Below are 139,353 nucleotides of genomic sequence, written 5' to 3'. Positions count from 1 at the left end.
TTCTTCTTTTTTAAATCAAGTTAACCAATGGCTTATCCACTTTGTAAATTAAAAAAAAAAACTAGCTCCTAGTTTTATTTATTAGTTCAACAGTTTTTTTTTTTACTTTTGATTTTATTAATGTCTCCTTTGATTTTCAGTGGGGATTTTTTATTTGTTCTTTTTCTAGTTTTTTTAGTTGCATGTTCAATTCACTGATCTGCTATTTCTCTCTTTTATTGATGTAAACATTCTGGCTGCATTCCACAAATTTTGGTATGTTGTCTAATTGTTGTCATTATCTTTAATAAAATTATTGATTGTTTTTATGATTTGTTCTTTAACCCACTCATCTTTCAAGATTAGATTATTTAGTTTACAATTAGTTTTTAATTTATGCTTCCAAAGCCATTTATTGAGTACCGTATTTCCTCATGTATAAGACACACCTTAATTTGGGGGCCCAAAATTTGAAAAAAAATGTATTACAAAAAGTTATTGAACTCAAGTTTTATTCATCATAAAATTCATACAATAATACGATGAAATTCAAGGACCTTCTGCTCATAGCTTTCAGGCATCTTTTGGGCAAGTCTGGTGCATGTATGCATGCTTAGTCCATTCTGCTTCATGAACCTGAAGCACCATTTGTGTCCTCCTTTGAAATCAGTAACTTCTTTTTCATCAGCAATTCTTTTTGCCTCATGCTGAACCATCTTTGTGGACACATGAATTTCAACTGCCCTTTGCTCTTCAGTCCTTATCTTCAATTCCCTCTTTAAATCAGGCCATTTTGCTGACTTGCCTCTCATGACCTTCTTCTGCCATGGCATTTTCAGTAAGGTTTCTTCTTCCTGTAGCCAGTCTCAGATCATTTTCTCAGTTGGAGGAGGACCAAATTTATGTTCAGCAGTGCAATTTCCATTCACTTTTGCAAGCTGGATCACTTTTAAGTTGAATTCAGCACTGTATGAAAATCTTTTCTGAGCCATTTCTGGGCAGAACATGGCAAAACGTAACTTAATATACTGGTAACAAATGTGAAACAGTGAGCGCAAAGACAACAAGTGCAAAAAAGTGGGAAATGCAAGTAAAAAATCTACAACCACTGTATAAGAAACACCCAGTTTTTAGATCCCAAATTTTTCAAAAAAGGGTGTTTCTTATGCATGGGGAAATATGATACAATTTTTAATTGAATTATAGTCTTAAAAGGGTACATTTAATATTTCTGCTTTTCTGCATTGGTTTGTAATTTTTCATGCCTTAATGCAGGGTCAATTTTTGTGAAGGTGCCATGTGCAGCTGAGAAAAAGGTATACTCCTTTCCATTCCCATTCAGTTTTCTCCAGAAGTCTATCATATATAGCTTTTCTAAGATTCTATTCATCTCCTTAACTCTTTTTTTATTTATTTTATGATTAGATTTATCTAGTTCTGACGGGGGAAAGTTGAGATCCCCAAAGTATAGTTTTACTATTTCCTCCTGTAACACATGTAACTCTTTTAAAAATTTGGATACTATGCCTTTTTGTGCATATATATTTAGTATTGATATTACTTCAAGTTCTCAATACCTTTCAGCAAAATATAATCTCCTCTTTTAATTAGGTCTATTTTTGCTTTTGCTTTGTCTGAGATCATGATGGCTACCCCTGCTTTTTGTACTTCAGCTTAAACATTCTGCTCCAGTCCCTTGTTTTAACTCTGTGTGTGCCTTTGTCTTTCAGGTGTGTTTCTTGTAAACACTATTGTTGGATTCTGGTTTCTAATCCATTTTGCTATCCACTTCTGTTTTATGGATGAGTTCATCTCATTCATATTCACCATTATGATTACTAACTGTGTATTTCCCTTTATCCTATTTTCTTCTATTTATTCTCTCTCTCTCCCTTTCTTCCCCCTTCTCTTCCCCTCCCTCTCCCTCTATCCCCCCTCTGTCTACCTCTCTTTCCCTCCCTCCCTCCTCCATCCTCAAAAGTCTATACTGCTTCTGACCACTGCCTCCCTTAATCCACCTTTCCTCTTATCACCCCCATCCTTTTCTTGTCCCTTTCCCTTCTATTTTCCAATTAGGTAAAATAGATTTCTACAACCAATTGAGTGTGTGCATATACATATGCATATGTGTGTATGTATATTTTTCCCTTCTTTGAACCAGTTCAGATGAGAATGAACTTTTAAGTCTTGGTTATACCAAAATCCCTTTCTCCCCTTCACAATGAAAGTTCTTCCTTGTGTGTCTTTTTTTTATGTAAGATAATTTTCCTCATTTTTCCTTTCCCTTCCCCATTCTCCCTTTACATCCTTTTTTCTCACACCTTCATTTTTTTAGATCATTCCAATTCATACCCATGCCCTCTGTCTATATAGATTTCTTCTAACTGCCCTAATAATAATAAAGTTCTTAGGAGTTTACATGTATCATTTTCCCATATAGGGAAAATTTTTACCACATTAAATCCCTAATAATTTCTCTTTTATGTTTACCTTTTTGTGCTTCTCTTGAATCTTGTAGTTGAATGTCAGCTTTTCTCTTCAGCTCTGGTGTTTTCATCAGGAATGTTTGAAAGTCCTCTATTTCATTAAATATCCATTTTTCTCCCTGAGGGACTATGCTCAGTTTTACTGGATAAGTTATTCTTAGTTGTAATCTTAGCTCCTTTACGTTTTAGAATATCATATTCCAAGCCCTCTAGTCCTTTGACTGCATACTAGTTATGCTTTCCTTTTCATATGCATAAGAATGTAATCAAATTACACAGTGGGCAGGGAAATAAACAGCAATACCATCAGCACTTAGTAGGTTGAGGGAAAAATCTTAAATTGTATAAACTGATAGATGAATTACATTCAAAGGAGATGTTCAGATAACTGCTTCTATTCTGCCTTTCATATACAAAGACAGTATTATTCATCAAAATGAAATAAAAGTAGCTTTTTATAATGCTAGTTTTAGATTTTCTTTAGAAGAAAAAGAATATAAAATAAAAATAAAATAATCTTTATCATATTAATATATACACAGAGAGTCAGAAAGTTTATATTGTTTAAACTGTCAGACATGATATCCATTTATATTATCATATATAATAATAATTATATGAAGTAATAGTCCAGAATTATAAAGTGCTTCAGATTTACAAAGCCCTGGCCCCTCAACAACTTTTTGGAATAAGTAGGGAGTATAAAAGTTTTTATTTAAATTTCTTTGACATAGAGGCAGTGTGGTATAAGGAAAATTAATTGGCTTCTGAGTCAGAAACCCAAAACAGAAAATCCCATTTTTTTACAAATACTTGCCTTTGGAACCCTGAGCAGTATAGTTAGCCTTTCTTTCCCTTGCTTAACATTCTAAGATAGTAGTGTGCAAAGCACATACCAGTCTACATTGGAAAGAGAATATCCTCATTGGGAGTTGTGTATATTAAGAAAATAAATATGTATATTTGTATATATGAGGAAACTGAGGCTCAGAGAGATTCAAAGACTTGCCCTAAACTCCAAGCTAATGTCAGATACGTGACCTAAACCCAAGTGTTATGATTCTAAGTCTCTTGTTATTTCCACTACACTTTTCTACTTCCCAATGTGTTCATATAACCTAGGCATGATCCACTCATGGGGAAAGGATCCCACTCTGCATCTCTCATTCTCTTGGCTAGTTTATTCTCCCAATCTCTGCTCTCACTGGCAGGTCTGGTATTTCTAAAACACAATGCTGCTACGATGAAAACTCTCTCAAGGTCTTATAGGTAACTTTGGTGTGTGTGTTCGGGTAGAGTGGGGTGGTGGCGGTCAGGGTAGGGAGTGGAGACATTCTCCTACTACTGACTCCTGTAGCTCCTGGGTCCCCACTCTTGTGCTTCATATTTACACAAAACCAGCTACCATAGCACTTTTGGCTCTTAAACATAAAACATTTAGCAAACCTAAGATAAAAGCAATAATAGTTACAGCATTTATTAAATAGAAGGCAAGACTAGGAATAATCATAATATAATAGTCTACCCATAAATAAAAGTCATCCTCTTCTGCCAATGAGCAAAGTATCCATAGGGGAGAGTGGGCACTCATAGAAACCTAGCTGGGAGACATATGGGTAGAAAAAACTCATATGCTTGGGCAACTCACAACTCTGGTCTGCAGGACTTGATGTTCTTGGTCCCTTCAAGAATAATCTATACCATACTCTTCTCTGCAGCTACTCCCCTTTCTGGTCCTCACTGCTGTCCTGCTGACCAAAGGTGCTCTTCTGGTTTTGAGCCAATGAAGCAGTGGTATGCTCTTTTAACAGAATACTGAGAATGAATCCAATGAAGCAGTGACATGCTCTTTTAACAGAATACTGAGAAAATGTTATACTATAGCAACAAAAAGTTCCTTTAGAGAACTGCCAAGCTCCTCAGATATGCAAACTGCTTTGTTAAATCATCACTAAGCCTCTTGTAAAAGCAAAACAGATGGCAAATCTTGCCTTTCCACTCTCAAACCAGAGTAGAAGGTGACACTCTCTGAAAGGTTTCCTGTCTATCAGCTGGTGGATGGCGCTAGAGAGCAGTAAGTCCTGATAGCTCTTCACACTACAGCAGGATTCTGTTCTCTTCCAATGACCTTCTACCAGCTGCTCCAGCCTTTCTTCAGCCGGTCAGAAAAGCGATGTTTCTCTTCTAACCAACAAGCTCCCAAGAAAGCAACTGAAGAGTTAGCTGACTCAGCTTTGAGCCATCTACATCTTCTGTGCCTATGATAAGCTCATTCTCCTATTTCCTCTGTCTTATCCAACAGCTTCTCAAAGATTCCTAATTCCTTCTAATGTCTTAAATCAGAACCTTCTGTTGATCAGTAACTAATCTTTACCTTATGAGATCAAATTAAAGAAATCCATCTGTCGGTTGTGAACCCAACAGTCCTCATATAATCTTCCCATTGTCCGCAAAGTAATTTGCTTTATAATGGCATCTTTTATAAATTCCAAAACTCTAAAAGAAGTCACATCCAAATGGACCAGAATACCTTGTAGGCAGTTATCTCAGTCATTGTTTAAACAGGTCTTCCCAATATATTCATGTTAGGGGCAGGTGAATGCCTCAGAACATCTGGTCCTCAGAATGTTCTGTGTCTCTCCTTTAAATTTTATTTGAGAAATATGTATTCCTTCACAAGTGTTTTTAAATCACTTTACTTACACAAATGTTGTCTTTCTGTCCCTTTCAGCACTAATATTGTTCACATATGAAGATACAGTACCTTACACATAAAAATCAAGTTTTCTTAAATCAAAGTACATTTGAAATGCATTATGTCAAGTTCACTATTTGAAATGTTTGTCATGAATCTTTTTGTAATGTAAATAATCACAGCTTATTTTGTGTAAATGTTGGTTACTATTACTGGGGTTTTTTTTTTTTCAGCAAAAATGTTCCTGTAGTTGTCCTGTTGTACTATTTCATCAACTGTAAGCATTTGAGAAAGGGAAAGCAGTGTATTAGCTTTGGGGAGAGAACTGGAGAAGGATTTTGAAAGACGTCAGTTCCAATTCTCCATCAAATGAAGATAAACAATCACATAACCTTAGCCCAGATGACTTTGATAGTTATTAATGGAGTGGATGACATGTGACTAAAGCAGAAACAATCTAGGCTTTGTTCCAAGCACAGTCATCATAAAATGACCAGTTTGGGGCAAGTCATTCGGCTCTTTGAATTTTTTCCCTTGTAAAACCGAGATAGGAAAACTGTTCAGGTCTAGCAGACTTACAGAGGATTAAAAAGTTGTCTGTCAACCCTTTTGACACTTCAAAAGAAAGTGCAAGATGCCACATGACTCTTAAATCAGTTGGGAAGAAAAACTCAAATATCTTTGCTGATAATTTATGGGTCGTTTTATTAATCTTCCTCAAACTGTTTCTTATGCACCTTGAAGAAAGTTCACTTAAGGGACAGAGTTAAACTAAATGATTCTCCTCTCTGAGTCCTTGTAAGAAATAGAAAAAGTGAGGGGTGGAGCCAAGATGGCAGCTGAAAAGCAGGGACTAGCATGAGCTCCCCACCGAGTCCCTCCAAAAACCTATAAAAAATGGCTCTGAACCAATTCTAGAACTGCAGAACTCACAAAAGAGCAGAGGGAAGCAGGGCTCCAGCCCAGGACAGCCTGGATGGTGTCTGAGTGAGGTCTATCCCGCACGGAGCTGGGAGCAGAGCGGAGTGGAGCAGAGTCGAGCGTGAGCAACGCGAACCAACCAGACCAGGAGCTGGGCGGAGCGTGCCTTAGCACCCTGAATTAGTGAGCTGCAGCAGTTACCAGACTTCTCAACCCACAAACGCCAAAGACAACAGAGAAGGTTAGTGGGAAAAGCTGTGGGAGTGGCAGGAGTTCGTGGTTTGGCTACCGCCCTGGGGGCAGCAAAGGTGGGGCAGCTACAGAAGTACAGCTGCAGTTGCTTCCGGCCACAAGCCCACCTGGTGTGAGGAATTAAGTGGCAGATCAGAGCAGGAGTGCACAGCCAAGATCTAAGCCCAGTCCGAGTTGGGGGTTCTTGGGGAAGGAGCAGTGCTGGTGTGGCAGAGCTGGCACCTCCCCCCCAAACGTGGAACATAGAACTCTTTAGTCTACAAGCAGTCATACCCCGCTGAAAAACTCAAGGGTCAAGTTAGTTGGTTGGGAATATGGCCAGGCAGCAAAAACGCACCCAGATTCAGTTTCAGACTCTGGAATCCTTCTTTGATGACAAAGAAGACCAAAACATATAGCCAGAAGAAGTCAATAAAGTCATAGAGCCTACAACGAAAGCCTCCAAGAAAAACATGAACTGCTCTCAGGCCATGGAAGAGCTCAAAAAGGATTTGGAAAAGCAAGTTAGAGAAGTAGACGAAAAATTGGGAAGAGAAATGAGAAGGATGCGAGAAAACCATGAAAAACAAGTCAATGACTTGCTAAAGGAGACCCAAAAAAATACTGAAAAATACACTGAAGAAAACAACATCTTAAAAAACAGACTAACTCAAATGGCAAAAGAGCTCCAAAAAGCCAATGAGGAGAAGAATGCCTTGAAAGGCAGAATTAGCCAAATGGAAAAGGAGGTCCAAAAGACCACTGAAGAAAATACTACTTTAAAAATTAGGTTGGAGCAAGTGGAAGCTAGTGCCTTTATGAGAAATCAGGATATTATAAAACAGAACCAAAGGAATGAAAAAATGGAAGACAATGTGAAATATCTCCTTGGAAAAACCACTGACCTGGAAAATAGATCCAGGAGAGATAATTTAAAAATTATTGGACTACCTGAAAGCCATGATCAAAAAAAGAGCCTAGATACCATCTTTCAAGAAATTATCAAGGAGAACTGCCCTGATATTCTAGAGCCACAGGGCAAAATAGAAATTTAAAGAATCCACCGATTGCCTCCTCAAATAGATCCCCAAAAGAACTCTCCTAGGAATATTGTCACCAAATTCCAGAGCTCCCAGATCAAGGAGAAAATACTGCAAGCAGCCAGAAAGAAACAATTTGAGTATTGTGGAAACACAATCAGAATAATCCAAGATCTAGCAGCTTCTACATTAAGAGATTGAAGGGCTTGGAATACGATATTCCGGAGGTCAACGGAGCTAGGATTAAAACCAAGAATCACCTACCCAGCAAAACTGAGTATCATGTTCCAAGGCAAAATATGAATTTTCAATAAAATAGAGGACTTTCAAGCTTTTTCAGTGAAAAGACCAGAGATGAATAGAAAATTTGACTTTCAAACACAAGAATCAAGAGAAGCATGAAAAGGTAATCAAGAAAAAGAAATTGCAAGGGACTTACTAAAGTTGAACTGTTTTGTTTACATTCCTACATGGAAAGATGATGTGTATGATTCCTGAAACCTCTGTATTAGGGTAGCTGAAGGGAATATTCATATATATATATATGTGTGTGTGTGTGTGTGTGTGTGTGTGTGTGTGTGTATGTTTACGTATATATATATGTATATGTGAGTGTGTATGTATGTATATATGTATGTGTATATATATGTATATATATATATAGAGAGAGAGAGAGAGAGAGAGGGCACAGGGTGAGGTAAAGATGAAGGGAAGATATCTAAAAGAAATAAAATAAAATTAAGGGATGAGAGAGGAATATATTGAGAGAGGGAGATAGGGAGAGATAGAATGGGGTAAATTATCTCACATAAAAGTGGCAAGAAAAAGCAGTTCTGTAGGAAGGGAACAGAAGGCAGGTGAGGGGGAATGAGTGAATCTTGCTCTCATCAGATTTGACCTGAGGAGGGAATATCATACATACTCAATTGGGTAACTTACCCCACAGGAAAAAAGGAGGAAGAAGAAGATAAAAAAGGGGGGGATGATAGAAGGGAGGGAAGATGGGGGTGGAGGTAATCAAAAACAAACACCTTCGAAAGGGGACAGGGTCAAGGGAGAAAATTCAATAAAGGAAGTTAGGAAGGAGCAAAATATAGTGAGTCTTTCACAACATGAGTATTGTGGAAGGGTTATACATAATGATACACATATGGCCTATGTTGAATTGCTTGACTTCTTAGGGAGGGTGGGTGGGAAGAGGGGAGAGAATTTGGAACTCAAAGTTTTAAAAACAGATGTTCAAAAACAAAAAAAAAATTTTGCATGCAACTAGAAAATAAGATACACAGGCAATGGGGTGTAGAAATTTATCTTGCCCTACAAGAAAGAAAGGGAAAAGGGGATGGGAGGGGAGTGGGGTGACAGAAGGAAAGGCTGACTGGGGAACAGGGCAACCAGAATATATGCCATCTTGGAGTGGGGGGGAGGATAGAAATGGGGAGAAAATTTGTAATTCAAACTCTTGTGAAAATCAATGCTGAAAACTAAATATGTTAAATAAGAAAAAATAAAAACAAAAACAAAAACAAACAAACAAAAAAAAAGAATTTAGAGAAATAAATTTTCCCCTAAGTATTGCTTTGGATGCATCTCATAAAAAAACAAGAAATAGAAAAAGCTTGTGTGTGTGTGTGTGTGTGTGTGTATTTCTGGAGAAGTGTTAACTCATCATTACTGTCCTCATAAAAATCACTCTCATTCTCATGCTATAAGTCATTTTCAGATATTTAGCTTCAGCACTGTAAACTTCAAATCATTGTAAATTAAATACTTTTAACACAGGAAAACAAATTATTATGATTAAAAGTTATATATTTTAAAGTGACTATATATTATGAATACATAATTTAACAATTGTCTCTTAACCTCATCTGCAAAGAAATCAATTGGCCTCAGAATTAGTAATATTTTGCCTTACTACCTTACAGGATATTTAAAGATAAAAAGAAATGGATGAAAAATTTTAAAATTAAAGAAAAATAATAGAACTCAAAGCTAGATAAATAGGGAATGTAAGATCCTTGAGGGCAAGGACTATTTTTATAAAAATTTTTATCCCCAGCACACAGTATACAATATACTATCTACTTAATTGTTTGATAGATTACATTAAATTCTGTAAGCATAAAGAAATGAAACAATTTTTATATAATATTATTAACTCAAATTTGTGTTATCTGTGGCTTTTTGCAGGGACCGTATGAATAAAATTATTAATCCTTGAGGATTGCCTAGATTGATAAGTATCTTTTTTAGTAAACATAGAAATACAGTAGAAGCAGAAAATGCTACATAATTTTCTTAATATTAAATTCAAGGAGGACTTAGCCATCTTATTTCGAGCCTACAGCTCCATCCACTACAGTATCCTGTGACATATGATGCCAAAATTAGACACTTGTTTTTATCACTGAATTTGCAGGCAGTTGTTAAAAGCTGTGATTAAAGTACCAAAATAAATAATCTGAGGGAAATTAAGAACATCGACTACAAATTAAACTGATTATCAGATATTCTATCTGGTGATTTTGAGAAGCTATTCCATATTGTAAATTATAATTCTAAAGCTATAATAAATGTTTGTTGGGTAAGTCAGTGGAAAAATAGCATACACAAAACAAATTATTTAAGAGAAGGAAAATCCAGGCCATGTTAACATGTGTTGTCAGTGTCATGCAGGCTCTATGTTAGAAATGGGCAATAATTAAAATGTGCCAAAAGGCCTAAGTGAGGCTGCTTTTGTATTGCAGAGAATCTTGCTTTTTGGTTTTTCATAAAGCATTTAGATCAAAATTGTCAAATCAATTATGCATCCAGAAATTCCATTCCTGACACTGAGAACCATGTGATAATGCTCTCTTTTTGTATTTTCTTAAATCAATAAGGTCTTGCTTCTGGCAATTTATAATCTGGGCTTGCATTGTGAAAATTGGAAGTTCTCAATTTGCTTCTGAATAGCTTCTTGATCTTGAAGAATTTTAAAATATGAGCCTTAGGGTGAGCCCACCCTCCCAATTTACTACTTATATGCAACTTAAATGAATCAACAATAGATTGTAATACATTTTACTTTCTTTTCTTAGTCAAAAAACATTTAAGTACTTACTGTGTATTAGGCATTGCACTAAGCACTAGGAAGATAAAAAATGGCAAAAATATAGTCCCTACCCTCAATCAGCTCACATTCTAATGGAGACAAATACAAATAACTAAGTAAGAAAAGTTATATTTAGTGGAAATGGAAAACATTTTCAGAGGGAAGGAACTAGCAGTAAGAGGAATATGGAAGGTCTCTTGCAAAAGGTAGTATTTGAGTTGAGTTTTTGAATGAAGTCAGGATGCAGATGAAGGGAGAAAGTGTTCCAAGTGTGAGAGACAGTCAGAATGAAGGTAGAGTCAGAAGATGGAGTATTATGTTTGAAGAAGAGCAAGAGGGCCAGTGTGGTAGTTTTTGTTGTCCTTCATTTTCAAAGATCAAAGGATGATGTCTTGACTTACACTTGAGTTGAATTTAAGTCAGTACAACTGGTGATGGCCAGGGGATGCAGTGGATGACCTTGACGTCTTTGTTATCTGACCAAGTTTCAGTTGCTTTCATGGCCTTTGGAACAAATTATTCTCATCTGCCCATTCTGTCTTCACATGCTTGGGGTAGACATTCTCCTAACTCATTGATAGGTTTGAGGTCGGTTGATTACCCTCATCCTGGTTTAGCCTGTTTGCCAAGACAGTTTTACCAGTGTGTAGCTGCTGTACATGCTACAGCTTCTTGGAGCCACAGGTAGCGTTGGGTGAAAAGTGGCAGGCTGGTATGGTTACAGAGTGTGTTAAGGGGAAAAAATAGTAGAAGAATTAAGAGATAGGAAGAAGACAGTTTGTGAAGGGCTTTAAGTGTCATACAGGGGATTTTATATTTGAACCACTAGAGTTTATTGAGTAATGGGTGGGATGACGTGGTTAGACCTACACTTTTGGAAAAACCAGTTTGACAGATAAACAGAAGATGGATTGGAATTGGGGAGCACTTGAAGAAGAAAGACTAACCAGAAAGCTGTGTGAGGTGATGGAGCCTGTTCTAGAGTGGTGTTTGTGTGAGTAAACAGTAGGAGATATGTATGAGAGATGTGAGGAAGCAAAACCAAGAAGTTCTTTTCAGATATCTCATATCTAGTTTTTTAAAAATTCTATTCACTTCCTTGACTTTTTTCTTATTCATTTTTTGGTTAGATTCATCCAGTTCTGAGAGGGGAAAATTAAAGTCCCCCACTATTATAGTACTACTATCTATTTTCACCTGTAATTCATTTAACTTTTCTTTTAAAAATTTAGATGAAGTTTGGTGCATATAGATTTAGTATTGCTATTGCTTCATTGCCTATGGTATCTTTTATCAAAATATAGTTACCCTGTTTATTATTTTTAATTAAATCTATTTTATCTTTAACTTTGTCTGAGACCATGATTGCTACTCTTGCTTTTTTTGTGTCGGTTGAAGCATAATAAATTCTACTCCAGACCTTTATTTTGACTCTGTGTATATCTCTTATTTTTAAATGTGTTTCTTGTAAACATCATATTGTTAGATTCTGATTTTTAATCTATTCTGCTATCCATTTCTATTTTATGGGTGAGTTCATCCCATGCATATTGAAAGTTATAATTACTATTTGTATATTTCCCTCCATCCTGTTTTTCCTTGCTATTGTCCTTCTCAGCCTCTCTTTTTACCCTATTCTTCCTCACATGTCTAGCCACCACCTCTCTATTCATACTCTCTTAAAGAATCCCTCTCCCATTATCCTTCTATTCCTTATTCTACCCACCCCTCTAACAGTCTCTCCCTTAACTTTTCCCCCAACCCTTCTAAAACTGAATCTATACCGCCTTCTAAAAGTCCCTCCCTTATGTTATAGAAATGCTCGTTTTATTTCTTAAGTTCAGAATAAAATTAATATCTATAAAATAAAAATAATAATAATTATAAATAAAAATAAAAAGTCACACACAGAGGGGTCCCTTCATAGGAATTTGGCTCCACTTTGGAGACCAGCTTATCCAAATCCACTATCCCCTAAATCATCTCATAGCTTAGAAAGGCACCTCTCTGATAGAAGGCTCTGCCCTCAGAAGCACTAACAGGTGAGTCAGAGTCCCACTGCCATCCACCTTTTTGTTTTGAGTAGAACAGAATTAGTTTTACAGGATGAATAGGCATGGATGGGTAGTGGTCTGCTTTGCTGATCTTACTATATCATGTACCCCACCCATAACCCCCAGCTTTGTAAATCCATTAATGCACCATCATCCTTTGAGCAGTCCAGGGTTACATCTGTTATCATCCTTATGCTCACTTGACCCACATATCCAGTCAGTTGCCAAATCTTGCCATTTCTACCTCTATAATATCTTTCTTAGGGCAGGTAGGTGGCTCAGTGGATAGAGTGCCAGACATGGAGTCAGGAATGATTCATCTTGCTTAGTTCAAATCTGGCCTCAGCCACTTACTATCTGAGTGACCCTGGGCAAGCCACTTAACCCTGTTTGTCTCAATTCCTCATCTGTAAAATGAGCTGGATAAGGAAATGGCAAATCACTGCAGTATATTTGCCAAGAAAACCCCAAAAGAGGTCACAAAGAGTTGGACACAACTAAAACAATTGGATAACAACAACATCTTTTCATCTGTTCTTTTCTCTCTACTCATGCCATACTTCAGACCCTCATCACCTCTCACTTGGACCATCACAATAACCTTTTGATAGGTCTCACTGCTTTACCTTCAATCCACATCATCCTTTTCAGCCATGTTCCACATGGTCTAACCTTGTCACTTCTCTACTCAATAAATTCTAGTGGCTCCCCATTGAGTCTAGGATCAAATATTGTTATAACTTTTATTTTGTGTACATTTTATAATTATATACATGATTATTGGAATAATATTACATTATATTATTTCTAAATAAATATATCCATGTTGGGAATTCATACTCAAAAAAATTTTATTGATGGGAGTGTATGATCCCAAAAGTTCAGTGACCATTGGGCTAGGTGACCCAGGAAAGTCACTTAACTGCTCAGTATATTGGGCAACTCTCTAACAGGGATTCTTAACTTGTGTGTGTATGTGTGTGTGTGTGTGTGTGTGTGCTGTGAACCCAGAAGTGTCCTGGAACCAGTTCCTCCTTCAGGCCCCTGAGACTCAACTCTTGAATCTGTAGTGTGAGCATTTACACCTCAGACATCAGCAAGCTACAAATCAGGGCCTGATTTTATTGTGTTGTTGGTTGTTGAGAGTTTTAAAAGTGATGTAGAAAAGGAAATATAAAGGAATATACTATCTGCATTCAGAGAAAGAACTGATAAATAGAAGTATGTATAGAATGATTTTACATATATGTATATATATACATATATAATTTGTATCTAATGGTAACCATCTCTAGGGTAGGGTGGAGGGATGGAAGAAAAAAAAGAAACTTACATGAGAAATTTATTATATATTTAAAAGGAATAGGAACTTATACAATGGTAGGTTTCCAGTTTCATGTGCAATCATCTTTTTATTACTCCACTACGTTATGGAAATGCTTGTTCTAGTTCGTAAATTAAAAATGAAACAAATAAAATTTTTTAAAGCAATGGATAAAATGCAAATTAAACTTTAAAGTATGTCCTGAATCCTTTTTTTTTTTTACCCAGAGAGTTAGTATCACACCCTATCATGGATCCCTTTGGCATTCTGATGACCTCTTCTCAGAATAAATGAGAAAAAAATTAATGTATAAAATACATAGAATCACAAAGGAAACCATTATATTGAAATACAATTATGTAAAAAAAAATTTAAACCAAGGTCACAGAGTCCCAGGTTAAGAACCCTTGCTTCGAGACTATCAATTGCAGAGTAATTGCTTATTTGCATTGATGGAAGAATTTTTCTCAAGGTGAGTTCCCCATACCAATGAAAGCACTGATCCACACAAAAACAACTATCCATATGTGTGTCTTATCCTTCTACCCCCATCACTGACTGTTAGCCCCAGAAAGGCAGGAATTATGTCTTATCCAAACGGTATATCTTTTTCCCTCCCCCATCTACTAGTGGAATTTTGTTTTTCATACAATAGGAAACAATACTTTTTTATAATTTGAATTTGAATAGTTTATAAGGCAGCCACAAAGATTACTTTCTTTTGAGCAATTCAGCTCTTTGTTATCCAGCAGTGAATGGGAAATGAAGTAATAATCTCCAGGAACCACTTCAAATCTTTTTTGAAGCAGGAAGTATATGTAAATCATAGGTAAGAAGATGGGCAGATAAATAGGTAGGTAGAAAGCCAGCAAACAGAAAATAAACCTTCTAATTGGCAGGAAATCTACTACCTAATAGATTCTAACATTCAGACATAATTGTTTTCCAAAACTTTATAAGTCAGTTTTTAGTAGGTTGTAACAGATTTTTAAAACCTATTGAAGTAAAATACTGAATACTACACAATTTGCTTGTAGAAAATATTGTTGTAACTAGTAATTAAACAAAACAGAAAAGCTATCAAATTGAATTAGAAATAGTTTCTACAAAGGTATCCTGATGAAACATATCTTCTACCTCTCAACACAGAGCTGTAATATGGTATACACTATCAGATCCTACAGCCTTGTCAGTGGCTTTTCTTTGTTACAAGAGAGGGCACAAAGAATAGATGGGTTAAGGGGAAATACCTGAGTTGTAAAAACAAAAGGCAACAATAAAGCTTATTTTAATGAACTTTAAAATATTTTTTAAAGAAAAAATATTCTACGATTAAAATTATTGCTTAAGAAAAACATGGTACAAATGGAAAATTGAACTGAACAGAGAGCATCGGAAGACTGGGTCTAGTCTTGGGCTCTGCTTGCTGATAAATAGTTGAATGACCTTGGGCAAAACATTTCATTTTTCTGGGTCTCAGTTTCATATCTGTTAAATGAGAAAGTATGAATAGTCTCAGATGATCTCTAATGTGACTTCAAGCTCTAAAATTCTAAGTCCCTGAAAAAAAAACAGACTTAATGAGAGGGAAAATGCGAACATGTGCAGAAATTCTTTAAGAACTTTCAAGGGCTTTGGAGGTTGATTGCAGAAGTCTTTTATTATATCTAATTTGACTTCTAAAGCACAGTTTTCCTTTTCCTCAATGTGAGTGTACTTCTTTGCTCATCAGCCATGATTAGGAAATGCCTTTTGCCTCAAAAATGAATAAAGAGAAAGACAGAAAGATGGAAGGAGAAATAAATGGAGGGAGAAAGATCTTCCTGTGCTAAGTGGGCCAGATTTGGAAGAAGGAAGGGAAGGGAAGGAAAAAAGGAGGTGAAGGGGTGTGTGTGTGTGTGTGTGTGTGTGTGTGTGTGTGTACACATGAAAACAGTGTCTGGGGGCACAATTATTGAACTGTAAGCAGTGAAAGAGGAAGAAGGGGTGCATGCTGTCTATACAGTCCTTCTGAGGAAGTGAGAAAAAATAGGGGAGTAATACCAAAGAAACACTGTCAGACAGTTTCCCCTTACTACTGTAATGACCCTAGTAGTTTCCCCAAGATACTAAACAAAGAAGGGGAGGTGCAGGAGAATGGAGCCAGGGAGCTCCAGACTCCTGAAACACACTGTCAGAGTAATGCCAACATCAACAACCTCAAGCCCCTCTTCTCATCTACTGGGACTTTGAATATCAACTAGCCTCTGTGTGGGACAGCAACTTCACCCAAAATTAAACTCAGAGGCTTCTCAAAGTAGAAAGTAGAAAAGAATTTTATTATGATCCTGCAGGAAAGGGCAGTCTCTGAACCGATAGATAATCAGTAGGGAGAGGCTGCACCCAGAGGCTGCATTAGTATTCCACACCTTCCTAAGTCTACATCAAGACAACCAGCCACTAGGGAGCCACTAATCTAGCCCATATTGTTACTCTCTATACTAGAGTACAAAATGGGAGTTGGAGGGTGGGAAAAGAAGGGAATAACCCTCATTTTTGAAGGTAGGAATGTTAGTAAACCAGGGGTCCCTAAACTGAGGAGTGTATATGTGTTTAGTATGTATTCGATTTTCTCCTTTACAGATAAATATATTTATGCAATCCCCCAGTATGTACTTAAAAACATATTGGAAATTTTTGTAGTATATACCCGTCTTCAAAGTTGGGGGCCTTGCTCTCTGATGATAATGATATGACCCCAATAGGGAGTTGTGGCATTGCCGCAAGGCATTAGTAGTCAACTTATGGGAGAGTGGGAAGATGGATTACATCCTACCCTCCTCATAATAGCTTGTTTCCCTTACAGTCATATGTACCATTCACCCATTATGGGCCCAACACTACCCCACTCTGTCTCCTCTCTGATACAAGCATTGGCCCCTTAGGACCTAGAGACTGGGCACTCACAGTAGCAGCTCAGATGCCATTGGGCAAATTCCCCCTTTACCCTTTACCTTGGTGTAATCCTCAGTAAGATGTAAGCTCCCTTTCACTTATCCCGTATATTCCAGTAATTGTCAAACTTTTCCCTTTGTATTTCCACAACATCTGTCCTATCTCCCCACTCACACAGCCACCACTCTAGTTCATATGTTTAACACCTCTTGTCTATAGTATTACAATAACCTCCCAGTTGACCTCCCTACTTCAGGTCTCTCTCTACGTCTCCAAAAGTGATTTTCCTAGAGTATAATGCTGATCATGTCATCCGTCTATACAGTATATTCCAATGGTTCCCAATTGCTTTTTTGATTACTATAAACTCCTCAGTTTGGCATTTAAAGTACTTTACAACCTTGCTCCAATCTACCTTTCCAGCTTTATTATACATTACTCCCCTTCCTAAAAGTTGTGGTCTAGTCAAATTAGTTTTCCCATTTCCCATTCTTATATCAAAACAAAACAAAAGAAAATGAAACAAAAACAGTCAAAATAAGCAGACATGAATAGGAAATTAAGACATGATACCACCCTTTAAGGGGAATCATATAAAGAAAGAGGAATTAATTCAAATTGAAAACTCTGCTTAGTTGAGATCAGAAACAATTTACTTTTGCTCGTTTTTTCCATTGTGTGTGGTGAATGTCTACCCAGAGAAACAGAACTCCTGCTAAAAAGCTGCTATGTTCACTGACTCTTGCAGGCTACTATATTCAGCCATATAATTGCATAGCTTTCTTTCTTTCTTTTTTTTTTTAAATGCAATTTATTTATTTAACATATTTGGTTTTCAGCATTGATTATCACAACATTTTGAATTACAAATTTTCTCCCCATTTCTACCCTCCCCCCCACTCCAAGATGGCTTATATTCTGGTTGCCCTGTTCCCCAGTCAGCCCTCCCCTCTATCACCCCCCTCCCCTCTCATCCCCTTTTCCCTTCCTTTCTTGTAGGGCAAGATAAATTTCTACGCCCCATTGCCTGTGTATCTTATTTTTTAGTTGCATACAAAAACTTTTTTTGTTTTTGAACATCTGATTTTAAAACTTTGAGTTCCAAATTCTCTTCCCTCTTCCCTTCCCACCCACCCTCCCTAAGAAGTTGAGCAATTCAACCTAGGCCACACATGTATTATTATGTATAACCCTTCCACAATACTCATGTTGTGAAAGGCTAACTACATTTTGCTCCTTCCCAACCCATCCCGCTATATTGAATTTTCTCCCTTGACCCTGTCCCCTTTCCAAAGTGTTTGTTTTGATTACCTCCACCCCCATCTGCCCTCCCCTCCATCATCCCCCCACCTTTTATTTTTTTTTTTATCTTCCTCCCTCTTCTTTCCTGTGGAGTAAGATACCCAACTGAGTACGTATGGTATTCCCCCTCAGGCCAAATCTGATGAGAGCAAGGTTCACTCATTCCCCCCTCACCTGCCCTCTCCCCTCCTCCCATAGAACTGCTTCCTCTTGCCACCTTTATGCGAGATAATCCACCCCATTCTATCTCTCCCTATCTCCCTCTCTCAGTATGTTACTCTCTCATCCCTTAATTTCTTTTTATTTCTTTTAGATATCTTCCCTTCATCTTCAACTCACCCTGTGTCTGCTCTCTCTCTTTTACATATGTATATATATATATATACATATATACATATATATACATACATACATATATAAACATATATATATACACATACATACACATACACATAGATATATACCTACATACACATTCACTTATATATATATACATAAACACATATATATATACATACATATATACACATATATGCATATTCCCTTCAACTACCCTAATACTGAGGTCTCATGAATCATACTCATCATCTTTCCATGTAGGAATGTAAACAAAACAGTTCAACTTTAGTAAGTCCCTTGCAATTTCCGTTTCTTGATTACCTTTTCATGCTTCTCTTGATTCTTGTGTTTGAAAGTCAAATTTTCTGTTCAGTTCTGGTCTTTTCACTGAGAAAGCTTGAAAGTCCTCTATTTTATTGAAACTCCATATTTTGCCTTGGAACATGATACTCAGTTTTGCTGGGTAGGTGATTCTAGGTTTTAATCCTAGCTCCATTGACCTCCGGAATATCGCATTCCAAGCCCTTCGATCTCTTAATGTAAAAGCTGCCAGATCTTGGATTATTCTGATTGTGTTTCCACAATACTCAAATTGTTTCTTTCTGGCTGCTTGCAATATTTTCTCCTTGATCTGGGAGCTCTGGAATTTGGCAACAATATTCCTAAGAGATTTCTTTTTGGGATCTATTTGAGGAGGCGATCGATGGATTCTTTCAATTTCTATTTTGCCCTGTGGCTCTAGAATATCAGGGCAGTTCTCCTTGATAATTTCTTGAAAGATGGTATCTAGGCTCTTTTTTTGATCATGGCTTTCAGGTAGTCCAATAATTTTTAAATTATCTCTCCTGGATCTATTTTCCAGGTCAGTGGTTTTTCCAAGGAGATATTTCACATTGTCTTCCATTTTTTCATTCCTCTGGTTCTGTTTTATAATATCCTGATTTCTCATAAAGTCACTAGCTTCTACTTGCTCCAATCTAATTTTTAAAGTAGTATTTTCTTCAGTGGTCTTTTGGACCTCCTTTTCCATTTGGCTAATTCTGCCTTTCAAGGCATTCTTCTCCTCATTGGCTTTTTGGAGCTCTTTTGCCATTTGAGTTAGTCTGTTTTTTAAGGTGTTGTTTTCTTCAGTGTATTTTTCAGTATTTTTTTGGGTCTCCTTTAGCAAGTCATTGACTTGTTTTTCATGGTTTTCTCGCATCCTTCTCATTTCTCTTCCCAATTTTTCCTCTACTTCTCTAACTTGCTTTTCCAAATCCTTTTTGAGTTCTTCTATGGCCTGCGGCCAGTTCATGTTTTTCTTGGAGGCTTTTGTTGTAGGCTCTATGACTTTGTTGTCTTCTTTAGGCTGTATGTTTTGGTCTTCTTTGTCACCAAAGAAAGAATCCAAAGTCTGAGACTGAATCTGGGCGTGTTTTCGCTGCCTGGCCATATTCCCAACCAACTAACTTGACCCTTGAGTTCTTCAGTGGGGTATGACTGCTTGTAGAATAACGAGTTCTATGTTCTACGTTTGGGGGGGAGGTGCCAGCTCTGTCAGAGCCGCACTCCTCCTTCCCCAAGGACCCCCAGTCCAGACTGGGCTTAGATCTTCAGCAGGCTGTTGCACTCCTGCTCTGATCCGCCACTTAATTCCTCCCACCAGGTGGGCCTGGAGCAGGAAGTAACAACAGCTGTAGCTGCCGCACCTCCGCTTCCCCCCGGGGCTGGAAGCCAAACCGCAAACTCCTTCCACTCCCGCAGCTTTTCCCACTAACCTTCTCCACAGTCTTTGGTGTTTGTGGGTCGAGGGGTCTGGTAACTGCCGCAGCTCACATATTCAGGGCACTAGGGCCCCCTCCGCCCGGCTTCTGTTCTGGATCGTCCACGCCGCTCAGGCTGTGCTCTGCTCCACTCCGTTCCCAGCTCCCAGCTCCGTGTGGAATAGACCTCACCCAGAGACCATCCAGGCTGTCCTGGGCTGGAGCCCTGCTTCCCTCTGCTGTTCTGTGGGTTCTGCCGTTCTAGAATTGGTTCAGAGCCATTTTTATCAATTGCATAGCTTTCAATAGCAAAGTATCTAAAAATCCACTTACTTGGCTACCTGCATTGATCAAATTAGCTGAAAAATTGATTATTAATTATTTTCAAATGCAACCTGTCTCCTAGCACCTACATAGAGATTCTTTGAAAGTAATGAAGCATGTGTATATGTATGTGTACATATGTATATGTATATATCTATATCTATATATAAATATATCTACACTTAATTGTAGCCTTCGGGGTGGGGAGAAGAAGGGGGGGGAAGAACGAAGTGAAAAATGCACAGCAGAGAAAAAAGAAAACTTATAAAAAAGCAAAGAAAAAACAGCTCTCAACCCAACAAGTAGTAGCTATCATACAGGCTTTCTTGAAATGAAAATTTATTGCTATATATTTTGAATCCTCTCTTATGTTCTTCTTTTTTTCTTTTCTTTGTATTTAAGTTTATATGTTTCTTTTTCTTTTCTATATTCTGTATTTGAGTTCTGGTGTTTGAATCTAAAATTTAAAAAAATTAAGTTCTTAAAAAAAAGTAATGAAGTTTATACAATTATACCCTTACTTTTTAGTGAGAGCAAAAGGAGGGATGGGAATTATACTATTAAATGTATTTTAAAATTAAAATGTCATGATTTATAATGTTCATAACATATCATTACAGACTTACCTTATGGAATTTTTATAGAAATACACTTACATTAGCAATGCATACTCAAAAAATATTTTACTGATTGGAGTGAGAAATCAAAGAAGCTTGATCCCTGGTTTATACTACAAACAAAGGAATCAGCATAAAGCAGTGTGGTGTGGTGTGGTGGAAGAAACATTAGACTTTGAGTCCTGAGGCTTCAGTTTGTATCTCTGCTCAGGGTCCAAACGCTATTGTCTATGTGACTTCAGGCAAGTCACTTACCTTTGTGCACTTTCACTTTCTCATCTGTAAAATGGATTTGGCTCACTGAAAAGCAATTGTATATTTGTATATTTTGTATATTTGTATATTTGTACCCTGAATCTAAAACCAAGTGTGAATTAAGAAGTATTCCATGCTTCAATATCACTCTACCCTTTGACCTGATTATCTAGTCCACACCTTCCCCTACCACCAGTTTTACCCATTTTGTTCAGTAGTGAGTGAGCAAATCAGTGGTGAGTTCAATAATGAGATAATGTATTATGGGTTGTATGTTTGAAGCTTAGTTTCATTTCACATTATTATATAGTTAATCATTATAATTACTTAGAAAAAAATGTTTTCCTGTCTCACTCAAATTGTAAGGTAATTTAAAACAAAGAATTTCCAGAATTTCAAAAGGGTCAACTGAATTTTCTTTACATTTTTTTTTGGAGGAGTAAAGGCAGGGAAATTGGGGTTAAGTGACTTTCCCAAGGTCACACAGCTAGTAAGTGTGTCAAGTGTCTGAGGCAGATTTGAACTCAGGTCCTCCTGACTCCAGGGCCGGTCCTCTACTCACTGCACCACCTAGCTGCCCCATTTTCTTCACTTTTAAAAAATTCTTATAATATCAGCAAATAAATTTTTGAAAAAAACAAGGGGGAAGAGACAACACTTATGGAGTACCCCTCCCTGGGCTATTTACTTTATCTTGCACTAGTGTGTTTCAAATTAAGTGTCAGTAGACACAATTTTATTTTAGAAAAGGCATTTACTAAGATGCCATAGTAAGAACAGTAACAACAAAACATCCTTCCAACCCCAACAAATACAAACATGAGTAGGGAATACAAGTACCAAGGCAACTCACAACTGCAGAACTTCATTGCCTTGATGGTCTTTCTTTCCTTGTATAGGTCCCACAAAGCTCAACTCTCAATTGCTAGGACCAGGTCCATAGCAGATTCTTTGCTGTCAAAGATCTTGTACCTGAAACTGCTTCTGGCCTCTAGTGATGGCCCCTCCCCCATATTCCTGTCTGACTGGAAAACATATATCTGTGCTTCTTCAACTGCTCCTCCAACTGATTCTCCAACTGATGTATTGGGTGTCTCTGGATGAGTAGCTTCATCATTAGATATCATTGATGATGGTGTCATCTCTTCTAAGAGATGAAGAATTGTACTTTTCCCAACTGTTGGATCTCTCTTTAACTATCTCAAACTGGCAGGACTGTGTTTTTGAAGGGTCACAGACTCAATCAAAAAGATGTTCATATTTCACAAAGACATAAGGGTGTTAACACCTTGATAGCAAATTAACACCTCATCATGGTATAATTATATCCCATGATCTGAAGGGGAAAACAAAATCCCTCCTCCCTTTTGGTTGTATACCATTTACCTCACAGTGTTGTGAAGAAAATGCTTTACAAAGAATTGGAAACAAATTGGAGGCTAATCAATTGACTGCCCTTTCCACTCCATACTGGCCACAAGTCCAAGAACAATGACATTCCTGAAACCATTCCTGTTGTCTCCTTAACTCTAGACTATAGATAGCTTTGATTACTTCATCTGAAAACTGATCATATCTTTTGATCATTTGTCAATTGCAGAATGACTCTTATTTTTTATAAATTTGATCCAGTTCTCTATGTGCTTGAGAAATGAAGACTTTACCAGAGAAACCAGCTTCAAAATTGTTTTCACAGTTACTATGGCATTTCCCTCCATCCTATCCCTTCCATTTATTCTATTCTTTCTTTCCTCTCACCTTGTCCCTCATCAGAAGTGTTTTACTTGTGACTACCTCCCGCCTCCAATCTGCCCTCCCTTCTATCACCCCCCTTCTTCTCTTTCCCCATCCCCTCCTACCTTCCTGTAGGGTAAGTAAGATAATTTCTATGCCCAATTGAGTGTGTATGTTATTCCCTTTTTGAGCCAATTCCGATGAGAGTAAGGTTCATTCACTCCTCCTTGCCTCTTCCCCTCCACAGCAAAAGCTTTTTCTTGCCTCTTTTGCATGAGATAATTTAAAGGTATTTGGAGATGTTTGTGAGAGAGCTCTGGTGAGCCCCTGACTTAATCCACCATCTTGGTTCTGCCTTCCATTGTCCTCTGTTTTGATTTCTGTTCTTTGCAAAGCATTTTCTTCACTACCTTTGAAGGTAAACTTAAGGGAGAGAGGATGACTGCACCACAAGAAATACTGATTATGATAAATTCAAGACACTTATGTGAATTGACACAGAATGACCTAAGCAGAACAAGAAGATCAATTAACAAAATTATCCCAGTGATGTGAAGGAAAACAACACAAAGAAGTCAGCACTCTGCTCAATGTAGGGACTGTTTATGGCTTTAGACTAGGTTCCCAAAGTGGGTGATACTACCCCCTGGGGGCACTGGAACAATGGGGGGTGGGGTGGGGGGGGTGGTAGCCTCGGGTATAATTGGAGACTGTTGCATAAAAACAAGGGGGTAGTGGAAGCTTAAGGAAGGAAAGAAGAGAACAGTAGAAAATTTTGAAGTTTGTACATGTTTCATCTGTTGTGTAACAGAGTTAAAGTCATAGTGATTACATTATCTTCCAAATAAATACACAAAATGCATGTTATAACCTATCAGTGGTCAAGTCCATGGACAGGCCTTAAGAAGCAAGTATTAGCAGGCAAGTGTGTTGTTCATTGTTGGGAAGTCCAAGTATTAGCAGGAATATGTGCATGTAATGACTTGTTTACAATACAGTATTATAAGGTTACATGATGCAATATTATGTTATCTAAATTTGAATGCAGGAAAAAAATGCTACAAATTTACAATAAATTATTAAATTTAAGATGCATCATTTTCTAAAAATATATTTTATATTTTTTTGAAATGATGCAAATTTTAAAAAAAACTGTTAAAGGGTTAAAGAAAGTAGATTTCCAGGGGGGCACTGAGTAATTTTTTTTGAAGGGGGTGATAAGCCAAATAAGTTTGGGAATCTCTGCTTTAGAAGAACAATAATGATATATATTTACCCCTGTTGGCAGAAAGGTTAGACTACAGGTAAAGACTGAGAAATCTTTAGGGTCAATGTGCTCATTTGTTTTCTTAGTTATAATTATTTATCATAAAGGAGGGTTCTATTAGGGGTAGGAGGAGTTAGTGGGAAGGGACAGTGACACTAAGAGGAAAAAATCAATAAAAGATTGAAAAGAAAAAGACATTTTCTGAACTATAAAGTACTATAAAAACATGATTGATTATTGTTATTGTTATTTAGAAGTTATTCACAGTTAGAAATTGCTGTCATGTTGAAATTTTTAAGAAAATTATGCCCACAAGTAAAACCTTTTCCTGACCATTTCAGAGCCTAAGTGAACTTTTAATGTTAAAGATATTTCTTTGTAGAAACTATGCTTCATTTTAATTTTTTTCAGTGTGCAAATTTTCCCTTCCTGAGTCACTGTCATCTGACTGGGCACATAAGAAGATATGTCAGTTTCTAATTTATAATGAGGGAGATCAGAGATGTTTTGAGCAGGGACTTAACTTGGATTGAGCAGATTATACAGGAGACTGGTTATTCACAGATGGTTATTCATGTTAAATTATTTTGCTAGGAATTTCTAATGGAAAGGCAAGCAATATAGCTATGCCCTATGTTTAATACAAGGAAGATAAAACATGTTTTGTAGTGAAAGTTTTTAGCAGAGAGTTTTTAAAACCATGAAAATAAATTCATGTTCCATTATTTTTTTCTGCCTTTGATGAAGGTACACATTTCTCTGATAACCACTGGGCAGTTCAACAGAATAAAATACAAATTTGATTTATTTTCATTCTCTAGGGACTAGATATAATAAATTCCAGTAGCTCCCTACTACCCTTAGGATCAAATATAAAATCTTCTGTTTGCCTTGTAAAGCCCTTTATAACCTACCTACCTTTTGTAGCCTTTCTACCTTTTCAGTCTTCTTATTCCTTACTCCCTTCCGTACACTCTGGGATCCAGTGACACCTGCCCCTTTACTGTTCCTCAAAAAAGACACTATCTCTCAACTCTGGACATTTTTATTGACTGTCTTGCCTGGAACTCTCCTTCCTCCTCATCTCCACCTCCTGGGTTTTCTAGCTTTCTTCAAGTCTCAGTTAAAGTCTTACTTTCTACCAGAAGCCTTTCCTAGTTTTTACTAAATCTTCGTGCCTTCTCTTTGTGATTATCTCCAGTCTATCCTGTATACATCTTATTTGTGCATAGCTCTTTGCATGTTGTCTCCCCCATTAAATTATGAGCTCCTTAAGAGCAAGGATTTTTTTTTTGCCTTTCTTTGTATCTCTTGTTTAGGACAGTCTCTGACACACAATAGGTGCCTAATAAATGCTTCTTGACTACCTATCTACCTATTCATCCATTTATTTGTTTAAATTACTGAATTCTTATCCTCACCCAAATGCCAACCAAAGACAAATTACAAAGATCCTGTGCATCAGCCATCCCACAAAAATATATTAAAAATAATTAAAACCATTTTAATCTCTATTCTCAGCTTCTATGACTTTTAATTTTTAACACACTAGTGTATTAAAGACAGGTACACTGGAGATCACATAACCTCTCATTTTCCATATATGGCAGAGTCGCAGAGAGACAAAGGGACTACTAGCTAGTTACTGGCTATCTTTTTCTACGCCTTAACCTCTGTTATCATTCTTGGTGAAGTTAATATTCACATTGATGTTGGGGTTTTTTTAGGTTTTATTGGTGTCTTTTTTTACACCTTCCTTATATGTCCTTCTTGTTATAGAGTCTTTTTTTAATTTGTAACAAAGAAAAATGTTAAGTAAAACCAACCAATACACTGACTGTATCAGGCAGTGTATGTAATATTCCATACCCATGGTTCTTCCCTGTCTCTTCCACAATTTGCCCACTGGAACCCCAGATTGTTCTTCAATGATCTTTCTAATTCCAAGGTCTCTTAGTTCATTAATCTCCTCATCTTTTATGCCTGTGCACCTCTACTCTATGTCAATCACCCAAAGTGGTGGTCATAACATCTTTCGGAATAACTCCATCTCCAAAATCCGAAAGTCTGAATTTTCCTTCTTTAATCACAATCTCCTATCTTTTCATCTCTCCTACAAGACTCATTTCTCCAATCAAACTATTTACCCTCACCCTAACCTCCAGTCTTTCTTCCCTTCCTGTCCTCCTAATCTATCATCCCTCTTCTGGTATCTCTTCACTTTCTACATAATCTTGACCCATAATTAGCCATTTCATCAAGCATTGTCTTCTGCCTAGAATCATCCTCCCTCTTGCCATTCCATTGTTCCCCTCCTGCTAATCTGTACATCAGCATCACCCCTAAAATCCACATTCTCCATTCCCAAACCTAAATCTAACAGAAATCACAACATCGTGGGACTAAAGAGAATTATCATGTTCTCATTAAACATTCTTTCCTCTGAGCTAAGCATGCCTGATTCCTTCAGTTGTTTCTCATAGAGCTGACTGTATCCTCTACAAATTTATGCTAACTACAAATTGGCTCTCAGCAGTGCATAGAAATGATATGATTCCCTTCTGATTTCTAACTTATAATCATACTTCCAACAACAGCTGTTCCAAACCTCTGTCCTCAAGGTGCCAACTCTGCCTCTTCCTCCTCCTCTCAGCAAATGATATCCTCTTGCCAGCAAACGACTGGTGCCCTCATCTCTCCTCCTCCTTACCTCAAAACCTCTCTATGTTCTTACCCACCCTCTTAATCTTCTTTCCAGTCTCAATTGATGATGTGGCTCTCCTCATTGCCAAAATGAATCCTTCTACATGGATCTTTGATCTTGTTCTCTTTTATCTCCTCTATGATCTTACACCAAAGATTTTCTTCCTCCTTCCCCCACTTTCTCTCAATTTCTTCTTATTTCATGGGAGAAAAAATGTGTGTTGAGAAGAGAGCTGGATGTCAGATCAGAAGAGACTAATTTTAAATACCTCTTCCAACATTTAACAGCCAAATGATTATAGGCAAGTCATAACCTCTCCAAAGTTCAATTTCTTCATTTGTAAAATGAGAATGGTAGCATCTAGGGCTCTTGTTGAAAACCAATGAAATAATGTTTGGAAAGTGCTTTGCAAACCTTAAAGTACTACATAAATGTCAGCTATGATATCAGTGACCTTCCTCTCAATTTACATATATGTTCAGGTCTCCTCCAGACCTTGCCTTCCCTTCAAGCTACTGCTCTTTCACTGTAAAACACTAGGAGCTTACACTTAATGACATCACTTCTTTTTTCTTCAATTCTGTGCAATCTCTCTTTCTTTTGAGACTCTGGCCTAAGCCCTTGGACTCTTCACTTTCTCCATTTTCTCCCAATCTCTGCTTTCCTTTATGCTAGTAACTCCCAAATCTACATATCCAGCCCAGTCTCACACTGAAGTTCTGAATTTCCAACTACTTGTTATATATCTCCACTAGGATGTGCTGCTGGCACCTCAGTGAAAACTTAGCTTATCATTCTTTTCTTCACTTTCTTTCTTTTCTTTTACTTCTTTCTTTACTTCTTTTTCTTGAGTCGAAATCTACCTCTCTCCCCTGGGACTAAGTAGAACAGTTCTAATCCCAATTCCATTTGACAGCTATTCTAATACTTGAATAGAGCTGTCGTATTTCCATTAAATCTTCTTTCCCTCCAGGCTAAGCATTCCCAGTTCCTTCACTTGTTCCTTATTTGGCATAGTCTTGATACCCTTACTATTTCAGTCACTTTTCTTTTTACGCTCTTCAGATTTTTAATTTTCTTTCAAAAATGTGGTACCCAGAACTGAACATGATAATTCAGATGTTTATTCTATCCAAGGCAGAGAGTATACAATGCAAATATTCTTTCCTTTCTTATGGAAACCATCTTTTTCTTCATTCAGATGAGAACTGATGAGACCACTAGTCTAGTAGTGGCCATTAGTAGCAAAAGTGAGCAGAGAGGAAAGGATGTCACAAGACAGAATGGAGATAGAATCTACACAACTTGACAATGGAGGAGAAGGAAATATCAAACATGAGTGTGAGGCTATCAGTCTAGGTGACTATATTCAGTCAGACTATATTCGGTAATGTCATGTTACAATTGTGAAGTTGGGAGGAGGGGCAGGTTTGGTGAAGGAAAGTGAAGAAAAGAATGATACAAAGCACTTTTCAAATCTTAAAGTGCTATATAAATACTAGTCAGCAGCAGCAGCAGCAGCAGCAGCAACAGCCACCACTCTCCAGGTCTCCAGTCTGGTGATGACTTCATGCCCTGAGTCTTTTATAAACTCCTGCCTGAGGTAAAGCAATGTTTATAGAACAATACAGAACTGTCCTGGTAAATGCTCAACGACCAGCTTTCCAGAAAAAAAAAAAGTATGTACACACACTTTTAAGTTTAATCTGCATTATTAACACTTTCCTGAGTCTAGAATTCAGCAAAACAATACATCAAGCTCTGTTTGGTAGTGATAGATGATTTCTGAATCATCTGAAATCATTCTGAAATTAAATTGATTTTCAATCAGATATAAAACTGTCTTCAGCACATCCCTGACCTGGTCTTTTCTTTGTTTTTACATCTCAGTACTGATATAGTTTATTCTCAATATCTGGAATACATTCCTTCCACATTTTTGCCTAGTAAAATCCTTAGTTTTTGCTTCTCTTACCACACCATACTGGTTTTGAGTGGCATAAAAGAGAAATTAGAATTATGGGAGCAAAATATTTATGGTCTGCACAACAAAAAGAATGAACAGAATAGAAAAATTTCAATCTGTGAAGATAAGTCTCACAAAATAAAAGAGAGAACAATAGATTGGGAATGCAAATACACAGAGGTAAAGGACAATCTAAAAGAAGAAAAGCAAAAACTACATCTTTTTTTTTTTTCAAGATCCAGCTCGCTACTCACCCACCATAGAAACTGGCTTCCTTTTCCTCCTCCAATTTTCTTATTTCGCTTCTCATGGATCATTCCTTTGGTCTTAAGCTTAACTATTTGTTCACAAGTTTTGTCCTCTCTTTTAGATGACAGGCTCTCTGAGGGCAGAAAGTGTATTGCTTTTCATCTTCCTTTCCTCAGTCCCTGCTACATTGCCTTCTGTGTTAAAGAGTGCTTGAAAAATATTTGTGGAAATGAATGATTGAAGCCAGGAGTAGAACCCATATTTCCTAACTCCCAACATAAGGTTCTAACCATGCCACTACACCAGTCACTTTGAGTGTATAAGTTCCTTGACATGACATCCCAGGTAAATATTGGCAACATGTTTCTAATTACTTTTTATTCTAATTGCTTCATTAAAATTCATTCATTGATTTCATTCTGCATTTCAGGCCAGGATGATGCCCTGTCTAAGTAGGCTCAGTAAGAGATTTGTAGTCCTGTTCTTTCCTGAGTCAAGACCCAAAGCTGGGAGATCATGGGAATGTTTTTGCTGTCTGGTTTACTCTCTGTGTCCATTTTTCAAAGGAGTGCAAATCCTTCTGCAGCAAGAGTTCTTAATTTGGGGTCCATTAACTTGTTTTCAAAAATATTTTATGACTTTCAATGTAATTGGTTTACTTTGTAATTCTATCTACATTATTTTGTGCATTTAAAAAATATTATCCTGAGAAAGAGTCCATAGGCTTCACGATACTGTCAAAAGGGTCCAAGAAATGACAAAAGAATTTATATTCTAAAGAAAAAGGCAGATAGGTAGTACAGTGGATAGAATGCTAGCTATGTGACCTTGGGCAAGTGACTTAACCTTATTTGCCTCGGTTCCTCATCCATAAAATCAGCTGGAAAAGGAAATGGTAAACCATTCCAGTATTTTTGCCAAGAAAACCCGAAGTGGGGTCATGAAGAGTCTACATGACTGAAATGACTGAACAACAATAAAAAATTCTAAAGAAAACTTTCCCAGAGAAAACTTTTTGTTCTAAAGAAAAGTTTCACTTAGTTCCACAGAGCAATAGTATTTTAAAAACCCTATATCAATATATGTCATGTTGCTAATATCATCTCATAACTTTTCCTTTAAAGAACCCTGATCTTAGACTCAGAGGACATGTATTCAAATCCCAGATTTTCTACTTAACCTGTGTGACCTTGGGCAAGTCCATGAACCACTCTGGCCTTCAGTGTCCTCATCTCTAAAGTCACTAGGTTGAACTAAATGATTTCTGATGTCCCCTCCTGCTCTAGATCTATAATCCTATCCAGGATTTCTAATTGCAGAATTAAACTACATTACTGAGTGAATAGATGGCAATAGGCCATTTTGCTAGATTACAAACCTACTTTGTTTATGCTGGCATTTTTTTAAAAATAGAAAACCCATGCTTAATGAAAAAGAAAATGAAATTGAGGAGGAGACAGAGTGAATCAGCTGGAAAGAAAGAAATGAAAAAAATAAAGCAAGATGGAGATAAATTAAATAGTACAAAAGTGTAGCACTTGGACTTAAGAAAATCTTGAATTTCATTCTTGCCTCTGACAATTATTAGCTAGATGTCCTTAGACAAGTCACTTAACTTCTCTGATCTTCAGGCAAATCACTAAGACATTAAGTTATAGAAGGGCTGCTTATATTGGTGTACCTTTGATTCTACCTCCTTCCCTCTCCTCCAGCAAATTGCTCCTCAAACATCCCTTCTCTCTAATTATCAATCCATATACTTGTTCCTTCCTTGATGCCCAAAAAATTCTCATGTCTTCAAAATTCTTTAAAAATCCTTACTTGGCCCAACCATCTCCTTAAGCTATCAGCTTAGATCTCTACCCCTTTCACAGCCAGACTTAAAAAAAAACCTATCTATTCACATTTCTTCCATTTCCTCTCCTCCAGTTCATGTCTTAACACTTTTCAGTTTACCTTCCAACATTGCCACTCAACTGATATTACTCTCTCAAAGGCTCCTTACAATTTCCTAATTGCCAAACCTGATCATCTTATCTCAATCCTTGTGCTTCTTGACTTCTTAATGCATTTGACACTGTGGACTACCCTTTCCTCCTGGATATTCTATCCTGTGTTTTGTGATCATTTCTCCTTCTTATTTGCCTTTGTTCATGTCATCCTTATCATGAACATGTTTTCTCCATTGTCTCAGCAGCCTTCTCACCCTGGACATACCCTCACTTTTGAAACTCCTGTTCAGTTAGTGAGTTCCTTCACAATACCACCATTTTAGGAAATGACCAAGTCATCTATGTTTACTTTTCTCTCAGACTTCTGATTCTTCAGACGTTTCCATTTTGCCCCTCATATGGGTAACCTTTCCTTTCCTGTCTTCTACCTACCTTTCCAGCTCACTATTATGTGTTGTCTTCCTTCATTAGAATATAAGTTCCTTGAGGTCAGGGATGGTTTCATTGCCTGCTTCAGTGCTTAGGACTCAGGTTGTTAACAGATGATTGTTGGTTAATTTTTTGGAGGAAGTTCCAGTAGCAGAGCAATCACATAGCAGTAATGTATTGATGAATGAGATTAAAAGCTCAGATTCCTGCTTAACTGAGTGAAAAAACCAGTCTTCGAAGATGTCCTTTCTTTCCAAATTGTTTGGAGATGAGGAAATTCAGTTACTATCAAGAATTACTTCATTTGTTATATCCATTTGTGTTATTCTTTCATAAAATTTACATTGTATTTCACACTTGCAAAATAATTTAATGAGAGCCTTGCATAAAAAGACCAGGCTTCCTTCTCCATATTCTTTGTCACATGCGCTTATTCTGTCTTTTACCATTGGGGAAGGAAAGAGAGAAAGAAACATTTATTAAGTACTTGTTTTGTGCCTGTGCTAAGCACTAAGGATACAAATTTTTAAAAAAGGAAAGTCATGACAAGAAAGATGAGCTAGACATTTTTTCTGATGCTCAAAATCTCTCAGATCTCTCCAAAACAAATTTTGCGCCAAAGATAAAGCCACTTCAGCAACCTCCATGGTCTAGGATGCCCAGAATCCAAAAAAAATTAAAAGAAAGAAAAACATGAACTGACATATACCCCAAACTTACCCAGTACTCACTCCTCCACTGCCTACCATACTGTGAGGATGTAATAGCTGACCCAAGGACCTGAAACAAAAGCCTGTAACAATATCCAACCCCACACTTCAAAGCACTCTCTCTCTTTCTGTGTAGCATGGATACTCTAGATCCATGCTGCAGAAGTTTCCTCAGGCTACAACAGCCAGCCAGCACCATAGCAGCAACATTCTATGCTGCAAAATGTCTTTATAGGAAAGTAGAGAGACTTAGGGAAGGAAGCAGGACACATGTATGGGCTTGAAATAAAGCTCAATCCCAGAACTCAGCACTCCCTTCCAGACCCTCAGAGACCCGAACTATAGAATTCAACCCCATAGCACCATCATGGCAGCTCTCTGAACTGTTGGTGCCAGTTCAGAGAACTACTGAACAGAAGGAGCAGGATAGACCATTGAGACAAGAGATTATGGGGCAGGATGCAGGGGGTAAGTGCTATTCAACACTACAGTACGCCTGGGGGAAAGAGTTCAGCATACAGCTGGTGTCAATTCCATCCCCCTTCCCCCCCAGTTGCCCAATGCTGCTACCAAAAAGCCACTTGGAACAGAGATCTAGGTTGATTAATCATGAATTACCCAGCATGGGAAGAGGCTAAAATATTCTGAGATCCAATCTCTGGGGAAACCACCATCAGAGAGCAAGAAGTCAGAAAGTGAGCAATAGAGACAAATAAGGAGGTAAAAAAGATTAAAAGTACCAAAGATCTCAGGAAGAACCTAATCAAATAAATCAACAGGGAAAACATTAATAGCTGAAGGAAATATGGCCAGATCTAGTAAAGGAGTTCAGGTATCTCTTAATAAATTCTGCAAAACAAAAGAAAATGATCTAACACTTGATGAAAAAGAGTTGAGAAGACTGTGGAATTTGTGGCGAATATGGACCCTCAGCATGCTATGTCTGAGTGGCTTAAAAGAGGAATGAGAATTATGGGAGCAGAGTATTTATGTCTTGTTGTAACAATAATGTTACTAGCAGCTGTTGTGGGGGTGAAAGACCAGTAAACACCAGCACACAGAAGAGCTGCCAGCACAGGTTCTTTGATCTGCTTTTCTAAGGATTCTTGATTGAATCAAGAGTCTTTGACCTGCTTACAAAACAAGAAAGCCCCAGGCCCCAGGCCACACACCTTTTTGCTAAGTAGGCTCTGAGCTCTCAGAGCCCTGAACAGGGTATAAGAGCTCTGAGGTTGGCGTTTTGTTTTGGGGTTCTCACTCACTGGAAGAGTGTTGTGTGATTTGACCACATGTTGACTTGATGTTGTTAAGGAGCCCCCCAGCTTAAAAATCCAGATGTTGGTGCTTCCCTGGTAACTGTGTACTGAGATGTTGGACAGAAAGCTAGAAGCCTGTCCACTGGTTTGTGTTACTTGATCTGTTGATATTTTCTCTGTTTTGTAATTTCTGTTTGTATTTGCTCTGAAGTTCAGGGTGCTGGCTTTTCCCCCTGAACTAAGTGAATTATATATATATATGTATGTACATACATATATATATATATATATATATATATGTACATATATATATATATATATATGTATGTATGTATGTGTGTGTGTGTTTGACTAAAGTGAGACTGTTAATCCCTTAAAGTTACTTTCCTTAGAAAAGCAGATCAAAGATCCTGTGCTGGCAGCCCTTCTGTGTGGCTGTGAGCCTTACACAGACACAACAGTTGCTAGCAACATTGTTGTTACACTTGCACAACAAAAAGAATGAAGAGAAAAACTTCAATCTGTGAAGACAAGTCTCACCAAATAAACAAAAGAGAGAACAATAGATTGGAATGCAAATACATAGAAGTAAAAGATAACCTAAAAGAATAGAAACAAAAGCAATAACATTAAAAGAAAATAAGCTCATTATCCAAGAAAAACATGCTGATCTCAGGATGAGTAGAGATGGTCCAAGGATCAAAGGTCTCCCAGAAGAACAAGACAAGAGAAAAAACTTGAACACTATAATGCGGGAAATTACACAAGAGAACTCTTCAGAATTTCTGAACACATCAAATGACCTACTAATTTAAAGAATTCATAGGTTGCCTCCAGAAAAAAAATCTAAAGCTGAAAACTCCAAAACACATCATGGTTAAATTTAACAATTCAGTTGAGAAACAAGTTCTACAGGCTATCAAATACAAAGGAAAGGCAATTCAAATAATACAAGACTCTTCCACATGCAGTGGAAAATTCATGAGGGAATAGAATAATGTGTTTTAAAGAGCAGTGGAGCTCAGAATATAGCCCAAGGTGACCTACCTTGCAAATCTGAGCTTAAAAATAAATGAAAAAGATGAATATTCAATAATAAAGAAGCATTTGAAACATTCTTAGAAAGAATACAAAGCCTGAAGAGATTATTTGATTTTTAAACACCCAGACTATAGAAATGCAGGAGGAGGAATGAATGGACAGCAACAACAACAAAGTGACATAAGAGACTTCTTTCTAAATTTACACAAGGAGACAAGAGATAAAGATTGAAGTCAAGTGGAGGTAACAGTGAAGAGGTGGGCCCAGAGCATTATGAACAGAACCTTGTAATACTCTGCCTACAAGTGAATCAAAAAGTTTTTGGGGTTTTTTTATAAGACTAAATTACAAAATGGAAGGGTACATAAAAGGGTAGATGGGAAAGGGGAAGAGTGGTGTGGGATATGCAATGCGCCCTGGTCAAATTGAGGGCTAGCAATAAAGAGAAAGTGACCCCTATCATCACAGGAAGTGAGGAACTTACAGGGGACTAAGTGAGGAGAAGGAAGAAAGTATTCAAAGGTGTTGGGGGGAGCGGAGGGAAGCTTTGCCTTCACTCTGAGAAGGGATTCCACTGATGAATGCTCATATAAGTGAAGAGGGATGTTTTGTGAAAGGAAATGGGGATCCTGTTCCGGGGATGGTTTGAGGGATCTCACACCTCAGGAGGAGGGGAGAGTTGGAACTCCTAGGAGCAATGGACACCTAGGAGACTGGGAGGGCACGGACTTAGGGAGATTTTGAATCAAATGCAGAAAAAAAGGTAATTAAGGATAAGGTACAGATCAGTGGTGGGCTTCATAATTAGCAGTATGGTTGGGGGTGGAGTCCTACCACTCTGTCATCTACAGAAATAGACATTGTTCTGGGAGTGAGCCACAGTGGAAAAGGTAAATCCATGAGATAAGCTTTACAAGGCAGTGGCAGAAACTACTTAGAAGAGAGAGATCAGAATGAATATTTTGGAAGTTTTGATTCCATGAAGAATACAGAGACTAGAGAGAGAGACCAGATAATTATGGAGGTCATGAACCACAGAATGAAGGTCTAGAGTAAAGAGTAAGAGAAGATGAATAATGAAGAGAGTAAGAGAAAGCCTTTCTGTAAAAGATCAAAAAAATATTTTGTAATTCTAATAAACAGGACTAGTTCAACTGAGAGGAAAAAAGAGAGGAGGAGGAATTATATGACTAGATAAAAGCAAAAGAGAAAAAGGAACTAATAAGCAAAATCTCAAAGGTAAAGTGGTAATAGTTGAGAGGAAAAGATCAGGGTTAAGAAGAGAACCAGTGGGAACAGGGCCACCTTAAAAAAGATTAAGATAAAGTAACTGAAGTAAAATAGTATTGTATTTTTTTTTATTTTAAAAAAAAATAGTATTGTATTTACAACAGAAGAGAGAAAAATCATAATTTGAGGGGGGATTATTAGAGATAGAGGAAAGCATAAATCTAACTCTCATAACTTTAAATGGCAATGGAATAAATGATCCAATAAAATGAAAAAGAGTGACAGATTGGCTAAGAAAATAAAATCCTATGTTTTGTTGCCTACAAGAAATACATTTAAAAGCAAAGAAATATACAAAATGAAAGTGAGGGGGTGGAAAACAAATTTAGTATGCATCAAGTAAATCCAAAAAAAGTAGGGACTGAAATAATGCTATCTGACAAAGCAAAAACATACAAAAAGTTAAAAGGAATAAAAAAGGAAACTATATTGTGCTGAAAAGAACCATAAACAACAAGCCAGTATTAGTAATTAACTTATATGCTCCAAATACCTTAGCATACAAATTCATAAAGGAAACATTAACTGAGCTTCAAGAAGATTTAGTAACACAATAGTGATGGAATATTTAAATATTCCTTTCTTGGTTCTGGATAAGTCTAACAGAAAGATAAACAAAAGGGAAAATATGGAACAAACTGCTAGAGAAACTAGAGTTTGAGACTTATGGTACCTTCTAATTGGGACATCAAAAGAATGTACATATTTCTCAGCACCACATGGAACTATGTTCTAGGCACAGAGATAATGCAAACAAAGAGATAATGCAAAAAAGACAAAAATCATTAATATATCCTTTATAGACCAAAACACAATAAAAATAGTAACTGGTTCAGGGACCACAAACAAAAGACACAAATCCCAATGGATATTTAACAATGAAATCCTAAATAATGAGTGGGTCAAAGAATAAATCATAGGAACAATTAATAACTATGTGAAATTAAATGATAATGATGAAACAGCATACCATAATTTCTGGGATACTGCTGAAGCATCATATTCTTACAAATATGCATTAGTGAAATAAAAAAAAGGATGGGAGCAGCTAGGTGGCACAGTGAGTAGAACACTGGCCCCGGAGTAAGGAGGATCTGAGTTCAAATGTGATCTCAGACACTTGACACACTTACTAGCTGTGTGACCTTGGGCAAGTCACTTAACCCCAATTGCCCTGTGTGCCCCCTTCAAAAAAATATTTAAAAATATATAAAAAAGAAAAAGAGGATTAATGAACTGAATATGCACTTTAAAAAGTAGAAAGCTCACAAATAGACCTAAAATAAGAACAAGAGAGGAGATATTAAAATTAGAGGGGAAATGGATCAATTGGAAACAAAAATATCCATAGAAATTGTAAATAAAATTGAAAGCTGGTTCTTTGAAAAGACTAATACAATTGATAAAGCCTCACCTAATGTGGTTAAAAAGAAGATAGCAGAGAGTAAGATCAACAAAATAGCAAATGAGCAAAATGAGATAATAGCAAAATGAAAAGAAATAAGAATGATCAGATCATATTTATAATTATGTGCTAATAAAACTGAAAACACAAAAGAGAAAGAGGAATATCTTCCAAAACATAAAAGACATAAATTATTAGAAGACCAAAGAGCTATCTTAAATAACCCAGTCTCAGAAAAAGAAATAGATCTAGCTATAAAGGAACTATGAAAGGAAAAACTCCTGGTTGTTACGGATTCATAGGAAAAATTTGTCAAACTTTTAAAGAACAGTTAATACCCATATTTACAAATTATTCTCAAAAACTAAGAAGGAAATATCCTATCAGAATCCTCTCATGAGACAAATACCATCCTAACAACAAAAACAGGGACAGTTAAACTACAGAAAGAAAACTATAGGCCAGTAACATTGATGAACATTGAAAGAGAATTAAACAAAATCCTGTCAAACAGAATGCAATTTTTTTTCAAGAAATCATTCATTATGGCCAACTGGGATTTATACGAGAGATGCAAAGATGGTTCAACATTTAAAAAATAATGACATAATCAGTCATATTAAAAACCAAAATATACAAAACCACAGTTATCTCAGTAGATGCAGAACAAGCCTCTGACAAAGCACAATATTCTTTATGCTAAAAAAACTCTACAAAGTATAGACATAGAGGGACCTTTTAAAAATATTAAAATCATCTAAAACCAAAAGCAAGCATCATATACGATGGGGATACGTTCGACATTTTCCCAATAAATGCAAGTGTGAAGCAAGGATGCCTACTCTCCCATTATTATTTGATATAATTCTGGAAGTGTTAACAGTAGCAATAAAACAAGAGAAGGAAGTTAAAAGCATAAAAATAGGTAAAGAGTAAATTGAATTATCTCCATTTGCTGATGATATGATGGTTTATTTGGAAAATCCTGGGGAATCCTCAAAGAAACTAATTAAGATAATTAATAGCTTTGGCAAAGTTACAGGCTATAAAATACATCCTCAAAAATCAACAGCATCTCTACAAACAACAAAATGCAAGAAACAATAATAGAAAGGGAAGTCTCATTCCAAATAACTATGAATAAAATATCTGGAGATCAACTTACTAAAACACACAAAAGACTTATATAGATTCCATTACAAATTACTCATTAAAAAAAATAAAAAACAACTGAAATAGCTGAGGGAATATTCAGAGCTCATGGCTAAGCCGTGCCAATATAATAAAAATGACAATACTACCAAAATTAATTTGTACTTTCAGTGATACCAATTAATTTACCAATTTAATACCAATTAAATTACTAAAGTAATACTTCATAGAACTTGAGAAAATTATAACAAAATTCATTTGGAAAAACAAAAGATCTAGAATATCTACAGAAATGATGAAGCAGGGATGAAGGGGCATAGTACTTAGAGACCTCAATCAATATTACAAAGCAGCAGTGATGAAAAATTTCTGATATTAGTTAAGAAACAGAGAGCTAGATCAATGGAACAGATGAGAAAAGAGAGCATTAGGAACAAGAGAATTCAAAAACCTAGCATTTGATATAGTGGAAATATGCATTACCTAGAGGGAAAACTCCTTAATTGATAAACTGCTGGGAAAACTAGAAAGCAATCTGACAGAAATTAGGCTTAGATTAACACAATGCATTCTAAATGGATATGTAACCTTAACATTAAAGATCACACTATTAAAAACTTAGAAGCAAAACAGATCATATGCTTCTTGAAACTATGGGTAGGAGATCTATTCTATATACATATACTTTAGCTGCTATGTGTAATACATGTATTATTATGTTACATGTAATATAACATATTTACTATATATATATGTATATATAATCACAATCTTTATATACTACATTTTTGTATGTATAACATATATTAATTTTGCTATGCATTTTGGGAAGGAATTTTGAATTATGCAAAGTGACTAAGATGTCCATACTCTTTGAACCAGAGATTCCATTACTGAACTTACACCTTCCAGAAGTCATAGATAAGAAGAAAAACCCCATATATACCAAGACATCAATAACAACACTTTTGTGATAGCAAAGAATTAGAAACAAAGTAGATGCCCATTGCCTGAGGAATGGCTAAAAATGTGATATATGAATGTAATGGAATATCACTGTACTCTAAGAAATAATGTGTATGATGAATACAAAGAATAGAGAAATTGTATGAAAGGATGCCAAGTGAAGTTAGCAGAGCCAAGAAAACAATCTATACAATAACTATAACAATATAAATATAAAGAACAACTGCACACTAAAAAATCAAAAGTAAATGTAACAAAATTATAATGACCAGGTATGACTTGAATGAACAAAAAAAGACATCTTCAATCCACCCCCTTTGTGGAGGTGGGAGGTTCACAGGTGTTATATATTGCACATATTTTGGGACTTTTTCAGTGTATTGTTAAGTTGTATTGATTTTTCACTTTTAAAAATACTATTTAAAAAAACTTTAGCAAAAAAGAAATATAGTCTCTGTCTTCAAGGAGCTTCATTCCATTGGATGAAGACAACACATGAAAGGGAGCTGAAAAGCAGGGGTTGGGAGAGATGATGGATCTGGAAATGGTTTTATATTCCAGAAACAAGGAAAAGGCCCTCTATTCTTTCTTTCATCACTTGGAAATGAGCTGAAGGCTACCCTCATTTGCTAGTTCAACCTAGCAATGGGGAACCTATCTCCATCTCCCAAAAACTTCTATAATACAGCAATCATGCTTTACATTTATTCAGCACTTTATGGTTTCTTACAACTATCCTATTTTATCTTCACAAGTAGGAGAAATAGGAATGGTAGATATTATTATCCTCATCTTAGGAAGCATAGGCTCAGGGAAGTGATATGCCCATGGTCATACCTCTAGTAGACTCAAATTTAGGGAGGATTACATAAGAGTCAGACAAGCCACTAAATGCTTAAAACATTAGTCTTTCATTAGGCACATTTTAATCTGCACAAGAGAAATCATAAGGCCTAACAGACATTGAAGAGCAGGTGTATGGGGGAACAGAGACAAGGGAAGAGGGATTTAGATTTAAGAGTATCACTGGTCTAGGGTTGCATGGTGGTAGGGGCAGGGAGGGGATGGATTTACTGGGATTCAGGTAGATGATCTTCAGCACATTTCATTGCAAGTAAAGATTGTCTAATCAATTTCATTTGTATTCCTAGTGCCTGGCACATGGTAGGTGCTTAATACTTGTTAACTGATTCAAGTCAAAGCAGGAGTTGAGATTAGGTATGTTACAATAGAAAGAATGCTAGATCTAGGGTGAGAAGACAGTCCTGGATTAGTCCTGGATTCAAGTCCTGATTCTGCCACTTATTGCCTCTATGACCTTGGGCAAGTAACTTTCATTCTATGGGATTCAATTTCCTCATGTGTAAAATCAGTTGGTTGACATAGATGAGCTCTGTCCAGCCTTACTTCTGAGATCCAATGACCTATGATCCTATGAAGAAGGAGGTGAGGTGGGGCATACGACTGTCCTACGAGAAGCGGTGCTCCAAACTTGGCATGCCCAGTTTCCAACAAGCTTTCACCATTCTTCTTAGTCAATACAGAGAGTGCTTGGGTCATTTGTCTCTTCCATACAAGTATAGCTCGAGAATACAATTAAGAATTTTGTGGGGAGAAGGCAGGGGCTTACTTAGATGCCTCTGATTGGTTTGTCATCTCTGATGTCACAGACAGGGAGATGCTGACATTGGCCAGAGGATCACTGGCTCAGGACTAGGGCATGGAAGTTTCTAAATATAGAAGATTCTAGAAAAGAGATTCCAAGAGCAGAAGCAGCTTACCTTGAGTGAGCATTATGGATCTCAAAAAGGCCCCCAACCAGGGAGGTTTGGGAACTATCAGTCACAGTATGTAAAGTGCTTTTGCAAACTTTAAGGGGCTATATAAATGCCATCATTTTCCATATTTTACCCTAGAGGTGACTAGAGTTTTATAGCTAGAAAACTTTAGAAGTCACCCAATCTAATATTTTCATTTTTCAGGTAAGGAAATTGAACCTCAAAGAAGTTAAGTAAAACCCAAGGTCACAAAATTTGTTTAGTGGTGGTAGATTCAGACCTACAACCCCAATTTCCTGATTCCTAGACTTCAAGTGCCAGCTTAAATACCATATTTTTTTTCTTTCCCAGTAAAGAATTATATAAATACCAACAATTTTTATTATTATCCCACTGCCTTTATAGCTAGCCCCTCCTCTGAATTCCTGTAGCAATGATTGTATTGACATTTGGCACTTACTAATGGTGTGTAGTATTTGTCTTTTTCTGTGTATATTGAATACACAATATATATATCCTTTGTACAATATGGCTCTAGACATAATGGGGATTTAATGAATGCTTGTTTCTGTTGATACAGCTAGAGAAGAGAAAAGCAGTAAAATATCTGGAATCCCACATATTACTTCCCGAGTCTTAATCAATAAGCCTTCTGGCCTGTGATAAGACTGGAGGTCTATACTCTCATCCTACCCTCTCCTGTTCTTACTTCTGGCCATCAGTAGACAGGCCTCTGGCAAGGTGAGTAGGAAGCTTTTACATACTTGAAGTCCTTTGCTTCATCTAATTATTAGTATTAGTATTTTATTAACTATTTCTAATCAACTACTTATGAGACAGATTAAAATCATCATCCCTTTCTCAAGACCCTCTGCCCAATCACCATCTGCATTCAACTTAGTCACACAACTGCAAGACTCCTCTATTAGCTCATTGCTGTTTAGATTACCTTTACTTTAAAAAAAAAAAGATTTATTAAGCACCTATTATGCACCATGCGCTGTGCTAAACATTTTACAACTATTACCTCATTTGATCCCCACAACAATACTGGGAGGTAGGTGCTATTATTTTCCTCATTTTACAGCTAAGGAAACATAAATTGAGGTTAATCGACTTGCCAGGGTAACATAGCAAGTGGTGTCTGAGTTGAGATTTGAATTCAAGTCTTCCTGACTCCTCCATGTCCAGGGTTCTGTCCCCTGTGCCACCTAGCTTCCCACTTTCCCCAACTTTCCCCTTTTTTCCGGTCTCTTTATTCCTTTCTCCTAAGTTCAACTATACTGTAAATCATATATGCAATTACTTTCTGTGGTACATGACTAAATTAAAAGGGAGCATAGAAAAGAGACACAAAAATGACATTTTTAAAATGGGCCCCATGGAAAAAGGAGCATTGGGATGGCAGGTTTTGTCATTATGCTATCTATCATTTGAGTAGTAAAGAGCACTTGTCTTTGAATCAGAGGACCTAAGTTCCAGCTCTGACACTTTTTTAGCTGTGTGATTTGGGGCAAGTCACTTAATTTCTCTCCATTTGCTAATATGTAAAATGGAGATGTCAATTTCATCCCTATTTAATTGCTGTAGTAACTACCTCAATGATTTATAAACCGTAAAGCTCTGTATAAATATAAGCTGTTGAGAGCTTGAAGATTACTGTGTAGATAAAAGTGAGTATCTGTCTTCCATTTCTAAAGAAAGCCCTTTTTCTATATTAACTCCAAGCCCTAAATCTAACAGAACATTAACCCCACCCATTAGAGGCTTGAAGTGATATGATTCTTTCCAGAATCTGCTGAAATTGGGTCCAAGTTGCTAAGTGACAGCAGGAAGAACTAAGGTTAACCAAAAAAGAGAATTTTCTCGTGTTAACATTTGTGAAACATTAAAACATATTAACCATATGAGGATGTGGATTATGTTTCATCTCCATATAACTTCTTGCTCATGGACTTTTTTCTCCAATAAAATCATGCCTTCTTTGGCTCTTCTTTATCATGAACTACTTAAATCATAGAATAATCAAAGTAACTTTAACATTGAGCGAATGTTCATTCTCTCAGTGTGGATGGGGTCCCAGAGGTCACCTACTTGTATGAACATGTCACAGTTCTCAGCATGTCATATCTCAACACAGAACATATCACAGTCACAACAATATTATATATGTACTGTAGTAGATAAAAACTAGCAGGAGATTAAGGTAAGGAATAAATAATTTTGTGTCCTTTATATTTCTATATCTCCTTACAAATCCCACACCACATGGCCTCTCTTCTGGACCAAGACTTATACCAACTGTACTTGTGCATTTGACTTGGCACATCCCCTCAGGCCTCAAGCTTTCTGTAAATTTGGTACAGTCTAAGGCTCAACCAGCCTTTTTGATAACATTGGTAAAGTCCAACCAGCATTGATACAGTATTTATTTCATTGTACTTTACACTCTCTCCTACTGTTCTAATAAACCCTTCCTATATTCAGGTCTATCATCAAGACCGACCCTATTTCTAAAGCTATCTTTCTACTCCCTCTTTTAATCTCAGGTTGAAACACCTGAATTACACTAACTAGCAGTTCATTTTGGCATACTCAGCAATCAGGGAAGGTGAGCAGATCAGAGCTTGGAGCTAGTAGGGGGCCTTAGTTAATAGCTAGTCCTCCTTAGGAGGCATCTAGATGGCTCAGTGGATAGTGCTGGGCCATGAAGTCAAGAAGACTTATCTTCTTAAGTCCAGATCTGGCCTCAGACACTTACAAGCTGTGTGTCCCTGAGAAAGTCACTTAGTGCCATTTACCTCAGTTCCTCATCTGTAAAATGAGCTGGAGAAAGAAATGGCCATGCCAAGAAAATCCCACATAGGGTCACAATGAGGCAGACAACGACTGAGCAACACAAAACCAAATCCCTAATTTTAAAAGTGAGGAGACCTAGGAAGTTTAACAGCTCGTTTTATAGAATGCTTTAAATTTTGTAAAGTGGCTTATACATTATCTAATTTGATCCTCATAATCAACGTTTGAAGTAGGGACTATTATTCTTCTCCTCCTGTTTTACAGATGAAGAAACCGAGGCCCTGAGAGTTTAATTACTCATTTTTAAATAAAGCTTTCAGGCCTTATGTAATCTAATTTAAGCCTTATGACAAACCTTCCAGGTAGGTACTATTATTATCCCCAAGTTACCAGTGAAAAAACTGAGTGTCAAAGAGGTTAAGTGACTTGATTAGAGTCACAAAGCTAGTGTTTAAGACAGGATTGAACCAAGGTCTTCTTGACTTCAAGTCCAGCAACTCTATCCACTATGCCACGCTGACTCTTTAAGTACCCAAAGTCATATAGTTAGTAAACAGATGTATTAGATTCAAATTCACGTATTTTAACTCCTAATCCAGTACTCTTTCTACTATACTGAATGCTATTTGGGAAGTAACTACATCAGAGATTTGGGTGCAGGCCCCCCACTTTGATACTAACTATATGACCTGAAGTCTGTCCTTCAATTTATCTGTAAAATGCAGATTATGCTTCCATTACTTTCCTCCCAAGGCTGTTGTGAAGCAAATGCTTTGCAAACTTTACAGGGCTAGATTCATACGATCTTTTGTTGTTTACATATTTGCAGGAAGCTTTTTAACCCTCTCTTCTATAATCCCCAATTTTCCAACTACAGATTACAAACTGTGTCTCCACACGCTCCTCCTGTAGGCAGAAAGGGAAAGTGAAAGGGCAAAGGTGTTTGGGTTGGAAGGATGATGGGCACAAATGGCAAAGTAGAACGAATAAAGTGAAGCTGCCGGCAGCCCCTCTGCTTTCCTACCTGGTAATGGGGAGAAAGGGAACCAGAACAGGAGCTGACTCTTATCAGCCTACCACTTTCTGCTTGTAAAGTCAGACGGCAGGGAGACAGCAGAACAAGCTGTTCCTTGCCGCTGAAAGGCTGGGGGCAAGAATAACTCTTAACTGAGGAAATAGGGGCTGTCCTGGAGATAGAAACACCCGGTACCATCCCCAAGAGGAGAAACCCAGCGGGAATGGCGTTTAGTAACCCTCGCCCGGGACTGCTGAGCTCCAACTGGGCAAAGAGAAGCTGCTCACCCTCAGCAGCGCGCCTGGCTCAGAGCGCGCGCCGTGCCAGGGGGCCCCCGTGGGGTGAATGGAGAAGTCTCCCCAGGGTTTTCGCGCTGGGGTAGCCTATAGTTTGGGAAGCTGCTGCGTGGGATGGGGGAGTGGCTGCAGGAGGAGGCGGCTGCGGGCGCTGAGGCAAAGGCAGACCCGGGGCTCCAAGCATTTGATCAATGTGCTTCTTCCCTCTCCAGCCTGAACCTGGTCACCTCTGAACCAATGGGCTACCAGGGAGAGAGGCCTTGCAACTCACCGAAGGTAACCCGGGACTATGTGTGGGACACTGATGGGCTGGGTAGCGAAGCCAGTGGTCCTGGAAAGCTTAATTCACCTGCAGAGGTCAAGAATCTCCTCTGGGTTCTCCGCTTAGAACTCTTTCAAGGAACTCACTCCACTTCCCCCCAAAAAGTTTTGTCTTATACTTATCTTCCTCCTGACAAAGGCTTTCTAACATCAGAAAAATGTGTCTTGTCACTTGACAAAGCCACATTTATTGCTTCAGTCCATTTGAATTGGAGCTGATTAACCAGGTGCCAGCCTTGTTTTTGTGGGATACTGTGTAAATAGTCAGTTTCAGGAATGGGAGTGGGAAGTGATATTTACAAAGTATCTCTCAGCTATAATTGTTATTACTATTACCATCATCACACTCATCTTATTGTCTGTACTCATCAATGATAATCTTGTCTGACACCTCTTTTTTCCCCCTTCGGCTTTTGCTTAACACCAATATTGTCTTATTGGACTAGAGAGATCTAGATGACAAAGAAGCTCTGGTTTCTGAACATAAACAAAAAGAAAAGGGAAACTGTCGTGAGTCCTCTGCTATTTTTAATGTTGTCAACTCAATCATAGGATCAGGAATAATAGGTAAGTGTATTTTAAATTCTAATCTAGCCCTAAGCAAATATAGTCATACTTTAAAAGAGAATATTATTTTGAATCTGTCATTCAAATATAATGATTTTTTAGCTAAATAACGAAATTAGTCATTTCTTTTTCATATATCCGAATGAATATCAACCACTTTCATCTCTGCCAAAATAAAATGAATTCCCTGTTGATGTCCTACCACAAGTGGTTAGTGTTCTCTCCTGGGACAGAATGACATGATAACTCACAGGACTGTTAGGTCCTAACCCTGTTTTTGTAGAGTTTTGAACCGTGAGCTATGGAATCAAGCCATGCTTTTTCCCATTTTGCATTTAACAGCCACTGTTTTTGTTATCTTTCCAAGAACAATTATGGGGTTGAAAAAATCTTCATAAATTATGAGGTCATGAAGGAAATCTGGTCACGTCAAAAGTAAACATTTTAGGAGAAATGGAAAAATGTAATAGTTTAGCAGTTTTTACAGATATAAAATCACTATGATACATTAGAAACATAAATTTATGCAGATCATGCTTTGCCCCCCAAAAAAGAATTTTTTTTTACTGTTTTAAGCTTTATTACAAAATGAAGCTACAATCTGCCCAAGTTTAAAGAACTTACTATTTCTTTGTTTTTTTTTCCTCAGTAAATAAGTGGACAAAGCTTTGTATGAACTGAATAGATTTTTATCTTTACAGTAAAGTAAAGCATGCATCTCAGAAAAGTGCAGAAAAGAAAAAGCACTGACTGAATACAGCTTTAATTAGATGAAAAACTGTTGAGTCAGTCATTTTCTGAGCTATAACTGCAATTTTGCTTTTTCTTATGCTTTTGAGTCATTTTAGAGATAAGAGCATAGCCTGGGAGCTGGAAGGGACCTTAAAGGTTATCAAGTCCAACTTGCTCATTTTACAGATGAGAAAACTGAGCCTAGAGGGCTTAAGGGACTAGTAGATTCACACAGGTAGTAAGTGGCAGAGCTGAGATTTGATCTCAGGTCCTCTAACTCCAAAATCTAGTGCTCTTTCCATTACACCAGACTGCCTGGATAATATTCTTGTGCTTTTACATATTAACTCATTTCTTTATTTGCCTAGGTTCTTATTTCACCTCTAATCAAAGTAACCATTATCTGTCAATATTCAGCATCCACTTTTTATTTGATGCTTTCTTGGTAAGATCGAATTGTTCATTTTTCGGTATCTACAGAACCTTGTTCTGCTTCCAGACTGTAATGCTAATGTAAATTAGCATTTAGTCAGATGACACATGATTAAAAAGTGTATGGAGCTACAATGATACCATTGAGACCTACAATATGAAATTAGCACAAATAACCAGAATATGAGAAGACTACTGCATGTTTAATCAGTGAGGGTATTTGTTTTCTTTTTCCCCAGGGTTACCTTACTCGATGCAGCAAGCTGGTCTTCCTTTAGGGATACTGCTTTTATTGTGGGTCTCTTATGTGACAGGTAGGGCACTCTACAACTGATTGTCTTTGCATAGTCATCATTACTACTTGAGTAGTTCAGAGAATATCTACATTTGGATTTTGGAGATTATCAGTGCATTCATAAAATTATGTCAGCAACATCTAAGGACATTCACTTGCATTACTAATCTGAAGGTTCGATTATTAAAGGCAGAGCATCATATTGACCATATTATGTGGGGAAAGTGCCAGGTCTATTTTTTAAGGTTTGGGGATAGAAACTGGAAGACCAGATTGGTCTCCTTCACAAAATCATTAACAGGGTATAATGCATTCAAAATTAGTGGTCCTGACCAGTATTTGTGCAGGAGTCACTGAAAATACAGATGCTTAATTATTAGATTAGATCCCCCCGCCCAATGTGCATGCTGTCCATGAACGTGTCCTGAAGTTCAGCAATTCAGAATTCCCTGATAACTGCTGTTTCCTCTCTCTTTTTTCCTTAAATCACTTTCATCTATTATCCTTTTCCCCAATTACTAGAAAGAGTTCCTCAGATATTTCCAAATTTAAACTTTATAATTCATCCTTATTTCTTCTTCTTACTACCACTTCCAGTACTATTTTCAAATATGTACACTTTGACGTAGTTCTCTTCCCTTTGCTGGGGGAGCAGCAAATGAACCATGTGGTGAAGATTAAAGGGAGGATAGAATTAGGGGGAGAAAGAAGCCTCCCAAAAGCCAACAAGCCCCCCTCCCAAGATCCTCCCAGTTCATCACTCTGCTGCAACTCTTGCTTTGTAGCCCAACGTCATTTGTGTGGGATCCAGAACTGGTGTTTCTTGGGTTTAATCTTAAAAGCTTAACTGAAAGGCTGAATGTATTTAGTCTTTCCCATACAATTTCCTAAGGGGTTTCCTCTAGTAATTTTTAATTTCCGGCTTCTCACAACACATTTGTGCTATCAAGTAATTAATTTCTCCCTGGGTATATTTACTTATGGCTTATTTAAGAACATGGAAACATTATGTGCAGAACAAACACACAGAAGCCTAGCAAAGTTCAGATTGTTCATATATTCAGTTCTGTTCATTCACTTTTTAGAGGAGCCAAAATTACCTCTTGAAATGAATTAAACCAGTATCACAAAGACTTAACGCAAACTATTAGCAACTCCACTGAGATGCTTTATGTATTTTTACAGTAATAATTAAAGGAAAGAAAAATGGGTCTTAGTATTTTTTATTTTACTTCCTGTGAGGAGCTTAGAGTCATGAGGCCTGGGGTTTACTTCTCCCTTTTGCCACTTACTGTGTAGTTACAGAATCACAGAACTTTAGAACTGGAAGTAATGATAGATAGATAGATAGATAGACAGACAGACAGACAGCTAGATACACATACACATATATATATACATATATATGTGTTTATGTGTATATGTATATATATATATATGTATATATATATATATATGTATATATAATTCAACTCCCTCCACCTGCTCAAAGCCACATACCTATCAAAGGACAGAAGACATATGCAATCTGATTCCAAGTCTATTTCTACTCTTAATATTTATTATACCATGCTTATCTTAGATGAGTCCCTTAGGCTCTTTGAGCCCTATGGTCCTCATCTGTAAAAGGAGAATAATGATCCTTCTACTACCTCCCTTCTAAGTTTCTTGTTAGGGAAATGTTTTCTAAATTTTAAAGTGCTGTACAAATATTCATCATTATTATTATTGCTGTGTACACAGGCTAATGGCTTATTTTAAATGTAAGACTGAGGAGAGGAACAACAGGGCATAATAGGACAACCTTGGAGACACATAGTCCTAGATCCAAATACAGTGTCTGCCCCATACTGGTTATGTGACTGTGTGCAAGCTGCTTACCTTCTCAAACCCCTCAGTCAATGTTCTTGTACTGTAACATGTAGGTGAATTCCTAATCTGCATTTGTGGAGCTGGAGGACGTTTCAGTATGGGAATTTACAGCGTAGTATTATCTATGATTATCTATATTATCTATCTGAATTAACAGATCCACAACCCCCCCCAAAAAAAAGAATAATCATAATAAGATTATGTTCCAAGGATACAATACAAAACCCTTAGAAAATATTTGAGGGATAAAGAACAAAAGATAAACACACAAAAATAAAAGGAAACAGGATTTTGGGTCATCATTGCGTTCCATTGAATAACAGAATTACAGAGTAGAAAGGTCGTCAGTCAGACTTTGATAACTCAGAGGTCATCAGATCCAAATCATAGCTCTACAATCCTAATCCCCTCCACAACAGCTTTAGTAAGTATCCATTCAGACTCAGATTGGGGATGAGGAAATTGTTACCTCCTGAGGCAACTTATTCCATATTTGAAGAGCTCTCTATAACATTTACCCATTGTGCACCTATTTCTGCCCTTTGGGACCAAGCAAAACAAGTCTAGACCTCTTTCCCATGGCAGCTTCTCAACACTTGATCGTTCATTCATCATTTATTATCATCATCACTCATCATCTTAAATTTCCTTACTCTAAATATTTCCAATCCTTTCAATTGACTCTGATATATCATGGTTTCCAGTTGCCAAACATCTTAGTAACTTACCTCTGGACATGGTCCAGCTTAACAATTCCTTCTTCCAGTGTGGTGCACATGACTAATCACACTACAATAGATGAAGTCTGAGTAGGGTGGAATACAGGGGGCCTATCAACTTACTTTTTCTAGACAATATGTTCTATAAATGCATCCCAATATCACTTATTTTTTTAATGTTTGGTCACAAGATTGCCATATTTAATATGCAGTCCACTGAGAACTCTTTAATACCTACCATTTATATAGCACTTTAAGGTTTGCCATGCATTTCACAAATAGCACAGCCTTTTCTCCTCACAACAACCCTGGGACATAGGTGCTATTATCATCCTCATTTTTGCAGATGAGGAAATTGAGCCAGAGAGATACTAAGTGACTTACCCACAGTCCTATAGGCTGATTTTGAACTCAGGTCTTCCTAACTCCAGGCCCAGTACTCTATCCATTGCACCACCTAGCCGACTCTAGCTACATCTCTCAATTACTGAATTTGTGTAATTGATTTTTAAAAACCTCAAATCTAAGACTTTACTTTTGGCATTAAATGTCATCTGATGGGTTCAACCCATAAAACTACCCATTGAGATCTTTTTCTATATCGAACATGTTATATATTATATTAGCCATACCTCTCATCTTCATATTGCCCAAATATGTCTCTATCTAAGTGACTGATATGAATGTTAAATGGACTATGACCAAGATAGAGTCCTTTGGCATGTATTAGAACAGGGGTAGGAAACCTGCAGCCTCAAGGCCAGATGCGGCCCTCTAGGTCCTCAAGTGTGTTCTGTGAAGTCTGGATTCAGTCAAGGACCAAAAGGGTCACAGGTTCCCCATTCCTGTTGGGAAAATCCCTTCCAAGCTCACATTAATCATTCTGTGTCCCGTCATTCATTAGTTAAATATATTATCATCCAGTCCATGTCATTTCATCATGTACATGCAAGGATATCATGACAGACTTTACTTAATGACTGAAATCCAGATACACCAGGATCTAATAGTTTCCCATGACATTAATAAATTTATGCCAATATATTAATTACTGCTTCTATTTCTAAATGATACCAACTATTGCTTCAATTATATGTTCTAAATTTTTCACTGACCCATAGTTTGAAGAAAATAACTTCTTCCCGTTTTTGGATAACTGGAACTATATTTACTTGTTTCCATTTTAGCAGCACTTCTTCCATTCCCCACCTATTTCCAAATAACATTGACAGAAAGTGGCTTAGCAGTCATATCCACAGATTCTTTCCATAACCTAGCATTTATTTGGCACAAATCTGGTGTCCTTAAATCACTGAAGGCTGTTACCATATCCTTATTTAACTTGGGTTTCCATTCCCTGTTGACTAATCTTGTTTGTATTTCATAAACTGAAGATCATCTTTCCTGGTAGAGAGAACAGAAGTAAAAATAGAAGTTAAGTACTGTCATGAATAAAATTTAACAAAAGGGTAAACTGAGGCAATTCTCCCAGCAAGATAATATTTAATAACAGGGTGTGCTGCCTATCAATAAAGGGGTCAATGGATTGCCTCCATTTATACCAAAGATCCCAAAACAAAGGACAATTCCCCTTTTATAGGTTTTGGTGAGATCAGAACAAAGAACAGAATGGTAGATAACATCGTGGGATTGGGGAGAGCATGGTTGGTTGGAAGTTTGGTAATGGAGGCTAGCAATGACCTCCCTTCTTCTCTCATGAGACTAAGAAGTGCTCATTATTGGAGTCCAGGTGTAGGGTCAAAATATTATAGATCAGTCCTTTTTGGACAGCAAACCAGACATTCTTGAAGGGTAGTGAGGTGGTATAATGATACCTGCATCCCCCGAGGTCAACTAAATTCCTTGAGGCAAGAAAAGATCAGCAATTAGCAGGATAGCTGGATTTCTAAACTTAACCCATTACAGACAAGCTGAGTTCTGAACCAAGTTCAGAGACAGAGCCATGACTTAAGCAGTTAGAGGACAAAAACAATTCACTGCAAATAGGATTAATAAGGGAATAATACAGGATCAATCTTAATCTTCTCAAGACTTTTGTCTTCTGTCATATGTCCTAATCACATGTTATCATCATTCCATTAACTCAGCCAGTGCTCCTACTCTCCTTTCTTTGACTTTTCTTTTGTGTTTAGTGTAGCTTAAGAAAATTCTTTAGCTGTCCTTAGCATTTACTCAAGGTCTCAAGTTGTTTTGGAATTTAGCATTCCTAACAGTCTTAAAGATTCAAGCTACTCCTTGGGGTCAAACTTACTTACTTGTCCTTGTTTCCAATTTGTCTTTTAAAAACCAGAGGTGATCATTGAGTTCCCCAATCTCTTTAGAAAGTTGTCCCCTTTTCTTCCACATTAGAATTATTTGTGTTTGTATTTGAGAGCCTGACATCCTCTTCAAGCCAACATTATCTGCACTAAAAGGAGTCCACCTTCTGCAATAAGATTCTACCTTTCCTTTCTGAATTATTTGAAATCTGTTCTATCAAAGTCTTGGGTCCTTTTCTGACTATACTCAGCCTTCTCTTATGTTTCCTATCGCCTACTTCTACTACTTGTGTGACCTTAGGCAAGTCACTTAATCTCCTTGGGCCTCTGTTTCCTCAACTATAGAATGGGAAAGTTAGATTAAACATCCCATTAAATCTCATTCAGCTTTAAATCCATGGTCTTATGATCCTATCATGAACTCTGATATGGATTAGCTACTTCCCTCCCAGGTTCTGATCCTACTACTTTGGCAACTTCACTAATGTTCCCTCATTGCTTTCTCTACCTTCTTAAGGTTGAAACGACCATTAAAGCAAGTCACAAATTTCTTAGCAGCTCTGTTTTTAGCAAAGAGGAATTTTTAGATGTTCTGGATGATTGAAGTCCCTCACTATTACTATATTATGCCTCTATTCCAGCATTTTGGCTTACTTTTGGAACTCACTATCCAATTTCTGTTTCTGAGTTGGGGATCTATAATATAAAAGCATGCTATTATTTCTGTTTTTCCCTTCATTTATCTCCACTCAAATGTTCATCATGTTTCACTTATCTGGCCCTTAGCTTTTCACAATATATTATATTTTCTTGTTACACAATGCTACTCTACAGTGAAAAAATGCTACTTTCCTACTGAGAGTTCTTAAAGACAAGTCTGCAAGTAAGGGATAAATGTATATCTCTTCTCTTTTTAACTTCATGTTCTAATTTGGCTGGTGGTTTGCTTCCAGACTTAAGTCTATTTTAAGCCTTTAATGAGGCATGTTCAGCCAGACAAGTGGTTTATCTCTGCCCTGTTCCTCTGTTCATGAGATGTTTTAGGCTGTATTTGAGGGTAAAAATGGACAGTGATGATTTTTTCCATCATTCAATTAAATTATTTGAACATATTCACTTGTTTATTGATTGCACCAAAAATAGTCTATAACTTAAATGCATATGTGATGACTGAAGTGACCATTTCCTGAATAAGTAACATATTGCATATGGTTACATATATTTATGGTCACAATAAAAATGAAATCATAATTGTATGTGGATTGAAATTTGATTATATTAAAACTTCTAAATGAATATTATTTATCTTTATACCTGAATACTTAAGAGGATCTGTGAACTCACCATACTTTAGTACATAGTTTCAGGGGGTTCCTGTGGGTTATAAAGATACAAATATAGACATAGATAGATATGTCACTGGTAGCCAAATTTCTGGTGATGATAAATCTCCAAACTTAGGAAGACTACTCCCCTCATAACTAACATGTAGTTCACTGATATCAATTCAGAGATGAAAAGGACCTTTGAAATGATCTAATCCCAAATTTTCATTTTTACAGTGTCTAAGTTCACATGTCCAGTAAGTGACTCCAGTGGTCCTATGACTCCTAATCCGCCCCCAACTTTCAACAGTCCCAGGCTGCCTTGTCACACCCAGCTTCCCACCTCAGGGACTTTCACAACTTATGACCCATTGGCATGGCCTTTCAGACCCCACAATCACCTTCATGCTATGACCAGCCAGTTAGTGGAGGAATTCTATTCATGCATATGTCATCAATATTTGTTTTCCTTTAGAACTAAGGACATAGTAAATTTCATAGCTTAAAAAACACCCTTAAATATTTATTTAGAAACACATTTAAAAGCTTGGAAAATTGATATGACTACGAAGATCACATTTTAAAACATTTATGTTCTATATGTTTCACCCAAGATTACCCCCTCAGATAGGATCAAAAGGCTCTAAATGCAGTATTATGGAAATGTTTCCTTAAGTATACTTAATAATTATAATGCAGAGTTGTTGGGGTTTCTTTTTCCTCTGTGAGGGCAATTGTATACTCTTCCTAGTTATATTTTGTCTGTTAACTTGAGGGGAAAAATAGGAACAGTATACTGCATGTTTTTTTAAAAACTTAGTTTTCATGTAATTTTGCTTATATGCATTTAAAAGCAAGGAAAAAGAGTCATATAATGATGAGAAAAATTTACAAATCTGCAGAAAATCAGTATAAGAGATGAAAATGGAATTCCTAATACTCACTTCAGGGTCTTGCCTTCTGTTCCGGTCAATGCACTAATCCTTTGAGCATATTTGTTCCTAGCATGGGAAAAGTTGGCAATATATAGTCAGGACATCCTAAAAAGGAAACCATACCTTACCAAGTTAATTCCTCACCCGTGATCCACTTAACGTGGTTTTTGGTTGTCATCTCAATGGCAGCATAATTTAGCATTTTTTTTTCTCCAGCATGATTTAGACTTAAGCAAGAAAATCTTTGCATTCACTATATAATCTCATACATGGCTTGTTTGTTTTCTTAACAGACTTTTCCCTTGTTTTATTGATAAAAGGAGGAGCCCTTTCTGGAACAGATAGTTATCAGTCTTTGGTCCACAAGACATTTGGCTTTTCAGGGTATCTACTCCTCTCATCTCTACAATTTTTATATCCTTTTATTGGTAAGACCACTATGAAGTTAAATATTAACAATTATTTTCATGACTGTGACAATTTCCTCTGAAATAAATGGCATTTGAAATGAAGCAATGTTAAAGATTTTATATAGTCTGTATATTGGAAAGAATAAATATAGACATTGTTTACCTAGTTACTTTATAAAATAATAATTCTAAGAGGAAACCTAAGACCACTACTTATTTATTTTTCTTTGTCCATATTGCCTCCTTCCCTACTATAAAGCCCTAACTTTTAAAAGTTAATCAATTCTAGCTTTTTCGGACCTCACTTGCCAGGTTCCAGGTGAGAGATTCTCTTCAGTCAGTCCAGGTCATAGTATCAATGCCAGTGGCACTTGACCTGTTTCTGTATGGATGTGGAGGCTAATATTACACCTGTGCCAATATGTCAGATACTATCCCTTTTGTGGTCCGCTTCAGAAAGTAATTCCAAAGAGGACATGCTCAAAGAAACTCAGACAGTGAAACTTGAAGAAATGGAATATTCTGCTTAATTTGTTGGTCCTCTTCTATTATATTTTCATGAGAATCTGTGCAGGGCAAAATGAGAGTATTACAGAAACATACACATGTCTTCTTGGGTCTTAGACCAGCAAGTCAAATCAACAAGCATTTATTAAGCACTTACTTTGTGCCAGGTACTGTGCTAAATTCTGGATGTGCTAAGGCTTAGGGATGACTGAATAAGAAGTAGAGCCAAGAGAATCAAATTGTTAATTAAAGACTGGACAGCATTTCTGTAAACTTAATGGCTCATGAAAAACATTTGCAAGACTAATAGCCTATTTGTATTTCTGTGGTTTGGCCCACTTGAAATTTACAGTAAATATTCCTTACTATGTATAGTATCATAATGAAATGGTAATCTATTAATTGTTAATATAAAAAATCAATTCACTATAGATACTTGCCCTGAGTGGACTGAATGTTTTAAAAAGTCATTAACAATTTTATAGCATCTTCCTAATTGTTTTCATGACAAATTTAATTGGTGATTTTAACATGTCATATCAGCCATCTTACAAGTTGTACAATGGCTATAGATCTGAGCAGAAAAGCCAAGGATTATAAAATTTCTAGGAACAGTCTTCCTTGCTTTTGCAAATGAGGTGATGATTTAGAATTTCTTCCCCTTTTTGCTGTTGTTGCAATTCGATACACGTGTTCTTTAGCAGGGTGATATAGGTTTTACCTTTGTGAATTCAATAAGTTTAAGTGTGCTAAGAAAACTGACTACTTAAAGGGTCCTGGGGTGAATTCCCTTGTAAAGCAAACATTTATTTTTGTAATATAAATAACTCCTTGTCTGTCTTCTGACTTGAGATTTTTAAATTTTGGATCATCTCAAATATTGGGTGTATAGTTCAATTCATATCTTTTAGTTGAATAGACTAGAGAATGTCCACATTAAAGAAGTAGCTTCAGACTGTTCTTCAAACTATTCAGGATATAAACAGAATTTTAGAAAAAGTAGAGGTGACAGATCTCTGACAATCAAAAGATGAGAACCAAAAGGATGTTATATATTTCTAAGTCATGCATTGCACATTTGCAAAAACTTATCATGTGTTGGGGCATAAAACCTCACAAACAAATGAAGAAAAGCAGAAATATTTAACACAATCTTTATTGACTACAATGCAACAAAATTATATTCAATAAAAGGTCAGAGAAGAAATTACTTAAAATTAATTGGAAGCTAATTTAAGGCTAAAGAATTGGTGAGTAAAAAAACAAGTCTTGGAAACAATGGCAAATATCATCAGAGCAAATGACAATGCGACAACATATTAAAAATTTATGGGATGTAACGAAGATAATCTTTAGTGAGGAAATGTATAACTCTAAATACTTTCATAAACAAAAGAGAGAAAAACAAATCAGTGAACTGGGCATGCAACTTTAAAAAATAGAAAAGCAACAAATCAATCCCCCACCTAAACGTGAAATCAAAGAAGAGTTTCACAAAATTGGAAGCAAAACAAAACAAAACACCCAAAACATTGAAATGACAGATATATCTAGGAGCTTTTTTTTTTTGGAGGAATCATCCAGGATTAAATATATGACTGATAATTGTGTCTGATATTAACCTATTATCTTTATTTTTTTCTAGCTATGATTAGCTATAACATAATAACAGGAGACACCCTAGGCAAAGTTTTTCAAAGAATTCCTGGAGGTAAGTCCTAATGAAAGATTTTTTTTGAGCTATTGATTACATTCATAGGGTTTCTGTTTGATATTTGTTTTTTTAATGTAGAAAAATCACCCAAGTGGTGATTTTTAGTCATTCTATAGCCATGCTTACTAATAGTAATATTCATCTGCATTATTTATCATTCATTTTATTTTTATAGATTTCTATACCATTCTTTCTCAGTAAACTAAGAACAATTTTTTTTGGAAATTATCATATAGTCAAATATATCTTTTGTTCCTTGTAATATATATAGATAGATACATACATACATACATATATATTCTCATGCTCCCTATTGTCTTAGAGGGAGCCTTAGAGATCATCTAGTCCAACCTCCTGTACCATGCAGAAATCTCCTCAACAACATCCCAAATGCATTTTTGTCTAGCCACTGTTTGAACACTTTCAGGGAATGAAAACTCACTACCTCACAATGAAGTCAATTCTATTTAGTTGGGGTTTTTTGTACAGCTATAATTGGTAGACATTTTTTCCTTATATTGAACCAAAATCTAATTCCCACTCATTGATCCTACTGCATTACTTGCAAGCTATGCAGAATAAATCTAATTTCTCTTCCACAAGACTAAAAACAGCTATGAATCTGTGTCCTGCCTAATTTTCTCTTCAAGCTAAACATCCCCAATCCTTTTAGGTTTTCATAGAACATACTGGTCACACTCCTCTCAGCACCTTCCACTTTGTCAAGATACCTCCTAAATAGCATCAGATTCAAACATAATGAAGTAAATGTGATCTTGTCGATGAAGAGTACAGTGGGATTGTTATCTCCCTCCTTCTGATACAAAGCTTCTATCCTGTTTAGATTTTGTCAGCAGTTCTCTACTCTTGAGTTATATTGAGCTTTCAGTCACCTAAAACCTCTACATATTTATCACATGAACTATTATTTATCCAGGTCTTTCCAGTCCTGTATTTAGGCAACTGATTCTTTGAACCCTAAATGAAGTATTTTGCATTTGCCCCATTGAATTTCAACTTGTTAGTTCTACTCCATTGTTTCATTCTGTTAAAACCTCTATGGCTCCTGATTCTGTGATCAAAGCAGTTAACTATGCCCCTCATTTTTGTATCACCCCCTGTGCTGATAAGCATGGCATAGGTCTTCAAATCAATGATTTAAAATATTGAGTAGGACAGGCTGAGGACAGTTCTACAGCATTATCACTAGAAAGCTTCCTCTCATTGACATCCATCTATTAATCTTGTAGATAAGTTTATTTAACCAGTTTTGTGTCCACCTAACCACTGTTGTTCAGCCTTCACTTACATATCTTATCTATAAGAAGCATCATGGTATGGCGGATAAAGAACAGGCTTCAGAGTCAAAAGCATCTGGGTTCAAGTCCATTTCTTACATGCACTGGCTTGTGATCCTGGGCAAGTCAGTAAAAATACTCTCAGTGCCCAAAACAACTTAGAGAGTTGAAACTATACATTTAGAGAAAGTATCATTTTATATTGGTTAGAGAGAATGTTCTCATCAATTTCCCTCTACCAAAGAAATCACATAGGTCTGGTCTTCGTAACATGAGAGACTGTCACATTGCTTGTAGACTTCCAGATCTAGTAGAATATTAAAATGATTTTAATATACATTTCAGAAATAAGGATTAGTTAACTTTATATAGCATTTTATAAGATGGTTAATCAAGTATTTTCCTAGGAGGTAAGTAAATAGTCCCTCTGTCCTACAGATGAGGAAATTACGGTAGCTTACCCATGGTCTCACAACTTTCCTTAGTAGAGCGGTTGGTACATAGTAGGCACTTAATAAATGTTTTTAATTGATTGACTATATTATCCTAGACAAGAAGACATTTTCAGTCTATGCCTTCTCAACCCCTCCATCCAACTTTTATTTGTAAAATATGTCACCTAAGCCCAGGGGTCAACAATCTACTTTAACTCCAGTGCCACTCATTAGTGATGTTGGGTTACAGTTGTCAGTCCTGATGGTCAAGGCTCCCTTATCTGAAGGTAAGTGAAAATAGGGAAACCTTTCTGACATGGAGCACCCAGACCAAATTAGGGGAGACAAAGTCTGGGTAGATATCAGTTTACTGACTAAGTAGCCCATGAACTTGAAGGGTTATAGGATTGACAAAGAGAAATCTGAAAGAGTCTAGTGGCCCAAGGGAGTAAAGCAGCTACTGACTGACTGCCTCTTCTATCAATCTCAGCATTGAAGGGACTCTGGAATCCACTGTATAAGGTTCACTGTGACTACATCAGTTCCTTAACTAGGTGTTCAGAACAGTTTTATTATAACTTGAGGCACTATTCATCATACTTGAAGCCTCTAAAGACTATATAAGTTCTGCTCTTTCTCAGCCATTCCCTCCTTAAGAATATCAAGTCAGTGTCTCAATCCCTTCTGAGTGGCCATTGGAGGTCAGGGTGATTGAATACCTCTCAAACCTGGTAATTAAGCTAAGCTTAAATTTGGCCTCATTCACTGAGCAAGTCACTTAACTTCTCTTTACCTCAGTTTCCTTATCTGTAAAATGAGGATAATAATAGCACCTACCTCCCAGGGTTGTCATAAGGACCAAATGAGAATAATTGTAAAGCACTTAGCACAATGTCTTACACACAGAGCTGCATCCAAATTACCTATTATTAGTTATTGGTATTCTTTTATGTTCCATGAGCTATTAAGTCACTAACGAGTTGGCTTTTAATCACAGTAAAATGATAAAGGTTAATGCTATCCAGCTTCCATATTTTCACTCATAACCACAGGAGAAAGATAATTTAGACACTGGGATGAGTTTGGTGCCTCCTCAGAGGTAGCAGGGTTTCCTGTGGGATAATTAGTGTACAAGGGCTGATACTTACTGAAGGGGCAACCATAAACTATTTTACCTCCCAAGGAGGATTGACATGGTTAAACTTTAGCCTGCCTTTAGACTGTAAGCTCTTTGAAGGCAGAGGCTGTCTTTTACCTCTTTTCGTGTCTCTAGGACTTAATAAATGTCTATTGAAAAAAAAATAAAAATTAAATGTGCATTGATTGATTAATGGATTGGTTGCTAGTTGCAGGAGCACAAGAGTATGAAGTTAACCTTTGACTCTTCTGTCCTGGCTCTCTAAGTCCATAAACTGACCACACCTGTGACTTGCCTAATGAAAACTGTGTCTCCCATGTTAGGAGAGAGCTTGCTTATTTGAAGTTTCTTTTGATTATTGGTCATCAGCACAGGCATGTTCTATTTAGAGTCAGTCAAGTTAGGTCTTGTTTATATGCCACTCCACTCTGTGGTGCCAATGGAATCAAAATGTAGACTATCAAAAATCCTCTTCTTTCTTTCAAACTTGCTATATAGAGGCATACACCTAGGAATAAGTGAGGCAGTAAGGAGGGGGCACTGGCTCAGAAATCATAGGATCTAGATCTGGAGGAGGCTTTCAGTGTTCCAGAACTGTTCCAGAATCAATATGACTTTCCTAGAGCAACCTATACCTGTCTCTCCTAAAGCTAGGAGCCTCCCATAGAACATGTACGGTATGGTAGAGAGAATGGCAAGACACACATTGGTTAAAATTCCACCTCCAACTTTTTACTAGTTATGTAAACACAACCAAGTCACTGGATTTCTCTGAACTCAAGTTTTCTCATCTCTAAAATGAAAACAATAATAACCTGTTGTTGTTCAGTTGACAACTCTTCATGACCACATTTTGGGTTTTCTTGGCAAAGAAAAAAAAACCACTAGAGTGGTTTACCATTTCCTTCTCCAGCTCATTTTACAGATGAGGAAACTGAGGCAGAAAGGGTTAATGATTTGCCCAGCTAATAACAGCTAATAAATGTCTGAGGCCAATTTTTAATTCAGGTCCTCCTAACTTCTAGGGTGAGAGCTCTATCCACTATACCACCATAGTACCTGTAGTATCTGCCTAAATTGGTGAATGTGAGGATCAAATTAGATATTGTATGTAAAGTACTTTGGATGGAAGCCATTATTGCAAGTTTCCCCACATTTGTTCTTTGCCTAGAATGAGCTGTTTATTTTTTGTTTTTTGAGGTTTTTAATGAAATAAGTACTAAAACAAGATATGTGATCAAAGAGTGCTTTGCCTTTGATGGCTTATCTTCCCATTATTAAGTGTGATGGGTCTAATGCTAAGTGATTTCTTTGAGCTTCTTGGGAGAGATCCAAAAATAGAGCCATTACACAAAATCTATTTTTCAGGATTCCCACAATGCCAGTGTTTTTAGAAGGGTATTTGGAGATTGTCCATACCTTTACAGGAAATCCAAACCATAATTCTTGGTGCGCACCAGATTAAGTATGCCCTCCTTGAAGGCTGTTTTCATAGCTGTATCTCAAGACTGTAAAGAATTGTGTATGACTCATTTTTCCAGACTCACTAAAAATAATTTATTTTAAAAGTGGATTTTCATGTGCATATTTGACTGAAGGGTATTGGAGGGGGAGAAGAAGCATTTATGAAACCCCTACTATGTGTCAGGCATTGTGCTAAGTGTCTTTAGAAATATTTATCCCACACAATCCAGTATTGGTAACAGACCCCAAAATGGAAAGAACTAGTGAGATACACATAATTAGGCCACAGTGCGACTAATCGTAGCATTCAATTTGACTGTTCCCCCAGGACCCTAAAGATTCTTCAATGTAACACATGGGAAAAATTAGTTTTCTTCTGCACATGTTTATCTATTAAGGAAATGAACCTAGGTAGGGAGTAAAAACTATTATCCAGATAATTCAAGTCAGTTTTTTCCCTAAAATATCCAGATAATTGAAGCCCTTCTGAGGTGGCTTGAGATGGCTTATCTGTACCATCACCTCCATTTTGTGATATAGAAGACTCAGCTTAAATGAATGAATTCATGATTCATACTTACTTTTCCCTTATATATTATCAATTTGCCTTAGAAGCAGCTAGGTGGCATAGTGGATAGAACCTGAGGTCAAATCCCAACTCAGACACTTTCTAGCTATGTGACCCTGGTCAAGTCACTTAGCCTCTATTTGCCTCAGTTTCCTAAACTGTGTAATGGAGATAATAACAGTCCCTGTCTCACAGGGTTGTTGTGAGAATCAAATGAGATAATATTTGTAAAACACCCAGCACTGGGCCTGGTATTTGTAGTCACTATATAAATGCTTATTTCCTTTCCTTCCTCTCTGCCTACCTTGCAAATTCTACTTCTTCCTAATTCTGCCCTCTGAGAACAAGATTAGCAGAACAAATCTAATCTTTTCTTCTAGCTACGCCATGCCCCTCTCTCCCTTACCCTCCTTCTCACGTCTTTTCTTTTCCAGGCTAATGGTCCCTACTTCCTTCAACCAGTTCTGCCAGGGCACTATCCTGCTTGCCTTCTTTAGGGAGCACTGTAGCCCACCTATGGCCTTCTAAACTGTGGTGCCTCAGAATTGACTACAACACTTTAGTGTGTTCCGACAGGGCCAAATGCAGATGGACTTCAGGTCTTTTATTCTGGACATTATCTGATTCACTTCAAGTCTATTCAAAGTCTTTAAGCATTCGTTAGTGTAAGGTGGAAGCGGTAAAGGGGAAATTGTTGTCCAGTCATTTTTCAGTCATGTCCAACCCTTCATGACCCTAATTGGGGTCTTCTTGGCAAGGATACTGGAGCGGTTTGCCATTTCCTTCTCCAGCTCATTTTACAGATGAGGAAACTGAGGCAAACAGGGTTCAGTGACTTGCCTAGGGCCATACAGCTACTAAGTGTCTGAGGCCAGATTTGAACTCAAGAAGATGTCTTCCTGACTCTAGACCCATTGCTCTATCCACTGAGCCACCTTGCTGTCCTTAAAAGGGATATACATAATTAAAAAAAAAAAAGTCCCTGCTCTTTAGGAGTTTATATCCTACTGGGGATTTCAATGTGTGTGCACAACTTAAGGAAATGCAAGCCATTTGAAGGAGAGAAAAAATACAACTTCAGGGATCAGGACAGTCTTCTTGTAGGAGTGGCACCTGAGTCAAGCCTTCTAGGACTTTAAGGTTTCTAAGGTTTGGAGGGTGAAGACGGGGTGCGTTCCAGATGTGGGAGGGCAGCCTCTGAAAAGGCACAAAGACCTGAAATGCTGAGTCTGGGAAAGACAGAGTAGTCAGTTTGACCAGAGCATAAGGTACATGAAAGAGAGCAGTGTGAAATAAATATGAAAAGGTAGGCTGCAAAAAGATTGTGTAGGACTTTAATGATAATAATATGGATAACAGTAGCTAAGATTTATATCGAGCTTACTATGTGCCAGGCACTGTGTGAAGCGCTTTACAATTATCATCTTATTGGGTCCTCACAACAACCCCGGAAGGTAGGAACTGTAATTATTCCTATTTTACAGATAAGGAAACTGACTCAAACAGAAGTTAAGTTACTTGCCCAAGGTCACATAGCTAGTGTCTGAGGTCACATTTGAACTCAGGTCTTCCTGATTCTAGGCCCCACGTTCTACCCACTGTATTTAAATGTCACGTTAAGGAGTTAGAATTTTGAACAGTTATGAATCAATGTGAATTAGGGTCCGTTAGATTCATTCATGCATTAGAAAGATTAGTTTGGCGCTTGTATGAAGGACCAATTGAAGAAGGGAGAGATTAGAAGCAGAGAGACCAATTAGGAAGCGAATCAGATTTGACGAAGGTTTGAATTAGGTTGGTGGTCATGCAAGTGAAGAGGAGATGTGTATAAGCCTCTGTGGGGGGGTGGGTCGGGGGGGGCAGTGATGGTGATGGAAGAGTAAAGGATAAAAGATTACCGAGTTTGTGAACAAAGCTGGGTAATCAGAATGACGGGACCCTCCACAGAAACGGGCAGGTTTAGAGGAGGTCGGGTGACTTGGGAGCTGGAGGGAGATACGGGGTTTCATTTTGTGTATATTGATTTTGAGGTGCATGTGGGCATTCAAGCAGCAAGCAGGTAGTTGGAGCTGTGCTGTGGGCTTGGAGTGCACTGTGCCTCTCAGCACAGCCTATGATCATTAAATCAGTTTTTTGACTGTAAGACTATGGCCTCCTAATGACATAGTGGTAGGACAACAACAACAAACAACGGTAGCCAAACCAAGGTCACTTTTAGATAAACTTGTCTAGCCCCCCTCCCCATTCCCTACTTGTGCACTTAATTCTTTGAATCCAAGTGTAAGACTTTACAGTTATAGTTATTAAATTTTACCTTATTAGATTCAGACCTTTGTTCTAGCTTTTTTCAATCAAAGCATCATTTGAGAGGCTTAAAATGAGAATTATGGATCACATATGAGTATAACTTTTATGTCACCAAAATGCATAACACAATACCTAGATATGCTTTGGAGGATTTATTGCTTTCTTGGCTCATAGACTTTCCATATCCTTTCACCCTACCCCCACCCCCAAACTGAGATCACAATATTATAGCTGAAAATTTTATTAGAAGAAAGAAAACAAAACAGATGCTTGTAAGAACTGTTACCTCTGAGAAGTTATCAAATTTTAAATCCCCAATGTCACTTAGAGTCCTCAATATGAGAGTTTCTGTGGAAGAGGCCTTCACAGTGACAAATCCTGTTGTCTTTGTCTGACCTGTTGCCCCAACTGGTCAAATATGGGGTAAGAATGGATGACTTTTCCACCCTCTATTTGTCTCTATCTTTGTCCCTATCTCTGACTCTCTGTCTCTATCTTCCTGTCTCTTTCCTCCTCCTCTTTCCCTATCACTTTCCTCCTTTCATATTCTCCAGCTCTGTAGCATGACTCTCTGGCTAATTTTTCAGTGCACTCCACTCAGTGTAAGATAAAAGTCAGATATCCAGAGCCCCACCCCCCACCTCTTAGATTGCAAAACTCCCTCTGTTCTTATTTTTTTTTTTATTCTCCAGCTGCCATCACTTAATGGTGGCCCACTCATTGGCATACATACCTGCTAATAGATAACTTCTACCCATTCCCAATTACTTAAACAGGAGAGGAAGAGGGAAGGAGAAAAGATGCCAACAGCTTTCCCCAAGTCAGCTGTCCTCTATGTAAGGAAATGCAGGATCGTGGAGCTTCTCTAAGGATCAAATGACATAGGAGTATAGTTATTCCTAGAAAAAGATCAGGGATGAAAATGAATCCTAATCTCACAGAAAATGATAATATAAAAAGGTCATCTTATTCCTGAAAGCATTTAATGACTTCCTTTCTCATTGTATCTGTCTCAAAGTCAGCCATACAACTAAAAGAAAAGTCAAACTACCTTTAGGTTTAAAAAGTATCATTACAATTGTAATATTAAAGTGTTTTCCATGTTATCTCAGGACACAATATTTGTGGCTGCTAGCCCATGAAATTCTGCTATGTCCACTGCAGGACTTCCATCTGCTCCTATGATGGAAAAACAAACAAACAAACTATACATTTATTTTTTCCCAGGCAGGATGTAAAGATGTAAAGATGGTACATTCCATGGTCTATTTCTTGTTTTAAAATGAGATGAAGTTAAAAAACTTCTCCCACTTTGGTTTGAAATATTAGGACATTTTAACTAGAGACTTAGCCTTAAAGTACTTTGGTATGTACATTTGTAGGTTTATATATTTGACATGCTTTCCTGAGGATTCTATCTTCCTAAAACATCTGTGATATGACATATTTTAATATACTGAGCTTTAAAAAAATGAGTGACAGTAATTATAGTGGCTAGAGAAGTAGTTTTGGAGTCCCAAAGACCTGGGTACAGTAGAAAGAATTATATATGTATATGTGTGTGTATGTATATATATGTGTGTGTGTATGTATATGTATACATGCATGTTATATGTGTATGTGCATATGCATATATACACACATGTATATATAAATATATATACATACATTCATACACACACACACATATATATATATGATATGTGACCCCTGGACATGTCACTTAAACTCTCAATTGCCCCCCTCCCCAACTTTCTCAAATTATCCATTAGAGACATGGTGGAATTATGAAATAACAGATCTGGAGGGAGGAAATGTGTTCTGTTGCTTGAATTTATGCTCTGCATGAGGGGCAGTATAGCATAATGATTTGTCTGGGAGCTTGTCTGAGAGTCAAGAAATCCTGGGTTCAAGTCCTATCTCTGACACACAATGGCTGTGAGATTCAGCCAGTGTTGCTCCAGGCAACTTTCTAGTTCTCTCAGCTACAGAGAAACTGCCAATTCACTTTGGGAGAGGAAATTTCTAACACCAGGAAAATCACAGGTCCGGTCAAAAAAAAAAGTTGTGTATAATTATGTGTATGTGCTCTTGTTGTGTATGCCTCTAAACATGTTATAATCTTCTGTGTATTTTAGTTGATCCTGATAACTTTTTCATTGGCCGCCACTTCATCATTGGGCTTTCCACAGTTGCCTTTTCTCTTCCTTTATCCCTGTACCGTGACATAGCAAAGCTGGGAAAGGTAATCTCCACAATTAAAATAGAAGCAGAAATGTTCCTTGTCAACTGAAGCGATTGTGCCAAATCACAGGCTTCCTTTCAGAGTTCTTAATTGTAGTGTTTATCTGCAAAGCCAAATGATTTATGATTATCCTAAAGTAAACTGTAGTTGAGTCATTAGATTGGTCTTTAAGGATCAGTGATTAAACAGCACATCACAGTGTGAACCAAATGTGCCCTTTCTTTTTCTTGTTAGAAGCAGGTAACTATTGCAAGCCACAAGCTTTGTATCTTAAGAGCAAAAATGAAAAAGGACTCTATATAATATATGTATGCATACATATAATATACATGCAAGCAGGATTTATTAAACATTTATTTCCCAACCTTTTAGGTAGCTGAAACAATATCAAGATTTAAATCTGTGATGTTAGTAGCAAAAAATTCTGCATAATATATCAATTAAATTTTAGCATCTTTTATTAGGAAAGTTATCATCAAATCACAACCGAGATAATGCATTTAGTTATTGGTATTACATTTTGAGAAAGAGATACATGCTAGAGCACATCCAGAAGAGGGTGAGAAGAAAGGTGAGACTAGAAAAGATTACCAATGAGGCTGGTGTGAAAGAAACTGAGATATTTATGATATGGAAAAGATAAGATTAGCTATATGACTTCATATGGATAATCAAAATCAAATTGTCTTCTCAAGGAGGGGAAATGGGTAGGAGGGAGGAAAAGAATTTGGAATTCAAAATTTTAAAATATATTGTTAAAAATATTTTATATGTAATTGAGAAATATTTAATGAAATAATTTTTTTTAAAAAATAAAGTATATACTATTATAGACGCTATTATAGAGGAAATTCTGGCTCAGGTTTGGTTAGACCAGATAGCCTCTGAGGTCCCTTACAACTCTTAGATTCTATACTCCTTTTTTGTCCATTTTTACCATAATAAAATATCATTGATTGTAAACTATTATCCATTTGCTGCTAGTGCTTTTTGTCAGTTTTGGTAAATTCTTAAATTATTATTACTGCAAATAATAGCAGTAGTAATAGCTACCATGTAGTGCTTCAAGGTTTGCAAAGTGGTTTACACTGATAAATGCCAGGTCTCTGTTCTCATAAGAATAATCAACTCTGCACTTCACAATAAAGGTGCAACTGTAGTCCTTATTACTGTATTTTTATTCCAGTATGACTCTTGGAGCGTACTTCTTGTTGACCTGAACATATTTGTATTGGGTGTTATTGTGCTCAGTGTGAAGTAGTGAGGAAAAAAAAGAACCTACTGGATTTGGAGTCAGAGAAGCTGGGTTCAAATCTCAGTTCGACCACTTAGTACTTGAGTGACCTTTGGCAACCTCTGGGCCTCAGTTTCCTCATATATAAAATGACTGTGTTGGATTAGTTGAATTCTAAAGTTCTTTCCAGCTCTAAATCTATGACCCTAATTAACATAACAGTAAACATTATAAGTGAAAACCTGTCATTTGTTAGGAATTTCCTAGAAATTTCTTAGTAATCCAATCAGTTTTAAACTTTGTTTCTGTACCATACATCCACAGTTATAGGGTTACGCATGGAACATAAAGTATAGAGCTAGGATAATGATAGGGCAGGTAGGTGGCACAGTGGATAGACTACCAGACCCAGAAGTCAAGAAGACCTGAGATCAAATCCAGCTGCAGACACTAGCTGTGTGGCATTGGGCAAGTCCCTTAACCCTGTTTACCTTAGTTTCCTTATCTATAAAACAAGCTGGTGAAGGAAATGGCAAATCACTCCAGTATCATTGCCAAGAAAACCCCAAATGAGGTTATGAAGAAGTGGACATGCCTGAAAACAACTGAACAACAATACATGATAATGATACAGATAATTCTGGTTCCATCCTCTTCCTCCCCAACTTTCCACCTGAAATACCCAGGTTTTATCCAAAGTACCATTTTGCTTGAATTATCTAAATCATTACAATAGTTTTCCACTTAATAGTAGGAGTATAAACAGCCTGCCTGGCTGCATTTGTCATTTGCCTAATTTCATTCTGGTTTTTTCTCATCTGTATATTTTTATATTACAGAAAAAGGCAGGAGAATTAAAAGGAGAGCCTTCCCATTGTATTTGATATTTTTAACATTCTCTTTGATCTTCCCTTTAATGTCAGTAAATCAACAGACTTTTATTAAATGCCTACTATGTTCCTATGAGCCTGCTATGCCAGATAAATACAATGAATGGAACAATTCCTACTAGAAAGGAGCCTACATTCTATTTTTATTTAATATATAGAAAAGCTAAAGGAAAACTGTCAGAAAGGCAAATCAAAGACCAGGAAATAAAAAGAATTCCTGGCAGAAATGCATGCATCTGGCACATTAGGCCACTCTGTCAGCCTGACAAAAGAAAGCAGCCAGGAAGTATGAGATAGAGAGCTGGTTTTGAAGCTAGGAGGACATGGGTTCATGTGCCACTTTTACATATACTACTTGTATGACCATGAGCAAGTCACTTAACTGCCCAGTGTTCTAAGATCAGAAGTAGCAGAGAAGGTGTTGACCAGTATTGGTAGAGGGGGTTCTCTCAGCAGGGAGTGTCTTAAGCTATTAAAATCACAGATCCAATCTCTATTCCTACCCCTTATAGGCAGGGATGTGCTGATAAAGCTTTAATGGCTGACTCTCCTAAACAAAATTATGCTTGTTACATTTTTAAGTTTAATATGCATAAGTAACATTTTCTCCATAATTTCTTATGGAGAAATAAGATCAACAAAACAATAAGTCAACCCCTGATTTGTAGTGTGCCGATTTGAGGATGTAAATAATTATACCAAAAATTTAACAATCAGTTCTTAAGAGAACTGACTCCAGCACAAACTGTTTATAGCGGAAGTGAAATTTTTTCTATATTAAGAACTACCAACTAAAAGAAAAAATATTAATCAAGGATCAGATGAATTTCTTAGAAAGTATTTTCTCTCTCCATACATCTATGAGAAAATATACAAAAATTTTTTACAAACTTACTTTTAGAATTAAGAACAGAAAGCATGAAATATGCACATCTGTTTTATATACTTTACATACATTTAATATGTGCAATTTAAATTTAATATTGGTTCTATGCTATGGCAATTAAAAGAGAAATGAAAAAATGAAAAAAAGAGAGAAAGGAGACATGAGGAAGAAAAGGGCACAGAGAGAGAAAGAGTCCACAGACAAAGAGCCAGAAAGATAGGCACACAGGCACAGACAGACACAGAAAAACAAACCCGGAAATATAAATAGAAACATCTACACAAATACAGACACAGACAAGGAGTCATACCAATTACCAACTTATAGCTATCCATCAAAATCCACTAACAGCTTGCAAATCTGGTTGTGGTTTTGCAGAAGTAGCTGTATATGATGATATCACTACTCAGTACCTAGCCGGTAGACTGGATAAAAATAAGTAGAGTCAACAATCATTTATTTTCTAATATCTGTGAGGCATTGAGCTGAGTGTTGGGGATACAAAGAAAGAAAAATAAACAAATAAATGTATATATAGATAAATAAAGGAATAAATAAAACCCCAATTCCTGCTCTTAAGGAGTTCACAGTCTAATGGGGAGGTAACATGCAAAAATGACTGAGAGAGAAGATATCTACAAGATAAATTAGAGATAAATTTTAGAGAGAAGGCACAAGCATTAAGTCAAAGCTCAAATCTGACCTGTAGGCTGGAGTTTCCCTACCCTTATCTGTAGCAATAAATGGAATTAACAAGTAATTCTTAGTGTATTAAGTAATCAGAAAAGCCAAATTTTATTAAAGGAATAAAATAACATTAAAATTAAAATATCTGTTTCAATAAACTGATGACACTTTTGTATTTTCTCTTGCAGGCATCCCTTATTTCTGCAGTTTTAACTGCAGTGATCCTGACATTTGTAATTATTAGGGTATTCACCCTAGGTCCATACATGTAAGTTTTTTTGTTATTAATTTGATCTTGAACTTACAGTCATTGTATATGTGTTAAATAATGAGATATCATATATATTAAAAAGAAAGGTTGCATGATAGCTGTGTGAATGTGACCAAGATATTTTATGCTTGGTGGAATGGGGATAGAGTGCTGGTCTTGGAATCAAGGAGACCTGAGTTGAAATCTGGCCTCAGACTCTTACTAGCTGTGTGACCTTGGGCAAGTCATTTAACCTCTCTGTGCCTCATTTTCTCCATCTGTAAAATGGAGATAATACCTACCTCACCTACATATCTACCCCACACACCTATACACACCTACCTCCCAAGGATTAAATGAGATAGCACATGTAAAGAGCTTTGCAAAGTTAAAGTGCTGTCTAATTGCTAGCTATTATTATTTGCCTCACCTGTAAAATAGAGGTAATAATACTTACACTACCTATCTCACAAAATTGTTCTGACCTGGGAGAAGGAATGAAGGAAGGAAGGAAGGAAGGAAGGAGGGAAGGAAGGAAGGAAGGAAGGAGGGAAGGAAGGAGGGAGAGAAGGAGGGAAGGATGGAAGGAGGGAAGGAAACAAGAATTTAAGTGCTTACTATGTGCCAGGCACTGTACTAAGCACTTTATAAATATCTCATTTGATTTTCCCAACAACCCTGGGAGAAAAGTGCTGTTATTATTATATATTTGAGGAAACTGAGGCAGACAATGTTAAATGACTTACCCAGTATCATGTAACTAATAAGTGTCTGAGGCCAAATTTGAACTCAGGTCTTCCTAAATTGAAGCCCAGCACTCTGTTGACTGCATAGGTATCTTAGAGAGAGAACAATGCTTTGTGAACAGAAGGCACTTAGAGCCACATTGCTGACATAATTCTAGAAAACACTTCGTAAACTCTAAAGCACAATGTAGATTGAGTTATTTTTCTTCTTCATCATCATCTTCATTGTTTACCAGAATGGGAGGAAATTCACAAATAATCTTTTCTGTGGAAATTTGCATTGCTGGCAGGATTAAAATTATGGGTCACTTGTAATTTTAAGAGAAGACCGTGAGCAATGACTTCAGTCTCTTGGAATGAGAATTTTGAATGGTGGGGAGCAAAGAAAACAGAAATAAGTAGCAAGAGATGGAGGGAACTGCTATTTCTCCTCTGTAAAAGTCTTCATTTAAGATAGCAAAAGTCATAAATATACTTAATTTATTTTTTCTAGAGTATCTCCTTCCAAAAAACTCAAGCCCTTTTACCAGCTTCATTTCGGTTACTAAATTTAAATTTCAACATCCTAAGGAAAGCAATAAAAGAAGATAAAGACACTGGGGAACTTCAACCAAACAGTCCCATGTTTATTTTGTCCTTGGTGACACCACACATTTAGTGAAAATGCATCCCAAACTGTAATTAACAAATATCATTTTATCTTAATCTGCTATGATTAGACAACTCACAAAATTCTATTAAGGTGTGTTGAAGAACCAGATAACATGGGGCAGCTAGGTGGCGCAGTGAGTAGAGCACCGGCCCTGGAGTCAGAAGGACCTGAGTTCAAATATGACCTCAGACACTTGACACGCTTACTAGCTGTGTGACCTTGGGCAAGTCACTTAACCCCAACTGCCCTGCCTTCCCCCCTCCAAAAAAAAAAAGAACCAGATAACATTAGTTCAAGGGTATAGTTGAATAAAACTTAGTTCAAGGATTTGTACATCATCAGGCCAACACATCTGTAGTTTATGGGTGTGCTTGTCCAGTCTTCAGTATTGATGGTTCATTGTTCTCATCAAAGCAGATATTCCCTCCATCAGTGAAGATTGCAGCCTAGCTTGGCCTTCTTGCATTGCGTGATTCTTATCTATGTTCTTCCATAGAACGTCCCCCCCAGTGAATTCACCCAATGTGCCTACAGGGCTTTTTACATTTGGGGGTACTAGTGGAGCATTTGCCTGTCCATCTGCTATTCCTTACTTATGTCACATGACTGACCCACTTTCATTTCCATTCAGACATCCCTTCCAGGGGTCGGCAAACTAGACTGTGGACCACATGTGGTCTGTAGCCTATCTTGGTATGGTTTGTGAGCTGAGTGGTTTTTGCATTTTTAAATAAAATTTTAATGTATTTAAAAATGTCAAAAAACATTCTTAGTTTTTGGGCCATACAAAAATAGTCCATTGTTGGCCAACTTCTGCCTTTTGCCACTCCTTGAACATAAGTCATTACTGCAAATGTCCAGCAGATTATTTTCACTGACCACGAGTCTCTCATTTTCCCTTTAAGACACTCTTAACTTTGATTTCTCAAAAATTGTGATATTATAAGATTCTAAACTATAGATAGCCATGATTGAGGAAAATTTCTGGTGAAAATATGCATCTTTACTCTAAGGAGTGACTTAGGATCACTAAAAAACATTGTGGCCCTTACTCCTTTACAAATCTGTGTCCAACTTATCCATCCACGATGTCAATCCCAAACATAGCTAGTGATGCGTTAACTGCCCTGGACTGACCATATATATTTTAGTCTTCTTCTATAAGTCTTTTGAATAATCACAGGTCTCACTTAACGAGAGGAAAGGAGGAAGGGAATATATGCTGGGCACTATCCGAAGTACTTTACAAATATCTCATTTGATCTTCATAACTCTGAAAGATACATGATATTATTATCCCCATTTTATAGGTGAAGAAATTGAAGCAGATAGAGGTTAAATGACTTGTCAAGGGTCATCCAGCTAGAAAGTGTTTGAGGTCACATTTGAACTCAAATCTTCCTGACTCCAGGCCCTGTGGTCTATCCACTGCTAGACCTTTGTGACCTCATGGACCATACCGTTTATGGGGTTTTCTTGGCCAAGACGCTGGAGTGGTTTGCCATTTCCTTCTCCAGTGGATAAAAGCAAACAGAAGTTAAGTGACTTGCCCAGAGTCATATTGCTAATAAGTGTATGAGGCTAGACTTGAACTCAGGCCTTCCTCACTCCCAGCCCAACACTCTATCCACTGAGCCATCTAGTTGCCCACTGAGCCCCCTAGATGCTTCCAATTATCGGAAACCGTATAATAGTCTGGAGTTTGAATCAATTAACACAATGTCACACAAACTAAAAAAACCGGAAGACATTATCATCTATTGGGAATCCCACTCCCTTTTGGACCCTATGCAATACATCCTCCATAACAGTGTAAAAATTCTGGGCAAGAACATTTTCCCCTGTTTTATTTCTTGCTCATTAATATTAATTATAATCAGTGGTTCAAAGTTATCTCTGTGGTTGCGTATGTCAAAGAATATATCTTAACATACACAAGAGACTCCTTATTGGAAGAGGGCATTTAATGCTTTGTTTTGTTATACAGAGTCAAATGCTTTCTAGTAATCACCAATTGAAAAGCACAATAAAATCTTGTATTCAATGTATCAATAGTCAATAGTGTGGCTATAAAAATAAATATGGTATAGACAATCATTTCAAAAGCCTGCCTAGTCTCCTCTCATATTTTTTTAGGATACCCCCAATAATTGGCACATTTTCAAATTTCAGAGAAACTTTCTTTTAAGATTTTTCTCTATTCTAATCAGTAGTGATTTAGAGCATTTTTTCATATGCCTATAGATAGCTTTAATTTCTTCCCCTGAAAACTGCCTGTTCATATCCTTTGACCATTTCTCAATTGGGAATGGCTTGTATTCCTATATATTTGGCTCAGTTCCCTGTATATTTTAGAAATGAGGCCTTTATCAGACATACTAGTTGTAAAGATTTTCTTCCAATTTTCTGCTTCCCTCCTAATTTTTGTTGCATTGGCTTTTTTTGTGTAAAAACATTTCAATTTAACATAATCAAAATTATCCATTTTGCATTTTGTAATGCTTTCTATCTCTTGTTGGGTCATGAATTCTTTTCCATAAATCTGATAAGTAGACTATTCCTTGCTCTCCCAAATTACTTATCGTATCGGCCTTTACTCCTAAATCATGAACCCATTTTGACTTTATTTATTCTAAAGGAAACCACGTGAAATGGATTAGGCTATTATCTGTTGAATAGCAGCCAGTCCTTCAAATCCCTCCCTCTGCCCCCAAAATTTTATTTTTATATTGACTCATTGGATTTTTCTTCTGTAAAATCACTTAATTTTGTAACTATGTTTACAGCAGGCTTCTCCTTAGTTTCAGTACCAATCTCTGTGTAACACAAAAATCTCAAAAATACCTCAAGTTCATTTGGAGAGAAGTATGAGCTATTCAGCCTTTCATTAGATAAATAAAAGACTTTTATTTTTTAAGGCTACTTTTAAAAAGACTCTAGCTGAGAAAAGATATGTGTATTTATAGCCATTAATATTTTGTTTCAATAATGTTAGCCCATACTGTTCAATGCAATGTTTTTATTTTCCATATATATTCAAAACAATTTCTACTTTTGTATCTACATACTTAGACATACCAAGGCAGAATAAACAATAATAATGATGATAACAGTATGGCACTTTGCGGCCCCAAATTATTTGCTCACAAGAATCCTGTGAGGCAAATAGTGTGATCATTACCTGCACCATAAAATGGTGAGAGCTTATATGACTTGTCAATAGTCACATAACCAGTAAAAATGGGAGCCGGGATTCAAAGTCACCTTTCCCAATTCCAAGTCCAGGACTGTCCTATTATGCCTCACTCCTACAAATTATGGTTTCTTATAATCTTTCATTAAAAAGATTAAATTATTTCATTCTGAAATATTGCCTCATGAAGATTTGTTCTGGTAACTGAGTCTTTAAACTGCCATAAGGGGCAGCTAGATGGTGCAGTGAATAGAGCACTGGCCCTGGAATCAGAAGGACCTCAATTCAAATATGACTTCAAACACTTGGCACTTACTAGCTGTGTGACCCTTGGCAAGTCACTTAACCCCAATTGCCTCACAACAACAGAAAACAATAATAATAAGGTGCCATGAAAGTTTTTGTTTATTTGGCAAGTATAGCAGAACAGGCTGACATGAAGGAAAAAATAAAAATAATTTATTATTCATTCGATTAACATATGTTGAGTACCTCCCAAGTGTAGGACATTATGGGAGATACAAAGATAAATAAGACATGATCTCTGGCTGTTCTTAAGTTTACAAATACATTTGTAACACTAGTAACTGGTTCTTACTCCTGTCAATTCCTTCTTCTCCTCTAGAGGAGATGAAACTGAATCTCTCACCTAGGCTTCATCTCTTTCCACCTTGCCCTCTTCTCATATTAGAGGCCAGAGATTTAATTAGCCACACTGTGTTGAAACAGCTATCTTACTTTTGGCCATGGGGCAATAAAATGTCCCTTATGTCCACATGGCCCCTCTTTTATGGACTTTGTTGGAGCAGAGAAAAAACTCATTAGGACTCTCTATCCTAATTGAGAGTCTTCTGTGTAGCTAGCTAAACCCTTACCTATTTAAGTTTAATGAAGCAAAATCAGGATACAGGAAACATTTAGGTAAAAGAAGTGACCAGAACATATTACAGTGTCTGTTATTGGACAAACATGGGGTGGGAAATATCGAGAAAAAACAAACCTTTGGAAGTAACTCCCCACAGTCCTCAAAAAGATGAGCGCAACTGAAACCTTCAGTCTGAATCTTCTGTTCTGAGAGAATTGCAGAGCCTGATGGCCTTTCTCCGATGGCTCACCTCAGCCGTCCTTTATTTTTTCCTTTTGGTTGCTCGCCCTGCCGTTGCAATTCTTTCTAGCTCAGTTTAAGTCCGAGGTGGACTTAGGGACCCACTCTCCCTATTGGTGCCACTAATTTGCTCTTATAGCCCCTATTAATTTCTCTCAGGCTGTTCTCCCACAGATTGTGGATGTCTCTTTTAAAACTCCAGGGTGTGGCTCAAGTTTGTCTTCTAGTTCAAAAATTTTAATGTCTAAATCAATCAGGATTGTAAGTGAATGCTAATCCTTTTGAATTATAAATCCTAGAGTTCCAGTCATTTTTCAAATGCCTATTACACTTTTTTAAAAGTTGATTTTTTTTTAATATGATGATGCCAAATTAGAGAGCAAGGGAGAAAAAAAGGAGAAGGAAGGATTGAAGGCAGGCAGGAGAGACCGAAAGATAAAGAGACTCACAAAGGAGTGGAGTCAATAAATCAACTATAAGTCTCCAATTAGTGTTCCTATCACTTTTTAAAAAGGAAATTAAAGGAAAGATATAGCATTTGAAGTGAATCCACAGGAGTGAGTAGGATTTTGGTGAGTGAATATGATAGTTATAGTAGAGATTATTCCAATCAGGCAAGAACATATGGAACACTTTTGAGGAACAGTCAATAATAGTTTAGGTGGAGTACTAGGTATGTGTTGACAGTGAGGTATTGAGAGAAAAAAGTAAATTGGGGACAGGTTATGGAGGATCTTTTTTAAAAAAAAAATTTTTTTGGAGAGGGGAAGGCAGGGCAATTGGGGAAAAGTGACTTACCCAAGGTCACACAGCTAGTAATTGTATCAAGTGTTTGAGGCCAGATTTGAACTCAGGTCCTCCTGACTCCAGGGCCAGTGCTCTATTCACTGAGCCACCTAGCTGCCCCTATAGAGGATCTCTGATACTATTAATTTGGACTTTGGTAGACAACCAAAGAGAGGCTGACATTGTTAGAATATGCAGTAAACAAATGCAGCCTGAAATGAATGGCATTCAAGTGAACAGTCTTTTAGAAGAGATTAAAATGATGGCTATAAACTTTTAACTGTCACTTCTTATCCGAGATAACCTTGTAGATTTAGAGCTGAAAGAAACCTTAGGGGGGTCATTTCATCCAATCCTTTTATTTTGCTAATAAGGAATTCAGGCCTAGAAAGGTTAAATGACTGGCCCAAGGTCACACAGGTAGTAAGTGGCAGACCTTGAATTTTAATCCAAGTCTTCTGACTCCAAATCCAATGTTTTTCCATCTTAATATGCTGCCTCAATTAGACAAGATGTGTGTGCTTCCACTCATTTAAATTTAGATCAAGTATTGAGTAATTATTCAACAACTACCATCCTTCTTAGACACCAATGTACCTACAGTATAAATTGTAACTTTTTCCATACCTTCTCATCCTATCCTTTCTTGTTCCATGTCCTCGCATAAGTTCTCCTCAGGAGGTTCATGTAACATGCTGGGAAATCTTTCTCTAGATCCCTTACCATTGTACGACTATCAATGAGCACCTAGGCTTCCATTTGCTCTTACCACATGACTATACTGAATTCTTTTCCAGTCATACATCTCACTGATTGCATCCCTTATGCCAATTCACTTGGGCAGTTCTTGGCCGGTAAAGTGTCATAGCCTATTCATGGTCACTATGTGCTTCAACTTTAATTCTTTGGCAACCGTAGCATTCCTTCACTTACATCCGTATATCAGCAACAACAACAAAAATTCAGTGTTAAAAAGATAGACCTTTATTTTAGGGAGAAACTTGGCTTATTAAATGTGATTGCAGTTTCCCAAAGGCAGTCCAACTTGCTCTCCTACTCCTTTTTAGTTCTGGGCCTAATTCATCATTCATATTCAATGTCGACCAAAAATATATGTACTAATGGACAGGTTGTCCATCCACCTGTATATCTTGTTCTGAAGAATGAGCATTCTTCTTCCATTTGGATTTTTCTGGGTTGATAATTAGGCCTAAATTTTTTTTTAGTAAAATTAATCTCACTTAGGAGGCTATCCAACATTTCAGGGCCTCATGCAATTAGCACAATATTACCTACCACTAGGAATATCTAGAGGATTTCACTCAATAATAAATATTTACAGAGTACCTACTATGTGCAAGACAATCTGCCAGTTCCTGTGGGGTATTTAAAGATGAATCCTACAAAGTTCCTACTTTCAAGGAACTCACAAGCTAATAACTTATTTAACAATATACAGTACACAAAATACTTCATATATATTATCTCCTTGGTTCTTCACAATAAGGCTGTAATGTAATTAGTGAAAGCATTACTATTTTCCTATTAGAGATGAGTAATTGTGGTTAAATAACTTAACACTTCTCAGCTGGTAAATGAATGGGAATGCAAATCCAAAAACTTTTCCACTTGTATCTCAGTAGAGCAACTGTATGTACAAATAACTATGACAGATAAACAAGCTAGCATATGATACCTACTGTAGGAAAGGGGAGTTACAGGAATTCAGAGATGTGGGGAATTGTTTCCAATTAGGGTGATCAGGTATTGCTTCATGAAATTGTCATATGATTGAGGCAGGTCCTAAGTTAAATGATTTTATTTTGTGGCCAAATAGCTGCTTAGTTCACATGGCAATGAAATTTGGCAACTTTATGATTGATCTTCCTCTAATGAATGGCAAGGTTCACCTGAGTATATGAAACTTTTCTAATAATTGGAATTATGCATTTAGTATTTTCAGTATTTAGGTGTTAAAAGAAGGGTGTTTTTAGATGCCACGAAGCTTCTTATTTCTTTTTGAATAAGATTGTAAATAACCTTCTGTTTATCTTGATAGATGATCAGGCTTAAAGCAGAACATGTTTGGGGCTTGGCATATTAGCTATTGGGGCTGACTTCTTGCTGAAAATGTGACAACTATGACTGCTCATAATCCATAAAACATGAGCCCTTCAGTGCTCTGTGTGTGTGTGTTTTGCTTCATTTTGCTTCAGATGGATGATCAGGAAAACTGCTCTCTCATTGAGTTTCTAAAATGGGTATTTGAAACAGATCTTGAAACCCACTATCAAAAAAAGGTGGGGGGAAGTCTAAAGTAGCTGCTGATGTTGACCTTGTTACTATGGAAACACGTTTTTAGCAGCAGTGTTTTAAAAATAAAGCACACAATTCAAGTTCCTTTTCCATAGTGCCATAAATTCTACTTTTTGACACAATTTCAAATATTTACAGCCCAGGGGTTTTGGAGCTCTCTGAGACATAACGTTAGCTTTGTTTTATACTTTTAACCATTTATGTTCTAAAAATTTTAAGTGGTAGGACAGTTTAATTGTTTTCCAGAAACTCAGCTAGCATACCAAAGCAGTAGCAAAGAAATCCTTTTTTTCTGATGTTTTGCTTGCAAGAATCAACGGCATCTTCAACCAAAGGTACTTTTACCATAAAAATCTTCATTTTACCTCTTAGCAAAATCCTTTCTTTTGTTTATTCATTCATTTTTACAAATGAAGATCAATTGAGGTACTATGTATAATTTTCACCCAGACTAGAAATTATGTCACAGCCAAAACACTCAGTTGTATACCCTTTGCATGTCTCCTTTATTACAATACTATAATCACATTAAATTTCTAAGCATGACTTTTGGTGCTTACACCCCACTTCCTCAAATGTGTATGTGGGTTTAGATTTCCATACCATTAATTTGAACTTTATTTGGTAGACAACATGGAACCATCATAAGAGGAGTAACAATTCTTTGAAAAAAATTGATCAAATTTCTGTAATTGTGAAAGGCTTTTTTATGCAAAATTGCAGTAAGTCTAGCCAGAGATTTCACAGCACAGACTATGCCTAAAATGGAGCCATCAAATAAAATAATTTTTTCATCATTCACATGATGGCAATCAAAATATGGACAAGATGACCACTACCTCAAGCTTAAAAAAACTTTAAAGAAATTCTATTTAGAGAATGTGAAAAATTTTAAGTACTTTAGGTGGGCTAAAGATCATACTTGCAAGGACCATACAGGAAATAATGTTTTTCAATGTGTCCACTTAAGAAGGCTTTTTATTCAACTTTATATATGAATGAGTGAGTGTGACTCATTCTGGGAGTACTTCAGTTGACTATAGTCATCTGTTGTTGTTGCTTTTCTGGAAAGGTCCGTAGTTTAGAAAATGAAGGAGATATATATATATATATATGAATTGAAGTAGAGAAACAATTCAGTTTTTTCAATGGAAGTATAAACAGAAAACCAATTTTCACATTGAAAATAGTATTAGTGGTCCATCCCTTTGGGTTCAAGGGGAAGTTGTGGAATAGCGAAGGCATAAAAATTAAGTACTCTCTACAAAGTCATAACTTCTATTTACAAAGAAATCATATTTCTTTTAGTTTGCCAAATCTGTGAATTACATGTAGATATTAGCTAATTGTGTTGCTAGTACAGGATCTTCTATCAAAGCATGTGGAAAGAAGGAAATATTTTTGTTTTTCTGTTTTTATATCAGCTAATTTGGCTGAAAGCGTGATTTCAAAAAGAACTCAATGGGTTTTTTCAAGGCTGACCTTGAATATGTTTGTCACCTTAACAATCACCAAATTACTTTTAAAATGTCCTGTCCCCCCACTTCTTACACTTAGGCAGTATATTGCATATGTAGAGCCTCAAATCCCCTTATATCACAAAATCACAATCTCAGAGTCTGAAGTACCTTCCATGTCTCATTAAAAATCAGCTTTACTACCAAGTGGTCTTGCATGTTTTGCTGAGGGATCTCCATCAAAGAGGAGCCTGTAGTCACTTGAGGTGGCCTTTTCTACTTTTGAATAGCTTTCACTTTACAAAAGATCATCCTTGATATCAAGTTTAAATTTGCCTCTGCAGCTTCCATGCAGTCTGCCAGTTTTGTTCTTTGGGTCTAAGCACAAGTCAAATATCTTGTCCACATGACAGCCCTTCTATAAGTCACTTATCATGTGTCCTTTTTTCTCAGAGCCAAATATCCCAATTCCTTAATGGAGCTTCATATAGCATAATGCTGAGGCTCTTTCCCATGTTCTTGGTCATCCTCTCCTAGACACTTCAGCTTTTCAATATCCTTCCTAGAATATGGAGCCCAGAAGTAAACACAGTATTAAAAAATGGGTTCTATCCATTTTTTACTGTGAAACTATCATGTGTTGAACTTCCATCCATGTTTCAATTGTATTCTCTACTGGGTAGAGTTTTGACTTGTGTCGTAGTAGACTGGCTCCATTGCTGATCATCAGTGACCTAGATGCTACTGGTTCCCCTATTTCAGAGATTCCAGTGACATGATGGTGATGGCTTTGAGTGGTTTTTCTCACCTTTCTTGACTTATATACCCATCTTCAAAAAAACTCAAGAAAATCTTCACATGCTATCTCCCCAGGAGACTGAGACTAACTCCTCATGGAAACAGTATGCTTATTATATGTGTCCATATGTATATGCACATATATATGTATAATTACATATTACAGAAGAAAGTTTTATTTAAAAGGAACCCAAAATAGAAGCTCCTGAATGAACCTCAATATAAATCCTTCAGAATCACTTTTAGTCTCTAATACAAAGATTCCTTCAAACCTCCATGAGTCTTCTTCACTGCCATGTGTTCCTCTCTGCGGGTAGCTCTTAGCTCTGTGGTGGGGTTCCCTCTACAACTCTCATTGCTCTTAGCAGGCAGCTCAAGGTATTGTTCTTCATTGCTTCCATAGGGCGATCCTTGAGTATTATTTTCTCACTCCAAAGGGAGCACAGCTGTCTCCCAGCAAGACAGTGAAAAATGGATTAATTCTCGGTCATTTTGTGCAATTTCCTTTGACAAGGCTGTGTGTGGAGGGCAGTGAAGGGGTGGAGGTGGGGAAGGATCTTCAAGAGTTCTTATTATCCACTCTCTAGCTCTCCCTCTAGTTTATCAGTCACTCTAGTGAGGCTTGACTAGACCTGGAACATCCTCTTATTGAGGCTATTCCCTTAGTCATGGTTTCTGTAAGATTCTGTTCACATAGAAATTGATCCCAGAACAGGGTCTGCTGTTGAATTTCTGTTTCTTGAAAGTCTCTGAATTCCTAATTAATTTAAGGAATTATGAAATGGGGGCAGGTACTCTCAGTTCTTTGGATATTCTTTAGGAAAGACCATGATGGCCAGTAGGGAGTGTGATCTTCAATCACACTTTAATAAAGTAAAGATGGTAGAGGGACAAACAGCACAGAAAATAGAGAAAAATGGTGTGAAAAGAGGGTATAGAGGCAGATAGTGTGGGGACTGGGGTGGGGTGGTGGAGGAAGACAGATGGCTCTGGGAAAGAGAGTGGGGAGGAGAAGAGGCACAGAGAGTCACTCGCATAACCTTGGACTAGAGGTGGAAGCATTTGACAATATGGACCCAGTTGGAGTTGAAAGAGTGCTTGGAATGAGGGGAAGGCAGGAGTTTGGGGTCTCATTTTTATAAACTAACCATGCTACCTTGGGGTTAGTTCATTAACATATTCACATTATCTCGAAGTTGTCAGGAACATTTGGTGTTCTGCTGGTCTTACTGAGGATGTCTGGAACTTATAGGACTAAAAAGGCCTGATTTAGCACATATATAGTCTCAGGATGTAATTTTTAATCAATATGGGATAATACAGTTTGCAAATTATGCCTCTTTGATATTTGGGACATTCTGGGACTTCTAGGTTCACCTTTGCAATATTGTTGCCGTCGTTCAGTTGTTTCAGTCATGTCTGATTCCTCCTGACTCCATTTGAGGTTTTCCTGGCAAAAATACTGGAGTGGTTTGTCATTTCCTTCTTCATTATTTTATAGATAAGAAAACTGAGGCAAACAGGATTAAGTGTCTTGCCTGAGTTCTCACTGCTAGTAAACATCTGAGGGCCAAATTTGAGCACAGGAAGAGGAGTCTTTCTGACTCTACTCCCGGCACTCTATCCACTGTGCCACCTATCTGCCCTATCTTACTTCATGTTTTGCAGTCTTACTTCCTGCTATCATTACTTTATACTGGCTACTCATAAACTTACTTACTATACTCACTAGAAGGGGTGGGCGGTCAGTGGGGCTAGAACGAGACATGATTATAACATAGTCTCCATCACAAACCACCATGTTCATGTTCAGTGATCAACAATTCTAATGTCTTTTCCTCTTTTGTCAACTCTTTTGTCCTTCAGCCAAAGGAATTGAGAGGAATATTGTAGAAAGAATATTGGAAGAAGATCTAAATTCAAATCCAAGTTCTGCTGCTATTATCTGTGTGATGTTGGTATCTCTGGGTATCAGTTTCCTCTTGTGTAAAATGAGGGAATTGGATGAGATAATTTCTAAATTCACTGTTAGCTCTTTTCAAAAAAATTATTTTCATTTCAGGCAACAAAACTATTAGCTCTCAATCCCATGATTTTATAACCTATTCAGGAGCTAACAAAGCACTCCAATCATTACCTTTCTGAATTATTCAAATCAACTTAGACTGCCAATTATTATTACCTCTATTACCAGTAGAAGAACTCCAGCTTGGGGCAGTGCCCTCAGCACTTTTTTTTTTTGCCTTTCAATGCCTTTATTTTTTTGAATGTATCTAGTATTTTATTTTTCTCCAGTTACATGTAAAAGCAAACATTCATTTTTAAAACTTTGAGTTCCAAATTCTCTCCCTTCCTCCCTCCTCCCCACCCTCATTGAGAAGGCAAGCAATTTGATATAGGTTATACATGTATAGTCATGCAAAATATTTCTATATTTGTCATGTGAAAAAAATAGACAAAAAAGCCCTCAAGAAAAATAAAAAAGTATTTTTCAATCTGTATTCAGATACCATATCCTATAGGATAAGATAGATTTCTATATCCAATTGAGTGTGCATGTTATTCCCTCTTTGAGCCAATTCTGATGAAAGTTCACTCACTCCCCCTCACCTGCCCCCTCTTCCCCTCTACTGTAAAAGGGTTTTTTTGCCTCTTTTATGTGGGATAAAATGTGCTGCTGATTCAGTGGCTCCCAAGGCCTGCTCCTGGTTTGCTGGGGCTGGGTGTGTTCTGGTGTGGCCTGCACTGGACTGTGCTGCTGACCTTCTAAGTTGTCTTTGGCTAGAAAATTATTTCACCCCTTCCTTTTGTGGATTCTGGTGTTCCAGGAATTGCTTTGTGGCATTATTTAAAGGTTTTGGAGGGGTTTTGGGAGAGCTCAGGTGAGTTGCTACCTCTTCTCCACCATCTTGGCTCCACCCCCCACCCTTAGAGGATAGATATGAGAGATGCCATGGAGGTAGAATAAATAAGATCTGACAATTTATTGGATAGAGAAGGATGGATAAAAGTGAAGAATTGAGGATGATTCCTCAGTTGAAACCTGGGTGATTGGAAAAACAGTGGTGCCCCCAGTTAAAGCAGTGAAGTTAGGAGGAAGAGTGGATTTGGGGGAGGGATGATGAATTCTGTTTTTGACAGAATTGAGTTGGAGCTGTCTGGTAGACAGTTGGGCATGTTGCACCCTATTCATTCCCACCAATGTGTTTCTCCAGTGCCCTTTGGGTGGATTGTCCTACCAAATGATATCTCTACTTTGCTTGGCCCCTCGCTTATGAAATGATATATATATTATTTGAATATTCATTTAAATGAAATCATTATTCAAGTATGTTTTTATAATAGTTAATTATCAAGGAATATAAGTGGTCTAGGTTTATCAAGAGTCATGAGAAATGCTTAATTTTAAACATAAAGTGAAGAAAATGTCTCATCCAAAGGAGAAGTCTGGACATTAGTAGTGGTAAAAGTCTCAATATTAAATTCCTTCCTTTTCTTTAAAAGAGCACTTGCATATTGTTGCTATCTGATGACTTTGCTTTTTATATGATTTAAAGGAAAATAAAAATGATGTGTCAATAAAATATCAGGATAAAACAGGGTAAGCCTTGCTCTGTTTTCCTGTAAATTTTAAGGTCATTTTCCCCTTTAATTCTTGAGTTTAAAAAAAGAAAACAACTGAGTAAAGTTGAGATGGAGAGGATGAAGCACAGAAACAGTGAGTTAGGTGTAGGGGTGATAGTATAAGTAAATTTTATAGAATTCCTTTCTGAACAATTGTATATGCTCTAAACACTGATTGCCCAGGACAGCTTGAGCAAGAAATATGGGGGAAGTGGGACGTAGTCAATTGATGCAAATGGTGATTGGAAAGCCAGATAAGAGAAGGGGTTCAGAAAGTGGGGAGAGGTCTGGCTGTATCATTAATGGCTTGTAATGTGACAGGAAATGGAGAGCTCTGTTTACACACCAGGCAAAGCACTTAACTCCAGGGATGTGTCTGGTTAAAGAGGTTAATGCATGATGTCCTCTTGCCAATAACAGGGTCCCTGTAGAGATTGTGTGCTTTGGAAGGTGTCTGTGTTTAGCAGAAAACGTTTGGAACAATGCCATGGAGAGATGTAATGTTTGATCTCCTGACGTGGAGGCAAAATGTTCTGATGATAAGAAACGGCCCTGCAGCATGTTTTCATAGGCTTGTGATCACTGTAGCTATCTTAGGATACTAGATCTAGAGCTGGAAGAAACCTCAGAGGCCACGTAGTCCAGCCCTCTCTCCTCTGTTTCCTATCATTTTATCTTATCAGCTCAGCTGTTCAAAAATAAGAAGGTTCTCTTTCAGAACTGGATGCATCATGTGCAAAGTGGGTAATTTTAGTTAAAATTGTCATGAATTTAGTCCAAGAACTTTCTCCTTGACCCTAAAACATTCCTTTTAAATTTGTAACTGAAAATCTGTGTGTGTGTGTGTGTGTGTGTGTCTGTCTGTCTGTCTGTCTGTCTGTCTGTCCATCTATCTCCCTTGGTTTTTGGAGATGATGTTATTGGTGTTGCATGTATATGCTTCTGTCTATCTGGCTAGCTAGCTGTTTGTCTTGGTTTTAGGGGAAAAGGTGTTGCTCTGTGTGTGTGTGTGTTTCTGTTTGTGTTGGTCTTAGGGGTTGAGATGTTATTTCTGTCTTTTCTCTCCATCCCATTTAAGGACAGCCTCTATGCCTTTAACTGAATAGACTCTGAAGCAAGTGAAGTACTCTGAATGTAAACCCAGACCGTTTGATCTCTGTGCCAAATCCCCAAAACTTCCTATTCCCTCTCATATTACTTTATATTTACGAAATTTCACCTTTTGATAATAAATTAAGAACTGCATAGACTCTGAAGCAATTGGAGCTCCCTGAATATAAATACAGGTCTGTTTGGCCTCTGTGCTAAATCCTAAAAGCCTCCTAGCATCGTCTAGCCCCTCTCCTATATTGCTTTTATTTATTTACATTTACAAAATTTCATCTCCTGATAATATATTTACTTCATGGCTAAAGAACTGGTATAAGACTTTTAAAGCAGCAGAACTTTAATACAAAATTGTAAACCTTAGATTTCTTCAGGGAAATCAACTTCATGTTTTAAGTGAGTATTGCCTCATGCCCCAAAAGGAGAAGGGAAGCTGGGCAACATTCTCTAGGCTGGAATCCTTCAGAAGAGCACAAACTAATACATCTAGTTCTTTGTAGCTAGGACTTAGAAACCTTCAGGAAAATAAGACTAACTTTTGTAAATATTCCTGATGTATAAAGACAGAGCAGAGACCTCCAAGTTCAGAGTTCAAGCTACTTAGATCTTTACTTTTTAAGGTCAGTCTGTTAAATTGCATTTAGAAATGCTGCCATCTCTTAACTAGATTGCTGATATATAAAGTATTTGTCTAAAATCTGTAATTTTCTAAGATAATAAATGGATGTTATCTATAATTTCCCCAAACATTCTTTGACCATGTCATCAATGGCAACATTAAATAGGAAACTGATTCAACAGTTAGCAATATTCAGGCATAAAGGAGCTTGGAGCGTAAGAGCAGGGCATGGATATCCACTGGGATTGCCAAACATATGTCAAATAAATATTTTAAGAGCCCCACATAAAAGAAACCAAGAAAACTGGGTAGCCTATGACTTTTCTCAGGAAAGGAACATTAAGTGTTCAAGAAATGAATGTTAAAAGAAAACTATTGTTAACAATTTGATCAGTGATAAAGTGTGAGGATTGTCTTTCATTTCTATGCCCTGGGGGAAATTTAAAGGTAGCAAAGTGAACTCTACTATTGCTCTCGTAGTAGCATCATCTTTGATTCATGCTAAAAGGGTGAAAAGGCAAAACATCAATAACTAACATGACTAAATAACACTTAAATTAGACTTTCTTTTTTGGTCTAAAGGATAGCAGGGTGACCATACATTAAAGATGATTTTTTCATAGTTTAATCATTTGAATTATTGGGCTAAAATGGAATCTAGCTAGTTGAACAACTTTTCCTTTGTCAGTTTCATTTGTAGGATTTCCTAGGACTCAGCTGTCTCCCTTGTTCATACATTCAGAGAGCTATTTGGATAAACTTTTTACAGCAACATCCTGCATTTATCAGACCAAACTTATCATTCCACATGTGCTTACTACAAAGCTATATTGTGGTGTGATAGTGACCCTCAGTTGTCTAAGACTATGCAAGGAAAGCCCAAGTTCTTGTAGGTTCTATCATTCTGAAAAGACTTTGAGTGTTGACCTAGCCACAAACAAAAAGAAAGAATCTGCTTTCCAAGACTAAGTATAGAGAGGATCATCATCAGTAGGCTACCCAGTGATGAATTCTTAGTCCATGGCAGCTCCTGAAGCAAAAAATACATTTTAAATGGGCCTCAAACCTGTACAGTAGTGACAGTGGCAGAGTGGCATATGATGTAATGGGAGCTAAGAATCTCAGTTTTTAGAACATCTTGGGATGCTAACTGTGTAGTCCTTGTCCCACAACCAATGAGTGAACATATTATAAAAGGAACTGAATCATATCAATCTTGACATTTTTGACAAGAAGGAAATTGTATCTAAATGAAAGAATATCTTACAGGTTCTCCTGGGAGATATAAGTAAAGAAATAGGAAGAATTTGGCCTAACTATCCACATAGTAAAAATCAAATGGATGAAGAATTCCTGTTGCTCAAATTATAACATGCCAGTATTGAGCTTGCCCATGTGTGTGAGGGTATGTATGAACACACACATGTGTGGATGAATTACAAGTACTGTAAATGAAGTGGACCCAGAATGAAACAGGAGGAACACAGGGTAGATTCCCCTTGGGAAATTGTAAAGCTCCTTTAATGTCCCCAGCTTCTCCAAGAAACAAAGATTCATCCTTTTAATAGCAGCCTACTGATAATATTGCTGTATGGCTGCAAGTCATAGAATACTATAGCCTCTAAAGAATTAAAAACCACACAGAGCAAAATGTAGAAGGATGATAGGTCTGAGCAACCTATAACGCATAATGAAGAGAGAATTTTGAAGAACTAGAGTAATGGATATTATTAGGGAGATGTATACTTGAAAAAAAAACATGGTGAGAATGAGAGATAACAGTTGGACAGCCCCATACCCAATTAGTATCCTAATAAAATCTAAAAAAAAAAAAGCAGTCCTCCAAGAGGGTAGGTTAACCTCCTATAATGAACTCATGGGAAGACATGGGCAAGAAACGCTTGATGAGCAGGTATGAAAGGGTTGTGATCTGTGATATTGGAGGGACCATCATTTGGCCTAACTAACTAACTAACAGGTCCACTTGAGTTGAGTCTTACAACAAAGCACGATTACCAGAAGGTGGGGATATAAGCAATTGACTAGTAGATAGACATGGGGGAGATTCCAAGGTGTGGGATATTTTAGCTTCAGACTTTCAAAGAAGAACCAGGCAGCTTTGTGCTAGTAGAGATTGCTATATAAAACCAAGTTGACAGATCTAATAGTTCTAGTAGTTAGTAACCATATAAATCTTGCCCTACTGAATTGGTGTTTTTATTGGTGTTGGTGGCACAGTGGATAGAGCACTGGACCTAAAGTCAACAAGACTCATCTTCCTGAGTTCAAATCTGGCCTCAAACACATATCAGCTGTGTGACCCTGGGCAAGTCACTTAACCCTGTTGCCTCAGTTTCCTCATTTGTAAAATGAGGTGGAGAAGGAAACGACAAACCAATCCAGTATCTTTGCCAAGAAAACCTCAAACAGGGTTATGAAGAGTCAGACGCAACTGAGTGATTGAACAACAAATACTCCCTTCTGTGACACAGAGCATCCTCCATATTGTCTCATCCTATGCAGTGCTTGCCCATTACTTTTCATTAGTCCTCCACACATGATGGAAACTATCCTCTGCTTTAAAAAAACAAACTTTTTTTAGGACACCAGTGTATAACTCAGGTTGTCTATCTGTGCCTCTTCATCATTGGATTATCTTCTTCCTGTCATGCATGTCCTCAGTGCTTTTTGCTACATGCATAAAAAGGCCATAATGTTAAAAAGACTTCCACATAAGAAGTGGTGTAAAATAACAACAGATATATTTCTGTAGCACTTTCAGGTTTGCACGGTGTTTTTCTCACTATAGCCATGGGAGGGAGGATATAAAAGTATTCATGCCTCCAATTTGGAAAAATTGGAAACTGAGGCTCTGAGAAATTAAGTGCTTTTTCATAACTACAAAGCCAGGCTGTATCTGTGAGAGGATTTTAATATAGGTATCTTGGCTCCAGGTCCCACTTTCTAACTCTGTTTCCACTCCATCTTAAAAAAAGAAGTGACACAATAGACATCACAAATCATAATACTATATGAAAATCCTTAGTGTGCTTTTTAATTTTATTATGAATATACATGAGAGGCAGCATGGCATGGTAGATAGAGAACTGGCCTGGAAGTTGGGAAGACCTGGATTCAAGTCCCCTCTCTGACACATACTGGTTATGTGAACCTAGACAAGTCACTTAACCTTTCAGTGTCCCAGGAAATTCTTTAAGATTACACATTGCAAAGAAGGTGCCAATCTGAATGGTTAAATGAAGTTTCCTTGATGAGAGTTCCATATCTAATGAAAACCCATGTCTGCTGCCCTCCCAAATTTCTGCCATCAACATTTGGAAAACTGATAACTGTGATTCAAAGATAGTTGGGCAAGCTAGACTAATCTTAAGTAGAAAAGAAGAGAGACTGCTATGATAATGCATGCTCAGAAGCCCCAAAAGATAAATGGATGTGGTCAACAGGCAGTTTGCGCTCACAATTCAGCACAAGAGATACTAACGACAGAGGACTAGGAATTACATTTCTAGTAAGTGATGTCTGTCCTTCTGCTATTTCCAGTTAATTGATATCTATGTTTAACATCTAAAAATGCAGGCTGGTCTCCTTTCTCATACGGAAAATAAAAGGTTTAGAGAATCATGTCTCTAATCCCCAGACTATCAGGAACAATGAAGAAATCTTTTTAAAAAAAAATTTGAAGAAGAGATTCCAGGTAAAAAAAAAATAAGAAAAAACGATATTTTGATATTTTGGGCATAATGATATTTTGAGTTGTTTGTAATAGAGAAGGAAGGTGGAATAGTGTGACACAGAAGAAGAGAGTGACCACTAAAAAAAAACACTTAGAGCTAAAGAATAACTTGCAGGCTCTTCTTCTAGTAAGAGGAAAGGTAATTGGATTTTCTGAAGAGGAAGCACCTGTTTTGCATAAAGGAATAATGCTGTGGATGCACAGGTGTTTACAGAAGAGTGATCATCCGGTAAGGGACACCTCCTGCTGGGTACTACCAAGGCATCTATTTGTCAAGCTGATATTAACAGAGAGGCTGGCTGCCTTCCTGGGACATGTGTCTGAGATACTAAGGAAAATCTCCTATGACTTGGCAAGCTTCATAGCCACTACCCACTTTAAATGACTCACATAAAGCCAAATGATAAAGTCAAAAGGAACTGAGAAAGTCATGGTGGATACTGAGGTGCAAAAGGAACCTTTGCTAAATATTTCCTGGGAAGACTCCAAAGTGATCCTCATTACAGGAACAAAGCACTATGTAAGCAAAAATGGATAAAAGTCATCCAACAGAAGCAGCATCCAAAGAAAATGTCATCTGTTCTATTGTTGAGGACGTTCTCATCTCTTCTTCAAAGGCAACAACTTCTACCAGCCAGCCAGCTAGGTGACACAGTGGAGAGAGCTCTGGACCTGGCATCAGGAAGACCTGAGATCAAGTCCAGCCTCAGATACTTAACTAGTTGTATGATCCTGAGAACTTAAACTGTTTGCCTCAGTTTCCTAATTTATAAAAATGGGAGTATCAGCTCTCCTTCCCAGGGTGATTGTGAGTATCAAATAAGATAATATTTATAAAACACTTTGAAAACCTTAAAATACTCCACAGATGCTAGCTTTTGTTATTGGGTTTTGGGGGGGGGCAGGGCAATTGGGTTTAAGTGACTTACCCAAGGTCACACAGCTAGTACATGTATCAAGTGTCCGAGGTCACATTTGAACTCAGGTCCTCCCAACTCCAGGGCCGGTGCTCTACTCACTGCACCACCTAGCTGCCCCTAGCTTTTGTTATTGTTATTATTATTATTATTATCTGATGCTACCTGCACATCCTCAGCTATCCACACCTGTATTGTAAAAGAGAAGAAGCTAGGGATGGGAACTATCCATCAGTTACTGAGTGAAGAAACTCCCTATTCCAATATGGGTCAATGAATTCTCTATCACACATAATATTAGCTGCCTCCAAGATATTAAATAAATGACTTTTTCGTGGTCATATGGCCTGTACATGTCAGGATTGGAACTTGAACTCAGATTTTCCTTGCTTCAAGGATTGCTCTCTATCCACTTTACCATGCTGCCTCGCTTTTATAAAAGAATAGCGAGTAAAAAGAAGGTTCATAATATTTGTAACTTAGAAGGGATCTCGAAATCCAACTAGTCTAAGCCCCAGGCGATGAAACCTATCTAGAAGAATTTTAATGATTTGCCAATACCTTCCTCCCCAAGCCCCGCTTTCCAGTGCACAGTATTAAAACACGGAGCAACTACTACATGAACAACTTACAGCTGATAGTTATCCAAAGTATAATAGATAAGGTCTTAAAAATTGTCTTTGAGTTTGTTGCACCCAACACTTTCTCCTTCTCTGAGGTTGGCCACATGGACTTTACCTACCTTTGCCTGTGCCTCCCTCCTTCCTCTTCCCTGCTTTTGCCCAAATTGGGTGGAAATAGAAAGGAAGGCTTCATTATTTTTGGATGACATAAAAGTCAAAGGGAGGAGGAGAACAGAAAACTTCCTCCCAACTTTTAAGTCCAAAGCTTTGAAAAGGGGCTTATTGTCAGAATTTCCCTTGGAAAAGCAGAGATTTCAAGTGCAGGCAGCTAATAGGGAGAGAAAACTCATTTCAAAGGCATTGGAAAGCCTGGCAGTCTTTGGGTTTCGACAGTTGTCAGTTGGTTCTGGCAGAGCTGAGTCATGATTAGGAATGGAAACAAATTAAAGTGTGTGTGTGTGTGTGTGTGTGTGTGTGTGTGTGTGTGTGTGTGTGTGTGTGCACGCTGTCCCATTAATAGGGAAAGTTAACAGGTATGGCTGTTTGTTCATTCTTAGTGCAGCGATGGAGGCAGCAGGTGGCAGCATCTCCCACTCAAAAAACTATGGGAATTGAAGAAAGCTAATTGGTAGCAGGCAGCAGGCTGACATGCAGGCTTCCTTCTCTTTAAAGCTCTTCTGTGTCTGTGCTGACCATCTCACCTTTCCAGAATAGTGGCCCATTAAGGCAGAGGGAAGCATAGTTCCTACCAATTCAGAAAGTGCTTTCTGGCTCTACTCCAGCCCCATTATGAAGACCAAACATTAAACTGGGCCCCTACTTCCTCATCTGTGAAGAGAATGGGTTGAACTAGATCAGCGAATTTTAACCTGAGGCCTACAAACCTATTTTTAAATATATATATATATATATATATATATATATATATATATATATATATATATATATATATATATATATATATATATATATATATATATTAGATATATCTATAACCAACCAATATAATTAGCTTCCTTTGCAATCCTATATATTTTATTTTATGCATTTTAAAACATTATTAAAAGCATTTAAACACAAGTGAAGTCCATAGATTTCACTTGACAGACATACATACACACATTAATAACCTCTAAATTAAATCCTCTCTGAGGTACCATCAAAAAATAAGATGGGCTGATAACATGGTGAAAGAGGGAGGGATAACATAGACACCCCATGTGCTCCACAGATATCTCGGAGATGCCAATAGAAATTAAGAAAGGTACCCACTGTTTTGGGCTGACTTTCTATAGTGAAATTATGGGAGGAGATGGAGAATTGTTGCACAGGATGGGCAGACATGGATAGGCTACAATCCATGTCATTTGGGTTTAAATAAATAATCACTAAAATGTAAGATACTTGAGGCCATGAAGTATCTCATTTTTGTCTGCCAGCTCATGGCACAGTGTGTGAGACACAGGAGGCATTTAATAAATGAATGGTTTGAATTGAATGACTATACATAGAGAAATTTTGTCTTCAAAACTAATCTCTCTAATCAGGAGGTTTTAATTTTTTTATATCATAGATCCCTTACAAAGCTTGGTGAAGCCTATGAACCTCTTTTCAGAATGTTTTTAAATGCATAAACTAAAATACACAGGATTACAAAGGAATATACAACAAAACCAAGTTTGTGGACCCCAAGTGAAGAATCCCTCAGTCTAAATCAATATTCCTAGAACTCTTTGCTGTCCAAGGCCCTAATTACTGTGACACCTCATTCAAACCTGCCTTCCCAGAACTTCAATTTAGGATTCAGACTTTTTGCTTTCTCCCCTCTAGCAAAACTTACCCATTCTGGAGAGTCTGGTTCTCTCAGTAAGGAGAGTTTGGATAATAATAGCTTAATCAGATAAAGTCATCTATCAAAGGTATTAACTAGTTATTACTATTTGCTCCCTTGGCTCTCTGCCCTGCCAGACAAACATAATGCCTTAACTTAACCCATTTAAAAGCTATAGCTCCCTTAATGGGTAAATCTAGGGGTAGAGACTTCAGGGACCACAGACATTTTGTGATATGGCTGAAACAGCCCTGGACTTGGAGCCAGAGGATCTGGGTGCAAATCTTCTTTCTGCCTCTGTCTGTCCTCCTCCCCTCTCTTTTTCCTTTTCCTCTCTTCCCTTTTACCCCCTTCCCCACTTATTATCAATATGACTCTTGGCAAAAAAAAATCCCTTTCACAGGGGCAGCTAGGTGGCACAGTAAGTAGAGTACCAGCCCTGGGGTCAAGAGGACCTGAGTTCAAATTCGGCCTCAGACACTTGACATACTTACTACTTGTGTGACCTTGGGCAAGTCACTTAACCCCAATTGCCCTGCCTTCCCCCTTCCAAAAAGAAAAAAAAAATCCCTTTTGCCTTTCTGGTCCCTGTTTTCTTCATCTATAAAATGAAAGAGCTCATCTAGATAACTTTCAAGGTCCCTTGCAGTTCTAAATCTACAATCTTGTGTTTAAGGATAGGCAAGGCCTTTTGCAATCCATGCAGGGCCAACTTGCCAGTATGACCTGGGGACACATAAAGAATTTCAGAGGAGGGAAAAGCACAGTGTTTTCTATTGATCATCCATCCATGAAAATAATATCAAATGTGATAATATCTGTAAAGTGCTTAGCACAGTACTCGGCATACAGCAGGCACTTGATAAATGCTCATTCTCTTCCTTCCCTCCTCCCCCATAATATAAAAGTATATATGGAATAGTCTTTTCTCGTAGAAGTGTAAAGCCTGCTAAGGTACTATTGCCCTGCAGCAAAAGATGGAGAGTAGAGAGGAGAAAATAATCAGAATTTCCTATTATCTCACCTTTGCATTTTGTTTACTCTTGCAGCCTATTAGGAATAAGGCACTCATTTCTAACATATTGGCTTCGCAGTACAGAATTTAAACTTATGAGGCATTTCAAGAAATCTCTGATAATCTTATTCTTTTATCATTTTTAATTATGCAACATTGTATAAAAGTTGTAATACTAAAAACTCTTTTCCTTTAGATCAAGAACAGAAGATGTCTGGGTTTTTGCAAAACCCAATGCAATTCAAGCTGTTGGCATCATGTCATTTGGTAAGTACCTCAGGTCTTTGTTTGGCCCATTGGCATCTATACAGTGTAAAAGTACTTTGGTTCATTTTTAGATGTCTAGTACTTTATTTTTCCTATTAGCAGCATGTGAGCCATAGTAAAATTATCTGTAAACCTTTCCCATTCATCACCAAAGTCTCTGTTTATGCATAGATAAATCCCTTCCAAGCCTAATAATTCTATTATGTATTGCTTAGCTTGGAAATTTAACAGGTGTCATTCTTTCAAAGCTTTGGGTGATACTTGTTATTAGTTGCCTGGTATTCTAAAACTGCTCTATTATTTGGGCCCAAGATTATCCAGGGAGACTGATAGGAAAAGGTATGAATTTCCAACTTTCCATCAAAGAGGATGGTTTTTGTTAGAGATGGCATGAGACTACCACACAGACCTGGTGTGAATAGGGGGGTCTTTGTTCCTAGGAGTGTATAAGAGTTTCATTGGGCTACTTATAATTAGTTGATCTAGACTGTAACTATTTAGGCTTCCCCAAAGACAAATATCTCTCAACCTTTTCTGGAATAAAGAAGAGAACCTGGGTCAAATATGGAGTGTGTTTTAATAATGTTCTCATTATTTCTATTACAGCATTCATCTGCCACCATAACAGCTTCTTAGTTTATGGTTCCCTGGAGGAACCCACAGTGGCTAAGTGGTCTCGGGTCATTCATGTATCAGTTGTGATTTCTGTATTTATCAGCGTGCTGTTTGCTACCTCTGGTTACCTGACATTTACTGGCCACACACAAGGTATAATGAGAGATTCAAGTTTATATTTCATTGTTTGCCTGGCAGTATTTAACATTTTTCATCTAACTCCTCCTCTCACATATGTCTGTGTCCATCCTTTGCTTCCCTCTTGTCTCAGAGAAAGAAGTGTTAACTCCTCCATGCTGGTTGCCTGTACCATGCTGTCTAAAACTCAACCTAACACTAAACTCATACTATTCCTTCACAAATCTGCCTCTCCTTTCTGCTTTGCACATTTTTCTCAGTGGTTTCACTATTCTCCAATAATGAATTACTCTTTGAAACCTCCCACATAACCCCTTTAGTCACCAAGGCCTGTTTCTTGTTCCTTCCCCAGCATCTCTGTTTACTCTTTGCCATCACCCCAGTTAAGACCACACTTACTTCATGGCTAGCCTCTTAGCTGGTTTCTCTGTCCCTGGTGCGACCTTACCTCCAATTCATTGTATGCACTGCAGGATTAATCTTTCTAAAACCCAGTGATCTTCATGTCAGTTCCCTGATCAGAAACCTTAGATGGCTCACATTGCCTACTGGATAAAAATCAGCTCTTCAGCTTTGTGTGCAATTCCCAAACTACCCTTCTAAACTTATGCCGCATTATTCTCCATCATGAACCACCCAGTAGAGCCAGATAGGCCTATTTACTGTTCACCAAACACACCATACTCAATCTTACCCCTGGACCATTACTCATGCCAATCACCTGTAGAATTAACTTTCACCTTTTCACTAACAATAAAAATGATGGGAACTGGACTGGACCTGTGATTTCATTGATAGTAGGGAACTCCCAGATGAGAAAACTCCCTCTTTCAGTGCAAGTCAGCATTTTTGCTGCAACTTAAAATCTTAGAGAGTTTCCTAGAGAACTAAAGGATTAAGTAACTTGCCCATCCACACAGCCAACATGTGTCAGAGGTGGAATTTATACTCAGGTCCTCCTGACTTTGAGGCCAGTTCTCTATCCACTATACCATACTAGCTTCATAAGAATGAAAGTTAAATAGAAGAATAAATGTACAGCACATCAAAAAAAAAAAAACAACCACAAACTAGTTTAATTTGTAATTCAACCATGATTATGTCATCTGGAATCAGAAGCATCATCACCACTCTTAAACTGCAGTTCCCCTGGCATCCACTAAGAATGCTGCTAAAAGTATGTTTTAAGATCCCACAATCACTAAATTTCAGAATAGTCCCATCCATACCTGAGAAAAGAATCCCCTCTCTCATGCTCCCAACCAAAGAATAGCCAGCCTTTGTTTGAAGGCATCCAGGGAGGAGTAACTCACTACCTTGAGAGGAAGCCTGTTCCACTGTTTGCAATTCCCCTCTAATTGTTAAGACCTGGCCTGGAATCTCAATGTGCCTCTTTGCAACTTGTATCCATGGGTCATGGTTCTGTCCTCCAGGGCCAAATGGAACAAATCTAATCCCTCTGCCCCATGAAAGCTTTTCAATATCTGAAGGAAGCTATCCTGACAGGAGTTAAAGGAATCATACATTATATTCATAAGTAGGTTTGGCATTTGAAAAAAAAATTCAGAGGTTGTTTTCCCTTCTTTTCTTTTTGGAATAACTGAATAGAATATGTGATTTTAATCTAGTTTTCCATCTGGGTTGATTGAAACAAGGTGGCCAAATAATTTAAAAGCAGGAAAAACACTTTATGCTGAAAAGAACAGGCCCTAAATAACTATTCTTTTATCATTCCCCTCCCCTTTCCTGCCTTTTCCTCTGCATCCTCTTCTATAAATTGTTCAGAGGTGATAATGCTGTCTCTTGTAAATGCCTATTTTGATGGAGATATAAAGTCACTAATGCAACTTTTTAAAGCTATAACTACTCTGACATTTCTCTTTGTCTAGTTTCCGTATAATATTGTCTATGGAAGCTTGTATCTATTTTGTTTTGTTAACAATAAATATGTCAAGAGCTCCCAAATGCCAAGAAGGATAGCGTCTGAAATTCCTCCCCATGGTAGAGACTGTGCTTAGATCTTGTAATGTGGGATTCAGGAAATGCAGGTCTCCAGATGTCCGTCTCTCCACTTCCTTTGGGAACTGTCCTTGTTCTGAGAATAACACTTCAAAAGAAAACTTGTTTATTTTAAGCAGAATTTTTTCTTTCTATTACTAATTGAATAATCAGAAGCAAAGAGCATAAGGGCATTTTGTTAAGCTAATTCCAGAGTTCTCCAATATAGTTTTTCTCTCTTTTTAAATTAAATTTTATTTTCAAGTAACAAAAATGTATTTTCTCTTTCCTCCCTCCAGGGGAAAAAAAAACAACCCTTATAGCAAATTTGCCTAGTCCAGCAAAACAGATTCTCACAGTGACCATAAATGTTTCTCATGCTGCATGTTTAATCTGTCATTTCTCTGTTAGGAAGTGGGTAGCATTCTTTATCACTGGACTTCTGGAATCATTACATTGGGTCATTACATTCATCAGGGAACCCACCAATCACCTCCTGAAAGAAAGCCCAAAATGAAAACTTCAAGGAATGTCATAGCCAAAATCCAGAGCTCCTAAGTCAAAGGAAAAATATTTCAAGCAGCCAGAAACATTTCCAAGATGGCTTTCAAAAGTAATTTGTAGTTAGGCCACCAAAAATGAGTGGTGAGAACAAGAAAAGACTATCCCCCTGATAACTAGTAACTGCTAATTCATGATAAATCAGTGCTGAGGTAGTGTACTAACTCACTGTCTCAGTAAGCAACTTGGCAAATTTTTTGCTTAGGCCTTTAAAACTAGACAAGAAGTTCTCATGTTTGTTCCATATGACTTTAAAAAAATTGATTGAAACTTGAAGTTTTAGGTAATATCCTACTCATTTTTTAAAAAAACAATTATATATATATATTTTTTTTTTCAATTATCAAGCATTTTTCCACCTTCTACCTGCCCTACCCCACTCGGGGAAAAAATAAAAACTTTGTATCACAATAAGCATAGTTAATTAAACAAATACCCATGTTGGCCATGTCAAAAAATGTATGTATGTCTCATTCTTACCATTTCTCTGTCATGAGGTGGGCATCGTTCTTAATCATCAGTCCTGTAGAATCATGTTGATCATTGCATCAGAATTCTTAAGTCTTCCAAAATTGTTCATTTATTACAGTATTGATGTTTTAACATAAATTGTTCTGGTTCTGCTCATTTTGTTCTGTATCAGTTCATAAAAATTTTCTCAGGCTTATTGAGTTATCAAATACTGCAATTTTATGTTATTCCTCAGGAGATTTGTTTGAAAATTATTGCAGAAATGATGACCTAATTAACTTTGGACGATTTTGTTATGGAATCACTGTCATTTTGACTTATCCAATTGAATGTTTCGTGACCAGAGAGGTGAGCATTTATACTTCATTTTCCAAGTGTAGGTTTTGCACATATAGTTTCTTTGTTGACTTGATATTAGAATAGCTTTTGTAAATATATGCATTCAAGACAGGCTCTAACATTCATTATATTTCCTTTTAAATATTCAGCAGCAAAATCTAAAGAAAAGTTTTCATTCTTAAAATTCTAGAGCCGAAAGGGACCTTAAAAATCGTCTGAGTCACCTCCATCATTTCATAGATGAAGACACTAAAGAGTGAAAGGTTAAATAGCTTTTCCCTGGCTAATTAGTGACAGGATTGGAACTAGACTTAGCACTCTCTGACTCCCAGAGCAGTGCTCACTCCACTACCCATCAAGTACCGCTGCCCATTCAGAGATTTATGAGAAGCTTTCACAAGCAGAATTTGTAAACCATGGTTAGGCTTGAGTTTATATTAACATAAGATCAAATATTTATGTAAGTGCATTCCATGGTTTTTCCTGGCATTTGGTACAGCCAAACTGAATTTTAAAAAATGAAACCCATATCCAAACTCTTTTTCATGAGTTTCACTACTTAGATTTTTCTTTCCCTACAGCCAATTCTAAGCACAGAAGTAGCATGAGACAGAATGCCCTCAGTAGAATTAGTTTAATTTAAATATGTGTGTGTGTGTGTGTGTGTGTATCTCGAAATATTTTGTTCTTCTTTGAATCCCTAAGTTTCAAATTTAAACCTTTAGATTTGCCCCTATAAGAATGCATGTACTTTTACATTTCATTAATATCTCCTTAGTTAATCTCTGATGGCAACCACTATAAAATCCCACCTAATTGGATTCAAGAAATTAAGGAAGATCTATATTAAGATGAGAGTGGTGGGGTGGAGAGTAAAGGAAGTGTTTTGATTCTTGCCATACTGAAATGAGAAAATGTGGCTTTCAGGTGGTCCATCGTGCAGTCCACTGAAAATCCTATTGCATCCATTTGTAGTTTAATATGACTAATTCACAGTGAGCCTTTCAGAATTCACACTGAGAAGGCCCCTAGACTTAGGAGCCTGTTCCTAAAGATTATTTACACAGTGTAGAGTGAATAGGTTTAATATATTAAGTGAACAACCTGAAACTTAAACAGAATGTCCAACTTAACATGGTCTAGAAGTCAAGAAGATATTTTGTAGGGGAGGTGGAGAGATTTGGTCCAGACCTATGATTTCCTTAAAAGAAGGGATTCTCGGAATGGCAACTACCCCCAAACTGTGTAGATTTGCAGCTTGCCGAGGGTAATACATGTTCAAGAGACACACCTTGAGAGTCAGGTGTGACACTCTGTCCACTATATAATCCTGCTTCTCAGATAGGTACTTACCTAGTACCAGTCATAGGCCAGGGACATCTTGAATATATAATTCAAAACATTACTTATATAGTCTTTTTGCTTCATTTTCTCTTCCAATTAAGCTTTCTTTCCTTCTCACTCTTCACCCCCATATTAAAAGAAAAAGAAAACTCTTCTGACCAAAAGGCATAGTCAAGCAAAACAAATATCTCCATTGAGCATGTCCAAAAATGGTTGTTTCATTCTTTATCCTAAGTCTATCTCATCTCTATCAGGCGGTGGGTACCACGGATCTTTCAGAATTGTGGTTAGTCATTGCATTGATCAGATATCATCTTTCAAAATCGTTTGTCTTTATAATGTTATTGTTATTATATATTTGGTTTCTTGGTTATTCTTACTTCACTTTGCATCAGTTCATACAAATTTTTTCAGGTTTCTCTGAACCTAGAATTTCTATCATTTTTTACAGCACAATAATATTACTTTATATTCATACACTGTAATTTGTTGAAGCATTCCCCATATGATGGGCACTCCCTTACTTTGTTTTCAGTTCTTTGCCTTTAGAAAAAGAGCTACCCTAAACATTTTTTGTATATATAGATCCTTTTCCTCTTTCTTTGATCTCTTTAGAATTTAGGCCTAGAAGATATATCACTAGATCAATGGGTATGCACATTTTAGGGACTTTTTGTGTGTCGTGCTAAATTGATTTCCAAAATAACTGGACCAATTCACAGATTTCATTCTTTATAAATACTAATTAGTGGCTTTTTTGTAAGGTTGTGAACACTCCAACTCTGAGGCTTAAATATGGGTTCTTGGTTCTGTGGTAGAAGCAGAAAGCACTAAGGGTTCATTTCTAGATCAGCAGTGAAGGTATAGGTATTTCCATTTTAATATTTCTCCAGTCCTATCTTAAATCCTAATCTGGTTTTCAGATCAAGACTGATGCACTGTGCACACCTTGTTTGACTGTGGGAGCTAGGCATTAATTGTTCAAACCACTCAGAGCTCAGAACTGAGTATGTGGTTTGTTTGTTTATTTGTTTTTCTGTTTCTAAGTACCATGAACTGGAAGAATAATTAAATTAAAAATTGCTCTGTGAGAATAGTGATTAGGTAAAAGATACCTTCATTTATATCTCCCTTACCTTTCCTCTTTCTTTTTATTCTTCCTTCCATGCATACGCAAGCAAATACAAATACACACACACACACACCACATGACATGAGATCAACACGGGTTATTCAGAAGCAGAGTAGAGAGCATACAGGGTATTATTTGAATGTTGCCAAAATGTCCACCAGCCCTAAAATAACTCCTTTACCACTGTTACAATTTTGAACTTCCTATCAGTATAATTATTCCTTAAAAGCCTTCCAGGGATGTGTATTTTAATTGGGTTAAGGCATTATGTAGGTTTTTTGTTTGGCTTAGTTCAGAACAGGCCTATGACTTCATCTACTTGGGGAACCATGGTGTGGAAACTTGTCTACTGATACAATTGGGAAACCCCTATGTAACTTAGAGCCCTGAGCAATTGCCTGGGTCACTGAGAGATTGTGATTTTCCCAGAATCACTTAGTACGCATCAGAGACAGGGCTTGAACTTGATTCCAGGGCCTTTTGTCCATGAGATCATGCTACATTATATATTTTGGGAGAAATGACCTATCCAGATAACACAGGAAAAAATTATTAGCTTCTCTCAAGCATTCTATAAATACTGGTCAACTGTTCCACCATTGTCATTTTTTATGTATTCAATTCAACAAGAATTTATTATGTACCTTCCATGAAACACTGTGCTAGTTTCTGGACATACAAAGAAAAAATGACACAGTCCCAACTCTCTAGAACTTTACATGCTACTGGGTGGGATACAAGAGGTAAACAAAGAAGTAACTACAAACCAATTTGAGGAGAGAAAGTATACTAAGAAGTAGGAGTACCAATGGAAGCTTGAAGAAAAGATCACACTATATCTGAGCCCTGAATGAAGCTAAGAATTCTAAGAAGCACAAGTAAAGAAAGGGCATATTTGAAGAAAAGGGGAAAGCCTACATAGAAGCACAAATAGGAATGGCTACAGTAATAATTAGTAAGCCAATGTGGCTGAAGCACTGACTACATGAAGAGGAGTAGTAGGAAATACGGCTCAAAAAAAGTACATACTTGTCAGATTGGGATGGGCATTAAAGAAAGCCTAGAGTTTGAAAAACATGTCCTTATTTGTAAAGTAAGGAGCTTAGACTAGATGATCTCTAACAATCTAGATTAATGATAATTAGATCAAGATCTCTATTGATCTTGGATCTAAATGGTCATCTAACTAGATGATGCTTTCCAGCCCTAGGAATTAACTAGTTTTAGGATGCAGCTTTCTACGAGCCCTCCATTACATTCACCAACCTTTTCATCTCCTGTATGCATCGTGCATTTAACATGGTCATTCATAACTTCATGACTTTGTTCATGACTCTGTTCTTACCCTCCTGGAATGCCTTCCAACAACACACAAGCCCGCCCATTCATTTGAAATATGAGCTCAAGTTCAACCTTCTCCACAAAGGTTTTTGTGACTACTCCAGTCCACAGTATTACTATTACTGTCACTTGAAGTATTCAGGAAGGGCCTCTATAAGCATTTGTTGATAGAGGTTATTTCCGTACGATGAGGTACTAGGTTACTTCAGAGGTTTTCTTGCAGTTGTAAATTCTGTTATTCTGTACACTCTATCCATGAGCTCTTAATATGCTGAGTCAGTACCGGAGAGTCAGTCAAACAGTCAGTCAAATAGCATTTATTAAGTGCCTCCTATAAACAGGCATTATGCTGACTATATTAGCACTTTAATGTTAGTTTCACACTTTTTGTTTTATTTTCCAAGATTGATTGCAAGATCTTAAGAGCAAGGATTTCATACTTAATACATCCTTTGCATTCCCTACAGTGTCTAACACAATGTGGCATAAATAGTAAGTAATCAATAAATGCTTGCTGATTGAGTTCATTATTCTCTAAAGAATGATAATCGGTTCCTCTCTATCCTCTCTGAGAAAAAGACAAGAGAAAACAGCCTTTAACTGCAAAAGGGAGTTCAGATGAAAACAGAGAAGCAATGGATCACTGAGCAAAGTTGTAAAATCTCCTTCCTTGGAAACCTTTCAAATCAACAGCCATCTGTCTAGTTTATTTTAGTTGTAGACCTGTATGTATCCAGAGAAAAGGAATAAGATAGGTCCTCAAGGACTTTTCCATCACAAGGATAGATTATATCTTACCCTAATGCTGGTATTCAATTGTCTCTATGTCTGTAATGTTTTATTTCCTGAGCACGAAGTGTGATAATTAGTATTACTGGTCATGTCAAAGGTGTGTTTTGGAAAGAATAGAGACATTATTACTAAATTTTGATTTTGACCTCAAAGGTTTTAAATATGAGTGTATGCATTATATACATATATATTCATATATATTGGCTGGTAGAAAATATCCTATCCAAGAGTTGCATACAATTAACTTTTTTCTGGGAAGGTATTACAGGAAAGCATTGTTTGTTAGGAAGTGACTGATATGCCGAAAAGCTGTGTACAAAGAAAAAAATACATAAACATGAAATGGACACTCAAATTTTCTAAATCTTATCTTTTTGACAGGTAATTGCCAATGTTTTCTTTGGTGGGAACCTTTCAAAAATTTCCCATGTTTTGGTAACAACAGTCATTATTACTATGGCCACACTAGTGTCATTGATGGTTGATTGCCTTGGGATCGTGCTGGAGTTCAACGTAAGTGTAACTAAATTATTTCCTTCTTCCATTCTGAAGAACAGAACAGGTTTACATTCAGCAAAGGATGCATTATCCTTAACAGGATATGTTTTCAAATTGCAATAAAGTGCATTCTGAAATATACATTGATTCCATGATTAATGATGTATAGTATTTGTAAAGTGCTTCCCATATGCTATTAAAGTATAATCTCACAGATGTGAATTTTCTTTACCAAGCAAAGACATATTCAGAGAAACACTTATCCTTCATCTCCAGTCAGTCGCCAAATCATGTCTGTCTACCTCTATAACATCTTTCTGCTCACACGGATACTACACTAGTTCAGGTCCTCAGTCCCTCAAACCTGGACTTTTACAAGAGCCTCTGTATTTATCCCCTTGCCTCATGTCTCTCCTCTCTCAGATGCATCCTCCACAAAGTTACCAAAATGATTTCCCTAAAGTTACACATCTAATCATGTCTTTCCTTTACTCAGTAGATTCCAGTGTCTCTTTCTTTCCTCTAGGACCAAAGATAAGCATCTCTCTTTACAACTTTTAAAAGCCTTTATAACTTGATCCCAACATACTTTTTCAAACTAATACTTTTTATGTACATATCACAGAATGTAAGCTCCATGATGGCAGAAACTATTTCTTTTTTTCCTCCATGTCCCCAGTTTCTAGCACATCATGAGTTCTTAATATGGATTGATTGCCATGTGTGTAAAAGATAGTTATCTCTCCGTATCACAGATAGAGTCTGTCATCAAGCCGTGACCACTCTTCTTACAAAACTTCTCTTTCTTTGTAAACCTAGAAGCAGTACATAAATGTGATTTATTGTTGGCATCAGTTCCTTTCTCTTCAGCCCAACTGCTACCACTTTAATTCAAGATCCTCACCACCAATTGTCTGGATTGCTTTAACAAGAACCTTTTAGACTAGCTTTTAGACTAGCATTAGCAATTGAGAGGACCAGAAGAGGCCCTGAGTAGAAGGTGGCATGATCTGTACCATAAAGAAAGCTAGGTATTCCAAGAGGCAAAAGTGGCACAAGTGGACATTCCAGGCATGATTCTGGGTTATTCTCCTCTAATCTATTCAACACACTACTACCATTCTGATCTTTCTTCCTTCCTTCCTTTCTTCCTTTCTTTTTTTCTTCCTTTCTTTCTTTTGGTTCAAGTTTTATTCAAGATCATATACAAAACATTCTCAGACCCAAGAGGGTTTAATCCTCCTCCTCTTCCTCTTCTTCATCCTGGTTGATCTGGAAGAACTGTAACTCATAATTCTCCTTGCTATTGGCCACCACTCAAAACCAATCCCGAAAATTGTTCTTCTTTAAGTATTCCTTTGTCAGGTACTTCGAATACCTTTTAGAAAAGGGCACCTCTGACATCACAGTGACCTTGCTCTTGGTTCTCTCAATGGTCACTACTCTGCCCCCAAGGTTGCTGGCCTTTCCATTCACTTTCCATTCACTCTGATTCGTTCTTGTAGAAGCTGCTCAAAATTAGCTGCATCCATAATCCCATCTTCCACAGGATGGGTACAATCCAGGGTAAATTTGAGGACTTGCTTCCTTTTTTGCCGCCCTTCATCACAGATTCCTTCACAGACGCTATGGCGATTGAGGAGCCAGAAAGCCCTAATCTTTCTTAATCACTACTTTCATCATGTCACTCTGCTATTCAAAAACCTCATTTTCTACTCCATTAAAGCTAAATCCCTAGATTACAATCCATCTCAACCCACATCACGTGCCCAGTACCTAAAACAAAGACAAAAGAGAACATTCCCTCTTTGGAAGATGTTTACATGTTCTGAGGATACCACAAGTACACAGATAAGTATGATATAAGGTGGAGAGTGAAGGGGACAAAGGAGAGATCAGACAAAGTGTTCTAGGAAAATTGGATGAGGAAAAAGAATGCAAATAGCAGGGGAGCATCAGAGGAGATGACACCTTAGCTAAGAATTGGATGAGGATTTGGAATATGGAAAATAGCATTTAATTCATCCATTTCATATTTAACAAGTGCCTGCTATGTGCCAGGCACTGGGTTAGGCACTAGGAATACAAAGAAAAAACAAATGAAACAGTTCCTGCCTTCAAGATGCTTAAATTCTAATTGGGCAAGGCACAGATACAGATAAGTAAATGGAAAGTATATACAAAGTAAATACAAAGTAATTTTGGAAGGAGAGCATTAGCAATTGAGAGGACCAGAAGAGGCCCTGAGTAGAAGGTGGCATGATCTGTACCATAAAGAAAGCTAGGTATTCCAAGAGGCAAAAGTGGCACAAGTGGACATTCCAGGCATGAGCATCAGCCTATGCAAAGGTATAGAGAGAGGAGATAGAATGCCGTGTACAGAGAATAACAAGCTGATGGTACTAGTACCATCTTTTCTCACAACAGCTATTGTGGGAAACTTCAAACTGTGCAGCACTTTAGAAATGTGAACTATTGGGGCAGCTGGGTGGTACAGTGGATAGAGCACTGGCCCTGGAGTCAGGAGTTCAAATGTGAACTCAGACACTTGATACTTACTAACTATGTGACCTGGGCAAGTTACTTAAACCTTGATTGCCTTGGGGGAAAAAAAGAAAGAAATGTGAGCTATTATTCACAGATAATAGTATACTACATGCTAGGTACTTATAATATTTATGTTATGGTGATACTTCTTCCCAATGTGTCCCCTCTGGGGTCAAAAATCACAGAAAATTCACTGGAGTCAGATGTGTTAGGCATGAAAGATTATCCTATGTAAATTCATAACAGTAGAAAATGGAAAGCAGAGTTTGGGGGCCAGCTAATAGTCCGGTCTGACCAGGACATATAGAATATATAAAGAGGAATTACGTGAAAAGGCTAAAAATCTAGACTAGATTCAACTTGTGTAGGGCCCTAAATGCCAAGCGAATGGGTTTGCTCTTTATCCTACAGGCAATAGTGATCTGATGAAAGTTTCTTATCAGAGTAATAGAATAGTCCAACCTATGCTTTAGAAAATTTCTTTTGGCAACTATGAAAGATAGATTAGACAGAGGAGAGCCTGGAGGGAAGGAGAACATTCTAAGAGATATTAGCTAATCCAGGTACTGTAATGATAAAGTAATAAGAACGTGAACTTGGGTGTTGGTAGCATGAAGATATTTTAGAGGCTGATTCCAAAAGACTTGACAATGACTTTAACACTGGGTACTATTGATCCAAATCACAATCTTGCTCCAAAGCCCACTTCAAGTTCTGTCTTCCTCTATGAAGGAAGACTGGCTACTGTAGTCTTTGTGAATCACCACCATCCTTCTGTGAGTTCATATCACTCTTTTAATATGTATTGCACAATTTAACATGTGCTCATTTTATACTATCAAGTTCAGAACCTTTTAAGGGTAGTATAGAATCATGGAATCTCAGATTTGGAATGACCTCAGAAGTTTATCTCCTCTACTCACTCTAAAACAGGAATCCCCTCTGTGGTACCCTAGACAAGTGGTTCTCCAGCCTCTCCTTAAAATCAAATGATGTGGACACCCACTGCCTCCCCAAAGAGCCCATGCCACTTTTGGATGGTGCTGCTACTTTGTAAATTTTTATCTGCCTTGTTGGTATAATGGAAAGATCATTGACTCTGTGGTCAGAGGGTCGGGGTTCAAACCCTGCCTGTGACATTTCCTACCTGTATAACCTTGGGCAAAGAAGTCACTTAAACTTCAATTTCCTCATAAAATGAAGGTATTGGATTGGAAGGTCTCTGAGATCCCTTCCTATGGTGTTTTTGTTGTTGTTTTTTAAGGATATAGTATGATGTAGGCATTAGGGCACTGGACTTGGAGGCAGGAAGACATAGATATAAATCCTACCTCAGTCACTGACTAGGTGATAGTAAGAAAGTTCCTTAGCCTCTCTGTGGCTCAGTTTCTTCCTCTGTAAAACAAAGAGTTTGGATTTGATGGCCTCTGAGCTCCTTTCTAGCTTTAAATATGTGATCCTATGATCCCTCCATCAAAACTGAAATCTGCCTCTGCAACTTCCACCCACTACTCCCAGTTCTACCATCTGGAAACAAGCAGCATAAATCTAATCTCTCTTCTATACGACAGCCCTTTAAATATTTGAAGACAACAATCAGTCCCACCCCACCCCAAGTAGGGGTAGCTAAACAGCCCCAGGTCCTTTATCAGATCCTCTTCTGTCATCGGCTCTCTTGGTGCAGCCTAAGATTGCATTAGCAATCTTCCATGCTGACGCACATTGAGCTTATAGTAGGCCAAACCCCATTTATCTTTTTCACGCAAACTGCTATTAAGCCAAACCATTCCTATCTTTACTTGTGAAGCCACTTTGTGGATCAAAATGTCAGAATTTCCGTACTCCTATTAAATTTCAGTATTTTGACAAAAATGGGTTGGTTCTTAGTAATCACCATTTCCCATTGTAAATGCTTACAAACCATCCCTTAATAATATGTTCTACAAGTTTGCCAAGGATTAACATCAGGCTTACTAGCCTAGAGTTTACGAAACCCATTACCTTCTCTTTTTTAGAAAATCAGTACAGCATTTGCCCTTCTTAAGTCCCAAGGCAATGATCTCATTCTCTGTAGTTTTTCAAAGGTTATTGACAGTGACCCACGCTGACTTATTTACCAGTTCTTTGGAAATACTGAGTTCTAGTTTATGAGGGCCCCTTGATTTACTAGATAGACATTAACCTATCTTCTCTAGCTCCCAGAGATAGAGGGGAAGAGAGCATACAGGCCACATACCACAACTCCAAACTGTGGAATGAGGGCAACTTGACAGACTGACATATGAATAGTTGGGGACATGATAGGTTAGCATGCTCGTGTAAAGACAATTATGGCAGCGCACCTGAGGACTGATGCTGTGAATAACTCTAATCATATAGTATAATAAACTCTCTATTTATTCAGAACCAAACATTGCTCAGGGAACTAAAGCATAACGTTCACAACAACATAACATAATAAGTTATTACTAAGGTGGCCACATAGTCTTAAATAAAAAATGTCATTCAGTATACCTTATAGCATTTCTTAGAATACCTACACAGCATGTATCATCACATTCAGTAACGTTCCTCAAAATACTTGTTTACACAAGCAGGGAGTCCCAGGCCAGGGTCTTTCCTAACACAATATATCATCCTTAAGGGGTAGCAGAAAATACAAACACCATTCACCCCTAGGTCACAGCAAGTTACAATCTCCTCAGTCAATACAGAGTGTCCAAGTAAAGTCCTCTTTTATCTTGACTCCAGGCTGATTTCCAAACCCCATAGTTCCTCTTCCATGGGCCAACCGCTCCCAGCTCTTGCCTGGATTCACATGTAGGCAGCTGTCTGTTCCTGCCCTTGTCTCAGCTCATGGGGACTACTCCACTTCAAGTTCTTCCTACTCCTGCCTGACAGCCTGCTCCAGGGGCTCCTGCCCACGGCTTCTGTTTCTGGGAAGGCAAGCTTAACAACATTTACACACATTGCCAGCACCATCATCTCAATTCACTCAAAAAGCCCAACAGACAGGGCTTCTGTCTGAGAAATTAACACAGACCAACAGGCAGGGCTTCTGTCTGAGAAATTAACACAGACCAACAGGCAGGGCTTCTGTCTGAGAAATTAACACACACTAACAGACAGGGCTTCTATCTGAGCAATTAACACACACCAACAGACAGGACTTCGGTCTGAGAAATTAACACAAACCAACAGACAGAGTGCCAGCATCACAAACATTCTTTCTGTTAGGCCTCGCCACAAGCAAGTTCCCCTAGCTGCTCATGCACGGTTTCTCTCTCTCACTTCTGTTTCTCTCTTAACTCTCAGCTCTGCTTCTTTCTCTCTACCCACACCTCTCCTTCCAAGCAATATATGCCGTTTTCAATCAAAGACTTGATTCAATCAAAGACAAGTCTCAACCAAAGGCACTTGATAGCCTTAGTGCTGAGAAGCACTTAATGTGTTACAGAAACTTAACTCCAAAAGAAAAATATAGCAAAAAAAATCCCATTTTGCTTGCCTTTACAGCCCCCAAAGATAGTGTTCAGGGCAACAGAGCAACCTTACAGGTTGGAGAAGAGCAACAGAGTAAACTATTTCCATCCATTAGTTGCACTCTCTTTATAAATTCAGTAAAGACCTACAGGATCCAAGAGAGTAAGACAAGATACCATGTTAAAGAAAAGGATACTGATAGGAGGGGACAAGTGCTGAAGACATACTCATATGCCTGCTCCAAAATTTTGTCTCTCCTTAACTCTTACACTGTGTCACTACAAGTCATTTTATATGCCAGCTTTGCTTATCCCTGATATGGCTTGTATTTCACTTGACATGTAGTAAATGCTTAATAAATCCATGTTGACTCTTTGTTTTCTGTAGTTATGGTTGTGCAACTCAACTGCAAACTCCTTGAGAGGAGAGTCTGGTGTATGTTATACTTCCTCTGTATCCCTCATACAAACTAGTGAAGAAATTAGCTCATAGTGTGGATAATTGTCTACTATTCTTCAGAAGAGAACATAATCCAGAAATTATTTCTACATTTTTTTCAAGGGTGGGAATAGGTGTCTGGCACAGGAAAGCACAAATAACTTTAACGTGATTGGGAACAACAGTGAAAGTATCTCATTGTCTGTACAGGAAATGATCAACATGGCCATTTCTGGCTCAATTATTTACTCTTTTATGGAATGTCTCATTTGAGCTCATCTATTTTTCATTAAATAGTTGGAATATTACTACAAGCAGAATGAACATCTTTTGTAATTTCTTCACCACTCTACACTATGTAGCATCCTGCTACGAATCTGGCCTCAAACACTCATTAGCTTTGTGACCCTGGGCAAGTCACCTAACACTGTCTGCCTCAATTTCCTCATCTGTAAAATGAGCTGGAGAAAAAAAATGGTAAACCACTCCAGTATCCTTGCCAAGAAAACCCAAAATAGGATCACAAAGAGTTAGAAGTGACTGAAATGACTGAACAACATTCGAACAGCTTTCTGTTGCTCCTTCAAAACAGACATGCAGACCTTCCTAATGCTACAAGATCAGTGCATTCCAGTCCTTTTGGCCATAAAGCAAGTTCCTTATTTCCCTGAACCGCCCTCTATAAAAAATCAGAAATAGATTTCCACATCTAAAGTTCTCCAGTCAATTGATGCTTTTGTGTACCGAGATGGTATACTGGTATTGTAGTGTGACCAGAAAGGCAGTCAATATTTGGCGTGTGAGTGGCAAAAATGAGGTGAATGATAAGGAACTGGGGTAAAGACAAAATATGTCTAAGACGTACTCTGGCCTGAGCAAGATTTTGTGATATGGTTGGTGATAATAAGTCTCATGCCTAAAAAAGTAATAAAAAAACCACATTTGGCAGTTGATACTAAATTGAGTAGTACAGACTAAAAGGGCTAGTCACCCATGTTTCCTTTAAGGTGGTACAAGACAGAAAGCTGAGCCTGGAGTCAGGAAGATCTGCATTCAAATCTGGCCTCAGACACTAACCAGCTGTGTAACCTTGGGCAAGTCATTTAACCTCTGTTTGCCTCAGTTTCTTCAACTGTTAAATGGGTATAATAATAGTACCTACCTACCTTCCAAGGTTGTCGTGAAGACCAAATTAGATAACATTTGTAAAGCATTTAGCACAGTACCTGGCCTATCATTATTGTTGTAACATATTACAAGACTGTCCTGAAACCAGGTTCTCTCCTTCAGCTTGAGCTCCAAAGAATGCAGTAGAAATCAATTCCCTTCTCTGTAAATTCTGTAAGTTTAAAGTTCTGTAAGTTTAAAATTAAAATTCCACCCATCGAGTGACACCTGTGGATAGGCTGTGACGGTGGACTCGTGTTTAAATACCTGGAAAGTAAATTAAAATAGAACCTTAAGGGGAAAATATTATCTTCGTTAATAAGCTTTAGGACTTTGACAGTCCTGTTTGGTTGCCACTGCTGAGCAGCTGTGCGAACCTCACAAATGAGACGTGCACACAGCATCACAGTGTTCATTTTACAAAACCACGGTAACATTTACCAGGATTTTAATTTGAATTCCTTCAGCTTATAATTGCTTCTGATTGCTCCTTTGGCCTGTCGCACTTTCTTAAACCTCTTGCTTAAAAGACTACTATAACACTAAAGAAATTATATTCCACAGGGCATTTTGCATCCTGGCCACCCTTGGACTGAAAAAGTGGTAAAAGTGTTCTGAGTTGGTTTAGACTAAGTGACCGAGGAGGAATGGAGAAAGTAATAATAGCATTCTAGCAACATCGTTGATGTGAGGGTTACAATAGCAACCTTATGTTGGTGCTGTGACGCCATCATCTCCCTGATTCCCCAGGGTAGGAAGGTAATCGCTTAAATGTTTCCACTCCCTATCCCATGAAACAGTGAGACAACTGTTTTTCTTCCTCTTCTTGTAATTACATCTCATTTTCCAATCTCAACCAGAAAATGAATGGGCAAACCCAAGACATTAGGTTAATTAGAAATAAGAAAACCTATGTTCAAATACGTAAAAACTAAGTCAGGAGCAGCTAGGTGGCACATTGGATAGAGCACTGGTCCTGGAGTCAGGAGGACCTGAGTTCAAATGTGACTCAGACACTTACTACCTGTGTGACCTTGGGCAAGTCACTTAATCCTGATTACTTTAAAAAAAAAAAGGTAGGGGAACTAAGTCATCATATCTTTCCTGCTTGTATTTTTGGAACTCTAATTGTTGGGGGATAGGGACAAAACATGGCTAGCTAGCTAGCTAGCTACTTACATACTGTGGCCAACAGGTAGTAAAGTAGTAGTCTTCTCTTCAAGTATTCTTTTTCTAACATTTAATGTTACTTCAGAGTATGGTGTCTGCAGAGCATGCCATAAAGATTATATCCTTCATTTTGTTGATCTGAAGAAGAATGTGAGCAGCTCAGGAAAAGTTTTCAGGTTATGAAAAGGAGAGAATGTATTTTATTAATAGGCCTAACTAACCAGTTATTAGATTAAAAAGTAGAAGGAAATTCAGATGAAAAATGCAAATTGCCAATTCTGGAGAAAATAATATGCAACACAGCTATAGAATATTGTAGAATGTATAAGAGACTTAGGGTAGATGCAGTTCTACAGAAATTTTTAAAAAAATCAATGTAGTTACTTCTAAATGGTGAAAAGTGCCAGTAAATTCCCTTCACAAGGAGTCCTGAAACAAGGAATGGGTATGTATCTTTACCCCTCAGTATGGGGTACTGTTGCATACTCTAGCCTTTCCTTTAGCTTTTATCAGCTTTTCACCTCCTCTACTCAACTCAGATATTCTGATTCACTGGAGAAGCAACGTTTGCTAAAAAAATTCACTTAAATGAATGGGGTCATGGAGACTTAGCAATGGCCTCTAATTCTGTCTTTGTCCTGACGTTCTGTTGAAGATAGAGGATCACAGATTTGGGGTTGGAAAGGGCATTCATTATAGTGTCATAGATTGAGGACTGGAAGAAACTTTAGAGGTACAACCTCATCATTCTTTAGATGGAGAAATTGAGACCTACAATCACGCAGCAAATAAATGTCTAAGGCAGCTTTGAACACAGATCCTCTGAATCCAAATCCAATCATGCTGGCTCTAATTCTCTTTTGGGATAACCTTTAGGAAGTATGATACAGTATAAGAAATCAGGCAAACTGCAAATCTTGTTCTGTTGTTTAGTCATCTCTGATTCTTCATGCCCCCATTTTGGGGTTTTCTTGGCAAAGAAACCACTACAGTAGTTTGCCATGTCCTTTTCCAGTTCACTTTACTGATGAGGAAACTGACACAGACGTTTAGTGACTTGCCCAGGGTCACACAGCTAGTAAGTGTCTAAGGCAAGATTTGAACTCAGGAAGAGGAGTCTTCCTGACTCCAGGTGTGGTACTCTATGCGCTGTACCACCTAGCTGCCCTAAACTGAAAATTTGATTGATTAGTAAAATAGTCTCATACAAACAATCTTTTAAAAGTAATACCCAGGTGAGATAATATAGCTCCGACTGAATCTGAAATACTGAGCTTATTTTTGGCACATACAGTTAAACTGAAGAGAACTGAGAGAAAAAATAAGTAATATGATTAAAGAAATCAAGGAGACTGAACTTACTGTGAGATTAAAGTCATTACATTAGATTAATTAGATTAATAACAAGAAAAGAATCATTTGGCCCAGTGTGAAAGGAATTAAAGGATAAAATTAGGAAAAAAAATTAATTTGAACTTGAGGAGTAGCTGGAGAAAATGACTCCTATAGATTTATTGTATTAGTTGTAGCCAACGTGAAGCTGTGGAAACTTTACTTGCCACGTATAAAAGATCACATCCTGCTGTAAGTGTGTTAGCAGTTGAATTGATGTTCCATTAACAGGATGGTAAAATATTAGACCTTTACAGGCCTTGCCTTATTTCTGTGTCGTACAATATATAATGACATGCTTCCAAAAGCAGACACGGTGTCCTCAATTTAAAAGAGTGCAATTTTTCAAAGCAAAGAAAATGATAATGGGAGTGCTGTCAATGTTGACGTCTGTCATCAGACTTGCCATCATTTTGGCAGGATTCTCAGGGCTAACTACTGACGACTAAAGGCTTTTGCAGATGCTGAGACAGGAGCATTACATTCAGACACAACATCTGACCACCCTTCCTCCAGTCCAAACATTAGTTTTATTTCTAATACTTAGATTTCTTCCTAGTAACTGCTTTCTCAGTTGTGAGAAGCATAAAATAAACATAATGCTTATTGGTTTGCTGTGCCCAGTACATTGGCATTGGAAATGTTCCAAAAGTCTGGAGAGCGATATCTCCTTAAGAGAAACTGTTGGCAATGTTATGCCTTGGTATTGCTTCCACGCTTCTGTGGTTCTAGATGAATAAGCATCACATATGTTTATCCCTGCCAAGAAGAAAATTTTTGAAGACTACAGTATAGTCTTTCTATATTTGCATTGATATGTTTAGGAGCCTTTATTTCAAAGCGATAGAGCAGTAACTTATTTCATAGAAACAGGGATTGAGCCAGTTCGGGATCTTCTATAATACACCCAAGTATAGTTAGTCAGGTCCTCATCATGTGGCTGAAGTCTGCACAATTCACTGATGCGTTCAAACCTGGCACACTTGAAAACAAATCTTTCTTGCTCTCCATGTCAGTTACCAGTCATCCATTTTACAGTTAGCTTTTCTAAATGGAAAATATATAGCAACTGAGTGTTTTTTTTAATTGGAAGGCATTTTTATAGTCTTATGGTGTTATCTCATTCCCACAGAGGGTTATTAAATCCTACTCAGTGACTTTTCTGGTCCGCTGATTTCTTCCCCAAACTGCAGGGGGAAGCCAGATAGTAGGGTGGATTGAGCACTGGGCCCAACCTGAATTCAAATCTAGCCTTAGAGACTTAACTAACTGTGTGACCCAGAGCAAGTCACTGAACTTCTATCTCCTACAGTTTTATCAACTGTAAAATGAGGTTAATAATAAGACTACTTCCCAAGGTTCAGGGGCAGCTAGGTGGCACAGTGGATAGAGTTCGGGGCCAGAAGTCAGGAAGACTCATCTTCCTGAGTTCAAATCTGGCCTCAGACACTTAGTAGCTGTGTGACCCTGGGCAAGTCACTTAACCCTGTTTGCCTCAGTTTTCTCATCTGTAAAATGAGCTGGAGAAGGAAATGGCAAATCACTCCAGTATCTTTGCCAAGAAAATTGTAAATGGGATCATGGAGAGTCAAACATGACTGAACAACGACAAATGCAAGGTGGTTGTAAGGATCAAAAAAAAAGATTTGTAAATGCTTAGCACAGCACCTGGTACATGGCAGTCATTATATAAATGCTTCTTTCCTTCCTTCCTTAACCCTGCTTCAATTCAACATCCCCAGGGACCAGGGATCCAAAGGCAAAAATGAAATCATTCCTGAATTCAAGGAGTTTGAATTCTTCTAAAACTGTTTTTCCATCTGGCTTAAACCTTTCTAAAACCTTGTGAGGCAGTGACTGCAGGTATTATCTCTGTTCTACATGTGAGATTCAGTGAGGCTGAGTAACTTACTGCTATTCAACATCTAGGAAGTGTCAAAGGTGGGATTTGAACCCAGGTATTCCTGACTCCAACAGCCGCCTTATACTGTGATGCCTTTCTTATTCATTATCTCCCAAATCCTGAAACCTTTACCATAATGCCACTGTAATTTCTGCTCCCTTTTGCCATTTTTAAATCGGCACTATTGCTCATTATATAATTTTGTAAACCGTAATTGCTCGTGTTCTTTTTATCAAGGTGTTTCCAAGGTTATGGAGGTTTTATCAAGGTTACCAAGGCGTTATTAAAGTTTTCCAAATCAACACACATTGGAGTTTGTGCTTCCATTAAAGCTATTCTGTAGATGTCATCTGTTCTTTCTTTTTCACATTCAGAAGATTTGAGTCTACAAGTGTTATCAAAGTCAAAGTGTGGCAGTACCAGAAAATAAAGCAAACCCTAAAAATTAAAAATACTGCTTTTATGAAAAATGTTATCTATGGATCCAATTAAATCCAACAATCTGCTATGCGTGCATTAGTCATATGTCCTGAAAAACAAGACTTTTTGTTATCAAGCCTTTAAATTAAAAGCTTCTAGCCTGTTTTTAATAACCACAAATGATGGTCAATAACACCTGTAGTGGGAGGGGGAGAAGGAAATGTTGACAATAGGTAGTCTCTCTTTCTTAATTATATATTTTATCTCCTGATCTCTGTTTTAAATCTGACACTTTCCCCTTTGGTTGAATTTATCCACACGCTAATCTAGTCTGGTGAATTAGCCAGGCTACTTAGTCCTTCTATTTGCGAAGGTAATGAGTGTGTTTGGTTTTACTCAGAGGAGGGTTTAGACATGCTATTTATTGCTAAATGCATTTAGAACGCTATTTTTCCTGTTTTTATTTACCATGTAAATAAATTTACTCTGAGGAGGCTTCCCGGATGAAAAGGGGAGATGTGCTTCCCAAAATGTCTAATCACATACTAACAAAGGTTTAGGCTCTTTATCTCGACAGAGTCTGCCAAGTTGTATAAAGAAGTAAAGAACTAACATAACCAAAAATAAAAGTAATTTCTAGAATTAGTCTAAAGTAAATCTTTATACCTTATTTTATCGACTAGGTGAATTATAAATTTTAGTTTGATAAATAGGATATTTTAACAAAATTGTGGTATAGATAAATACATTTCTTAAAATGATTCAAATGTGCATTTGTGCAAAAAAAGTTTGTCATGGTATTCATGAGAAATATTCTTATTTTTAAATGCATAATAGCTTAAGAAAGTTGTTTGTTTACCTACACTGCTGTGATTTGATTTTCATATTTTAAAGTCTTATAAGTAGAAATAACACTGGATTTAGGAGTCAGGAAGCCTGGGTTCTAGACTTGGCTCTGCCTATCTATCTGATCTTGGGCAGGTTATCTTGCACCTCTCTGAGTTTCAGTCCAAAGGAGGGATTGGACAAGATTATCTTTGAGGTCCTTTCCTGTTCTAATATTCTTTGGGTCTGTGGTTGCAAAATCCTCTATTTATAAATATACCCTCAGAAGAGTAAAATATAATTCCTAAATCCTTTGGCATTTTCTCCTCCTCTTTCTGATTCAGTTGCAAGTCATTAAATAAGTTTTAAAGAACCATTACAAACACTCTTTTGTTTGGTAACTGTCTGAAAAAAAATGTGTTTGTTCTGCCAAATTACCTTGTTTATTCTCATTTCCAACTCACAGGGTGTCCTCTGTGCGGCTCCACTTATTTTTATTATCCCATCGGCTTGTTATCTGAAGCTCTCTGAAGAAAGATGGGTCCACCCAGATAAGATTATGGCCAGCGTGATGCTTCTTAATGGTGTGGTCGTGATGGTAGTTGGATTCGTCATGGCAGTTCTGCATCCCCAAGATTGCAGCCATGGGCAGGAAATGGTCTATTGCTTTTCCACAAATGCCTCTTTCTTCAATATCTCATCTTCTCTGGAATCAACAACAGAACTTCCTGTTTTTAATATTAGTACTTTCTAGTGATTTAGTTGCTAATAAAAATATGATAAAATTATATTTTTATGTGACCTATAAGTTTTTAGCTGTGTAATTGCATTCCTCTTTGTTCCTTCTTACTCTTCGTTCAGGAGATACCCTTGATACCCTGGTCTTTATTCAGATTTCATTTTCTTTTCTATTGTGAGGCCATGCCTGTGATCTGAAGAAGGAGGCAAATTTGGTTGGATTTTTATTTTGCAGTAAGGTACATGTCTTTGAATGATTGTTAAAGATAGAATGAGAAGTATAATCTTTAAAATCTACTAGCTCTTCCCAAATTATTATAAAATTTTCAAGATCAAGTCTTTAAAAGAAAAGAAAGGAAAAGTGGCAAAAAGGAAAGAAAAGAAAAAGCAAAGGCCAACAAAGATATCTCCATTGAAATTAGGTAAGATGGAAATATCTGGTCATAAACCTCTTTTTGAGTAAAGTGATAAAATAAGCTACCCATTCTATTTTGTGTTTTTCTAGAGCATGAGTATCTTTTCTGCCAGACCTAACTTCTTTCCTTCCTAACTTCCCTATTACTGTCAAGGTTACTATTGTCCTCCTAGTCACCCAAATTTGAAACTGGGGTGGAGGGGAGGGTCATTCTCCTTGATTCTTCACTTTCACCCCCTATCTGATCTATTGCCAAGTACTGTCAACTTACTTTGTGACATCTCTTGCTCAATCTCTTCTCTGACACTGACACTGTTCTGGTACAGGCCCTCATCACCTCATGCCTGGATTATTGCAGTAGCCTTCTGGTTTGTTTGCCCTGCCTCAAGTCTCTTTCCACTATAGTCCATCCTCTACTCAGCTGTTAAGGTGACCTTCCCAAAGTGCAGATCTAACCATGTAACCCTCCCACTCAACAAATTCTGGTGGCTCCCTATTACCTCTAGAATCAAATACAAAATCCTCTCTTTGGGTTTCAAAATCCTTCATACCTTCTCCTTCTCCCACCACAACCTTTTCAGTCTTCTTGGACCTTACTCCCCACCCCCCCTCCTCCAAATACTTGGTGATCCAGTAACATTGGCCTCCTTCTTTCTCTTCTTTCCGGCTTTCTCTCATGGCTGGAACTCTCTCCCTCATCATCTCTGCCTCCTATATTCCCCAGCTTCTTTTAGGTCGAAACAAAAATCCTACTCTCTACAAGAAACCTTTCCTGATTTCCTTTAGTGCTAGTGTCTTCCCTCTGTGGATTATCTCCAATTTATCTTTTATATATCTTGTTTGTACTTAGTTATTTACATATTGCCTTCTTCATTAGACTGTGAGTTCCACCAGATCAAGGCTGTATTTTGCCCTTCTTTGTACTGCCTGTGCTTAGTACAGCTTTTGGCAGATGTTTAATAAATGTTTATTGACTGACAATGTTAACTACAAAAAAGACACTAGGAACTAACCATTGCCATTATTCTTCAGGAAACAATAATTTCAAATATATTTAAAATTTTGTGATGGGTTTTCTAAGTTCTTAGCACCTTATATCACTGATAACTGATTTTATCCCCTTTCATTAATAAGGTATTAATTCTTAGGTATTAATAAGTTATTAATTGATAATAAGGCATTATTCCCTGCTGATAGGAGTCACCTTCCCTTTTTGTGTTAAAGATATCATCATTCTCCCAGTTATCAAGACTCAAAACCTTATAGTCATTGTTTTATCCTTTTGTCTCTGTTTTGTTCCCCATCCTCAATGAGTCACCAAGCCCCATCAATTCTTCCTTTAAAGTCTTTCTCATATCCATGCCTTCCTTAATTCCATTGCTACAAACTGAGTTCAGTCCTTTACTTCATGCATGGATTACTTCAGCATTCTTTTTTTTTCATAAAGATGATTCAATTTATCGCTGGTTTTCAGCATTGATTTTCACAAGAGTTTGAATTACAAATTTTCTCCCCATTTCTACCCTCCCCCCCCACTCCAAGATAGCGTATGTTCTGGTTGCCCTGTTCCCTAGTCAGCCCTCCCTTCTGTCACCCCACTCCCCTCCCATCCCCTTTCCCCTTCCTTTCTTGTAGGGCAAGAAAAATTTCTACACCCCATTGCCTGTGTGTCTTATTTTCTAGTTGCATGCAAAAACTTTTTTTTTTGTTTTTGAACATCTGTTTTTAAAACTTTGAGTTCCAAATTCTCTCCCCTCTTCCCTTCCCACCCACCTTCCCTAAGAAGGCAAGCAATTCAACATAGTTCACATGCATATCATTATGTATAACCCTTCCACAATACTCATGTTGTGAAAGATCACTATATTTTGCTCCTTCCTAACCTATCCCCCTTTATTGAATTTTCTCCCTTGACCCTGTCCCCTTTTGAAAGTGTTTGTTTTTGATTACCTCCACCCCCATCTGCCCTCCCTTCTATCATCCCCCCTTTTTTTTAATCTTCTTCTTCCTTTTTTCCTGTGGGGTAAGATACCCAATTGAGTATGTATGGTATTCCCTCCTCAGGTCAAATCTGATGAGAGCAAGATTTACTCATTCCCCCCTCACCTGCCTTCTCTTCTCTTCCTACAGAGCTGCTTTATCTTGCCACTTTTATGTGAGATAATTTACCCCATTCTATCTCTCCCTATCTCCCTCTCTCAATATATTCCTCTCTCATCCCTTAATTTGATTTTATTTCTTTTAGATATCTTCCCTTCATCTTCAACTCACCCTGTGCCCTCTCTCTCTCTCTCTCTCTCTCTCTCTCTCTCTCTCTCTCTCTTTATATATATATATATATATATATATATATATATATATATATATATATATATATATATATATATATATATATGTATATGTATATATATACACATACATATATATAAACATACACACATATACATATATATATATACATAAACATATATACATATATATGCATATTCCTTTCAGCTACCCTAATACTCAGGTCTTATGAATCATACACATCATCTTTCCATGTAGGAATGTAAACAAAACAGTTCAACTTTAGTAAGTCCCTTGCAATTTCTTTTTCTTGTTCTTTTTCTTGATCACCTTTTCATGCTTCTCTTGACTGTTGTGTTTGAAAGTCAAATTTTCTATTCATCTCTGGTCTTTTCACTGAGAAAGCTTGAAAGTCCTCTGTTTTATTGAAAATCCATATTTTGCCTTGGAGCATGATGCTCAGTTTTGCTGGGTAGGTGATTCTTGGTTTTAATCTTAGCTCCATTGACCTCTGGAACATTGTATTCCAAGTCCTTCGATCTCTTAATGTAGAAGCTGCTAGATCTTGGATTATTCTGATTATGTTTCCACAATACTCAAATTGTTTCTTTCTGGCTGCTTGCAGTATTTTCTCCTTGATCTGGGAGCTCTGGAATTTGGTAACAATATTCCTAGGAGATTTCTTTTTGGGATCTATTTGAGGAGGTGATCTGTGGATTCTTTCGATTTCTATTTTGCCTTGTGGCTCTAGAATATCAGGGCAGTTCTCCTTGATAATTTCTTGAAAGATGATATCTAGGCTCTTTTTTTGATCATGGCTTTCAGGTAGTCCAATAATTTTTAAATTATCTCTCCTGGATCTATTTTCCAGGTCAGTGGTTTTTCCAATGAGATATTTCACATTGTCTTCCATTTTTTTCATTCCTTTCGTTCTGTTTTATAATATCTTGATTTCTCATCAAGTCACTAGCTTCCACTTGCTCCAATCTAATTTTGAAGGTAGTATTTTCTTCAGTGGTCTTTTGGACCTCCTTTTCCATTTGGCTAATTCTGCCTTTCAAGGCATTCTTCTCCTCATTGGCTTTTTGGAGCTCTTTTGCCATTTGCATTAGTCTATTTTTTAAGGTGTTGTTTTCTTCAATGTATTTTTCAGTATTTTTTTGGGTCTCCTTTAGCAAGTCATTGACTTGTTTTTCATGGTTTTCTCGCATCCTTCTCATTTCTCTTCCCAATTTTTCGTCTACTTCTCTAACTTGCTTTTCCAAATCCTTTTGGAGCTCTTCCATGGTCTGAGACTATTTCATGTTTTTCCTGGAGGCTTTTATTGTAGGCTCTTTGACTTTGTTGACTTCTTCTGGCTGTATGTTTTGGTCTTCTTTGTCACCAAAGAAAGATTCCAGAGTCTGAGACTGAATCTCGGTGCGTTTTCGCTGCCTGGCCATATTCCCAGCCAACTAACTTGACCCTTGAGTTTTTCAGCGGGGTATGACTGCCTGTAGAGTTAAGAGAACTATGTTCCAAGCTTGGGGGGGATGCACCAGCTCTGCCACACCAGTGCTCCTCCTTCCCCAAGAACCCCCAACCCGGACTGGACTTAGATCTTCAGCAGGCTGTGCACTCCTGCTCTGATCCGCCACTTAATTCCTCCCACCAGGTGGACCTGGAGCCAGAAGCAACTGCAGCTGTACTTCTGTAGCTGCCCCACCTCCACTGCCCCCGGGGTGGTGGCCGAACTGCGAACTCCTGCCACTTGCACAGCTTTTCCCACTAACCTTCTCTGTTGTCTTTGGTGTTTGTGGTTTGAGAAGTCTGGTAATTGCTGCAGCTCACTGATTCAGGGCTCTAGGGCACGCTCCGCCCGGCTCCTGGTCTGCTTGGTCCACACCGCTGCTCCACTCTGCTCCCAGCTCCGTGTGGGATAGACCTCACCCAGAGACCATCCAGGCTTTCCTGGGCTGGAGCCCTCCTTCCCTCTGCTATTTTGTGGGTTCTGCAGTTCTATAATTGGTTCAGAGCCATTTTTTATAGGTTTTTGGGGACTCAGCAGGGAGCTCACGCTAGTCCCTGCTTTCCAGCAGCCATCTTGCCTCTGCCCCCCAGCATTCTTCTAATTAGCTTTCTTGACTCCAGTTTTTCTTCCTCTTGATCCATCTTTAAACACCACTTTTACCATGGCTCTGTCAAAAAAGAAATCTGCAATGGTTTGGTATTCCTCATTACAACAAATCTAAATGTCTCTACTTAACTTTGGAGGCTCTCTGTAATATGGCTCTACCCTCTTTGACCAACATCATTTCCTTGGACAATAAACCCCTGACTTCAATCAAACTTGTTGTTTCTTTTCCCTCAAACATGATAACCTGTCCCACCCATAGGCCTTTGTTTATATTCTCCTTATCCAAAATTCTCTCTCTCTCTCTCTCTCTCTCTCTCTCTCTCTCTCTCTCTCTCTCTGTCTCTCTCTCTCTCTCTGTCTCTCTGTCTCTCTCTTACACACACACACACACACACAAAACCACCTCCTCTTATTTCCTCATACTTTTCCACTAAACTATGCATAATTATTTCAACCCTCTCCCCCAGACTTCTGAAATTGGTTAGTCTGTACCACATATTATAGTGTTTAATTATGGTTTCTGTCATATCAGTCAATCAGCAGACATTTATTAGGCCGCTGCAAATGACCGTGCTATATGCTGGATATTCAAACATAAGGAATAATTCAATCTCTACTCTTAATTTACATCTAATTTTTCTTTTTGCTATGGATTCATGTGCATTTATCTCATCGCTCCAATGAAACTATAGAAGTTACTCAAAGTCAGGTACTATTCCTCATAAAACCTTATATACTGTTAGACATATTAAGGACTAGATAAATACTTGTTTTACTCACACCCTGGATTCTAGGCCCCTAGGATATCTCTTCTGAAACACAGAATTATACCATTCAAATATATCATATCTGACAGATATGATACGACCCCAAAACACAGTAATAGTTTTGCAGCAAGAATACAGCATACACAATCTCATGGGCTAACTACATAGGCTGGAAGTGCTTGCCTCCACATATTGCCCTAATTCTTAGTCTCACTACACTCCCTAAAGTAATGATTTGGAGTAAATTCATCATCCATACCTTGACATAAACCATCCATACTCTGAGCTTCTTGCATTCAATCCCATTAGTCTCCCAAATGTACTCTCCTTATAGACTTATAATTAATCTCTCCACTTACAACCACATCACTGATTCTACATCTATGAAGTGTTCTTGATATACTCCATCACACACAGAAACTACTTTCCAAGCTGCCTACTCCACCAATTACCAACATCAAGATAACTCCTTTAAAATGTGCAGGCAAATAACAGTTACAGGAAGATGCACAGCCTCTTTAATTTAGACACGCAGTTTTGCCACTATTCTGTCAGCTTGGAGAGATGGTGAGTGACAGTGCTCCACCATTTATTGCATCTTAGCAATATAAGGAATTGTTTTGTAGAATTAGTAGAGCATTTTAAAAGGGCCCTGACCTGATGGATTTCCCTACATACTTACGATAACAATTCCAGTGTTGTTTATAAAACTGTTCCAAGAGATTCAGTAGTGCCCTTATTCTGCCACTTTGCAAAGCTGCAAGGACTCCTCCTCAAAGAAGGGAACCACCTTCTTCCCATGTTGCTTTTTACACCAAGTTCTTTTGGGGCGAGATGCCTACTACATCTGGCCATTCATAAATCTGGTTTGAGATTTGAATTTTTTGTTACAAATGTTGCAAAGTACTTTTATAATCTAAAAAACTTGATTGGTACCACTTTTCATGATTGCAGAAAACAGTAACTGATTTTCTTGTAGATTTTGTGGAACACGGGCATCTCCTATGTAGAGGTTTGGGACCAAGATTTGTTTAGACAAGTCACTGTTTATTCTAGTAAGACTGAACTGCCTCTCCAAGGTAGGCCAGGGATGCTAAGGCACTTGGCTGAATTACCAGTACTGACAAGGTGATGTCTCTTCCCTTCCCTTCCCTTTAAAAGCATAAAAAGTACAAGTTATAATAGTGGGCAAATCTCTCATTGTTGTCAGGTTAATAATATTGATTTTGAAAAAGGGACCATTCATTAAGGCCCTGGCTGTAGGCAGTGTTCTGAGGAATGTCCTACCTTCTCTTCCTCTAGAAGTGTATGGATTTGTTGTACATAAAGCACATTTGTTTTGTGTAAAGCACATTTTTTCTTTCTATTTTGTTTCTTCTTTTCTTTTTATGCTTCATTCTATTAGGACTGCCTCAATACAATATTTATTTCTTTGCTTGCTACTTTGCAAGATTCTGGTGAATTCTGATATTAGTTTATATGTATGTATATATACATATATATACACATATACACATTTATGTATATACATATATGCATATATGTGTATAAACATAAATACATTTTAGAATAAAATAGACTATGTAGACTTTATGTATAGAATATATTTATATATGCTATATTGCATCAACAATATTATTAACATTACATGCACACACATCAAACTGCTATGTTGGAGCACCTTTATTCAAGAATTCATTGCACATCTACTGTGAAAAAACTAGGTATATCATAAACTGTGTCTTCCATTTGTAACCAATTTATGAGTTGCTAAGTGATAGATATGAGGCTTGCTGATCATTGCTATGCCATTTTATTTTATTTATTGGAAACAGAACTTTGTCTTCATTCTCTTTTTCTCTGTTATGTCAGGAATTTGATACTAACATACAAAAGAGCTATTGTTATTATTTAGTTTTGTCACTTGAATGTAGCAAATGTAAAAGTGCCAGCATTTACTAGCAAAGAATCTAGAAAATACACAAATGAGCTTCATTGTGAGTTTCATTTATAATTGCAACTCACGTATATAGAAATAACACTCTTTACTATTGTTTATTAAGAGCTTAGGGAGCCAGTGTAGCATAGTAGATAAAAAGCTGGCCTCTAAATCAGGAAGACCTGACACATAGTGGTGGTGTGACCCTGTTCAGGTCAATTAGTCTCTTGATGGTCTAGGTAATTCACTAAGATAATAAATTGCAGAGAAGTCACTGGCTTGCATTGGTAGAGGAAATTTCAGCACCTAAGAATTCCCTATACTAGTGAAATCTCAAGTCTAATTTCTATCCTTTAAGTTAAAGCTTATGGGCAAATGGATAAAACTTTTGTAAGAAAGTATTGATATCCCTATTATTACAGTCAGCCACTTCCTATTCTTGGGATAGCCTATCAGGTGGTCAAAAGATGTGTATCATGAGGATCACTATATTTAGCTAGAAGGAACCTCAGGTACTATCTAGTCTAGTCCCCCCATTTTACACGTGGAGAAACTGAGGCTCAGAGAATTTGTGACTCTTTGCTCATGCAAGTTTCTTCCCATCTCCTATATTCTTCCTCCTCCCCCGTCAAAATCTTTCTATATCCAGCTCAAATTCAACTTAGAGGATCATAGATTTAGTGTTGGAAAGGACCTAAGAAATCATCAAATCTGACCCCCTCATTTCATAGATAGGGAAAGTGAGACCAAGGGAAACAATTTGCCCAAGGTCAAACAACTAGCTAGTTGTCTGAGTGGAGATTCAAGCCCAAGTCTCCCTAACCATAAGTCTTGTGCTCCATCCACTGTACCATGCTGTCTCTCCTCAGCCACTCCTTCTCAAAGCTTCACTAGCCACGTGTACTCTCTCTCCCTTCTTGTGGCACTTATTATCAAAACATTCATTCATCACTTCCTACATTTGCCTTGTATCTTAGGTATTTTTCATATGCATAAGACTTGTCCTTCCAACTCTAATACAAACTCCTCGAGGATAGAAATAAGATCTCTCTTGGTTGCCACCAAAGTCCTGGGCACACTACTTTTGCATATCAGGTACTCAGTAAATGGTTAATAGATACTAAAGGTATCTATTGACTCAATTGTTAATCATATTCAATCGTGTTCATTCGTGCTGTATATCGAGCCATCCCATCCAAGGTGATGAGAGTAATCCTTAGCTCATCAAGGGATATTCCTTGGGTGGCATCATTGTGCATAGGTTAGTCGTTGAAGGAATTGTTCTAGATAGCCTTAATAAATTCTTAAAATCCATACTCCCTCACTACAAACCTTTCCCTTTGCTACTGAGCATACTACTCAATGGAAACTGACCCAACATATGTCACTCAAGTATATTTATGATCTCTAACTTCATACTCCATCATGAAACCTTCCCAAGGACCCTTTATATGATATTGCTACTTTGTCCTCATTCAGTATTACCTTGAGTCATTACATGAAAAAATAAGCTAATAATTTGAAGGAAATTTGTTTACAGACCAGAAACAATTGTCACCAGCCTTAACCTCAGAAAACCCTTTAGTAATTTGATACCCTCCTGACATTTCAGGAACAAATAGATAATTTTAGGAAAATCCCTCCAGGCAAAAGTAGCAGGTTACATTTTAGAATGTCAAGGGCTTTGGAAAATGTTATTTCCAAAGCACTGTGGCACAAATTTATTTATCTTTGCTTTATTCTTTTTGGCCTAAGGGTAGCAATGCCAGTTCCAGAAAACAAATTCAGCACAGGCTTCTTGCAAACCAGCCACAGTTGTAGCAACAAAACACTTAAAATTTGTAGGTCCTAGGATTAAAATTAAAACATATTGTGAAAAATAAGTTTAAAGTTTCTTGTCCCTCCAAATTCATTTTTTTGTGTTTTTTGTAACAATCCTTCAACAGGATATTCTAATCTATACATAACTAAAAATACTAGGACTGATCTCAAAAGGAGAGATTTGCGGGATAGATGCACCTTTTTAACTGTGATGATTAAAAAGTTTGAGAGACAGTGTTTCTGGGTAATTTTAGGCCAATTAATAAGGCCAGCAGGAAATTAATAAAAAAGATGATCATTTGACTGTCTTTCTTAGACTAAAGACTCCTAATGGCAGTGGGGTCACAGTTTATATGCCCTTCAAAGAGAAATGTTCCTGAGGGGTGCGTACTCAATTTTGGTTAGTCAAATGGGATGTGGACTATCTGGGGGTATGTAACTTAGGTCACTCAAATTGAAGAGACATCAATTTCCATATCACCAGTCTTGATTATAGGGAGAATCAATATTTTCCCAGGACCTGTCGGAGCAAACACAATAAGCAGGAATACACCCATTAGCCTAAACTTAAAATTTCTTTTACTGTCTGATTAGATCTTGTCCTGGATAAATCCTTAAGATAGATTTCCCACACTACTTGATTTCTAGATGAGGAAGTAGAAAAGGGGGAAAACTTTTGTCCTAACACAATAATTAGTTATTAAATATGAGAGAAATATTCATTTCTTACCTAACTGTGGGGTCATATAGGAAGGATATGCTCTCTATCTACAATCCATTCTGAAGCTTTCTATTGGCCAGATCTCAAGGAGTATGGTCTTTCATCTGCACTATTTTAAACTCATTTAGGTAAAGTAGGAGCATTAGTCCTACACCAAGATAAGGAAGAGGGAAATAAAAAAAAATCTTTGAAGAGAGCAAAAGACAACCCTATATTAGTACTCAACAAAAGAATCTGTGGGTTTTAAAAAGATACATGTCAGGAGAATGTCTCAAAAGAATAGATTTTTAGAGTTGGAAGAGACCCTAAGAATCATGTTATCCAATCTCATTTTACAGGTTAGGAAACTAAGGTCCTAAGAAGGGGAAATGATCTGCCCAATGTTCCATGGTTAGGAAGTAGTAAAGAACCAGACTTTGAAACCTGGTCTTTGGCTATTTCCACCACAGCAAGCTTCTTTGTCCTGCAAAACAATTTCATTTTGTGAGGTTTTTTTGTTTAAGGAGATAGACTTTAGTTACAATTTTGTTTTTTAAAGATTGGGAGTTTTCTGAGTAGAAATATTTTACATTTATATCCCTGTTCCTTATAGGTTGTGAGATCTGTGAAGGCAGAGATCACAATGTCTCATATATTTACTATTTTTTTTTTTAGTGGGAGGAGGAAAGAAGGAGAGGAAGGTCTGGATTTATGCATTCCATCTCCCTTGATACAGATCTCAGGATACTGAGAGTTTAGGGACTTTCTTACCATCATGTAACTATATGACAGAACCGCTTTTTAACATTGTATATATCAGGTGGTTATTAAATGCTTATTGAATAAGTTAAGGAATGAATACCTCTACTGTTGCTCTCCATGTGTTTGAATGTTCTCTTAGTTGATAGCCCTGCTTCTCTCCACTTTTGAAATCTTATGTATTCTTGGAAAACAAAGTCAAAATCCTCTCTCTTCCAATACCCTCTCCAAGCCACTCTAGCTTATGAAGTTTTCGCATTTAATCTCCTACAGCATTTCTGGCCAGAGAATATAGATTTTTTTAAAAATTCTGACACATGGTGTATGTTTCATTTGGAAGCACAGTTTGGGGGAGTGTTTTTCCTAGTTTCCATTTCCTGATGAGATCTTTAATAGGAGCTCTGTCTGGGTAGTATGTGCCACTACTGATCCACACTAAGATTTTCCAAAGGAAAGTTACAGTAGACCCACCTAGCTTGGTGCTCTGCAACAAGGGTTCTTCTCTATGGATAGATTTCAGAAGGTCTATGAACTTGGGTGTGAAAAAAATTACATCTTTATTTTCACTAACATCTAACTAAAACTTAGCATTTCCCTCCAATGATGGAAAATTTTAAAATCCTTTTGAATTAAAAAAAACATTCAGGGAGGGAAAAGGAAAGTAATACTCATTTATATAGTGCTTAGGCATAGTGTTTAGCACTTTTTACAAATATTATCTTTTTTGACCTTCACAACAACCCTGCAAAGTAATGCATCATTATTATCTCTATTTAATAGTTGAGGAAACTTCACTGAGGTTAAGTGACTTGCCCAGGGTTACAAAGCTAGTGTCAGAAGCTTGATCTGAACTTAGGTCTTCCTGACTCCAGGCCCAGCTCTCCATCCTCTGCACCACCTGACAAAAGGTCCATGACATAAAAAAAGGTTAAGACACCTCCTCCCAAGTCTACATAATAGATATGGATGCAATTCATTAGGGGGGCAATACGATATTCTGAAGATATTTTCCAGGAGGGCACAAGGCAACTAGGTTGCACAGTGGATAGAGCGTAAGGCCTGGAGTCACAAAGAACTAAGTTTCAATCTAACATCATGGGCAGTTAAGTGGTGCAGTGAATAGAATGCCAGTCCTGGAGTCAGAAGGACCTGAGTTCAAATCTTGTGTTTCTGCCTTGTGTTTATGGAGCTGCTGGTAGCCACAGGTACTAAAGGCAAATAGATTGTGTGAAGTCTAGAGTAGCAAGATGATGCAGTGGATAGAGTTCTAAGCCTGAAGTCAGGAAGACTCATCTTCCTGAGTTTAAATCTAGCTTCAGACACTTGTTAGCTGTGTGACCCTGGGCAAGTCACTTAACCCTGATTGCCTCCAAATTAAAAAAAAAGTCCAACATCAGACACTAGCTGTGTGGCCCTGGGTTAGTCACAAATGCTGCCTGCCTCAGTTTCCTCTGCAAAATGTTGCTTCTAATAGCAACTACATTCTAGGTTATTGTGCGAAATAAATAAGATGATATTTGTAAAATGCTCTGAAAATAATTAAGAATTCTATAGAGGCTAGCTACTATTATTAGCTATTAAATACTAGATTTGTCTGCCCCCTTCTCTCTGTAACACAAAGGAAACTATTGAACTGGTAGAGAGTCATTATTTTAGAACAAAATTTACAGCCAAGGCTCTGGGCATGAAGCATTTTATAAGGATTCATCCCTCTACTCCCTCAAAAGCAGGATAGACTTAGAAATGTATGTGGTTCACATTTCTGTTGAAGAAGCTTCAATGTGTAGAAGCTCCAGAAAGTAAGAGTTCAGCTGGATGTGAAGATGAACTCCCTAAGACTTAGCTCTGCCTGACAGAGGAATTGTTGTTTGTTGTTCATTCTCGTTCTTGAAAAGGACCAAAGATTTCAGGAAGGTGATGTCTTCACTTGCCAGTGAATTGGATCTGAGTGAGGCAGAGCCGTGCAAAGTCATCAGCTTCACTCTCTCCTCCAGAATCATCTGACTCCAGTGGAAAGACATAAGTCAAGATCACTGGCTGTGGCCCAGGATGCAGTGGGAGACTTTGGACTTTTTAAGTTAAGGTCTTTCCCAGGTCTCAGTTTGTCCGACCCATTCAGTAATTAAAGGGTAGGTAAGAATTGAGGCAAAAGATGGCCTAGTTTGCCTTCACAGAAGAATCGGTCTGGGAGGGGAAGACCCTCAGAGTTTCTGGCCAGAACAGAAAACAATTGTTATTTGCAATCCGACAGAGGAATAGGCTCTCTTGTGAGATAGCAAGGTAGTGAGCTCCTTGTCAATGGAAGCAGAGGCCAGTCAGGAATTTCAGAGAGGAACCCAATGAAGTGGTACTGGTCTGTAATCCTACTCCTATGGGAGGCGTAGGCTGATGAGTTGCTTGGGTTGGGAAGCTCTGAGCTATGGTAGGGCTAAAACCCTCCAGTCATCCGCATCAAGTCCAGCAGATGTCCCCTTGGAGCGGGGGAGCCACCATATTGCCTAAATAGAGGTGAGCCCATCCAGCTTAGGAACAGAGTGAGTCAACTATGCTGAGCAGCAATAGGGTCAGCCTGTACGTAGACTTTCAGCCTGGACAAGATAGGGAGACTCAGCCTCAAAATAACAGATTGTCAGAGAGGTTATTCCTACTTTATCGAGAGGCTGGGCTAGATAAGAAGATATTAAGTTCCCTTATAACTCTAAGATTCTATGAGTCCTTCCCCACAAAATTTGACAATTATTTCTTCCGGTTTACGTTTTTCACATATTTGTCTATTTTTCTCAATTAGATTCTGAGCTCCTTGAAAATAAGGACAATTTTTTTAAATGTATTTATTTTTAACATTGAAATAGAGCTTAGTGAAAATAAAGATGTAATTTTTTTCACACCCAAGTTCATAAACCTTCTGAAATTCTCTCCCCCTCCCCCATTCATTAAGAAGGTAAGCAATATGATATCAATTATACATGTGAAGTCATACAAAACATATTTTCATATTGGCTATAATAATCATCATCATAATAAAAAGCAAGAAACATAAAGAAAGTGAAAAAAAGCATGCTTCAATCTGCACTCAGGGTTCATCAGATGTCTCTCTGGAAGTAGATAGCATTTTTTAATCATGGGTCCTTTGGAATTGTCATGGATCATTGTATTGATCAGAATAGCTAAGAATTTCACAGTTGAACATCCTTAAAATAATGCTGTTTTTGTATATGATGTTCTCCTTGTTCCGCCACCACAAAAGAGTTGCTATCAATATGCTTGTACATACAGGTCTTTTCCCCTTTTCTTGGATCTCTTTGGGACATAGAGTTAGTAGTGCTTGTCACTGTTACTGGGCTTTATTCTGTTTTTATTTTTATCAATAAATATGTAACAGACCCAACTGTCAACAAATACACATAAAATCATATTTCTTCATGAGTTCAGTTGGTAAAATACAGTGTTTAAATTAGGAAATCAAGTGGTTTCTTTGCTTCACTGTAAGAGGACCAGAAAGGCAGTGCAATAGAGGAGAGAGTAAAAGATATCCCTTTAAATTCTAAAGATTCTACATTTATAATTGTGATAAGTGGATGAGAGAAGGTTTATCTCATTGTAAAGTTTTTCTAATTTATGCTCTATGTTTGTTATTTACAAAGGAATAATAGAAGGCAAACTGTGCTGAATGTAAATGCCTAATCATGGAGCACTGAACAAAATACCCATGTTCAAACGCACACAGAAAACTTCATAGATAAATATATGAATGTACTGCATTGTTTAAGAATGCAAATATTCAAATGGATCTGTGACATTATCACTTTAGATTTTTCCTCTACCAATGCCAAACATGACCCATCCTTGACTATCCATTCTATATGACTCTGGTCTGTTTGCCTCAATAGTCCCATGCCCTCCTGACATGCTACAGGGTCTTTCTCCATTTTCTCCTGGCATCGAGTGGAACATTCAGACTGTCTATGTGTTATCTCTTACTCTCATCATATGATGAGCCCATAATCTTTTTCATTCATACATTTCTTTGATGGCATCCTAGATACCAGTTCTTCTTCCAAGTCCCTTACTCATTCAGCCTCTTCACCCTAAGGATGTCCCTCTCATTTGCTCTCTAAGCAGTGATCATTTTTAATTCTTTGGGGCCTATTGTTTTTCTTGATTTGTGGCCATCATGAAAGAGAGTCAATACAGAGTACATGTTGAAGAAGTATTGACTATATATTGTGACTTTGTCCTCCTGGTTGGAGATGACATTGTACTATTTATATGAAGCTCAAAAATATTGCAGACCTTCTTGGAAGAGATCTATTGTTCAAGAAAGTTTGACTTAACTATCCACATGGGAAAAGCCAAATGGATGAAGAGCACCTAAGGCCCAACTTATGACGTGTGGTTAGGTGGACAACCTCTTACAACTTGCATGTGTATGTGTGTATATGTGTGCGTGTGTGTGTGTGTGTGTGTGTGTGTGTGTGTGTACAATAGACAATAAGTATAAATTGACAAAGATGTGGGGCCACAACTACACCAGAGAAGAAAAGTGGCATGGATCACCTTCAGGAAAATTCAAACTTCTGTAGCAGCCCTAAGCTTTATTTAAAAAAAAAAATTTAAAGCTCATTTTAAAATATATCAATAATCTATAAAAGGATTTGTTGTTGTTTCAGTCAGTCATGTCCGAGCTCATGACCCCATTTGGGATTTTCTTGGAAAAGATATTGGAATGGTTTGCCATTTCCTTCTCCAGCTCATTTGACAAATGAGGAAACTGAAACAAAGAAGGTTAAGTGACTTGCCCAGGGTCACACAGCTAGTAAGCATCTAAGGTCAGATTTGAACTTAGGAAGATGACTCTTCCTGGCTTCAGGCCCAGCACCTAGCTGCCCTATGATGGAGGTTTTCAAACTAGTGACTGGCAACGTGTGCTGCTTCTAGAGCGGGAAGTTGAAAAAGAGAAGTGTGAATTGTTCCAAAAGCACATTGTAAATATACTCTCCCATCACACAGCAGAACAGCTACACACATATTTGAAAGTCTTTAGAAAGACAACACATAATACATTTGCGAGATACTCTACTTATCAGGCAGTGTACTCTATTTTGAAATAATAGGTAATATTTAATATATTTTAATAACAGCCTTAAAACTAAAAAAAACATTTATAAAGGACATCAGACAAAGAAAGAAAAAACTATTTGACAAATGAAAAGGAGAACATGAAAAATATAGCTTTAGGAGGCTAAAGTAAAGTAAGCCTGTTGTTGTTCGATCTTTTCAGACTCTGCATGACCACATCTGGGGTTTTCCTGGCAAAGATACTGAAGCAATTTGCCATTTCCTTCTCCAGCTCATTTTACAGATGAGGAAACTGAGGCAAACAGGGTGAAGTGACTAGCTTACACAGCTAGTCCTTCTGACTCCAGGGCTGGCACTCAGTCCACTATACCACCTAGCCACCTATTTAGATCTCCTTCTAAAGTTTTCCCACAATGATGAAGATTCTAGAAAAGCTATTCCAATATCTTTGGAGTTTGATTATTCCAATACTTTTAACTTCTCAAAATCATGTTATGTAGCCTTCTTTTTTCTGGATGAAGTCAATTTTTGGATCTTTATACCTTGGAAAATTTTACAACATTCCTTGACAAAATTGGAGATACCCTGACTTCTTGCAATATCAGAAATTATAACTACCAAAGAAGCGAGACATGTCATTTTGTCCATATCAGATTCAAATCTTGCAGAAAGAAATGAACCTGCATTAGTAAAAGAGGTCTTTTTTAAATTTTTATTTCTACTGAATTAAAATATTTGGGAGGTTAGAACTTGGTTTCCAATCTGATAATTGTGAGATTATTTCTTAATTGGTATTTACCCGATAAATGGAACTATTTCATCATGTGTTCAAATACCTGGAAATATAATATAATTGTAAATTAAATATATAATGTAATTATCGCCCCACGTGGGCTTACTTAGAACCACAGCAGCAAGCTCCTGGAACAGCAGCGATCTTGGCATCTCCGCAGTCCCTCCTGAACTCCTGCTATGCCTCAGTCATGCAGCCAGAGTCCTTGCTTCACAGAGGCTACTTCCACCCCCTGTTGCGAAACTGGCAGACTGCAGCCAGCACCTTCGATGCCTCCAATCTCGTTTACCCCATCTTTGTCACAGATATACCTGATGTTGTGCAACCAATCAGCAGCCTTCCTGGCATTGCCAGGTATGGTGTGAATAAACTGAAAGAGATGCTTCAGCCCTTAGCAGCCAAGTGCCTACGAAGTGTCCTGATCTTTGGGGTACCCAGCAAAGTCACCAAGGATGAGTTGGGCTCAGGAGCTGACACAGAAGACAGCCCGGCCATTCAGGCAATCCATCTGCTGTGCAAGGTGTTTCCCAGTCTCCTGGTGGCCTGTAATGTGCGCCTGTGTCCCTACACCTCACATGCTCACTGTGGGCTCCTGAGAGAGGATAGATCATTCTGGGCTGAGGACAGCAGCAGGAGGTTGGAAGAAATTGCTCTAGTCTATGCCAAGGCAGGCTTCCAGGTGGTGGCTCCATCAGACATGATGGATAGGTGAATTGCTGCCATCAAAGAGCCACTGATTACCCATGGGCTTGGCAACAAGGTTTCAGTGATGAGTACAGTGCCAAGTTTGCTTCTTCTATGGTTCTTTCCAGGATGCAGCACAGTCTAGCCCAGCTTTTGGTGACCGATGCTATTATCAATTGCCTCCTGGGGCTTGGGGCCTGGCCCTTTGAGCTGGGGATTGAGATGTCCAGGAGGAAGTAGATATCCTAATGGTCAAGCCAGGGTTGCCATACTTGGATGTTGTAAGAGAAGTGAAGAACAAGCACACTGTGTATCCCGTTTCTGGGGAGTTCGCCATGCTATGGCATGGGGCCAAAGCCAGGGCCTTTGACCTCAAGACTGCTATGATGCAGGCCATGACAGCCTTCTGGAGAGCAGGGGCCAATATCATCATCACTTACAGCACACCTCAGCTCTTACAATGGCTAAGGAGCCATGATGGACAGATAGAGAATACAAAAACAAAGAATTTTTTTAATGAAGAAAATAAAAAAGAAGATAACCCAGAGGCCTTAGAGAAGTGAAAACCAAAGTAAAAGAGTAAAAACTGCCCCTTCTCCCTTCTTCCTACCCCTTGAGCCCAGAGTTCCTGGCACCCACCTTCTTTCCCTGCTGGGAGCCCATGGGAAGTCTTGGTGAGCACCCGCCGCCTCTTTGGCACAGCAGCTGTGCTCTTCATTGCCTCCCACTTTCTGTGGTCCTGTTGAGCAGACCCTGTCACTCCTCCGGCCTCTCCAGACCCCTTGTCCTGCCCCTCTTGGCTGGCCAATCCTCCCCTCTGGGTGTTCCTGTCACACTTTGTCTTATAAAACCTCCAGGCTTTATTTAGCTCCTCAAACGCCCTGACCTGCTGAGACCAGGGAGATCCTCCCTTCAACTAGAATCATTTCAAGGCAATAGAAACCATCCAGCAGTGAGTTAACGAGGAGCGAGGCCTTGGAATAGTGACTGTGGCTTAGCGGAATCTCCAAGAGTGAAGTGACAACGGCAGATGAGCACCAGGCATGGGAAGAGGACTCCGGCAGAATGTGCGCTGATGTCAAGTAACAGAAAGAGCATTGGACTTGGACTCTAAAGACCTGGATTTGTCACTTCCCTCCCAGAACCTCAGTATTCCTCATCTGTGAAATGGGGGAGTCTTAATACTTGTACTGTTTGCTTCACAGGATCTTTGCGACAAAAGCTCTTTCTAAATACTATGAAAATGTGAATCATTATAATTACTATTGTTATCTCCAGGGCTGAAGCTCAAGTCTAAAGCGAAGTTTTTGGACTGTTGTTGTTGCCTTATGTGAAGGGTAGATTCTCTGATTCTCTTACAGCCCAGTGGTGTTCTCTGTGCTGGTGTCACTGGTTTGACTGTTCTCTGCCTGTAAAGATAAAATGCTAAGAAGCAGGATTAAGTTGGAAACCAGAGTGAGTTGGTCTTGGTGAGTTGGAGAGGGAAAACCAAATACCACCACCACCCTAGCGGAAATGTGAGTCTTCTCCTCTGTAAAAAGAAAGGATTGGACTAGATAATCTCTGAGGCTGGAGTCAGAGGACCTGGGTTCATATCCTTCTGCTGATGCTTACCATCTCTCTGAGTAAATCACTTAGCCTCTTTGGGCCTCAGTTTCCTCATCTGTAAAATGAGGGGATAAGATGACCTCCGAGGTCTCTTCCAGCTCCCAAGTGCAGTGGTCCACAAGTTGGCAGGTAAGACCTTTTTGCTGAAGGACAGGAACCAATTCAATTCAAATAACAGCATCATAGAATTTTGAAAACTAAAGGGGCCTTAGGGATCATCAGGATGTTAAAATGTAATAATGTTTTATTTTTTTAATAATAATAATATAATTATAAATGAAACATAATTGACTAGTACTTATTGTAATATATTCTCATTATGATTTCTAGAGCAAACAGTAAAAACAGCACTCCAATCTGTATGTCAGAAAAGAATTTTGCACAAATCAACACAGAATTACCCTTCACAGATTTGTGCAAGGAGGGAATTTACCTCATTCCGCCTCAAAACAAAATAATACTGACAGAATAGTATTAGATTTGTCCTTTGCTTTCACTTTTTAAGTGTGGCCAATAGGAGAGTGAAGGGAGGATACCAATAGCCATAGTCACATGTGAGTTCTCACAGTGGTTTACAGAGGAGGCCCTTTCCTATGGTATTTTTTTTCCTAACAGTAGGAAAAAAATTATTTGAGGGAGTAGCTTCACAGGGCTCTGGCTAGAAAATAGAAGCTTCTTCCTTGAATTTAACTTAGCACCATTAAAATATATGAGACAGAGATGAAGACACCTTTTTCCAATACAGGGATCATTTGAGCTCCAGTGTGGAAGAGAAGGAGCAGTAAGGTGGAGCAATGGATAGGATAGGGTGCTGGGCCTGGAATCAGAAAGACTCATTTTCCTGAGTTCAAATCTGGCCTCAGACACTTACCAGCTGTGTGACCCTGGGCAAGGCACTTAACCCTGTTTGCCTCAGTTTTCTTATCTGTAAAATGAGTTGGAAAAGGAAATGGCAGATAACTCCAGTACCTCTGCCAAGAAAACCCCAAGTGGGGTCACTAAGAGTCGGACAGAACTGAAACAACAGCAGCAAGAATGCAAGGTGAAATGGTAGTGAATGATGTTGTTACTGGAGATTGACCTGTGATTATTTGCTCTCTGTTTTCTTTTCTTATGTTGATATGACCATTGTTAGAATCACATAAACTAAACAATTCTTAGCTTTCTATAGTTATTTTCTTACTGTTTTCTGTTGCAAAATTTTTGCTTTTGTTTCATGGGTCACATAAGACAAGAAACCAAAGGAAATCTTGCAAAATTGGAGCACCCCTACAGCATACATACACTTGCATATACATATATATGTGTATGCATAAATATGTGTACATATATGCATATGTATATATGGTTCTATATAATGCTTTGCAGACCTTAATTATTATTAATTAATTAATAATTATTAA

At 37.6% G+C, this 139,353-nt stretch overlaps 1 protein-coding gene and 2 pseudogenes across 4 annotated transcripts; 2 read left to right on the top strand and 1 right to left on the bottom strand.

Moving 5' to 3' along the window:
* The first annotated feature begins 45,312 nt into the window (after positions 1–45,312).
* SLC38A11 (solute carrier family 38 member 11) lies at positions 45,313–119,046 on the top strand. 4 transcript variants are annotated; one of them, XM_036745470.1, is made up of 13 exons: positions 45,313–45,394; positions 45,562–45,625; positions 46,117–46,237; positions 47,641–47,715; positions 55,120–55,254; positions 57,389–57,454; positions 66,805–66,911; positions 70,797–70,876; positions 95,598–95,668; positions 96,275–96,436; positions 99,687–99,799; positions 104,781–104,912; positions 118,709–119,046. In XM_036745470.1, the coding sequence occupies exons 2-13, from the start codon at positions 45,587–45,589 to the stop codon at positions 118,994–118,996; spliced, it is 1,389 nt and encodes a 462-aa protein (XP_036601365.1). In that variant the 5' UTR covers positions 45,313–45,394; positions 45,562–45,586; the 3' UTR covers positions 118,997–119,046. The 4 variants fall into 4 exon arrangements, with proteins under 4 accessions (XP_036601365.1, XP_036601367.1, XP_036601363.1 ...); XM_036745472.1 differs by having other exon boundaries at positions 45,313–45,431; XM_036745468.1 differs by lacking the exon at positions 45,313–45,394 and having other exon boundaries at positions 45,448–45,625.
* LOC118838237 lies at positions 106,122–106,495 on the bottom strand (annotated as a pseudogene).
* A 16,802-nt stretch (positions 119,047–135,848) lies between the features above and the next one.
* Positions 135,849–139,353, top strand: part of LOC118836909 — a 12,375-nt pseudogene continuing 8,870 nt past the window's right edge.

Source organism: Trichosurus vulpecula, chromosome 2 (assembly GCF_011100635.1).
Source record: "Trichosurus vulpecula isolate mTriVul1 chromosome 2, mTriVul1.pri, whole genome shotgun sequence".
Lineage (NCBI taxonomy): Eukaryota > Metazoa > Chordata > Mammalia > Diprotodontia > Phalangeridae > Trichosurus > Trichosurus vulpecula.
The sequence above is the reverse complement of the archived record's forward strand: the minus strand, read 5'-3'. Positions and strand labels throughout refer to the sequence as shown.

Bases quoted from the DNA above. Each gene is read 5' to 3' on its own strand.
- SLC38A11 (XM_036745468.1), top strand. From the start codon at position 45,464: ATGGGGGAGTGGCTGCAGGAGGAGGCGGCTGCGGGCGCTGAGGCAAAG. The intron at 55,255-57,388 runs GTAAGACCACTA...ATTTTTTTCTAG, and splicing joins ATTTTTATATCCTTTTATTG to CTATGATTAGCTATAACATA. The intron at 104,913-118,708 runs GTAAGTGTAACT...TCCAACTCACAG, and splicing joins GGATCGTGCTGGAGTTCAAC to GGTGTCCTCTGTGCGGCTCC.